Source organism: Ptychodera flava, chromosome 1, assembly GCF_041260155.1.
Source record: "Ptychodera flava strain L36383 chromosome 1, AS_Pfla_20210202, whole genome shotgun sequence".
NCBI classification, from domain to species: domain Eukaryota; kingdom Metazoa; phylum Hemichordata; class Enteropneusta; family Ptychoderidae; genus Ptychodera; species Ptychodera flava.
Genome location: NC_091928.1, coordinates 8978802 through 9122980, shown reverse-complemented (window position 1 = coordinate 9122980; position 144179 = coordinate 8978802). Strand labels below are relative to the sequence as shown.

Genomic DNA, 144179 nt, shown 5'->3' with positions numbered 1-144179 from the left:
CTGCTATTGTCGACAATGACGTCATTGAGAGCGATGACGATGATGATAATGACGATGCTTAGGGTAGTTTACATCCTTACAATGACAGTAATATGAAAGAAATCAAAGACATAGTTTACTTTTAGCCAGGACACTGACCATATGTTGACCATTAAACACAATTCGTGTTCTATGTTTATGATTCAAAATTGTGGATATACTCATTGAGATGGAATTCCCTGTATCAAGCACGTCCATTCGGCTTACCTTAGAGATAAGGCAAGCTCGGCAGTCATACTATGACAGAACCCCATGGCCGGTGAGTGCAAGCGCGCCGTACTAGCGGTATTTTGCACGAGTGCTGCGGTGTATTCGGCGGCAGTCCTTTCACGAGCGAAGCGAGTGAAAGGACAGCCGAATACACCGCAGCGCGAGTGCAAATACCGCTAGTACGGCGCGCTTGCACTCACAGGCCATGGGGTTCTGTTATTATTACATATGTTCTATCTTTTATTTGCATCATTTATCGAGAGAATCGACGATTAGTCGTGCGTACTACTTGTCTGTCAAAGCTTCAGGGCGACCCTGCGGAGTTATATAACATTGACATACTGTAATAGGCATCGAATAAGCTTTCACATTTCATTGGTCAGCGCCGTCACACCCTCTATTTTGATTGGCTAAACTATTGTTTACTTGTTTATCAAGGATGACGTAAGAGGAATGTCGTAGGGCTCTGTAATATATGCTAATATATTCATGTAGTGACGTATTATTGTAGTGCGCATGTGCAGAATAAAGTGGACTCTCCTCATGCTTGAGACTAGTGAACAACGGCTTCCGTGTCTCTCTATACAATACATAGTACATATACTACAAGTGGCGACGAGGATAAAACATCAGTGACCTTAGAGTGCAAAGTGCATTGTTCGCGCAACGTGTGAGTTGTTTCGAACAAAAACGAGGGTCGGAGAACGGAAAAAAAAGCGGCATATTCAAAGCCTAAGCACATAGTGAAAAATATTCCGCCAGGTGTGAACTCATAAATATTCATGAATACAACAAAGTATAAAGTAGTCCCCAGGGAACACAAGGTGTCATTCCTCACACAGCCAGGGCGCCGACGACAACGAGCTCAGGATGGTTTCAGCTTCCACCCTTCATACCAACAGTGCAACCTCGGCGACTGCCTAGGCATTTCAGCGCATGGAGAAATCCAGACTCAACGACCAGTTCTGGCAGTTGCTACGTTCATGGCCACCTGTGCCGGGCACTCAGCTCCCCTTACTGTGCCACGTGCGTTTGCCGGTATGGCATCCACCAACATTAGTGGGGATGTCCAACCACCGGTAAGTTCAGGTACGTGTATTTTTAGACTGAGCCGAGTATTGTGATGGATTTTATGTCAGATATTACTAAGACCATATGACAGCATGGATGCACACCCATGATGACAGTGACATAGCTCTTCATTATTACAATTTGTGTATGGCAGTGGGCTACTCATTTTAGCTGTACGGCAAACTACACTTTGTATACTATTACAAGTTTAGCCCACGTTGGGCACAGTTGTCCCATTATTTTCATGTGAGAGAATTGAAAATGCATATATTACGAGTTAATAAATGCAGTCTAAGAGTTTCTTGCACAGTTTCTTACACCGCCCACAATTTTTCTTTTCCCCGTTAGGGGTGGAATGTATATTTGGTGGCTGCATGCGATGCCCACCCTGTCTTCCCTGCGAGGGAATGATGTAGTCCTTGTGAGGGACGGAATGTAGAGTAAGGTGGCTGCATGCGATGCCCACCCTGTCTTCCCTGCGAGGGAATGATGTAGTCCCTTGTGAGGGACGGAATGTAGAGTAAGGTGGCTGCATGCGATGCCCACCTGTCTTCCCTGCGAGGGAATGATGTAGTCCCTTGTGAGGGACGGAATGTAGAGTAAGGTGGCTGCATGCGATGCCCACCCTGTCTTCCCTGCGAGGGAATAATGTAGTCCCTTGTGAGGGACGGAATGTACAGTAAGGTGGCTGCATGCGATGCCCACCCTGTCTTCCCTGCGAGGGAATGATGTAGTCCCTTGTGAGGGACGGAATGTACAGTAAGGTGGCTGCATGCGATGCCCACCCTGTCTTCCCTGCGAGGGAATGATGTAGTCCCTGTGAGGGACGGAATGTATAGTAAGGTGGCTGCATGCGATGCCCACCCTATCTTCCCTGCGAGAGTATGGAAGATGTAGTAACTGTGGTCACGGTCACGGCGTAACGGATTTCTCCCTGTGAGGGATTGAACGTAAGCTTATAGTAAGGTGATGTATGTGATGCCCACCGTTGCAGTTTTCGGAGAGGAAACTTGTAGACATTTGAGGTGTGCTGTTGTGAAACTGCCTTTCTGTGTATGTGCTTGTAAGATGCGGCTCCAACTGTCGGAGTTACAGAAAAAGAAAGAAAGAAAAAAAAGTTCGACGAGTTGGACGAGTAGTACATCTCAGCGACAGAGTTGAAGTTCTTTATTTGTTTGTGTCAATTCCTGAGGGAATTTTGTTGTGGTATAAGTTTGCAGAAGATCATTAAAGTGTAAATGCAGAATAGATTGCGTTTCTCAGTAGTGGTTCCCTTAGACAGGGGGGCGAATACTAAAAGCCCTGGCCTTACGGCCGCCTGCCAGTTGCAGGATCCTGTCTGGGGGTGCCCTCTATAAATTTTACAAGGGCTTTTTGCTCAGTTTGGCTTTCCAAACTGAAAGATGTATTATACAGTTGATCAGTGTTTAGCGTCGGATAACCTTTACCTGGGTAAGCCAGAGGGCGCCCCCAGACGGGGATCAGACACGCGTGTTTCTACATAGAAGCAGTTTTGGCAGGAAGGAGTAAGTTTCCCATGACGACTTGACCTTCAGAAACCTAAATGTGTTCATTGCAGGAGAAGTACATAATTCATTTGCAGCTTAGCATTTGTTGACTGAAAATCTGCAGGTAATCCCATTTACCTTTGGCTCTCCGAAGGGGTAAAAGTATCGGAGTACGGAACTCCGTGCAAGGGCATCTTTAAAGGGGATTGTTACGACTACCCATCGCCAGCTCCTGTGACACGTCAGAAGAATTTGTCATGCAAATAATTCGGCAAGTTCATTGCATCCGCTATCTATGACAGATTGATACCGGAGGTTATATAAGTCAGGGTATAGTATAATGGCTGGGAAGTTTTTGTGAAATGATTTTTCAATGTCCTTTATTTTATATCGATGTGAGGATGGGGAGTGAGGAATGGGAGAATTAGGATTGGGAGAATAAGGATTGGGAGGTTTGAGAGTTTATGATAGACTAGGTTTCAGTAAAGGAATACGTTGTGTTTGGTGTGAAGCAACGATGCTCGCATCCTTTCCAATCCTTCATACAATAGGCAATATCATTGAGCGAAGTGATTAGGCTTTAAATATTACTTTATTCAAAGCCTAAGCACATAGCGAAAATATTCCGCCAGGTGTGAACTCATAAATATTCATGAATACAACAAAGTATAAAGTAGTCCCCAGGGAACACAAGGTGTCATTCCTCACAGCCAGGGCAGAGAACGCAGGGAGCTAGGAGGTACACTGTTAAAGAACCATTTGTAAGTCATGACGGTAGCGGAAAGGAAAGTTTGGTTTGTTTGTTTTATTTTTGTTTTAATTTTGTTTTTGTTTTTGTTTTTTTGTTGTTTTTTATCCCACCCTCCCTCCCCTGTACATTGTGTTAAAAGGCTACTTTGCTCATGATATGCCGCAACGATGCTCGCATCCTTTCCAATCCTTCATACAATAGGCAATATCATTGAGCGAAGTGATTAGGCTTTAAATATTACTTGATTCAATTCGGACTATCAAGCAGTTAGCAAGGAAGAGTGCCACGCCGTCGAGCGGAACTTGGGGCAGAGGATCAGAACAGTGGAAGCGATCCAGTAGCGAGAAGTGACTTCAAAGTAACTCAAAGAACTTTGAACAGTTGTTCTACGCTGTGCAGTCGGGGAAAATCTCAGCGAATCTGCAGATTTAAGACTGTGTCCACCCGAAGTTCAAGTTTTCTAGTACATTCCTTTGTCTTAAGCGATAAAGTAAACAAATGATAATGGCCAACGCCCGAATAACACATACTACGACTGAAGCTTTCGACAAGACGAAAAGTACTTTCAAGTCTTACTACAATAGGATGGAGAGGTTCTACCGTGTCAACGGCATCACGGAGGAAGAAAGCAAGAAAGATGCTCCTTTATATTGCATTGGTCAAACGGCTTTCTCGGAGTTGGAGGATATACTCCTGCCAGCAAAACCAGCAGACAAATCGCTAGCAGAGATTGTGGCGTGCTTGGAAAAGTACTACGATCCAGCGCGGATGGAACTTGCTGGAGCTTTCCATTTCCTGAAGCGAGACCAGAAGCCAGGCGAATCGGTGCAAGACTACATAACCGCGTTGAAGCAGAAGCTGCGGGACTGTAACTACAAGGAGTGCTGTCAAGGCAGAATTTTGCGGGACAAACTTGTAACGGGACTGTACAACTCGAAAATTCGTCAGCACTTCATGACTATGAAAGACATTTCAGAGTTGAGTTTCGTCGAAGCGTGCGAGATCGCGATATCGATGGAAGCGGGACTGCACCAGTCGAATCAAATGGCGAAGGACACTTCAAGTAAAGGGACGATCAGTAAAGTAGTAAGCAAACGTGACTCTTCTAAGACTATACAGTGTTATAGGTGTGGAAATAATCATTTGGCTAAAGATTGTCCACACAAAAATGTTGAGTGTCATAAGTGTTCTAAACGTGGTCATTTTGCGAAATTTTGTAAGTCGAAACCAAAGGGCAAAGATAACAAAAGTGGTAAAAAGCCGAAGTCTGGTAAGTCAAAATCAGTAAAGGCTGTCACTGAAGCAGATAGCGACAGTGATGATTCCAATTGTAATGTGTATCATGTTGAGTCCTCCATTAACATGAATGTAAGTGGAGAAAAATCTGGTTATTATGTAAAACTGGATGTTAATGGTGAATCAGTGTCCATGCAAGTAGACACGGCAGCTGACTACAGTATCATGTCAAAGTCAGAGTATGAAAAGAATTTCCGGAAAATTCCTTTGAGACAGTCGGGAATTAAATTGAAAAGCTACACTGGCGATACAATTTCCGTTAGTGGAGAAATTTCGGTCGAAGTGAGCTATGAAAGTCAGCGTGTCAACTTGCCACTGATAATAGTAGATCACCCTGGTAAACCAACATTACTTGGGCGAAACTGGTTGCAAAAGTTGAAATTGAATTGGGGTAAGATTTTTACATGTGTAGCTGAAAAAGCTAACAAAGAAAGCGGTGATTGTATGACCGGTAAAGACAAACTAGATTCAGTCTTACGTAAGTACAGCAATGTATTTTTTGATAGCTACGATGGTATGCGTGGGCACAAAGCTCACATCCGTGTGAAAGAAGGCGCCAAGCCTGTGTTTCATAAACCTCGTAGAGTTCCATATGCGCTCAGGGAAGCAGTGGAAACAGAGTTACAAAAGTTAGAGGAAAATGGTGTAATTGTTAAAGTAGACCGCTCTGAATGGGCAAGTCCTATTGTTGTCGTTCCCAAATCGGAGAAATCTGTGAGAATATGTGGAGATTATAAAGTCAGTATTAATCCGGTAGTTGAGGATGAGCAATGTACTCTGCCAACTACTCAAGATTTGTATGTTCAATTGTCAGGGTCAAAGGTATTTTCACGATTAGATTTGACGCATGCGTATGCACAATTGTCAGTTGATGATGAAAGTCGGAAGTACTTAAGCATCAATACTCACAAAGGCCTGTATGCCTATACTAAGTTACCTTATGGTGTGAAGTCAGCACCAAAGATTTTCCAAAGTAAGATGGATTGTATCTTACAGGGTATTCAGAAATGTGTATGTAAACAAGATGATATTCTCATTGGAGGAAATAATGTTCATGAGAATCTTGATATTTTAGAGGAAGTCCTCAGAAGATTAAGTGATAACAATCTTCATGTTAATTTGTCGAAATGTGAATTTGTCAAAGCAAGTACTGTATATCTGGGTTTAGAATACAGTGGTGAAGGATTGAGACCTGTAGAATCGTCATTGCAAGCAATTAAGCAGGCTCCAATCCCAAAGAATGTCGCACAGTTGCGATCATTTCTAGGTATGGTACAATATTACCATCAGTTTTTGCCAAATTTAGCCACAACTTTACAGCCACTCCATGAATTGTTAAAGAAAGGAGTTGACTGGAAGTGGTCTGAAAAATGTCAAAAAGCGTATGAGAAATGTAAAGCAAAGTTAAGTAGTGAAACTTTACTTGTACACTATGATCCAAATAAGAAGCTGAAATTAGATTGTGATGCTTCAAGTTATGGTGTGGGAGCTGTTCTCTCACATGTATTTGAAAATGGTGACGAAAGACCAATAGCGTATGCCTCTAGAACTCTAAGCCCGAGTGAACGAAACTATGCCCAAATTGAGAGGGAAGCACTTTCACTGATATTTGGAGTTAAGAAATTCCATGATTTCCTGTATGGGAGGAAATTCACCTTGGTTACGGACCATAAGCCATTGCTAGCAATCTTAGGTTCAAAATCAGGTATTCCTACCATAGCAGCTGCAAGAATGCAAAGATGGGCACTGACTCTGCAGGCATATGACTATGATATAAAGTATCGTAACACACGAGCACACGCAAATTGTGATGCGTTGTCAAGACTACCAGTCCAAGCACACAAGGTGCTGAGGACAGTGTATTTGCTGTTAGCGTAATAGATGAGAGTTTCCCAGTTTTAGCTGATGATATTGCTAAGGAAACCAAAGTTAATCCACTTCTTAGCAAAGTGTATGATCTTGTATTGAATGGTTGGCCCAGTTATTTCAAAGATATGTCTGAGGCACTTAAGCCATTTTATCGTAGAAGAGATCAATTGTCAACGGAACAAGGTTGTATTTTATGGGGTACTCGAGTGGTGATTCCAAAGAAGTTTCGTGAAAGGTTGTTAGACGAGCTTCATTGGGAACATCCTGGAGTATGTGCCATGAAAGCACTTGCCCGTAGTCATGTATGGTGGCCAAATATTGATGCGGATATTGAGAGTAAAGTGAAAGCATGTTCAGTTTGTCAAAGAGTAAGACAAATGCCAGCTAAATTACCTTTACATCCGTGGGTATGGCCAATGAAACCTTTTCAAAGAGTTCACATTGATTTTTGTGAAGATAAGAAATACTATTTCTTAGTTCTTGTTGATTGTCATTCTAAATGGGTAGATGTAAAACCTATGAAGAGAATCACAGCTGATCATACTATTGATGAGCTGAGATTAATCTTTGCAGAACATGGTCTACCTGGCAGTTAGTTTTCGGACAACGGTCCACAATTCACATCTGATGATTTGGATTGTTTATGAAAAAGAATGGCATTCAGCATATTAAAGTAGCTCCATATCACCCGGCATCTAACGGCGCTGCTGAGAGAGCAGTGAGGCTGGTAAAAGAAGCCTTCACTAAACAAGTCTTAGCAGGAGATGCGTCTTTATCTCTGAAATGTAGAATTGGTCGGTTTCTGTTCAGATACCGAACTACACCTCACAGTACAACAGGTGTAAGTCCAGCCGAGTTAATGTGTAAACGTCAGTTTCGTACTAGATTGCAATTGGTAAAACCCAGTCTTGCAAAGCGAGTAGAAAAGAAACAAAATGCACAAAAGAGCAGTTTGATCGTCATAGAAAACAAGAGAGATATTTTGAAATTGGTGATATTGTAAGAGTGAAAAACCCTAGAGCCGAGTCAAAACTTGATAAGTGGTTATTAGGCTCTGTAATTGAAGTCAAAGGACCTAGAAATTACATGGTCAAATTGGGTCCGAGACTAAAATGGTTCATGCAGATCATATGGTGAAAACCTATGAGGAAAGTGCACCAGAGTTCAAACATATAAGTGTCCAATGGCTAGTGAATCAAAGGTGTACGTAAGGGATTTCAGTCCACAGTCAGTAAAAGAAATGCCTAGAGCAAATCCGACTGAAATACCAAATGTAGTAAAACCTAAAGAAAATACTGCAGTTATAGTTAATGGTACCAGTAAATCTGACAAAGTAACACCAAGTCAGGAGACGTCAGTAAAACCAAGTGTAATTACTGAATCAGTTAGAAGATCAAATAGAGTGAGAAAACCATTAGTGAAATTAAATCTGTAGATTTTGCAATGTAGTTTTATTTGTAGAAATCAGGCATGTAACACTTTTCTTTTAAAAGGGGAAGCAGTGTAATATATGCTATTATATTCATGTAGTGACGTATTATTGTATTGCGCATGTGCAGAATGAGGTAGACTCTCCTCATGCTTGAGACTGGAACAACGGCTTCCGTGTCTCTCTATACAATACTAGTACATATACTACAGGCTCGAACTCTGCTTGCCATCGCTCACACATACATACGTAGCCACAGATAGCCAAACGAAGAGAACTTTGAACATGGAACGCTTTTGATTTTTTCACATATTGAGCTTGAAATTCTTCTAAATGATCGATACAAATAACAGTTCGAAGATTTTTACGGGAAATTTAAGAGTAAGATACGGCAAACGTAACTTGTCGAACGATCAAATTTCAGTGTTTACCGTGCACAGCGATCACTGTTATCATTAGCATGTAGGACACACAAGCACAGAGTAAACTGCATGCAAAAGTGACTTTCTATGGTAAACAGGTGAGAAAACTACTGGCCAAAACGTCTCTGAAAATGTGACTGTTTAGTTGGCTCCGTTGCGTCCGCATTTATGTGTGTTTCGATGTATGATGGCCGCCGTGCGTGGTACGGCGGCCACCGTGTATCCATGGAACTAGAAACAATCGTCGCCAGTTGTCGATGTTTTTTGCTTCGCTGACAAACAAACTGCTCTTCCGGGTAATAAAAATCATCCTCACACTATAATAAGTACAGACAATTTTCTTTGTTGTAGATTTAATCGGTAATGTCATGCATTTTACTATAACTAGCATCAAACCAAAGTGAAATGAAATCTTGTAGACGACATTTTTTGTGTTTACAAACATAAATAGTTCCGGGTCAAAATTGGTAAATACTCATTAACATAAAGGAAGGCATAATGTTTTGGTATTGCACTGCAGTGCAAATACCGTTAGTACGCGCGCGCTTCGATGCGAATAAACTGTGGTACATATGTAATAATCATCGCGGCTTGACCATGAATACGAAATTTACTGCGGTATACCAGATCAACTCATAGAAGCAGGAATGTCCGCAAATCCCGGCATGTGCTTCGCCCTCAACGGCGTAACTTATACCATTGAACTCTTCATGGTTAAGCACACACCACAGCTGGTGAAATTCTGCAGAGGATAGTTAAGTACAATGAGGAAAATAAATATGGAAGACATGCATTGCAAAAAGTTAAAAAGTATAAAATTGATCCACTTTCATAACAGAGTCTCGAAGGTAGACAAAGTCTCTCTAAAAAATATGCTTACGCATGCATGTTTGCATTTGGTTTTAATTTTTAGCAGAGAATTAGCAGAAAAATGTGTTGAAATTTTAAAGAGGTTCATAGTGAAAATTTTTCTCTTTCAAAGACTGCTTTATCGAGGTAATGGTCCAAATCAATAATCGGGGACTTTAACCGGTATTTCTTGCAACACCTGAAAGTTAATAATATTTGAAACGAAACTTAAAGTCAACAGTTCAATTTCAAAATTCTGTGAACTTATCTTTATGACGTCATTCAGGAGTCCTTTTTTTCGTAGTCATTGAGAAATTTCAGTTGTTCAGTCCCGAATTGTGGACCTCAAGGTAAGACAAAATGGCCTTTTAGCATGATTTCCATTTGACACAAAAAATGACTAGGCAATCCGAATATTATCAATAAAAATATGTGGGGAACATCTTGAAAGATTCAATTATTACACGGGATTCAGATTCATCTGATTTCAAAAATAGGTTTAATCATCCGCATTGAAACCGCATGAAATTTTCTGCAACTGTGGAAGTGCAAAATGTGAGTCAGACAAGGGGATTTGCGAGATGTGTCCCTCATTGATTCGCCTCAGGTAGTCTTTTGGGGTTTTTTGGCTGCCAGATGGGGACAGATATTCGGACTCTCAAAGTTACTTATTCTCCGCTGATCTACTACTTGTGGTAACTCATTTTAAAGATCTAAATCATCACCGATTTAGTTTTTCGAAAAATCGGACATTTTATTTTCCTCATCGAGTCAATACAGGGATGCCTGCCATTTTGAATTTCGAACATTGGTAAATGTTAGGTAATTCTTCAGTGCCAAATTTTGCACGGTGACTCCGGATTATCAATCTTGATCTGGGAAGAGAAAGGTTGATAGTTTCATCACAGAGTAATATCAGACAGAGTGGCAACACTTGCATGCCTTTTGTTCCATGGTCCGTCTCGGTAGACCTATTGGCTTTTCATATTAAGATCAGCTTAAAAGGTGTTAACTTTTTGGAGGCTTGGTTTGTGGTTGATAATTACACGAGATTATGCGAAACATACGACGAGATGGCATCGTACTGCCAGTCGCGTAGCAACCATAGTTACTTTGTGAGCTCTCAGGGCAGAACACTGCCTCACGCCAATCAAAACATAACACGCCAGCAGTTTCATAACATGTCCTTTCTTGGCGCACGTGTAAAAGACGGTATGACTGACCGTAAACCATTGAGTAAAACCAGACAGTATCGATAAAAGACTTTCAAATTTGGTTCAAACACACTCATTATATATTCATAAAAATATGAGAGGAATTTTTAAAACGGTAAAACCCACTTTCCTGAAGCTCAAAACACTTCCGTTTTCGCCAGCACATCAATTCCGATCAGCACCACACGACAACAACAACACAAGCTTTGTCGAACATACTTTCGCTGAACAATTGGTGAAAATCCGAAATTACCGAAGGGTGCATGGTCGGCACTCTTCGGAAAGAGAGCCAAGAGCTTCGTGAGGCGAGGCAAACATGGATTGCTTACATAACCGCTTCACGCCTTAAACAATAGCTGTTGCCACTCTGTCTGATATTACTCTGTGGTTACATTGAGTTGAGTTTGAGCAACAATCTGTTGCTTTCGACTTGAGGCTTATACTACCTTCAAGCACAACCATGGATAATGGGCCTATACAGCCTTATTCTGATTTTCAGCAAATTATTGTGAGTTGTAAATTCAAAGATTCAAGAAGACTGTGGCACGGACTTTTCTTGCATATTGTTACTATTCCAAGGAAAAGAATCTAAAATACCTTCAAATGTATGCATTCATGTGAAAAGGGGAAAATTACAATGTCATATAAATGTTGTTGATTTTTGAATTTGTTTCTCTGACAGTGCTTTTTCGAGATCATTTCAGGAAGATCTTAAGAACTTTCGCTTTGTTAATTATTTAGCAGTCATTCACGATTTATCAAAAGAACTTGCTTAAAAGCTGAGGTAAGAGAACTTTTGAGATTATAATAAGAACATTTCATTTCTTTCTTGTAATTAGGACAAGCCAAGTGTCTGACTTCGAAAAACATCGCAACCGTAGTGTTTTACCTTAAATCGTAGTATTCATTTTGAACAAAACTGGCATGGAAAGTGAACTCTTTTCTAGCTTTCCTCCTGCTAAAATTCAAGAAATATCCCTGTCTTGTCCATTATTTTTCATGCAACTCCCCGCTACGAAACCCCTGTCCATGCTGATTACAAGTCTCCCAGTCGCTTTCAATTCTCCTCGCAACATGATTTTGCCTTCCACCTCGGTAAACTCCGCTGACCTTTTCTACAATTTGTTCACCGAAGAGAAAAGATAATCCCCCAGACCGATACGATAAAACATTTCCCGCGACTGTTTTGTTGTTTTACAGTTGATAAGATGAGTATCGCCGGTCCGCCTGACGATAAATGCTCAGGACAACTCGTTTTATGAACACATTTGTTTGCTTTCCTTTGCAATGTTGATAAGAGTAATGAGTTGTTAAAAGGTTATTGACATTTTTGTTTCGCTGCGAAAATAAACGTCGTAAGACCAGTAAATGGTAATATTATTCATAAGAGCACAATCGTCATGACATTTTAAAGTTACATCAAATAGTTCAGACATAATTTATGAGAAATCTCGATTTCATGAATTGCGAAAGACTCGGAACATTGACCGCAGTATAGGGTCAAGGGACGTCGACTTTTTTAGTTGTCATAGAGTTTACCTGAGCGTCCTTTGTAATCTTGCAACCTGCATGACAAGGTGAATAATATGTAACATTATCTGAACCACACATCGGCTTGTAATGTCCTGAGCATGCGCATTTGCATTGCAGCTCGAGTTGAGGCCTTCGATGTCATAGACAGGTACGTCCAAGGTGCTGATAATGGGAAAGATAGATAACATAGGAATGCATTACATTTGCGGAATGGACGGGTCATCGCTACCTACACTAACGAACATTTCCTTCAATCAAATAAACCTCATTTACTACCTATCTGTCAAAAAATAAACCGCATAATAAGATGTGTTGAAACGATCAAACTGCAACTCATACTATATCACATTACGGGAAAGCTCCATTAACTTAGGAATACCCTACTTCCCTACTTAGTTATCAGAGGATCAATTTCACAGACCTGCCTTTCCTACAATGGCACTACAATGGCACCAGCTGGATAAGATAAACATAACAATGGAACATTCACACCTTGGGGGATTAAAAGTCTTCTGTTTGTCACCCGAGTTGGTCAGGCAAGGACCCGGGTTTCAGGTACCATGCAAGTTAATGCAGTCTTTCCCTAATGATCTTTTTTACTGTTTTTCATTTCTCTCTCAAGATATGTCTTTTTTAAACAATTTAAATTAAGTTACATTGATACTCTGTCAATTTCTTTTCGCGTTCTTGTTCATTTATTTATTTATTTTTTAGAAGACAAGCTGTGCATAGTGTCTGGGTTTTGCCCTGTCACCTCTTGGAACACACTTACTCGACAAGATTTTAAAGTGACTGACAAAGTAATATTTTTTCTGCAACAGTGAAAGAGGAGTAAGGATTAGCCTTAAACCATTAGGGCCTCTCTTTATTTTTCCTGTGTCTTTGTGTTTGCAACTAAACTTTTAATGTCGTTCGCTCCAAGTCTGCATGTATCTATGTATGTATGTATCTGCGCCTGGCTTCAAAAGTATGTCTGTTTGTCTGTCGGTCCTAATGTTATCCTCCAATCTCAGTGTATCTAGCCAGTGATTTTGTTCGACTGTCCTTTTCTACATATGACCCCTATGACCCCGTCCTTGACTGCACCATTGTTCCGATTGCTTGGGCTTCTCACCTTCCGACATACGGCTCGGTGATTCCAGCGAATACGCAGTGTCGCATCCCAGCCACATTTGCACCATGGGAGCCAACAGTGAGAAAATATCAACGACTACCATGAAGGCCGCCATCTTAATCAGACTTGGTTTCCATCGCCGTAAATGATACCGCCGATGAAAAATCCTAAACAAGCGCTGAAAATCATGCTTGCAACTGCAAAAGAAACCCAAAGACTTCATTATTTCACAAACCAAGGTCGTAATAGGCTTCTGTCAATTAAAAAAAACAAAAACAGTCACTGCATTGCTAGGCGTTTTTATGTCTGCGAACAGCTCCCTGTTCCTGGTTATTCTCGTATCTATCTCGTCCATCATTGACAAAACCAAACGCTAAAAGCTGGAGTTGTAGTTGAAATACTCCGACCATTAACATATAACTATATGTCATCATGATAACCGCTAACTATGTTTGCAAGAGAGTATTAATTCATCAGTCGGGAGGATCCGTTCTTGTTCCGACAAACGCGGGTATACGTATTTGTTTATTGTTAGGCAGCTCAATCCAGCTAAATCGCAAGACAAAAATAGAAAATTTTGTGATTTTGTTCTGTCTGGAAAAGCTAGAAAATTACCAGCATTGCAAAAGGCTTTCTGTAATTATCTCGAATATAAATCATGATATCAGGTGAACTTACTAACAATGCTTGATATTGTCGTGGTGACGCGAAACTGTTCTTCTGTGAACTTGACAATGAACGTGATGGCGCCCTGGTTCGCCATCATGGCTGCCCGTGCGAAAATTACTGCCATCAGGGTCACGTTCGAGCATATCCTCCCCAGCGCCTTGGGGAATTCTAAAATGTTCCAAATTGTAATGTTATATTTCATTTCATGGATTCTAAGAAGGATCTCTCTAGGGTACTTGATGATATCATAGTACGGTTGGTTCAAATAAAGAAGGCAGATTAGATCACTAAAGCGTATATTTGATACTTGCGTTAGATACATATACATCAATTTTATACGTAGATACATAAGTAGATAGTTTTACATAGATACACACATATATATAGAAAGATAGATACACACACATACATATATACGTCGTACGTACATACATACAGTACATACATACATACATACATACATACATACATACATACATGCATGCATGCGTGCGTGCGTGCGTGCGTGCGTGCGTGCGTGCGTGCGTGCGTGCGTGCGTACGTACGTACGTACGTACGTACGTACATACATACATACATACATACATACATACATACATACATACATACATACATACATACATACATGCATACATGCATACATGCATGCATGCATGCATGCATGCATACATACATACATACATACATACATACATACATACATACATACAAACATACAAACATACAAACATACGTACATACATACATGCATACATACATACATACATACAGACATGCATACATACAGTGTATTAACAGCGTGCAACGCAGCTCCAAGAAGGAAGTTGCCCTTTACGTATAGCAGTAGCAATCTGAGTCATTCATTTTTTATTTTTCATAAATTGTAAATAATGCATACTCGGATACTCGGATGCAAACCTTACTAAAACATAAATAAACGGGTTAAAACATCAAGCTCCATGTCTGAAGTAAGTCTAAATGACGGCCGAGATCAAGCGATTGACAAATCAATTTTGTTGAAACGGTAAATAATTAGATATTATTCCCTAATATTTTTCTTCGTTCAGCGAAGGAAAATACGAGTGACGTAATGACCGTGTCACCACGAGTCGAAGACGAGTGGTGACACGGTCATTACGTCACGAGTATTTTCCGAGCTGAATGAAGAAAAATATTAGGGAATAATATACTTATCACATGCACAAGCCAATAATTCGTTATTTTTTGCAAAATAAAATAAGTTTTCCATGACGATTCCGCGTTTAAACTTTTGAACTACTTTAGGAATAAATATCAGTACGCCACGCACAAGTTGTCAATCATTTCCAGTCGTCCGTCGTGTGCATTTGCGCTCACCTTCGTTCGTGTGTGGAGCAAATGACAGCTCTCGGTCTACATGTAGGCTACCTTCCGCAAAGTTATACCCTATTTCAAAGATAGCATAGTCCTAGAAATTTATCACAGACGAAGATACGCTATTTTTCGGGAACAAATATCGATTGAATCTCGACGGCGCGAACACTGTGTGTAAACGTCGCGCCTGACCCTGTTTGCAATGCGTACGGTATGTACGGAACCCACGGTATACGCGACCAGCTTCGAGTTCGTTGTTTCCGCAAATTATTCACGTAATTCCTTCGGAATATACAGGCGGTACACTCTTGTGTTTACATTGTTCGGAGTAGTAATGTCGTAGTCTGTGAAAATATCGATTTCATTACATGACTTTTGATCGTGGGAGAAACATCGGCCACCATGTTGTTTGTTTACATATTTACGAGCACACCGAAGATCCACAAAAAAAAGGTCCGACGCACCAAAATTGATGACATAGACGCGGGTTGTCGTGACGTAGAACGACCAGAGAATAAATCCCGTATTTTTGTTCGGAGACGACAAACTTGGCTTGTGCATGTGATAATACAAGAACATTCAATAAATATACCTTTAAACTTTCTTCCTGCCGTCTTATTATCTTGTACAGCACTCTGACCCGGTTTCCCCTGGGAACCAGTTTTCACCGGCATGCGTTTCGGCACAAAGCTAACCAGGAACGCCAGAATCATGATAGGTACGGATAGCAGAAGGTAGCCCAGCCACCATGCACCAACCCAGCGTGGATCACTGGGTGTAGGTCCACGTCTGCCGGGTCAACTCGGTAAAAGTCGACGTAAAGATTGATAAAGTACGAAGCCATCGGCATTCCAACGATTGGTCCAATGCCAAATATTGAATAGAAAGTCCCTGCGACAAATAGGAAGTAAGAATTGTGCATTTATTTTTAAATAACACTTTTCAATTATGATCTTGAATGCTCTATAGAATGATTAAGGTAGTGTGCACCCCAAAAATCAAGAGACTTACATTTTGCTCCACTTTCCCCAGGAAACTGAAAACTATTCTTTTAAGAAATAAGGAATGAAAATGAGGGGTCATCGTGAACGATTTGGCACTGGGGAAACAAATTACCAAATGTTTACCGACAGTTGTATTTCAAAATGTCAGGCTTCCCTGTGTTAAGTCTTGGGGGGAAAAGTTTTCGATTTTCGGAACTATAAGCAGATGAAAACCTTGTTTACTCCATGAGTATCAAAGTGAACTTTAACAAGTGGTAGTAAGTCGACTATCTGTCCCCGAAGCTCATTCTACCTTCAGATTGTATCGACAATAGGGACGATAGCCTTGGCCTCGTGATGACAACCAAGTTTTGAAAGCTTTAGTCTGTAGAAAGTTAAAAGCAAACACCCCGATAAGATGTGTATCCAACCCGCACTTTAATGGGTTAACTCTTCAGCACAATCAAGATGAAAAGTTGACGAAAATAGAAAGTCAATTCTTATCCAGATAAAAGGACAACTCTAAATTTATCAACGTGACCTGTACCTTTGTATGTGGCATTGTCTCCTAGTCGGTGCGTCTGTCTGTCTGTGTGTCTGTCTCAGTTTTTCTGTGTCTCTCCCTCCGTCGCTCTACTCCCTCTCCCTCCCTGAACAGGGCTGTTTGGGTAAACTTTCCACAGGCCCCTCGACACTTTTCCAGACCAAAATATTGCAGGAACCTTTTCTGTCTCGGAAGATCAGAACCTTACCTGTGTACATTGGTGATTTTTCTTTGGGCACATTGTCATCAATGTATGCTATGGCAAGCGTGAACATCGGAGTGTTACCGAATCCGAGAAGAATATTACCAAGTATCAGAAGTAGGACTCCTTCTGAACCCTTTGGAATGATGGACGACAGAAAGTTGTCGTTGCAGGCATCAGAGTCGCCATATTGGAATTGCCTGACGTCATCCAAGTCTCTCTCTGGCTCGCAGACTTCCATCTCGGCGCTGACGTTCGCACCAAATTGGAGGGATTCGTAGTCAAAGGGGTCCGAAACGAATTGAGTCGATGCTTTCAATAAGAAAGCCAAAGAACATAGGGCTAGTCCTCCCGCGATCCAACGTGGTTTATGACTGTTCGGTCTCCCGCCAAAATATGTCACGACAATCACAGATATAATTTCGGCAATATCCTTCATTGTGTGATATAGGCCAATGAAACTGCTAGATAAACCGTACCGTTTCTGTAAACTAGATATACCTACAATCGTCACGCTCATAGCGAGAGAAAATGATAGGACAGTAAGTGCTAATAATGTAAACATCACTTTTATGGTCGCAAATCGCTGGAGCCATCTTGGCCTGAAATTAAAGATTCCACAAGTAGTATCAAAATTATCGTCCGATGATTGTGGTTGTCCAGTGTCTTCATTGGCCTTTCCGTTTTGCAGTTTCTCCATCAGTGGTTCTACCACTTGCATATTTATACTCTTCTTCTCCGACATGTTACTGGAATAATCTTTAGCTAATATAGTCATTGGATTGTCAACACACATATTCATGTGATTATCAAGGTTTTTCTTATGCAGATGTATGTATGTATGTATGTATGTATGTATGTATGTATGTATGTATGTATGTATGTATGTATGTATGTGTGTGTGTGTGTGTGTGTGTGTGTGTGTGCGTGCGTGCGTGCGTGCGTATGTATGTATGTATGTATGTATGTATGTATGTATGTATGTATGTATGTATGTATGTATGTATGTATGTATGTATGTATGTATGTATGTATGTATGTATGTATGTATGTATGTATGTATGTATGTATGTATGTATGTATGTGTGTGTGTGTGTGTGCGTGCGTGCGTGCGTGCGTGCGTATGTATGTATGTATGTATGTATGTATGTATGTATGTATGTATGTATGTATGTATGTATGTATGTATGTATGTATGTATGTATGTATGTATGTATGTATGTATGTATGTATGTATGTATGTATGTATGTATGTATGTATGTATGTATGTATGTATGTATTATGTATGTAGTATGTATGTATGTATGTATGTATGTATGTATGTATGTATGTATGTATGTATGTATGTATGTATGTATGTATGTATGTATGTATGTATGTATGTATGTATGTATGTATGTATGTATGTATGTATGTATGTATGTATGTATGTATGTATGTATGTATGTATGTATGTATGTATGTATGTATGTATGTATGTATGTATGTATGTATGTATGTATGTATGTATGTATGTATGTATGTATGTATGTATGTATGTATGTATGTATGTATGTATGTATGTATGTATGTATGTATGTATGTATGTATGTATGTATGTATGTATGTATGTATGTATGTATGTATGTATGTATGTATGTATGTATGTGTTTGTGTGTGTGTGTGTACGTAGCTAGGTAGCTAATCTAGCTAGGTAGGTATGTAGGTATTAGGTATGTACATGTGTATGTGTGTGAGTATATCTACACGTGTGTCTGTATCCATCAGGGTCTTTCTGCTTGTCGGCTTTTAATTTCATCGGAATTCCAGGGCTATTTTGCCGAAGTTCTCATCTCTAAATCAACAAGGAAATAATGGAATCAGAAGTAATGTTACTGTACAGTGATTCTGAAACCATTTTTCTGTGTTCCTAATGGCAGTAAGAGTTCTTGCATGATACGGCGGCAGTTTGATCCATTCCCTCATTTATATATTGAAGTGTAGTCGAAGCCTACTTATTACATGCGAGGTTTGAAATGCCAGATTCCCTTACGCTATTTATCCTAAAAATATAAGGACAAAGCTTCTATCAAGTCTTCCTTGAGTTATGGGCAAATCGTGCAAAATCTTTGGTATTTTAAATAATAGTTCTTGGTGATCTTGCACGGTAATTGCAATGCTGCCTTGCTTAAACTTCACCTACCGATCGGAAGTACTTCCTGTTCAAATTACAACATCGGAAATTTGAAAAACGTTAGCTGTAAACAAACACAAAATACACCAATATCGGTGAGCGGAAAACATCGAACTTAAAGTTTGTAAAAATTAATTATAAAATATTCTAACCGCCAATTGACAAATGACATTTTATTACTTTTAAAAGTTGTCGTTAATGTTCCCTCCATCCTTCACGGCCTAAACTCCGCCCTACTCATTTAGGTAGTATGCACTTCGAAAGTGGAAGACAAGTAATCAACTTTTGCTCAGAACTTTCCTCAATGAATCTTCAACCATTCTCATACAAAATTGAGAATAAAAGTCAGGCGTGTCACCCTGCAATGTTTGGTACCAGAGAAACAAATTACCTAACATTTACCGATATTTGAAATTCAAAATTAACTCTGTGGGAAAAAATAAAATTCACCATTTTCGAAAACAATGACGGTAAAACTTATCATACACCAGGAATTTTGAAATAAACCCCCAAAAGTTGTAGACGAGAAAAGAATTGTAAACTTTTCAGAGTCAAAACATCTGTCCCCATGGCGCAGTCTATCTTAAAGGACAGGTCATTTTAAGTTTATTTAAAGTAAACTGGTCAAAATGATACAAAATTCAAAGACAAACAATAGACTAACACCATGTTAATACTCAGAGTCAACAACAACTGATGCGAGAACTAGAGAATTGCCCCTTTAATTGTTAAGAATCCTCCATTTTTATTGAAGTTTACATAACTTGCCAATGTAATTAATTATAGAAATTGATAACAATATGAACTTTTTCTTATTGCACAATCGTAAACATTTTTATGCTTTACAAAACATTAATAATACCAGAATGAAAGATCACGATTGTGAGGGCGTTCTGAACAAACGATGAAACATTTGCTTCGGCAAGGCTATGAATCAGTGTATTATAATGTGTTTTCTTTTTGATAATTTAGCTTTCAAGATAAAAGCAAACAAACAAACAAAAGGACTACAGGGATACAAAAGTAATTTGTGGGAGATGATCCATGAATTTTATTAGGCGTTTCTCTGAAGTTCTTCGCATAATCAGTGACAATATATGTTAAATAGAATGCAGCCATAACAACGTAACAAATCATCCTGATAAGTGAACCTCCCAATGTGATTATTTATGCTTCTTAATGAGAGCACAAGACCTGTGAATACGGTGGCATATACAGTGACCGAGAAAGTACAGTTTGAGTGATGACGTCTCTTATACACGCACTTGTCGATTGCCTAGTATCGAAATTATAGGTACAATGACGGCCTACCGTGACGCGACATTTTGAGCAAAACAGGTGTACTGCAGCGAGTGGTATGGATTTCTTTGTTTGTTGAGTGAGATCTCCACGATTCGATTAGATAGATGTATATCTCCATAATAAGTTCGAAGGTTTTTTCCTTTACTAACAGCTGACATTCTGTTAAACAAAAATCATTATATTATTTGATCGAATGGGGAGGCCTCCTTGGAATCCAGGGGCAAATTAAATGCCTTGCCGGTCGTGCAGCGCGGGCGTGAACTTTGGAAGGACGTCGACGAGCTGGCAGAGAAGGGGTCTGCAGGTAGCTGAAAAAGTTATGGTCACCTGTGAATGATTACTGACACACTACATTGGACAGAGTGAGAAGGTTAAGGGCCTAGCTGTCATCTGTCATCTGCGTGACAAACTATACAAACACAACAGTGGTAATCTTACCTTCTTAGTTGCAACTAACTCGGAACCATTAATACCTTTCAGGGAATACGTCTGTGTGGACGAAATAGCGTAACTTTACAACAGCCACTCACGTATACCGTGACGCGCACACCCGCGCGTCAACACTAGTTAGCCTTTTGTATCAAAGGGTCGAATTCGAGTGCGTAGCCGATGGCAACAAAGCGATGGATTCGGCATTGATTAACTCCAGTTGGCGTTAGTTTGGCAATCATGCTCGCTTATTAGCACCGTCCAGACATCTTGTCATGAACATGCACCAAAGACAATGGTTCTTAATGTTTGTTTCGTGAACAAATGGGTTGTTTCTCAAGGTGAGGCATCTGGCATTACATTCCATGGAAATACAGATCAACGCGTACGATAGGTGCATCAAAGCGCCAAACTGAAGTACAGAGGAGAGAAAGAGTCAAGCCTGTCCCGTATAATTTCCTGTAACCTTAGTATCCCAATTGTTGACGATGTTGAACCTGTTGGTCTTCCTATCGATTCATTGAAAGGGGAGATTTGAAATGATGACGTAAACATTGGTTTTGACAAATAAAACACAGTTCTCTCCGTCTGTTCTTTGCATCTATTGCCATTCTTTCAGTAACCGTCAAAGTAAATTACTCTGTGTTTGTGAAATGTAATTTTAATCTGTGAACGGGTCATGCTATTTGCAATCATTCTCCTAGAAGTGAACTGTACACATTATTCGACGTACGTATTCAATCTTTTAATGGCTTGTCGAAATTTCGGCCCAGAAAAATTCCACTGGCGATAAGCTATAATAGCTTCCTTAGTTTCCAAATGATGAATTTGAAAACACTCGGCAACTCGTGCACAAGCCTACACAATGGCGATTAGTAATGCAACCGTTTACATCTAATTAGATGCCGCAGCTTTTTCGGAGAATGATGCTTTCTTGACAAAAAAGCAGCATTTTGATAAAACTATTACTGAGATTCGTCCTGTTGTGATAGAAACATTGTGAAATTCGGCACACCTGTGATATTACACAAGAACAACAGTATTTCACAAATAAAAATTCTAACATTTTGTACATAATCTGGCGAAAAAGAGCATCAAGGCTAATAATCGTTGGAAAGAAATATTGATTTAGTGTCATTCGTAATAAGTAGACTCTGGTTGTTCTGTTTCAGTTTCTTGAATTGCAGGAGTTAGCTTGCTACACTCTGCCTTAAAAGGCTCATAACTGCTTAAATCAATTCCTGATAATTGCCCTTTATGACCTGGTGTGTGTTTTCTCTGTCACAGCGCATCAAGCAGCTGGATAGTATACCGAAGTTTAATACAATTAAAAGGGGTAGAATTTATACGACAAAGGGGTAGAATTTATACGATTTAAAGGGGAGGGTGTGATATGAAAGGAGGCAGATGGCGACGACCCTCATTATTCAAGATGCCTCAGACAGAGCAACACGGACACAGCGCTCCAGAAAATCTAGCTTTTTGAGTTTGTTTCGAATAAAAAAAAAACTAGACAAACCAATGTCGTCGTCATCATAAATACACCAACCGTCAATAAAAGCGCTTACATATTTAATATCTGACCGCTTTACACTGCAATTGCTTTTCTTCGATTTTATAAACGATGGCTTGTGCATTAAAAGATCACTTTCAAGTAAATTGTTGTGTAAACCTCAGCGCAAATCTAGGGTGTGTATTTCAGTCACGGTGTTGGTTTTGCAAACAGATCCGAACAATGCTGGACTCTGTTCTGCTGATGCTCAGCAGTCGACTATGTTAGTATAGCTGTTACATGTACGTCCATGCTATGATGAAATAGTATCTGACAGAAAATATTTGCATAATATTTTAGTGTTGCTTTATGCGGCGCAAAATCGCAGTATTATTTCACTTCGATCCAGTCCTATGAGCACGTTCTTCAGAATTGTGGGAATCATAACCTTACAATGGTGCAAATCAATTTTGAACTTCTACACTGGGCAGAGAATCTAAAACATTATTGAGTTTTTGCTTTTTCGTATTGTCCCTGTAGGCACTGGGTCATTATCATTATTTTACTTTGACACATTACTCTTGGATTAGACGATACAGATTTATATTCTGAAGAACTAAGCCGAGTGCACTTTCGGTCACAAAAAAATCTTTCTAGAGATTGAGTGCTTTCTCGGACCGTGATCGATTCCCGATAGTTGATACCGAGCGTCTGGTACACAGTCCAATATCTTTCATGTACACCAAAGGTGCTAAACAGTTGGGATAAACTTGTGTAGACAGCGATAAAGCTACTGTATGTAACACTGAAACTGTCTCGTATTTGATTAGGTGGAGTAGATAGGAATCCGCCAGTATTCCAGGTTTGTGTATGGGTATGTAATGTACGTGGGCGGTTACTGTGTGTGATATCGATCTATGTGAAAGCGCAGGCTCAAGCCGTGTCACATGCACGGTCGCCATGACAAAATTGCAACACCATTGACGTGACACTGTTGTTTTCCTCACTTCGTAATATTCTGTATTCATTCACACCCGATAAGCAATGCGAGAGCCAAAAACATAACGTGTTTAATTTCTTGGAAAAGTCACAAATTTATTATGAAAACTCACAAAATATTTCTCATCCAAAACAACCAAATTGATAATGTGCTCACTAAAAACATTACAAAATTAGTCCTCATAAAAATTGACACATAACTTTTACTTAGTGTAATGAACAGTCAACATCTAAATCAATATAAAAACTATCATATCGCCAGCTGTACACTGAAACTATTTGCTCAAACCTGGTCTGTTGTTTTTAATAGTACCGATTAAATGTTCCCATCGCCAATACAAAATGGTGCCTGCATAATCGTCGGAAGATACAATCTTCCACAAACAAATTGTTTAATCTTTGCGAATGAAATTATTATAGCATTGCTATTTGCAAAATTCTGAGAATGAATTAAAAAGATATTAACATCTTCTTTACTGTAATAATGGTCTGTACATCCTACCATTAAACAACTGGCGAGTCAGAAAGCAGGGCGTGTGTAATTCCTTGATCTGTTATGGAAAACGCACAAACAGATTTATCATCCGAAACAACCAAATTGATTATATGCTCAGTAAAATCTTTATAAAATCAGTCTCTATTAAAATTGACACACACCGTTCAGTTAGTATATAATGAAAACTATCTTCTAAATTAACAGAAAAACTATAATGTATAGCCAGATGGACAATGAAACTCGTGGCTCAAACCTGGTCTATTGTACGCAAATGTTCCAATTCCCAATACAAATAGTGCGTGAGAAATGATCGTAGGAAGATACACTTCTTCCACACAGAAAGTTTTTCAACTTTGCGACTAAAAGTACAGCATATGCCTGTTTGCAAAATTCTGAGAATCAATTAGAAATTGAAACTGAATAGAAATATTCGTAGGCAACTGCGTTCCAATGAAACGTTATTAATAATGTACAGCCTTGAATTGATCTTCTGATGGAGAAAACGAAAGAAAAATGGTTCACGTATTATTGGAAATTTACAATACCCATGACTGGGTTGCTTAACTTGAAGCGATTTTAAGAGAAAAACAGCAGACACCGCGTAAATTTCCTACGGTTACAGAGGCAATTGTAATTGGTTATATCAGGTTTAAGATTGAGTCTACATTACAAGCACTGAACTAGTATTCACTTGTCAACTTGTTTTCAGTGTCCAAAACCTGTCCAAAAGTTCTCTTCGTCTCATTATGAATTCCTTGAAATGTTGAGATGTATAGATATGTTCAAAGTTGATATAAGTTGACCTGTTTACATGTAACTGAAATCGACCATACAATCTATATGTAGATCCTTCATAGAGATCTGAAGGGGTTGTGGACAAAGATCATAATCGAAAAATTCAGCGAGGCGATGTTCAAGGGCAACTATAGTCGGATAACGGTCACCTTTTCCATGATGTAGGTACAGAATCTACACAGCAGTAATTTTTGGTGTTGTTTTTGCTACTTTGGCGGCGCCAAAGCTCTGCCAGAGCCTCGGCTACGTTTCGCATCTCCATGTGGATGAGTTCTGTACATAGACGAGAATAGGTAGCCCCGGAGCTCGTAACCTGCTGCCAGTACAGCATGAACTGATACTTCCTTTCATATGCATCTGTGTGTCTCTCTTCGATGTCGCCGAGGGATGTTTCACACTTGCAGTCGTAATTTACAAGCAGCCTACGGACTAGTTCTCTAACCCTGGCAACTTTCAGCTCTTCGCACACTTTATCCAAGGCGGCACCGTCACATTCTGTGGTTTTAAGAACAAGCAAGCGGATAGAAATCTCAAGAATTAAAAGTTTCACTTGGAACACACTATACGCTTCTCTGTCGTATTCAAATTTGTACCTGACAGGTCTGTCTGTCTGTCTGTCTGTCTGCCTGTCTGTCTGTCTCTCTCCCCTCTCTCTCCTTCTCTCTCTCTCTCTCTCTCTCTCTCTCTCTCTCTCTCTCTCTCTCTCTCTCTCTCTCTCTCTCTCTCTCTCTCTCTCTCTCTCTCTCTCTCTCTCTCTCTCTCAATAAAACCTTAACGTACCTAGACGTACAATCGCATTTGTTAAGAAGAAAAGCAAAGTCTCTTTTCCTCACTCAAGAAGAGCGGTATATGGTGATTTGTAATGACGAGGGATTACTGGCTGACTTGAGAAGGCGCTATTGAAAAGTAGAACTAATTATAACAACAAACAACAACAACAACAACAACAACACTGATTTTTATCTATTAATTTAATTGTCACGTTGTTGCCCCATATTATTGCTGTTGTTATTGTTGTTGTTGTAGCTGTTAAAAGATATTTTTGAAATAGACTTTCTGTTATTTCATTTGAACCCTAGTTCTTGTTCGTCTTGAATAAAGGTTACCAACTTACCTGCGTCCTCCAGGGCTCCTAGATTTTTCAAGGGATCACATTGCTTGACTTGGTTCAAAGCCAGTACCTGTTAAAGGGGAGAGTTAGCGGAGAGTTTGATATTTGTAAAAATCACCTAAATCTTGCCAAATTAATTTTATTACTCAAAAGAAGTACTTCGAAGCTCTCGGGTCTTCTTACATCGAACATTGCTATAACATCAATGCCTGTGCCACCTATCATAGCAAACAATAGTCATTATTATACATGTTACATGCATTCTGATACCTGATGACACGACGAGATGACGGTACATGTAGCTTTGTCTATATCCTCGATGTTCCGATAATTTTTTTTAAGTTTTTTACCTCGTTTACAGGGAATTTCACTGACATTGACCTCGACACCAGTGACATTGCTTTTCGTTTCTTTTCATTGGGTGGGCGCTGTTGCAAGGTAAATACAACGTCAAAATAGTTCGGTGGCTCCCACTTGGAAGACCTCCTTGGCTCAAACACGAACTCAGCAAACGGTGAAAGATTCCTAGAGCAACAACTGGCGATGTCATCCGAGCGTATCACCTGGAATGGAATGTTATTCAGTCAGTCAGACTTTTACATGTATTTAAACTCTAGGCCACGATCAATTTGATTGAAATGATAATAAGTACAATATTAGAAAAATTAATTGCGATTAAAGTTAAATTTAAGATGGATTTCGCCCCTTGGACGGATTTTTTGAGCAATAAACATTGTACAGTAATTTTCTAGCCTGATACTAGGATGGTGTGCGTTCACTGTATTGGCAGTGGAGGGAAATGAGATAAATTCCGTTTGGATAAGATTGAAAAAATTCACCTAACATGTTTTTTTTTTTCATAGAGTGATTACAGGATACGACTGCCATTTTGCAATTTAATACAGGTAATTTTTTTATTATTTGTTAATTCCATCCCTCAAGCTTGGCAATAGCGTAGAGCATATCATGCATGCCTCTTTCTCTTGAGAATCATAAAAGTAGTGTATGTTCTACCTGTGTACGAGGAAAGTGGCCGCCCGTCTCGTTAATCTGCCATTTCCAGTCTTTCCCAGGACTACCTTGACACGAAATCTCCCAATCACATATCCCGTTCTTGGCCCTAATGCCAATAGCTGAGTTAGGGTTTCTATCACCTTCCGCTTTTCTAACTGCGGTTTGCGTGTCCTTAATGTCATCGCACAGGTAGACCTTGACTGTGACCTCAGTCGTTTCAGGTGCGTACTTTCCGTAGGCCACGGCGTCAAAGGATAATATCGGCCGTGTCTTCCCGCAGCTGGAGCAGGTGAATTTCGTGAAATGTTTTGTTTGAATGTTGACGTATTTCTCATCGAAAGAGAATGTCATCTGTTTGACGATGTTGTTTTCCTTGCCAAGTTCTGACTGGTCAAGCACGAGCCAAGACTTGTCTCTCGGGTTCATTGATTGGTTGTAGTGTACCAGAAATCGCCATGATTTCGCATCCTTTCCTGGCAGCAGGGCGCGATGTGGAAGCTTTACAGTGACATAATCGAGGAAGCTGTCAAGTCCGGGAGAGAGACATTCAACGACAGGCGTGAGAGGTATCTGTTCGTCTTTGAGGCCGACGTTGAAATAGCTCACTCTCAGACTCACTTTAACGATGATTGGCTGTTTCTCACCAGACGGTATGGCCCCTCTTGGAATGTGCAACTGAACGTCAGAATCTTCATGGGACAAAACCCCGCCTTTCTGGTCGAACAATCCCTCGAAAATGATGTCGTAGATGTTATCTGGATTGTGCAGGTGGTTGCTCGTCAATGGTGACTCCGTTGCTCTCACGGCAGCCTCGCTCTTGTTAGTAATCTTGCCAGGAGTCGGTACGTCTTGAACTCTTTTTGATGAAACATCACTGCCGTGACAGGAGGAAAACAGACCATCTTCACCAGTGTCAAGAGTTGTGGGTGGTAAGTAGTTACTGGCAGGAATTTTACTCTTTGCTATCACTGCTGTTGTAACTTGTCCGCCCGCATCCAGTGAAACAACTAAAGAACTCCCATTCTGATGATACTGAAAGTAATGAAAACATATTTTCATTAAAACCACTGGCAGCTATATCGTGTGTATACCACTGGCAGCTATATCGTGTGTATACCACTGGCAGCTATATCGTGTGTATACCACTGGCAGCTATATCGTGTGTGACATACTTGTGCATCGCAGAATGACAGTGTGCAGTGGGAATAATGGTTGAAGTAGTATGCACCTCGAAAGTTAAAGTTAAAATGTAACATTTGCTTAAACGTTAACGTTTCGTAAAGAATGTCCCCTTGCGAAATGAAGACAGTTCAAAACTTCGGTTACCACCTCAAACAACTCAATTTTTACCAACACTTATATACACCGAACAATAGGCCAATTAAGGCACTAATGAGCCCTCATAAGTAGATACAACTATTGTAACAGTTTGAGAGTCCAAATATCTAAAATTTTACAAGTTTTAGCAAATCAAGAATGTAAACCAAAGGTCACTGTGCAAAGTTTTATACTAATAGGAACAAATTACCCTACTTTCATCGAAATTTGAAACTCAAAATGGCCATAATCCCTATTGAAGTCACTGAGGAAAAATGTAAAACGGATTTTCGAAAAACTAGGACGGCACTGGTTTTTGTGACTCAGACAGCTTAAGCCCTCACAAGTGGTAGTTCAGAAGAGCGCTGGATTAACGTGAGAGTCCGATATCTGTCTCGAGGCGCATTGTACCTTAAATTGGTCGTAGGATGAGTGTTTTCGAATTCACTTTCATTAAGCTTTGCCAAAGGACAGATGAACACAAAAATGTAAAAATTTGACGTCAACATTTGGATAATGACTTCACTTGGAATTTTTGGTTTCTTTCGTTTGTTGGTAAATTTGTTAAAAATGCGACAGTTGTTGAAGGAAGTGCAGATTGCAGATAGAAAGTAAATTAAAAAGAAGGTTACGGAGACAATGCAAATATCAAAGTAGCACAGATAGTAGGCTTACCTCCCGGTTTGTAACAGTTGCAGTGTTAACATCGGACGGATATTCTTGACATTGATCCGTTGCACAAGTCGTAGTCATCAGACGGGCCCTACAAAACAAGATTCGCTGATAAAAGTCTAAAAAATACAAGCTGTGGTACGGGCAAGCACCGCTAAAAGGGCATGGTAAATATTGAGTAATTTAATTACTTTCTCTCTTACCAATTTTATTTTACCTCTGATTACTATTCTTGATATCGAAAGGGACCATTAGGTTTTTCTTACGAAAAGATTGAGCAAAGAAAAGTGTTTTGATTTTAAGGCGCGAACTAAATAAAAAAAATAATCTCTGAAAATTTATCTCAGCTTTCTACCTCAATACCGTGTGTCACTGTCTGTCTGTAATTGTATGTACGTGTGTGTATGTGTATGTGTGTGTGTCAGTATTTATTTAATTATGTACAGGTTAAATGACTGGAACTTTAAATTATTTCTTCACTGTTTTGTGTGCCATTCTTGTTCTACTCCCCAAAGCATGTTGAAACACCCACTATGTAGCTCCTGTGCAAATCAACAAATGCTTTGGGAAGTAGAACAAGAAACTATGGTTGGCATTGAAAAACAAAAAAGTAAATAAATCATCTAACGTTTCAGCTACTAGTCCTATAAATCTTTGTACTGCGCGCTATGTGATCAAAACAAAACATCACAGAGTAACATGTGGTTTGGCATCTACATCTATGAGAGCTGAAACGGTGGCTACGCAATATGTTTGACACTTCCTTGTAGACTCAGTCAAGCCATTAGTGTATATTCGGGCTACTGTCGTCCCTTGGACTTCGCTTCGTTGGTTAGTGCACGTTCTTGCCTTCGACGCGCGGGTCTTATTTTAGTCAGAATTTGGCCAAAACCATGCAATCGCGTTAGGTAAGCACTTGCAAAATATGCTGTACGACATGTTGCGTTTAAGGCCACAAAATAGACTTGGTCGCCTTACTCGATAGCCTGCACTAATTTGTGCAATTTTTTTCGGAACTTGCCAACGAACATTTGGTTTTCGGTTCTGAGGTACATGGCGGAATCTGAGGTACTTGTAACAGTGGGTATCCCAGTGTTGAGGAACTCGTCAATAGTTCAATATACATTGTAGCTATTTTGCCTTCACCAGTAATGCCAGGGAGGCAAATGGGAATAGAGATTTAACTTGTGAAGGTAGCAGCGCCACCAACGGTGAAGTCAACATCACTTTTAACATCTCTCCGATGCCCTAGGCCAAGAAAAAAAAATGTTTCTCGTCCTTGGTCGGATTCACAAATGATGCGGTCATACGAATTTCTTTTTTGTGGTTTTTGTTGAAATGAAAAAAATTACCAACCCACTTTTGAGGGATTCAAACATAGCCGCCGGAAAGTAAAATGTCTGCCCCTGAAAGAAACAAACCTGAACCTAAAAATAGTGGTGACGCGCATGTTTCACATGACGCGCACGATAACGGGAGACAAAGCACGATTTTGGCCTTACAAATTACATGCTTTCAAGTTGTAGAAAAGTGCACGAATTATGCGTGTCGTGGATAAAAGAAAAGTTACCGTCAGGTCAAAGTAAGTGTACAGTGAATGAATCAGGGGAATTAATGATGTTTCCGCAATAACTTTCATTAAGTGATTTTGACGAGTTTGCAATTTCGTTAACTTTTTATGCTTTAATTTGGTGTCAATGTTGATTTTCTTGCAGTACCTATTACGTACGCGGTTTATTTTAGACCAACGCGTAGGGTTGCATCCATTTTTATCTGATAAGCACGTTTTGTCAGAGACTTTACTGGTGTACATGTAAATCTGTTTCTCAGCGAAGGTTATCGACAACTTGAACTTGCACCACACAGTGTCTGAGTATTCTACTCAATGACGTAATCAACAATATGATAACATTTGCTTGGGTGATCGGTACAATCAAATTCCTAATCAGTGTACATCTTACTTTCGTAGCCGAATTATGATAAGGAGCGTCAGGACTGCGATTACAACCATGAAACTGGCAGTCGAGATAATCGCCGTGTAGAGGGCTGTTCTCTGATGAATTTGGCCAGGCGTGTCACCGTCTTTAGCCTCTTCCTTAAGGTCGATACCGGGATCTTCGATTGTCACAACGGTCAGGTGTTTAGTTAAAGATGTGGTGAAATGCTGGTCATTTGTCTGTGACGTTTTACCTGAAAGTTAATTGTTTGTAATTAATCAATGCAGATACGCGTTTGGCATCGTAACGTTAAACTAATCTTCTAAGGATTTATTAAAACTTTTGATTTTACTGGCCAACTCGTATGTATTTATTGTCGGACAATTTAAAATGTTTATAAAAAGATATGTATGAGGACATCTGCTTCCAATAAGTAGCTTAATTACAATAAGTAGCTTAATTACAATAAGTAGCTTAATTACCTCATTGATGGATTTAGTAATGAAACCTCAGTAGAATGATAGCGTTTTGTTTGTTTGTTTTTTTAAATAAACATGATCTTGGTACTTACTGATCGTACCAGTCTTTGCTACGGTTGGATCACGTGACGAAGTCGTGATGTCCATCTCCGGCGAAAACGTCGAGAACAACTCATGACCTTCTACGCCGATGCCTGTGTTCAAAGTCTCCGTAACGTTATCGTCGAAAGTCATGTTTTCTGCCCTAATTCGATCCAGTTCTTGCTGTATCCGCTGTCTTTCAGCGTGTTCTTGACGCGACTTGTTGTGAATATCAGCGATGAAACGATTGTCCATGGGCTTTTCCATCAAGATTCGAGGTCGTACCACAAATTCATTCCCGTCATCGTCAAGTCGCCGAAACTTGACACATACAGTGTCCAGTGTCGGGCTGCACTGCCACAGCACCATTTCTCGCTCTTGGTCGCATCTTCTGCACGGCCGGCATTTGGCGGATTTACTGGAGTGAGAAGAGAAAGTTCCGTTCGTACACGCTTTGCAGACAGGCGGATCCTGGTCGACAAAGCAAGGACCAGAAATTCCATACCCGGGAGGACAGTTAACTTGATGACATCTACTGCGACGCGGAGAGTCGGAATAAACCTACACATTAGGAATGATATAAAATTTCATCAGTAAATTCATTCAATAAAACAAAAATATGTAATTACTATACCGTTGCAGTTTATTCAACTTCCACATAGTCACAATATACGGTTTGCCATAATTCAAAAAATATCACGTCTTGGTCTGTTTCGACTGATAAGGTTGCGCAACGTTTAAGTTCAATGCCACCCATCCTTTGCATTTTCGCAAAAGACCTACTGAAACCGAAACAAAATTAAGCCTGGATAATTTTTTTACACGACGAACGTCTTATGACCCACCCGCAGTAGGATATTAAATCACGTGACTTTTTCTGACCAAATTGCACTGAGGCAAACTTTTTTGGTTCGCCCATGAGGCAAAAGTAGTAGGTCTAGCTCATTGTTTGACACGGGGAGGAAAATCAATGCCTATTACTGGTCGATTAACTACCGACAGATGCCGTGTTTCATCTTTTTGTATAAGTAAATTGCGGTGACTGTAAATGGGCCTCTCGCCCATGCTTACCGAAATAAATTAAATCAATAAATCAATAAATAACCAATTAAACTATGCATGCTCATTTCATGTTTCGTTGAAATCTATCCTTTATCACGTTTACATCTTACGTGGAGTGACCCCGGTCTCTGTCTGTCTGTCTGTCTGTCTGTCTGTCTGTCTGTCTCTCCTCTCTCTCTCTCTCTCTCTCTCTCTCTCTCTGTCTGTCTGTCTGTCTCTTTCTCTCTCTCTCTGGATTCATATTTTAGAGAATGTGTGTTGCTCAATATGAATTGTAAATAGTAGTTAACACGATTGGAATTAATTTGGGATAGATAATTGGATGACGAATTAATGTCTGTTTAATCAGCAAATGTAAGCTCATCTGCTTTTCTTTTTAAGTTACAATCTTGTTTTTATGAGTAATTTGTAATATTGCAACATTCTGCTGTAGGGCACCTGATTCTTTTAAGAAATTTGAAAAATATGAAGAGCCAATTATCCCAAATTAGTCCCAATCGTGTTTGTTTCTTTAAAAGTAAATGACAAGGTACATAAGCTCGCGACATTTAAAGGCACTTTGTTAAAGAAACCCTTCACCGTTCAAATTGTACGTCTCAAATAAAAATCAATTTTGGAAGCCTTGACAATTTTTTCTGATCGAACATCGACAGAAAGGATTTTCAGTTATAGTACATGTACTTAACCGTTTATCGACTAGAAACGCACAAAGTTCGAGATTCAAAATGTACAATTACTGTAATGTAGAATTTTCCGCCCACCCTCTTTCAATGAGAGTGTTATTGAACTCACCTCGACTTGACTGAGTATAATGATAAAGATGATGATCTTCAGGTTTTTCATGCTTGGTCTCGAGCGTGACACAATGAGTGGTTCTTAGGTCTTTGGTTTCTTGAATAAATCCTAAAGGTCAATCCATAAAAGGGGACATTGAAATCAATCGTTTCTAAATAAAACAAAAGAGCGTCATGAACGCAAGCCAGGACTTCATTTTCGAGACACTTTTAATAATGAGCTACTTTGACTTCTGTGTGATGCATGGCGAGTGTGTTTTTAACCCTTTGAGCGCCAAAGTCAACTTTCGTCGTCTATATTTAATGTACCTCAGTCAAATTTTTCAGATTTTTGCCAAAATTTTGATAAAAACCTGTAGCCAATGAAATGTGATGTCTGTTTGGTCCAAAATAATAAAACAAATTACAGAAAATTCATACAAATTGTTAAAATGTTGCACTAAAATTTTGGTGGGAAATATTACAGCACTCAAAGGGTTCAGTGTGTACGATCAGAAAAATCGCAAATATTGCCATAATTTTGAGTAAAATATTTTTGAATTCCTACATTGGGCATAACAAAACTTACGGGACGTCATCATGCTTGATATTCTTTACAAAAGAACGATTAAGAGTGATCTCTTTAATGAAAATCACTGAAAATCAACAGACCAATTCGAGTTTATGCAGTGAGAGGAAGTCTTACATTCTCCCGGGCCAACTGCAATAACACAAATAAATTACGACATCTGGCGGTAAAGATCCCCACTTTAAAATATAATAATAGCTTCATGAACGAATGAGTTAATGTATAGAATAATTGAATTTGTGACAAAAATGATTATTAATATTTCCAAAATTTCAGGTATTTAAAGTTTTATTTGGTGAAACAGTTTATTCCTATAGTGTTGTCAATTTTATCAAACTTTCACACATTTTGCGTCTTGTTTTTAACTTTTCAAGATTAATAGATATGTAAGCTGCTTTGCTCAATTTTGTAAAATGTAGTCAGTAATTCACAAATTGCGTACTCTATCACAATCGTCGTTTGGGGCGCTCTTCAGCTAACTTCATTGGCCCGTGCGTTTTGCATTTACAAAGGACAAAAAAGGTGAACTCGACAGAAAAGAAAACTGTAAGATTTACGGCTCTACAAACTGTAGACGACATCTTTACACCTTGTACAGAATTATAGTGTCGGAGCGTTGAACATCTGCTTGCCGAGCAGAACTGCACAATACCGTTGGTTTTTGTTTTCATTTTTTGGTTTTGTTTTGTTTTTCTGCGCGTTCATCCTTACAGTGAATTTCAAAATAGCTTGCCTGCTGGGTAATTAGAAAAATCATTTCTGGCCATAGAAAATAACGCTAACTGCATCCATTGCAAATGTTCTCCTTTGATAGATTTTGCAGAAATTTAACCTTATACGACGTCCACTGTTCTCACTTAGGGATGGACCATTAGACCTTGGGAGGGGGGTGGTCACAATGAAATTGTGAAAATTTTTTTTACTATTCTAAATTTCTGAATTTTTTTTTCCAATTGAGATTAGCTGTGCAAATTTTTTTTTCAGAGTAAATTTTCAGATTTATAATTTTTTTTTTCGTTCGTCGCTGTCTGAAGATAAAGAGGGCAAACATGTGGTGCCAAGCACCACAAGCGGCCACGCAAGCGGTCACTGGGAAGAGGTCAGGAGAGGGGTGTCCCCCTGCTGCTGTTGGAGCTTTTGAAAATAGAGATGAAAATGGTGTTATTTGGTGGCACTTGGGGAGTATTTTTGCCGGGGGAGGTCAGGAGGGGGTGTCCCCCCTCCTGCTGTTGGAGCTTTTGAAAAATAGAGATTAAAATGGTGTTATTTGGTGGCACTTGGGGAGTATTTTTGCCGGGGGAGGTCAGGAGGGGGTGTCCCCCCTCCTGCTGTTGGAGCTTTTGAAAAATAGAGATTAAAATGGTGTTATTTGGTGGCACTTGGGGAGTATTTTTGCGGGGGATGGTCAGGAGGGGGGTATCCCCCCTCCTGCTGTTGGAGCTTTTGAAAAATAGAGATTAAAATGGTGTTATTTGGTGGCACTTGGGGAGTATTTTTTTGGGGGGTGGTCAGGAGGGGGTGTCCCCCTCCTGCCGTTGGAGCTTTTGAAAAATAGAGATTAAAATGGTGTTATTTGGTGGCACTTGGGGAGTATTTTTGCGGGGGATGGTCAGGAGGGGGTGTCCCCCCTCCTGCTGTTGGAGCTTTTGAAAAATAGAGATTAAAATGGTGTTATTTGGTGGCACTTGGGGAGTATTTTTTTCGGGGTGGTCAGGAGGGGGTGTCCCCCTCCTGCCGTTGGAGCTTTTGAAAAATAGAGATTAAAATGGTGTTATTTGGTGGCACTTGGGGAGTATTTTTGCGGGGGGAGGTCAGGAGGGGGGTGTCCCCCCTCCTGCTGTTGGAGCTTTTGAAAAATAGAGATAACAATGGTGTTATTTGGTGGCATTTTGGGAGCATTTTTTTCGGATTACACATCTTCCTCTGAAACATGGTCTTCTTGCTCCTCAGTAGCTTCGTATAGTTTTGAAAATTGACTATTTTGGTTTCCTGGCTTCCCTTTCTACTGCGTGGTGAAATGCCTACATTCACCCCACCAAACATCATGCATATCTCATGATTTACAATTGATTTTGACAAGCTGAGAAGCTAAAATAAGCTAAATAATATAGTGAAATTTGCATATTTGTGTTTTTAGAGCAATTGTTGCCCTTTTTTGATCAAAACATCTATTTCTCTGTAGCAGCATGTCCAAATTGATTGGATGTGTATAGATGTGTTGAAATTTCAATATTTGTCTTTTTGGGCAATTTATGCCATTCATGGTCAAAAAAATCTGTATTCTCTGAAAGGGCTTGTCCAATTTCTTTGAAATTTGCTACACAAAAACGATTAACCATGCAGATTTATTCAGTATTTGCTATCGAGAAACTTTCAAAGTTCAACCCTTTTATGTGTTTTTGTGTTGGGATTTGTTGGATAGATGGCATTCTACGTAGTGTATTGTTGAATGTTAAAACATGTGTTGCTGTTGTTATTTGAGGCTGTTTTTTGAGAAAAAAGAATTGAAAATGCCTTTTTAAAAGCAAAATAATACATAATGACTTGATATGTTGTTTTATCATTATTGACGTGTTTCTACTTGTTCACCCATTCTTGCATTCATCATTGTAATAAAATGCTGTGAAAAAAATGAAACTGATGTGGCCTGCATCTGTTTACCTTGATCTTAAAAGGCAAATACAACTTTCTGTCTTGACAACCATACCATAGTTTCAATGTTTTACCTAGTGTACCTGCTTGGTTTGTACGCAGGAAACAAGTAGAAAACAGGCTCTATAATTTCATAATTTTCAAGTGATCAGAATACAAAAGTCCTGAAAAGATAAGATAATCACAACTTCCAGTATAAGGGATACAGTCACTCTAAATGTATAAATTAAAATTAAAAATGTGCCGGGAGGATGTATTAAAAATACAGAAAGTTGCTTACTGTCGGTAAAATCTAAAAAAAATTCAAAATTTTAAAAAATTTTGCAGATTTTTTTTTTACGCCTTTGTCTTCTTATTTATTTTTTTTTTATTTTGCAAACTAGTTTGAAGATTTTTTTTTTCCTAACTTTCTGCTCTGAAAATTTTTTTTTTCTGTTTTTGACCACCCCCCTCCCAAGATCTAATGGTCCGTCCCTTGCAGAACACGTTCAATGTAGGAAATTAAATACCAATCGTTGTACCGACCCATACACCGGTCGTTAGCGTTCTGTGCAGTTCATCAACGGGAAATGTGATAAAGGTGTACGGTTGAGTTTTTAAATGAGGGCGCGGCAAAACTGACGAAGACTGTGGCAAGGAGAACGTCGTATTGGGTTTAATTGTTGCACTTGGCGTCATTTTCTATCGCCTGAGTTTTTCTTATCACCAAAGCACGTTGTAATTCCAAGCTATTTTGAAATTCACTATAAGGCCAAAGTAATTAAATTCTTTGTTTTGCGTCCACTCTAAATGGGAAAAGGTACGTGTAACCTCCACAAATGTAATAATCTCCACAAATGTAATATCAACCACAATTGTAATAAAATCAACCACAAATGTAATAAAATAGTCAACCATTAATGTGACAACCCGCAACCACAAATGTAATAAACAAATTAACCATAAATGTAATAAAACTCAACCATAAATGTAATAAACTTGAACTTGCATATGTGATCATTTGTTTATCAATGCCCTGAGTAAATAATAACTTTAATAAGACTAGTGTAATGTTATTGCATACTTTCCTGAAACTAGGTTTCCTTTCCGAAACACAGAATAGAATACTTTGAGAACGCTATCAGAAAACAGCGAGGTACTGATCAAACCCTTATAGATAATGGAAGTGGAACAGCAGTTCTAGACACTGCTAATTACATAATAAGGAAATGTCAAAATAACTCGTCAACCGGTGATACCACACAAAGTTTATGACAGATGACTCAGAACAAATAACAGAGAAATATAAAACCTATTATATAACAGAAACTTACGACACAAAACATGTTGACGAGAACATATATTTCAATCTAGTAAAAACAATACGAACACTACGAATTTGAGGAGATTGATTAAGAAAGTACGGCATTTTTCGAAAAAACGGCGTTAAAGGATCGTAGTGTTATACAGTCTTCCCGACTCTGGAGTAGAGACTGCACTGACACTCAGAGAACAGCTGTGTCTAGCCATGGCCAATCAGTTCTGTACACAAACAGGAAACGTAAAATACACTTTCAAATATGCAAAACACACTAAACGCAAACAATTAAGAAATGAATAATGTGTGGAGTTGCTTTCCTTATTACAAAGATGAATATTTAAGGGCTAATTCCTCAATTGCAATGACAAAATAGATTTATTACATTTATGGTTGACAAGTATTACATTTATGGGTGATTTTTTTATTACATTTATGGTTACCATTTATTACATTTGTGGTTGGTGTTTTTATTACATTTATGGTTGATTTTTGTTACATTTATGGGCGATATTACATTTATGGGTGCATTTTATTACAATTGTGGTGATATTACAATTGTGGAGATTATTACATTTGTGGAGGTTACATCCTGTACTGACGTTCAGATTACAGCTGTGTCTAGCCATGGCCAGTCAGTTCTGTACACAAAACAGGGAAACGTAAATACACTTTCAAATATGAAAAAACACACTAAACGCAAACAATTAAGAAATGAATAATGTGTGGAGTTGCTTTCCTTACTACTTAGATCAATATTTAAGGGATAATTCCTCAATTGCAACTACAAAATAGATTTATTACATTTATGGTTGACAAGTATTACATTTATGGGTGATTTTTTATTACATTTGTGGTTACCATTTATTACATTTGTGGTTGGTGTTTTTATTACATTTATGGTTGATTTTTGTTACATTTATGGGCGATATTACATTTATGGGTGCATTTTATTACAATTGTGGTTGATATTACATTTGTGGAGATTATTACATTTGTGGAGGTTACAGTACGCGTCTAAGCGGCTGAAAAACACACACAAGAAAATTAACACAATGTAATTTGATTGCAGCAAATAAAAATAGTAACAAATTTTAGTTCAGAAAAGCTAAGCGGTTATGTCCTAAAATTTCCTATTCAAGTACACTGTGTGTGTTTTCATGAAAACCTTAAAAACCTAGGCGGGTGGGGACGCAAAACAAGAATTTAATTACTTTGGCCTAATTAACTTTTGTGGAACACAACACACATAAGTGCAGTCGTAAAGTTGTAGTAGCTGGAATGTTTTCAACTGCTTTTTCAATCAATGAGACACCATGGCATGCGTAGGCTGCGTCATAGCAGCCCAGCGGTCCATACCATACAATGGCCGGAATAAAAACTTTAGAGGTTTCTAGCAATACATAAAATTATTCCTTGATGGTCAAAAAGGACGAGTGGTCTATGTCACTTTAAGATAGAACGCGCCTCGGGGACATATATTCGGACTCTCAAACTTTTACAATTCTTTTCTGATATACCACTTGTGGGGTTCATTTTAAAGCTCTTGGTGAAAGAAAACTTTTCACCGGCTTAGTTTTTCGAAATTCGAAAATTTTATTTTTCTCCATATAGTTAACACAGTGATGGCGGACATTTTGAATTTCAAATATCGGTAAATCTTGGGTTATTTGTTTCTCTAGTACCAAAATTTGCACGGTGACCCCCTATTTTTATTCTTGGTTTTGAAAGAGAATAGTTGAAAGATTCCTTAAGGAAAGTTTGAGCAAAAGTTTAGGTCTTTCACTTTCGAGGCGCATACTACCTTAACCCTTTCACCCCCAGTTCCCTGTATACAGGTCCAACTTTACCATAGAAAACAATGGGTTTGGGACAAACCATGGTGGTGAAAGGGTTAAATTTTAACATATCGGCGGGCTGGTAGGTTTGATACACTGTATAAATAATGTAACCATGGCAGTACGCCGGCCATCGAGCTGACTATGAACCTAGCCTTCGATATTGAGTCGGACTGTGAACGACGCCGCGCAAGACTGACCAACAATCGTCACAGCATCAAACGCAGGGGCTGTGTCAGACAAAACAATAAAAAAACTAGTTTATTGTCTAAGGTCAATTTCACACGCAAATCTGTGCCTATTTTTGTATCATTTATTGATATATTTAATAAGATAATCAGTTGTAGAAGACCAAATTTATTAAAATTTATCATTGATCGTGTCGCACACCAGAATGAACAATAAGTCCATTTCAAATTTCCATATCTACAAAAATTGAATAATTACTGAAATTTGGAAAATGTGCGATTTACTACGATATAGAATAGCTTTCTATTCGCTTGAAGTTCAAAAGTAATTACAGTTGAGAGAAGTGTACGATATTGCTTAGCACGGCATGTACGTACATTCATAAGCTGGAGTTGTTGGTTGCGGCGTTCGCGACCAATTGGCAGTTCTAAAACACGAGTGAGCACCTAACAACGCCAAATTGCTCACAGACATTGTATACTCATTCAATTATTTCTGTTGAGTCATAGCCGAACGATTTTGAAAAGTCAAAAACAGCTATGTAAATAGAAGTGTGACGTACTTTTGTTTCGACACTTCTTCTCTGAACTTTTTGTCTTTTCTTTCAGAGCACATGAACACATGTTAATCAGTTAATTTTATTTACATTGGAAAATCGGCACGGCCGATGACCTAATTAAATACCACAATTTCTTGTCATCACACAGTGGCCCTTCATGGCAGCCGAGAGTCACATAATACAAGCCTACAAACCTATTGTCCCATGGAGTATTCGGTTTAATTATTGACGTAAAGTAAATTCATATGTTTACCAAGTATGAGCGTGGGGTTACATGGACAATGAAAGTCTACTTTAGCTTTCATCTTTTTGGATTGACTTTAGCTCACCCTTATGTTGTTCAACTCAACAGAGGCGTCGTGTGACGACGCGGCTGTAGTATACAATTCAATTGTCGCCATGTTAATTCAGAGTCAATCGGCCGCGGCCTTGTCTCTCTCAGGCTCTAGCAGAACTCAGGACTTCAACCAGCTTGCAGAAACAGCGGAGATGTAATTTTTACGAAAGAGCGAAAAAGAGGGAACATACCTTGAGCATGAGAAAAGCTTACAATTTCTCAAAATGTTCGTCTGTGACGCTGGCAGCCAACCGCGTGCCGTGGGACGCTATTCAGTAAAACGGATAATTTTACAGATCAACAGGTATCCGTTTCTGACGCGGGTCAAGACGGAAGTTGTTTGGTAAAATCCTTAGCAAACTCTGAACCACTAGTTGAATCAGCACAAAAACCAGCGCTTTGTCTGGCAAGACATACACATATGGAAATGTCAAACAGACGATCAATTCACTGTGGATCGACCTAATAGTCTTGCAAGAATTCCCGCGATGGACTGGCGGTGCTCACGCCGAGTGGATAACTTGTTGGAAACTTTGCAGTGATTCATATGCAAATATACTGGTGGGGAAACCCCTCGTGCAAGCGTCTAATGACATCATGGGTAGCATTCACTTTGGGGTTGGAGTCTGGGGTCGCAATACATCAAGAACTGACCTCAAGAGGGAGTTGTTTAAATTTCCAAACGCTGACATTGACATAACCGTGGACGACATCTGTTTCATCTATCAAACGGAAATTATTTTCTTTGGAAAATGGAGAATCATCTTCTTTTACGGTAATTGCAAGGAGGAGAACCGTGCGATGCCAGAAATCCCGACCATTGGTCACACAGCTATTCTAGTTGTTCCCACGATGATGAAAATATTATATTATTTTAATTCTGCAGCACTGCGTGTAAATTACTGATTTAATAAAAAGTATTACTTTTTAATTCTAGCAAAACTTAAGTCGATGCAATTCACAGTCTCGCAAATTTGGCATGTTGCAGCATGAAATTACATGCATGGTAAAAGAAATTATACCTTTGTCAATACCAGTGAACTTCTGTGATGTCATCAACCAGATTACTGATAATGAACCGATTATCAAGCGTTGTGGCCTAATATTTTTTCATCGGCAATGCCAAAACTGTGAAATAATGATTAGCAATAATGTATCACCTCCAATCAAAAATAGACTCAAGCAAAGTCTTGCACTCCATAATGTACTCGGCTTCACCTCCATACAGGTCCTGCAATGTTTGGATTCGTCCATTGTGGGCGTAGGGGGATACATTATTGCCTAAATATTGTTTATTGTTTTGGTAGTTGTATAAAAACACTCTCTATTTTTTGATGATCAGAATCTGAATTATTTTTGTTCTACATATTACAAATTACATCATCACAAATAATGTCAATAAGGCTTGAAACATTCTCTGCATATCATGTGATAGAGAGACTGTGTCCTGTGTCAAGGCGGACAATCTTTACCAGTCCGGGTCAGCTCCAAAATTGGAGACTCATTATGATAATGTATTCCGGCATTCAGCCAATCATCGACCAGATTACATCATTAATAAAGTACAGGTCACGCTGGGTCACAAATTACCCACCAAGTGTGATCGGCAGTTTTGGGCCGCTTATTAAGCCCCTGTCTTGTGAATTTCGACGAATTTCGACAGTCAACATAATCCACGTGTTCTGCAGAAGGTCATGTCCAACAAGGAGTCCGATTAGTAAACAAATATTCGAAATATTGACGATTCATTTCTACCCCCAGTTTATCGATTTCGCTCAAGTACCGATCGAGAATCATTTTGTGGATGTTCGTCATCTCTATTAGAAATACTGTTATAAAGGTTATTTGTGTAGGTACGCGTATAACATTTTGCAAGAAAGAAGAGCAATGTCAGAGCTTTAAAACGATACCTGTTTTGTTGTTGTCAAACGCAGACTAAAAATGGTACGCGATTTTGAAAATGTGTTGACAGAGTGGCCACACAACTGTTCCCCATACGGTAGAATTTGTATCGCTGCCATCTCCGATACAAATGGGGTATTCTGAACGATCTGTGTAGGTACACGATTTATATTTCGCAGGACTTCAAGCCAGAGTCTAGGAATCACAGCGATGTATGGGGTTTGGTTGTCTTAGCCAGAATAAAACTGGTACGCGATTTTGAAATTGTGTTTGACAGAGTGGCCACGCAACTGTTCGACATTATGACAGAATACGGCGCGGGAGTTCGACACAGTATGGCGTACGTAACGAAGGACGCATGTGGAGGTTGCCAGGAAATACAATTTTTACTGATGGCGCGCTGGCCGCTGATTGGCTAATGAGAGGGGAAAATATTATGGTATAGCGTCTCCAATTTTGGAGCTGACCCGGACTGATCCACTTGGGCTACCATTTCCTGAAGTTGGTAGCCAGTGACATGGCCGGTAGCCCATGCATATTTTAGTTCAGGGATATCTTTTTTGGCTACCGAGACAAAAAGGCTATTTTTCAAGATTCTGCCCATAAACATGATAAAGTGAATTTTCTAGTCATTTGGTGTGAATATTGCACACCTTTAATACCCAACGAAACAGGTACAATGGACGATAGTTATACTCAAAAGTTTGGTGACAACCCGTTTTACTCTCGGTGTTGTATGCTAATTTTGATAGTCGTCAGAACAATGACACGACCTTCTCAGCACTGAGACATAATGTAGCAGGGCTAAAAATAGACCATGGGACTTTCTGTAGGATGGAGAAATAATTTCCGTATAATTGTGATTGATACATTATGATCAAAATGCAACGAAAATGCGTTTTCATTGGTCATCATTTCCTGTGCCTGTCAGTTCAGATATTGAAACTTTGTTGCGAGGTTCCACCGCATGACTAGTTGTCTTAGTAATTTGCATAACAAGGTCACAGTCTGGCCTGTATGTGTCCAGCTGGGTTTGACTGCATTTTAATAGCTCGTCCAAAAGTGGCGGACCCGGCATGGCATGCCAAGTACTGACCGAATTTCAGGTCTCAGGCTTTGGTAGTCCGTGAGGGTTACAATGGATTTTGGTAGCCCAAGAGGAAAGTTGGTAGTCTGTGGGCGCGGGACTACCGTTAATTGCGAGCCCTGTCACGGAAGAAAACAGGACAAATGATTGTAGCTATGGTTTACATTTACGAAAGATCTATTGAATTAACATCGAGATATCAATTTAAGGATCTACGTTATCAATACGTTGATAAAAGTCAGCCATGTAAAATTTCAACGGTAGTGGGATGAAGTCCTTTAGGCCTAAAAGTATTTCGGTGATTTTTTTTTACATGTGAGCAATTGCAGCCATTCAGTTCACTGAAAAATGGTAGACATCATTACCAGTCGTCAGACCTCTACTCTCTTCCTGCTCGTACTGAACAATTGGTGTTTCGAAGTCATAACTTATGGTCTATACAATGCATTACGTCGTCAGTATATTGTCATGTGTATACGCAAGGTGTGAGTACATAATTGTAATAATTCAACACGTTTCAGTGAGCAGAACAACATAAATAACTCTGAATAATGAAACGAAAACACCAGAAATAACTTGAAAAATAGCAACTTTATCTATCGCTTGAATGTCAGAAAGTCTAAGCATAGGGCCATTGTCCCTGAAGGTACTATAGACCTGGCTACAAAATTAAGTATTTCCTGACTGTATGAAATTGTCTCACTAAGGTCATTCCCGGGATCTGTATACCAAAATATTAAAGCTGTCTAACAAGCAGTTTTAAAAAACAATCGAGCTAACAGTCGACAGAGCTCCGCTGTGTTATGTAGAGAATAAATTTTTGTGACACATGTGTTGATGATGAAGGTGGAAATCTTTGATAGCTCATTTCAGGATGGCCTCACCAAAAATGGCAAAATTAGCTGCAAAAATACAAAATTGAAGATTTCATCATAATTTCAATATATAATATTAAGATAAAGCCTAGGAACCTGTATACCTAATATCAAAGCTATCAGATGTGTAACATTTGAGAAACAAAGATTTTGACCAAAATGGCCAAAATTGAACAAGAAATACAAAAATTGAAGATTTCATCAAATTTCAATACATAACGATAAGACAACCCAAGGAACCTGTAAACCAAATATCAAAGGTATCATACAAAAGCACTTTTTGAGAAACAAATTTTTTGACTAAAATGCCAAAAATTGCGCCAAAAATACAAAATTGCAGACTTCATCATAATTACAATATATCGTATTTAGTTCATCTGTAGGAATCTGTATACTAAATATGAAAGCTATTAGATCAGAACTTTTTAGAATTATTTTTTTCACTATAATTGCCTCCAAAATACAAAATTGTAGATTTCATCATAATTTGAATATACCACATTTTGATCATCCCTTTGAACCTGTATACGAAATATCAGAGATGTCAGACAAGCGGTTTTAATGAAATAAATTTTTGACAAAAATTCCTTAAAAATACAGATTTGCATATTTCATCACAATTTGAACAAATCTAAGTTGAGTTATCCCTGGGGACCTGTTCACCAAATATCAAAGCTGTCTGACCAGCGGTTATGAAGAAGAAGATTTTTATCAAAAACGCCTTTTTTGTGCTAATTTGCATATTTTCAACAATATCAAAACAATAAAAAATATATCTGGTTTGTTTTACGTTTCATGAAATTGAAGTAACAGATATTATTACTTTGAAGTAATCTGTGTTACCTTTTATAACGCTCTGCTTTCCAGATCGAGCACTGTAATTTCCCACAAGGACATCTGTATACTTCTCGATATATAATATTATATATATATATATAATATATATATATATATATATATATATATATATATATATATATATATATATATATATATATTATAATATAATATATATATATAATATATTAATATTATATATTTATTTGTTTGTGTCAAAATTACAGTAGTCGATACTAAAAGCAGAGCATTCCAAGTAATAATAAAAACTGTCTTGAATCCAGAGTAATAATATATGTTACTTGAGTTTCACGAATCTCGCAATCTTCAGACTAGATTTTCCCCTGTTCTCAGGTGTTCATCCTCGTTTTCGAAATAATACAGATGGGAATACAGACCAAGTAAAAAGTCAGAAGATTGTGAGCTGCATGAAACTTTAGTAACATATAACACAAATTCCCTCAAGTACAAAGTAATAATATCTCTTACCTTAGTTTCATGCACCCTGCAATCTTCAGACAGATACACAGATATCTGAACTAAATTTTACCTAGCGCTTCACTGTTATTTACATGTATATTGATGCTGGGACGTACCATTATACTTTGTTTTTAGGTGGGGGATGAAATGTGATGAGTAATATTTGTTTTGGCGGCGTCAATTTAAAAACCAACTTAGAGCGTTTGTGTAACTGTAGAGATTTATCAGCATTGATATGTGTAGCTTTTGAAAAGAAAAACTACACAATCATAATTGATGCCTGTAAATCCATGTTAAACATACGCGCTGAGTTGGTTTTAAAATGTCGCCACAAAAACAAATGATAAAATGTATAAAACAAATAATAAAATATTTAAAACCTTGATGCACTTCATTAGAGATGAACATCCTACACAATTTAAGTATTGTGTTTACGTTTTGCACTGCTTTTGAAAGTCACACATGTTTGATATTTATGATGAGTAATATTCGGAACGAAAAATTTGGAGAAGTTCATAAAGCGTTCGTTGCTAACATTTTACACATTTAACATTTGGTCTCCAAAGTATCCAAGTTTAACAAACCGTTTGAATAAAGCGCTCCGCTGAAGGAAATACAAGGATACATGATTAAGCCCTTACATTTCAAATTTACAATAGAAAAATTCGAAATACAAAAACCGCCGCGGAACTCCGTGTATTACATCATCAGAAATTCAATGCGTTCTCTTCTTAACAAAATGATATCATTATGTATTTGTTATGTATGTCCCTGTGGTTTTTTTACTACTGGTATGTACATAGTAAGGTGGTTTACATAACAGCAAGACTTAGTCTAAATATGTACATTAAGAATACTTTACATTTGGATGCAGAATTGTTCTCGGACATTGTAGATCGAAACTGTAAAAACCACATGTCAATTTACTAAACAACAACAGCAGTAATACACTGTTGCAAAACAACAAATTTGTCCGAGTTTCTGCCATCATACGCGCGTAGTAACAAATCTCAAATTTCGATCAGCGCGATTTTTGTCCACCCATCAGCCGTTTATACCGACGCCAGTCTCTTTCGACCTGATGCCACCAACGGCGAAGTGATAAACTCCAGATCCCAGTGAAAGATCTGAGGGCATCATGGCAATCACCTAAAAACCAGCTGTTCGTGCTGAGAGCCTGGTGTGAAGATCAAGCTAAATGAATCCGTCCCAGTACTGTTATTTACAGGAGTTTGCAATAACAGTGAAATCAACAAACAAGCACATATCATGTCTATACTTGCGTCATCTTTGGCTTTTTTCGTCCTGCTTCATAGCGCCATATTTCTGCAACAACTTCGGCTGCTTTCCGCATTTCCTCTTTGATCAGTGCATTATACAAGGCTTCATAGGTAGCCCGGATCCCAGCAACTTTTGGCCAGTAAATCAAGAACTGGTATTTCTTTTCGCGTGTATCATGATTATTGTGTTCGATATTTTCAAGATCTGCTTCACAGTTGTGGTTCGGAAGTAATGTACGAACAAGTGATTTCGCTTGGAAAAGATCAAGTTCTTTGCACACTTTTTGTAAGCCAGAAGGGTCACATACTGTGATATAAGACAAAAACAAAAGCATTTGTTTAAAAATTGAAATAAATTTCAAGACTTTTAACATTGCAATAACTGTTCTTTTTTATTTCTTTGCCACTACCATATTCTCGATGAGACATTTATCACTTTTAATATACCTTGTTGATGTTTTGCAATACAGGTTTTCTTGTCACCTATACATCGAGAGTGGTGTTATCAATATTATGTTGATGATTGTAATGATAATAAATAAAGATATTATTATCGTTATTGTTCTTGTTTTTAAAATTGCTGGTTGTGTTGTTGTTGTTGTTGTTGTCGTTTCCTATATCTAATAATGCTCTGTAGAGGTGTATCTATCTGTACGTATTTATGTTTAAAACCGGTCATTCAATGAATTCAATATTGCGACATACTTGTATCACGTGGTAGACCAAGATTGTGTTGTGGATCAAAGTTCCCTTGCTCTTGCTCGCCTGATGTTGGTACCTGGAGAAAAGAAATTACCACATACGTCATCGTGTATAGACCCAAAATCACGTCAGTAGGCTTACACAACAGTCCTATTTCTGAATGTAGAAATGTCTAACATTCTTTAACGTTATTTAAACCTGATATTGTGAGCATTTGGTGTGTTCAGACACAAACGCGAAATACCTTACAGTGTATCTAAATTTTGCTCCGGCGACAATAAAAATATAATAATAATAATAATAATTTATTTATAAAGCGTCAGTATCCACAAAAATTGTGATCAAGGACGCTGAAAAATAAAAAATACATTACAAAAAATAGTTAAAAAGCAAAGTTACACCACAAAAAGTTGTTAAAAATAGTTAAAAAGCAGTTTTAAAAAGTAAAGTTTTCACATTTGATTTAAAAACAGATAGGTTAGGTGACTGGCGGATGCTAAACGGGAGATTATTCCAGAGAATAGGAGCTGCAACACTAAAAGCACGATCACCATAGCTCTTAGTACGTGATCGAACACTGCAGAGTTTAAACTGATCAGCTGACGTCAAGTTGCGATTTGGAACATACAATGTGGTCATATCAGAAAGATAAATTGGTCCAAGCCTATGAATGGATTTAAAAATAAGAACTAAAATCTTAAAAACAATGCGTTCTGAAACAGGTAACCAATGCAACTGATACAAAATTGGAGTGATGTGAGAGGTGGTTTTGGAACGAGTTACAATTCTGGCGGCAATATTTTGAACCCGTTGAATACGGTTGATTTGGTACTTAGGGAGCCCCAGTAAAAATCAATTACACGAATCTATTCGAGGTGTAATAAATGCATGAACTAATTTCTCTGTAGCGGGTTGAGATAAATACGCACAAGTGCAATACGACGCAAATGAAAAGTGGCTGAACGGCAGATCTGTCCGATATGCGGTTTCATTGTCAGACAAGAGTCAAGGAGGACTCCCAGGCTCTTAGCCTGACAATGGACGGGAATCAGAGCATCGCCAACACGAATATATTTTTTTTTATCCCGAAACCTTGAAAAAGATGTGCTTGAGTGGTGTGTGACTTAGCTAGTTTCACCAAGCCTTTTATAAGTATTCGAATTTCCACCTACACTATATGTTTCGCATTTATTAAAAATGTTTTCAAATTTTCACCTTATTCACGGAAAGATCTAATGACAAAATCTTCTGTTCTTGTGCTGTCATTTCACCGGGTAGACTTTGTTGCAAAGCAAAGTAAACTTTGAAATAGTTAGGCGGTCCACACTCGGAAGTCAACTTGGGCTCAAACAAGAATTCGGCGTAGGGTGGAAGGCTCTCAGAGCAGCAGCTGACGATCTCGTTCATGGTTTTAACCTGAAAGGAAATCACATAGAGTCATTCAGATCATTTCCACATATATACGCATTTGTCATATAATTACATCATCATGTGTGGTACAGAAAACATGGAGGGCACCGCTATATCCTTCATAATTAATCAATATACGAAAATGGTTTAAGTATACAAAATACCTGGTAATATTGTAACAACATGTATGTAGTATGTAGTTCAGAAAAAAATACTCAGAAAAAAAGTCACATAATAAACGATAAAGACGAAATCTTTCAAACAAGGACGCGCTCTACGCATATCATAGAAACATTTTTGTTTCACGGAGAGCTGTGGGGTTAGCGTGCCAGCTTTTTATTCGGCAACCCCTGCCGAATGCAAAGCTAAACATTTACCTGCGTTCGAGGCAGAAGACCTCCAGTCTCGTTGATCTGCCATTGCCAGTCTTTCTCTGATGGTTGTCCAGACAGGAGATCTGCCAGTCACCGTCCGCTACTTTGGGTTTAATTCCAATTGCTGATTTGTTCGAATAGCAACGTTCCTCGGCAGCAACTCTCACCTTAGTTTCCTTGATGGTATCGCATAGGTAGACTTTGACTGCAACCTGTTCGCTTTCTTGTATGTACTTTCCGTAGGCCACGGCGTCCATGGCGAATATCGGCCGCTGTTTGCCGCAGCTTGAACAGGTGAACTTGGTGAAGTGTTTCGTCCGAACGTTCACGTATTTCTCATCGACGGTGAACTTTACCGGCACGACGACGTTGTTCTCCACGCTGAGCTCTGACTGGTCTACCTTAAGCCAAGACTTGTCTCTCGGGTTCATTGATTGGTTGTAGTGTACCAGAAATCGCCATGATTTCGCATCTTTTCCTGGCAGCAAGGCGCGATGTGGAAGCTTTACAGTGATATAATCGAGGAAGTTCTCAAGTCCGGGAGAGAGACATTCAACGACAGGCGTGAGAGGTATCTGTTCGTCTTTGAGGCCGACGTTGAAATAGCTCACTCTCAAACTCACTTTAACGATGATTGGCTGTTTCTCACCAGACGGTATGGCCCCTCTTGGAATGTGCAACTGAACGTCAGAATCTTCATGAGACAAAACTCCGCCTTTCTGGTCGAACAATCCCTCGAAAATGATGTCGTAGACGTTATCTTGATTGTGCAGGTGGTTGCTTGTCAATGGTGACTCCGTCGCTCTCGCGGCAGCCTCGCTCTTGCTAGTAATCTTGCGAGGAGTTGATAAGTCTTGAACTCTTTTTGATGAAATATCACTACCGTGACAGGAGGAAAACTGACCATCTTCACCTGTGTCAAGAGGTGTGGGTGGTAAGTAGTTACTGGCAGGAATTTTACTCTTTCCGATCACTGCTGTTGTAACTTCTCCGTTCGCATCCAGTGAAACAACTGAATAACCCCCATTCGTATGATACTGGAAGTAATGAAAACATATTTTCATTAAAACCACTGGTAGCTATATTGTGTGTATACTTGTGCATCGCAGAATGACAGTGTGGGAATAATGGTTGAATTAGTGTGCACCTCGAAAGTTAAAATGTAACCGTTGCTTAAACGTTAACGTTTCGTAAAGAATGTCCCTTTGCCAAACGAAGACCAAAAATCAGTCACAGTTCAAACTTCGGTTACCACCACAAACAACTCAATAATTTTTTGCCAACACTTAAACACCGAACAATAAGCCAATTAAGCCACCAAATTAGCCCCATAAGTTGACCAAAAATATTGTAAAAGTTTGAGGGTCCAAATATCTGAAATTTTACACGGCTCTGTTAGCAAATCTGAAATAAAAATCAGGGGTCACTGTACAAAGTTTTTTACTAATAGGAACAAACTACCATACTTCCATCGATATTTGAAACTCAAAATGGCCATAATCCCTATTGAAGTCACTGAGGGAAAATGTAAAGTGGATTTTCGAAAAACTAGGACGGCGCTGATTTTTGTGACTCAGACAGCTTCAGCCCTCACAAGTGGTAGGCCAGAAGAGCGCTGGATTAACTAGAGAGTGCAGGGCTCCCGCTACCTATTCGCCAATTCGCCAAATGCGAAAGAAAGTTAAAAATGGCTACAAAAATTTCTGTTTGGCTAATGTAGTGGCTATTGAATTCTTAGACCTCCTCGACAGAAAAGTACACCTAACAATAAAATGTTGTAAGATGTGAAACAGTTTACCCTCCTTCCTACAAAGTTGCAATGTATTGAAACAGTTTAATCTCCTTTCTACAAAGTTACAAATTCCTGGTACGTAAAACAAACATTGTTGCTGTTCGATACTACAATACATCATGAACGTAAGGTCCATGAATACACTGAGGCCTGCTTTGCCACTGTGAGTCCTGGATCGTCCTTGAGTCTATCAAAGTTTTACAGTGGAATTTGATTGAGTGTCCGGTTTGCCTTGCAGAGCTCGACGAGTCTACATGTTGCTTATCATTAGAAAAGTAAACATTTGCAACAAATTGAGTCTCCATCTTTGGTTGGTGTTAGATTACAGCGCGCAGTAAACGTTTCCCATACACTGTCTCGTCACGATCACTGCAGTCGTTTCAGCATGTCACTGACAACAAGCATAACACTGCACTACATGCACATCACCAGTTTTCTTTTAGGTGTTTACTTTTAAATTGGGAACTTTATGAAGAAACAAGTAAATTCTTTAAAAAAAACTTTTCTTCTCCTCTTCAGCATCATGCAGTCTGTAGCATTGCGAGTGCAGTCTACTCTATCAACAAATTTGACACGATACAACACTGAATTTGTCAACCAGAAAGTGCTAAACACTCCCAAATGAAACTTTAATCCCGCTTTCTCTTTTGTCTCAGCTAAATGAAACTTTCTCAATTGACACTTCTCTGAGCTACAAAATAGACTTGAAGAAAAGTGTTGATTTTGCACATGCAAGTGCAATTCAATCAACACGGTACATTTTGTGCCATAGAATAACACACCAGTGTTTCTGAAATAATTCACCGAATTTTGGCACTTAATTTCCCGGACGGCATCATACACGGCAACGGGTTAGCATGGAGGGGACGGTGATATCTCTCTGCCTTCAAAATATTCTTTACCTTCCTGAAAAAATACAATGTTTCACTGTAATAAAACGCCGAGAGTCAGTCCGGTTGATGTTGAGGACTTTCCTCGAGATATAGATCCGACACTCGAAAAATATGCCAGTGAGTTTTGTCTGAGTTGTATTTCCCAAATCAAAGTACAAAAAGCTGTAGCTGAAAGAAAACTTTGATGACGTGCTATAGCTATAGTGCGGTGTCAAGCTTGTTGTGCATGAGTGGCATGCTGAAACTTTGTGACGACTGTCATGATTGTAGACGAGACAGTGTCTAAGAAACGTTCGCCGCGTGCGTTGTAATCTAACACCTAATACTGACTTTGTTGCAAATGTTTACTTTTCTAATGATAAGCAACATGTACTCTAGACTTGTCGAGCTCTGCAAGGCAAAACGGACACTCGATCAAATTCCACTGTACCTACTTTGCTGTATCAAAATTTGGCCTGCAACTACTCAGTTTGATAGTAAAAACCACAATTTCAAAGGAAATTTTCACAAACGGAGCCATAATACAAAAGAAAAGGAGAAAAACTGAGGTTTTCTGAAAGGTCAAGTCTAGGTCATCTCATCATGTGATGTCATTCATGAAGACCCCCTAATTACACAATAATGCAGTGTTTCCGCTGCCCGCTCGCCAAATCGCAAATGCGAAAAAAAGTAGCGTTTGGCGAGAAGATTTTGGCAAAAGTTAGCCAAACTTGCGAATCGAAAATTGCACTATGACGTCATCACTTTGTCTGTCCGCGCGCACATCGATGTCCTGCATTCAACTTGAGACGTCATGCTTTATCTCTCTACATCCCCGACCTTATGCGTCAGGAGATCCTATTTGTAACACATACAGTATGAATAAATTGTAACGAAATAACTCACAAATCAATAGTACCGCATGTATATCATGACAAGTTGACTAAAATGTTGCGAAGTTTTGGGTTTGACTACGCGCAATGTGTGATAACTCCGTGCAGTGACAGCCATGTCATCGTCAACACTGAAGGATCGTAGTGACTGTGAAACTAAGCAAAAACGGCAAACTTTCCTTTTTGACTTTGGCTGCTCCACCAATATGGGGGGGAACCACCCCTACAACACACATTCTACGCGCAAGTAAAGCTATGAAATGGAAAGAAAGATTATGATCAATGTACGAAAGTCGACCGTGAATTTGGAAAGGAAGGTAGCGGCATGCATACACATGGCATTTTTTAGAACGTAGAGCGAGTAAGGCACACCTGAATAGCGAAACTGTTCGTGGTGTATTGCTGCCAACAAGAAAATACCTTTACTGGCGTTAGAAACTTGTGTGAATTGGCTTCCTTAAATATAAATTCGCGACAATTTTCAGTGTATCACGGACCGTGGTGTATTGTGACGTGACATCGGACTTTCAGAGAAGGCGCTCGCTCGTCCGCTGAGTCGCCTAGTTCACGGGTCCTACTAATTACTGCCCGTCACTGCCCGTCACTGCCCGTCACTGCCCGTCAGGAAATTAGCCTTCCAATTACTGTAATCAGTCGATATTTCAATACCAAAGACCACTACTCTTCGTAAAAACGAACGAAATAATATTCCAAGATCCGAAAAATGTTGATTTTCGAACGAGTAGCAACGCTAATCGTGTGATCGTACATGCATCACCATTGGCCATACATACTGCCCGTCGACGTCCGACCACTGCCCGTCACTGCCGTCGGGAAATTTACCTTTCAACGACTGTAATCAGTTGATATCTCATATCAAAAACATTACTTACTATACAACCAAACAAAATTGTCGTCCCAGACCCCAACAACGTTGATTTGCGAACGAGTGGCAACGCTGATCGTAATCGATGTCCGAACACTGCCTATCATCACTGCCCGTCGAGTACAGAACTTAGCGCTCCAATATTCACGTTAGTTCTGAGACAGGACTCGATTTTGTAGCTTTCTATTATATAAGTGGTCTTTTGGTATTGATATATCGACAGATTACAGTAATTTGAAGGCTAATTTCCTGACGGGCAGTGACGGGCAGTGACGGGCAGAGACGGGTAGTAATTAGTAGGACCGCTAGTTCACATCACATCGTGCAAATACGCTAAGTCTTGTCGCGATATTTGAGTATTTAACTTGATCGTCAGTGAAACAAAAAGATGTTTCTCCATATCAAAATGGTATATATTTGATATTTTACGGTTCTGTTTACATAATAGAGACGTGAACATTTGGATTCATGATCCGTGATTTCCGCGATCCATGGCAAGCTTGCTGTGAATACACACTGCACATGCTGCATGCACTGACGTCTTTGATGATGACCCCTGACCCGAGCGCCATTGATACGCTGCGTGATACGCTGTGCGCTGTCCGAGCGCCAAGCTTCGCTTGCTAAACTTCAAGCGTAAAGCAAATGTATTGGAAGTCTAAAAAAATGCACATATTTCTCAAGTCTGAGAGTATTTTACTTTCGAACTGCTACGAGAATGGATATCTGATTCGTTTGAAAAAACTAGTATGCTGAACCAGGTTTCGTGCCGTTGTCTGTAGCGATATGTACACAGTACAGTATCGCACGATAGCGATTTCAGGTTTGTTACTGAATATAGTTGCATACGCCTAACTTTGGACAAGTGTCGCTCGCGTGGTGTCGCTTGAAATTCGGACAAATTTTATGTTGTATGCGTGGATGATGTTGGCACCTTGTAATCTGAACCATAAATTGGTGTTACTTTTAGTATCCATAGTAGCACTAACAGGGTTTATTTCCGTCATTCTTACGGAAAATGCAGACAAATATTTATTTTTGCATATTAATGAGAAAGAAATGACGTCATTTGTGATCAGTGGTATCGGCTTGGCTAATTGAAATCTCGTTTGGCGAATAATTTTTTAGGGCTTCTAGCCAAATTTGCTACAAGATTTTGGAACCCAGGGGAAACACTGATAATGGTTCACAAGAAACCACCTAGGTTGGTCCAATAGGTGAAAGGTAATTTTGCTGCCTTTGCATTCAGCTCGACTGACTCCCATTCGGCCTACTTTCAAACTGCTATAACTTATACAAGAAATTATGTGATTCTGAATGATTTTAATATTTTTGTAGATTCCACCAGTTTAATAATCTAGAAGTGAACATCACCAGACATTTCTTGATGATATCAAAATATCAAATGAAAATATATCTTGGCTAAAATGTTATCATAATCATTAAAACAATAAATGCCCTAAAACAGTGAGTAATTTAAATGAACATTTATCGTTGTGTCTTGTTTTACAAGAGTTTTGTTTGGCCCAGCCCTTTTTGTCTCAAGAAAAGTACTTTACTCAGGATGCTATTTCAGCCTGCTTGATCACAACTATGATATACAAGTAAAACCAGGCCCTTAATAAATACCACAATAATCGTAGCTACACTGCCATTGTGCTATACCATAAATGCTGTCTTCTGCATGGAAAATTGTTTTACTTGTGTGGCTCAAACATTTAGGTTATGGAAGACTGCATAAATTTGCCACATGAGAAGCCTGTAACTTATGACAAGCTATCATACTGTGAATACTAACTGAATGTGGCAGAAATATTCAATCTGTACCTCTTGTAATATACACTTAACATTGCTACCAGATTTTTAGAATTCAATTGCTACCTAATTTTATTTCTGGTGTTTAAAGTTTACCATCAAAAATGAGAAAGGATTTCTATCCCTGAAATGTCATAAAAACACAGATTATAAATGCAAAAACTAAACACATATTTCGTTAGTGTAAAAACCATCATGAACATCATACAAAACATCTTGATTTGTAAAATTAGGGACTCCTGAATGACGAGAAAGCTGTTGCCCCACTTGAGATCATAAACTGGCTAAGAGTTACTCAAAATGGCTAAAAGATTTTTGATTTGGCTAATGAGTTGGCTAATCATTTTGGTGACTAAGCGGGAGCCCTGGTCCGATATCTGTTTCGAGGCGCATTGTACCTAAATTGGTCGTAGGGTGAGTGTTTTCGAATTCACTTTCATTGAGCTTTACCAAAGGATAGATGAACAAAAAATGTAAAATTTGACGTCAATCATTTGGATAATGACTTCACTTGGAATTTACATGGTTTCTTTCGTTTGTTGGTGAATTTGTAAAAATGCGTCAGTTGTTAAAAGAAGTGCAGATTGTAGATAGAAAGTAAACTCAAAAGAAGGTTACGGAGACAAGCAAATATCAAAGTAGCATAGATAGTAGGCTTACCTCCCGGTTTGTAACAGTTGCAGTGTTAATATCGGACGGATATCCTTCACATTCGTCCGTTGCACAAGTCGTCGTCATCAGACGGGCCCTACAAAACAAGATTCGTTGATAAAAGTCTAAAAAATACAAGCTGTGGTACGGGCAAGCACCGCTAAAAGGGCATGGTAAATATTGAGTAATTTACTTACTTTCTCTCTTACCAATTTTTTTTTACCCCCGATTACTATTCTTGATACCGAAAGGGACCGTTAGTTTTTCTTACGAAAAGATTGAGCAAAGATAAGTGTTTCGATTTTAAGGCGCGACTAACCATGAGGGAAAATGCCAAGAGGGTTTGACCGGTTAAACCGGTGTGCGGGGTATAAAAGGCCCCTAACTTATTGAAAATTCATAATGGCGCTTGAGTGACAACTGGCAATAGCTGTAGACCGCTCCGTGAAAATCGGCCTAAACGATTCTCAAACATATATTTTTGGCATACCATGAACATAGACTGTTTCATAAACACCTAGGCCATACAGGTATCTGCAAAGTTTCACAAAGTTTTTTAAAACTACGACGATTAGGGGAAAAATCGCTTTCTGAACAAAGGGAATGGCCCTCAGGAGACAGTCGTTCCGTGATTCAAACAATTGTCAATCATTCGGTGACGCGCAGAGGTGTAAACTGGTCAAACATTTGCTGTGCATACGAGAACAATTACGATGTAAACAAACTATATGTAAACTTAGAGTTATATCAGCGGGCGAAGGATGAAAACTTTGTGTTGCCATAAACTTTTTTGCTAGCGTTTATGGTGCAATGACATCACGAAAGTGAACCATTTTCAGACGTGACTTAGCAAGAGGACTAGTCAGTAAGCTTACCCGTAGTACGATGTTTTCTAGCGAAAAGCGCGTAAGCAGAGTCAGTAGTTTGCACTGAGAATGGCATCGAAAATAACCATCAACACATGGTGGTAGCCTCCATGATCAATTTAATTATTGTCAGTCGAAGAGATCCACGTTTTTAACAACTTCCCCCTTCCAAATCTACGGCCGAACGTGACGGTACTGAACAGTTGTTTTGGATATATATGCTGGCCCCGAAAACGGCCGTATGTACACGTGTTTTTACACGTGGAAATGACATGTCGTGTTCGGAGGGCTGGTACTAGTAAGGTTTTGACATACCGATTATCCCAGTTACATTTGGACTTCTGTGATGAGAATTTAACAAAAATTGTAAGATATTTGAACAGTTGAAACATTCAATCTTTCAGTTCAAGATGAGCAAGTAAGCGCCATCAACCAATCTTGTAAACGCTTTAGGATACGCGTGTCTGAGGACAGCTCATTGATTCCGCGCTACATCGTTATAATATTTCGTCAAAAGCTGGACTTTACATGTAATTCCTTTTAATAACCATGCAGATAGAAAGAAAGACGGAGAGGAACCCAGTCTGTCCTTGATTCCAGTCGAAGGTTAACAAACGTTTCGAGCAAAACTTGCAATTGCTCCGAAAATAAACATAACTCGTGATAATTTTTCGATATCACACCCCGCCGCCAAGCAATCGAGCAACTGACCGCGATCGCTATTACAGATATCGTGATACACGAGATTCAAGGAAGTCTCGACCCTTCCGTGAATTTCCTTTATTTTTTGCGATCGGTCATGACGTCGCCGTTTACCTATTTCCTACCATTTTCCTGACGTGTTCCTTTTCCTTCCTAGTTTTTCTTTCTTTCTTTTTCTTTCGAATATTGCCATGGCATAACTGAAACGAACCGGGAAACGAAGGCTGTACGTACTGAATACGTACGTACGCCTGAGTGTGATTTGAGAGCAAACAGATTACGCAGATAATGCGAACGATCGCAACCGTTGCCAACAGACTCATTATGCAGAGCCATGCCCCAAAACGCCCACCCAAACTTGGCACTAATCCTGATCCCGGTCCATTTCGAGCCGGGCTTTAAGAAGGGCTTGACAACGCAGTTTCTGCGTAGTGAAGCTCATTACGTATTCATGGTGACCTCTGGCCAGCTGTCAATATCTTTGGGGCTTTTGTCTTTTGGCCTGCTTTGCATATGTGTCGTTGGACACGACCTGCCAATCACCCAGGTAGTCAATTAAACTATTAATTGACTGTTTACCGACCCAATTAACACTATCCAGCAGTATCAGTCATATTTTAATCGCGTGGCCCGGATGGACACAACGCAGGAACGCGTGTATTTCTATGTGTACGTTTCACTTATGGTGTTGTTTATACCATGGAGGTAGGAATGTTTGTACCATCGTGCGTTTGAAGTAAGCTTACTTGTTTCACCTACAGCATTACCTTCAAGGTGACAGGCTTACTATTAATGTTCAGCATCATTGCACCGAGTTCTGCCCACGGTGAAAACCACCTGTTTTGCCACGGTCCCTCTGTGGAGGGACCGTGGTTTTGCCTACTAATTACTGCCCGTCGCTGCCCGTCCTGAATGTAGCCTATCTATAGCTACAGTAATCAGTCAATATATGATACCCCGCGCCTTATAATTTTTATATAAACCACAAGTCTCTCTATCCACGAGGGACTGTGTATAAACTTATAAAATCATAGTCCGTGCCGTAAAATTGTTGACTTTCGATGCGATATACAGGTTGATCGTTGAATCGCACCGGCGCATCCATATTTACTTGCCCCATAAGCTTACTACTCTGTAAAGGGTGGGTAGATGGAATTCCTGGGCCAAAAATGAACACCGGGGCAAAACTTTTTGTGAACCCATGTGAAAACATAAATCATTTATCAGTTTTGATATATACTCCTAAATTGTAAGTTTGATCAAAATCGAGACCACATTCAAGGGCTATGCAGACTGTCCATGTACGCACACACAGTGACAAGAAGGCGGCAAACACCTACTTACCAAGCACATCGAATCGGCGAAAAGAAGCATAAAAAAGCTATAGGCTCATCGCCAAAACAAACGCGCCAAGCGCTAACAAAAACCAATACCAAGCGGCCCTTTTCAGGGCCACCAAACACTCCAAAAAGAGAACTACCAAAAAAACCCATAAAATGACATAGAACACACAAACACTTAAAAGAAATAACAAAAATCGTACACATAAAAATAACGTAACAGAAAAAATGGCCGTGGAAATAAATCAGCTATTTCCAAAGAAAAGCCGACAACAACATGAAATTCAACAACAACCTATCATCGCTCAAACTATGAAACTCCGAAAAATAGTACTAGGCAAAGGCCTTAAAATTAATTCGGACGCCAACAAAACCAAACAGAATAAAACCACCTCAGGATTTCAACAAATAAAGTCGTAAAATGTGACTACGCTACATCGTGAGACACAAACAATCGCAACAACACAAATTCAAAGAAAAGTCAAATTGGGCTCCACAAACAACAAACACCAAAAACTTGAAAGCTATCTGAAGCTGCTAAACTCGCACTTCTAGAGATACCCTTTCAAACAAGGAAACAAACATGTCGCATGCTAAAAGAATCGCGATAAACAGCTTGCAAACAATAGACAAATTTCGGGGAAAATAAACCTTCGACAAGGGTCGGTTTTTCGTTATTGTCAACACAAACGATTACGTACTCGAATGCGAAAGGCAATTACGCAACACTCAGTATTATACACAACAAGCCAGAACAAACAGTAAACAAAGTAAACGAACTATGAATCAAAATGTACGAGAACAAGCACATCAACCAGGATACTTGTGAGTATCTTGATCCAATAAACATAAAATCCGTACCCCCAGTGGTACTTATTGCCTAAAAATTCACAAACCTCCGCAAAAATCTAAAAGACACACCAGTCAAAACAAAATTTACCGAAGTAAAGAAACATAGAACAAACAAACCGAACCACCAAACGGACTCACAACGTGACCAAAAATTAATATACTTGCCTCGCTAATCGAAAAGCAAGACCACTAAAATGCATTAAAATAAATTTTCACAAACACAAACTAAGGAAAGAATCTACACCGCGACTGATGAGAAACCACACCCGGGTTTCGAAACGCAAGCGTCAAAGGGCGACTCTATCAACTTTTGTAACAACATAGGTCGGCTGCGTCTCGCCATAAGCTTTCCCCACACAAACAAAACATTGCCGTACACACTAATGTAAACTTCTCTACAAATATCCAAAGCGATACAAACATTTTTATTAACACACACAATCGGATAAGAATGTAGGAACACATTTTCGAAACGAATCAAACACAAACTCGACACAAAAACATTTAGGATAGTTAGATGGGGAGCCTCTTTCACATTTTTTACATCTCGCTATACTGTCTATGATTCTAAAAATAAAGTCATCTGCCACTTTTTCTGTATACGCGGTTTGGCAAAACTCATCTCTTCAATCGAAAGTCGGGTGATTTCATGGTTCTTTGGGGTACGTCGAGCTTAAGGAATGTGGTTATATTCGCGATGTTTTATTCGAAATTATTTATTTCTTCTAGGGCAAATGCACGTAATTCATGCTGTTGGAAATACTGGCGCTCATAAACAAGACAATAAACTCGATATCTGTGCATCTTTACTTTATTGTCAAAGTACCATCGACACCGTGACCCCCCAAAAAAACCAAATGGTTCAGTCCACGCGTGGGTTCAGTCCAGGTATTTGCAACGCCAGTCACCCAGGCGACGCGTACGGTAATCCGCACCACTTATCACCATCGGGAAGGTACTCCTCCCCCTATACCACTGGCGATCCCACCCTCAAGGCACTGCGTCATTCGACCAAGCATTGTTATTGTAATTTCCTGCATAAAATTAACAGCGAGGTCAACCGGTCAAACTCTCTCGGGATTTTCTGGCATGGCCACTGTGTGTCACTGTCTGTCAGTAATTGTATGTACGTGTGTGCGTATGTGTTTGTGTCAGTGTTTATTTAATAATAATAATAATAATAATAATAATAATAATAATAATAATAATAATAATAATAATAATAATAATGTTTATTTCGTACTTTGGCCTCCAGCCAATGGTACAGGTTAAATTACAGGAACTTTAAATTATTTGTTCACTGTTTTGTGTGCCATTCTTATTCTACTGCTCAAACCATGTTGAAACACCCACTATGTAGCTGTTGGTAATATTTGAATTCTATAGCAGACCATTATTTACTTATCAAGCAGTTAACATGTACAGTCTGAGTTGACAGGCTGAATACTGTGTATATCAACAAATACTTTGGGAAGTAGAACAAGAAACTGTGGTTGACATTGAATACAAAAGTAAATAAGTCGTCAAAAGTTTCAGTTATTGGACCGATAGGTTTGGCATCTACATTGATGAGAGCTGAAAAGGTAGCTACGCAGTATGTTTGACACTTCCAGAATTCGGCCCAAATCCACCGGGTGAAGCACACACTCGTAAAAAATGCTGTACGACATGTTGCGTCTACTAAGGCCACAAAACAGACATGATCGCTATACACTGTCGATAGCCTACACTAATTTGTGAATTTTTTTTCGGAAATTACCAACGAGCTCGAGCATTTGGTTTTCGGTTCTGAGGTACATGACAGAATCTGAGGTACTTGTAACAGTGGGTACACCAGTGTTGAGGAAGTCGTCAACAGTTCAATATACATTGTAGCTATTTTTATATTTTAATGTTCTTTTGTCTCCACCACAGCCCCTCCTCTATCAGAGGGACTGTGTCTCAACCAATAATGCCGGGGAGGCAAATGGGAATAGATATGTGACTTTGCGAAGGTAGCAGCGCCACCAACGGCGAAATCAACGCCCTAGGCCCCCAAAAATGTTTCTCGTCCTTGGTCGGATTCAAAAATGATGCGGTCATGCGAATTTCTTTTTTTGTGGTTTTTGTTGAAATGAAAAAATGGCCCACCCACTTCTGGTTATTCATACACACTTGCCATAAATTAAAATGTCTGCCATTGAAAGAAACAAACGTGAACTTTAAAAGAGTCGTGACGCGCATGTTTTCACATGACGCGCGCGATAACGGGAGACAAAGCACGATTTTGGCCTTAAAATTGCATGCTTTCCAGTGGTAGAAAAGTGCACGAATTATGCGTGGTGTTGATAAAAGAAAAGTTAACGTAAGGTCAAAGTAAGTGAACACTTTATTCAGTGCCAGCAACAGTGAATGAACGGGGGAATGAATGATGTTTACGCAATAACTTTCATTTGCTGATTTTGACGAGTTTGTAATTTTGTTAACTTTTTATGCTGCTTTAATTCAATGTCACGTGTTGATTTTCTCGCAGTAGCTATTACGTATGCGAATTATTTTAGACCAAGTAGTGTTACATCCAAGTGAGATGATTTTTGTCTGATAAGCATGTTTTGTCAGAGACTTTACTGGTGTGCATGTAAATCTGTTTCTCAACAGAGACAACTTGAACTTGCACCGCACAGTGTCTGAGTAGTCTATGACGTAATCAACAATATGAACACGTTCGCTTGAGTGATCGGTACAATTAAATTCCTAATATTAATCCCTGCACGTCTTACCTTCGTAGCCAAACTAGTAGTATGAGAAGCACCAGAACTACGATTACAACCAAGAAACTGGCAGTCGAGATAATCGCCGTGTAGACGCCTGTGCTGCGATGAATTTGGCCAGGCGGTCCATCGTCCTCCTCAAGGTCAATACCGGGATCTTCGACCGTCACAAGGTTCAGATGTTTATGCAAAGATGTGGTGAAATGCTGGTCATTTGTCCGTGACGCTTTACCTAAAAGTTAAACGTTTGTTAATGATCCAATGCAGATACGCGTTTTACATTGTAACTTTGAACAAATCTTCTGAGGGGTTTTATTTAATCTTATGATTTACTAGTCAGCTCGCGGTGGTCGAAATATGTGTGTAATGAATGATGTCAGACGATTCGAAATGTTTTATAAAAATATTTACGAGGACATCTGCTTCCCAATAGGCAAATTAATAACCTCATGAATGAATTCAACAGTGAATCTTCTATCAGGAGAATGACAGCGTTTTGTTTAAAAATTATATACGATATTGGTACTTACCAATCGTGTCAATCTTTGCTACGGTTGTGTCACGTGATGAAGTCGTGATGTCCATCTCCGGCGAAAACGTTGAGAACTCATGACCTTCTACGCCGATGCCTTTGTTCAAAGTCTCCGTAACGTTATCGTCGAAAGTCGTGTTTTCTGCCCTAATTCGATCCAGTTCTTGCTGTATCCGCTGTCTTTCCGCGTGATCTTGACGCGACTTGTTGTGAATATCAGCGATGAAACGATTGTCCATGGGCTTTTCCATCAAGATTCGAGGTCGTACCACAAATTCATTCCCGTCATCGTCAAGTCGCCGAAACTTGACACATACAGTGTCCAGTGTCGGGCTGCACTGCCACAGCACCATTTCTCGCTCTTGGTCGCATCTTCTGCACGGCCGGCATTTGGCGGATTTACTGGAGTGAGAAGAGAAGGTTCCGTTCGTGCATTCTTTACAGACAGGTGGCGGCTCGTCGAGAAAGCAAGGACCAGAAATTCCGTAGCCGGGAGGACAGTTAACCTGGTGGCATCTACTTCGACGAGGGGGGTCCGAGCAGACCTTAGTAGAAAAATAAAATAAAATTAATGAGAAAAGTACATAAACGTCTTTAGAAAACAGGACAGATTTACACGAACAAGGAGGAGGGCCGATGTGTTTTGGGGGGATGGGTCGTCGCCCCTTTTCGGGCAAGCATTTTTGAAGGGTCATGTGAAACTTCAAGTATTTGGGAGGGTGACCATTCTGTGCGTAACTGTAAGAAGACGGCAGGATGTGGCTGATAAAGCGCTTCAACCCGAAATATCAAATCGTAATACATGAGAGCTTACAGGACAAACGTTTACGATGTTCGCCTACAAAACAAGATATACCTGTTCAATTAGACTTTTGTTTGATTATTGATGTAAATGTACTAATTGCTTGAAGCTGGAGGAAAAGTGCATGTTTATTCAAGAAATTTGGTTTTAGATTTCATCAAAAACGTTAATCCACTATACATGGTAGCCTATGAGAAAAGTATTATCTAATATAAAACTAGCAATATATGCGCATTTATAAACGTACGATGATTGATATTGAATGTACTTCGTTAGAGTAGGATGGTAAAAAGTACATGTGTGTATAAGAAATTTAATTTCTGAATTTCACCGAAAATGTTAATCCATTATACATGGTATAGTCTATGTTTAAACCTAAACTATGATTTTTTTTCCAATATAAAGCTAGCAACATTTGCGCACGTGTATACGTTTGATGAGTGATATGAATGAACTTGGTTAGAATAGGGTGTTTGACAGTGTAGATATGACTGGAACTTGAACAAAAAATATGATTATCATAAACTAAAAATGTTAATTAACTTCTCATGTTATTTTAGGACTTAACTATTACACAGTTTTAAGCTACAAAACTTGCAAGGCTGTTATCAGTTCTTGACAAACGATAGAAGTTCTCTATTACAATTACAAGCAAAACTATGAAAAATTAGTGCTATTGTCCATTTTAAGTCGAATAGCCAATTGTCCTTTGAGTAGTTGATAGAATATTCAATGACGCTAAGATGATCTCTTTTTCATCAATTAATTGGAATCTTGCATAAGTGATTATTTGTAAACGTGAACAATTATTCCTTGAACTTTCAAAAGTCAAATTTCAAAGGTTAAACGAGACATTATGTCAATAAAGACGTTATTGATATGAACTGTGACATGCAGGGAGAGGTCAAAATTCTTCAAGGATCACAATTTTCGCGCAGCGTCATTTTGACAAAATACCCCGATCCTCACGGGTTCTCTCGAGCTCCAATCCCTTAATTTGTTAAAAACATACTGTTCATTGAACTTTCATATCAACTTTGTAAGATTCATAAAGGTGAATTAAATACGGGAGTATGCGATTATCTCCTTTACAAGCTATTGCAGACTCTCTATGTCTCTTTCTGTCCGTCTTCCTGTCTGTCTGTCTGTCTGTCTGTCTGTCTATCTGTCTCGCACACTAAAATTCTTCATTTAGAATGTTATTTGGATTACTTGTTATATCGACTGACGGACTGACGTTGACTCGAGGGGAAATGTCATGTTGAAATTAGTCACTCAATATCTAGACTTACTCAAACGCAGATAATAAGTTGGCGAAGTGAAACTTAAAGCCCACATCACTTTATTGAAATTAAGGTAGTTCGCGCCTTGAAAATGAAAGACTTAAATCTTTGATCAAAGTTTCTTCAAGAAACTTTCAACCATTCTCTTTTGTGATCAAGAATAAAAAATGGGGCACACCGTACAAATGTTGGTACTGGAGACTGAAACAAATTACCCAATTTCATGAAGTTAAAAATGGCCGCCACCCCTACACTATCTCTACGCCAAAGGCGGCAAAACTTTATTAACGCTTTGAGTGCTGTAATTGTTTCCCGGCAAAATTTTAGTGCAAGATTTCACCAAGTTTTTAATTTTTCTGTAATTCTTTTGATAATTTTGGACCAAATGGATATCACATCAAATGAGCCCCAACAAGAGGTAGGCAAAAACGCCCTACGAAGATCTTCCCCGGGTACCCTTATGACTACCTTAGATGAAATCCCTCCACAGGATTTTGCCACTGGAAGTTGGCGGTCAAAAAGATGGAAAAGACCCCGCGGTAAGAGAGGTGGCTATGTGAATTATCGTCCTTCGTCACAGATTATTCCTACACTTATCAGCGCTTTTTCACGTCATGCCGAGAACAAGTTTTTTTCAACTCCAGCCAGAAGTACTGTGCTAACTTCAGTAAAAAGAGTTTCTTCATATTATTTACGTGACTGTGTAAACTTTACTCTGTGGAATGCAAGATCGATGGATGGTAAAGTTAGTGCTCTATGTGCTTCGATTATTTCCACACAACGGATATTTTATGATTAGTGAATCCTGGATAACGGATAGATGTCGTACCCTGGTAGAAGCAAATTTGTCATCTTCCATATCAGGCTTTAATATATTGCAAGCACCGCGTTGTAATCGGAAGGGTGGAGGTATAGCACTGATAACAAGATCTAATCTGGACACTAAGAAGAACAAGTGTACCAAGTTTAAATCTTTTGAAGCCATGGATGTGAATATCTCTACAGGCAGTTCTACTCTTCGTGTCATCATCATTTATCGTCCACCGTATTCAGCGAAACATAAATTCACCGTGAAATTTTTTATCTCGGAATTTGGCACTTTAATGGAAAGCCTGTTACTTGCACCTGGTCGCCTACTGATTGCAGGGGATTTTAATATTCATGTGGATGATGCAAATGACAGTGATGCTTGTCAGTTTGACGATCTTATTCAATCTCTCGGTCTAACTCAACATGTACTCGGGAGTACACACCGGAACGGTCATACTCTAGACCTTGTATTGACCCGAACATCTGAACCATGGCTTGGAAATTTCATAATTGACAACAAAATGCCATCCGATCATTCTGCTGTCCATTTCACGTCCATGATCACTCGTCCCCTTCCAACAAGAATTACCAGGCAACAGCGCAACATCAAGAGTATCAATTTAATGAATCTTAAACACTCAATTTCAAGTACACTTAATCATCCGGAGTCGATCAATGAAATAAATGAGCTGACAGAAGTTTACAATTCTACATTGAAAAGTTTGATGGATTTGCATGCTCCTGCCAAACAGAGAACCATTGTGCAGAAACCCCGTGCCGAATGGTTTACAGAAGACCTACTGGCTAAGCGTAAGGCTCTGAGATCACTTGAACAAAAGTGGCGTTCTTCTCAACTTGAAATTGACAGACAGATTTTTATCGCTGCTCGTGTTGAGTATAACAGAGAGTTGGATTTGGAGAGAGCGTCATTTCATCGAAGTAAAATTGAAAACGCAAATACCAAGGAACTGTTCCGAGTTGTTGATGACATTTCCGGTGCAAAGAAATCTGCTTCCGACATTCTCCCAAATAATCATGAACTATCTCAACTACCAGCTGATTTTTTGAACAGAAAATAGTAGACATTCGCAAACAACTTCAAAATGCTAGTCCTCTTAGTATTGAACCATTCTTGTATCAGAACTCGCTCTCCATTCTTGAAACTTTATGTATTGATGATGTAATTTCTATTGTTAGTAAGATGCCTTCTAAATCGTGTCAACTAGATCCAATGCCTACACAGCTGGTTAAAGCATGTGTAAATGAACTAGCCCCCACTCTAAATGTTTGGACGCTGATGACGCGTCGGATGCGTTCAGTTAGATCACATGGGAAGTGTCATGTGTGTTCAAGTATTGAACTTTTGTGTTCAGAAATAGAATGGATGTGGTCAGCCATAGATCGCTGCCGTTCTAACACCAACTGATAACAGTTTTTGTCGCGTGTTTTTATCCAGACAACATTATTTTAGTTAGAAACACACATCACGGTGTCTTTAGTCTGTTTTCTGCTCCAGTAAACTCCTTTGAACAAAAAAAAAAACCGAACAAATATTTTGTTTGACTCGTATATATGTGAATTCGAGTCAGTGAACACTTTTTGAAATCAAAGGCAAATATCGGTAGTTCTGAAAAAGTTTTCAAGTTTATTGCTAAGAATAAAAGGACGTAAATGTCTTAAAACTATTTATTTCGATAAAATCGTGAAGACAAAAATCTTCCAGAACACTGGTGTTCAATTTGTGAATATTTGTATTCTAACAGACGCCAAACAGAGAACTCTCGTGTTACCAACTAAATGAACACTTGTGTTCCAGGGTGTCCCGAGTATGACGTCACGGATAATCGGGCTTCCTCGGGTCACACGAGGGCCCCTCTGAACATGCGCACATTAGATGCAAGCCGCGCCGCTGCTGCAGACGACGCATTTTGTTGCTGGCGGTATTTTCACATTCTATGATTTTAGCGATTGAGTTCTGCCAGTATTTTGTGACGGTGTGCTAGCTGTTTACACAGAAAGTTTGACTGCTACGGTAAGTATTGTATATCGTGGCAAAATGGCATTGAATAGGCACCAAGTTTGAACCGTGGCCGGGCGATAAGCACATGACACTCCTCAGAAGTGTTTTTTGCCGTAGAGTACTCTCTCTCGCAATATTGTGAGTCACTTAAGGTCTAATTTTAATAATTATGTCGTTTTGTGTTTACACTAGACAGTTGCAAATTTTCGGGCCATTTTCTTGAGTCCAAACACAAATTTTATAAATCACAAATAGAATGCTAGTGTTCTGAATGCTGAATACTAATGTTCGGTAACTCCTAATGCTCAGCATTTACCATGCAACATTTTTCTAATATAACTGTAACCCAAACGTTATAGTCTGTTGTTACATTTAAAATGCATTTCAGGCCAGTTAACATGCCATTTTGCCACATTACAATATTTGTCAGTCACAACATTTCTGTGTGTACATGGTGGTCTGCTTTCCAGAACACATGCATTCTATTTACTTACTCTGCACACTTAAATTGTGTTCAAAAAGTGTTACAGTGTGCTGATGCGTAAACAGTGTTCTATTTCATGTAATTTTGAACATATGAAATGCGTTCAAAAATAAAGACACTATATGTTCTAAACCTGAACACATGCATTCTACTTTTCTTACTGAACACTTAAACTGCATTCAAAAAGTGTTACAGTTAAGCGTTCTAATATGTGTTCAATAACTGAACACATAACTTTAGAGTGCCATTACTGCTCCGTATTGTAAATTCTTCTTTTTCGTCTGGTGTTTTTCAGCTGATTGCAAAACAGCCATTGTTCGTCCACTCATTAAGAAAAGTGGACTTGATTGTAATACAATGAAAAACTATCGACCTGTATCTAACTGTAGTTTTCTGGACAAGTTTGAGAAGTGTGCATTTCTTCGTTGAAATAGTTGTCTGTCTGAAAGTTCTCTGTAAGGTCGTTTTCAGTCTGCTTATCGCGAGGGCAGGACACCGAGACTGCACTTATACGTATGCTAATGGATGTCATGCTCGCTCTCGATAAACACACCATGTCATCCTGGTTCTTTTGGATTTGTCAGCGGCATTTGACACAATTGATCATAACATTCTACTGGTAGGTTACGCTCTCGTTTTGGTATTCAAGGGGTTGCTTTAAAATGGTTTGAATCCTTTCTGAAAGGTAGAACACAACAGGTCTCTGTCAAGTCGATGTTATCTAACAAATGCATTTTAAAGTATGGTGTACCTCAGGGTTCAGTATTGTGTCCTGTCTTGTTTGCTTTGTACATGACTCCGATTGAGGATATCATCACACGTCATGGCTTAAATTCTGTTATATATGCAGATGATTCTGGATTGTACATTGCTTGTGACATCCTTACCAGCTCCACTATTGTTCAGCGTATAGAAGCATGCGTCGATGAAATTCGTAATTGGATGATGTCCAATAAGTTGGCACTTAATGACGGGAAGACAGAGGTTGTCTGGTTTACACCCCGAAATTGTACGGTTGGTTCACAATTTGGTTCTATGAATGTACGAATAGGTGAGGCCACGATTTCGCCATCCACTGTTGTACGTGACCTTGGTGTAATGCTTGACTCGTTCGGTCTCATGGACGAGCATATTCGCTATGTTTGTAGGGTGGCATCTCATTCACTTTGGCGGATAAGTAAAATTAGAAAATTGTTAGACCAGCCCAGTGCTGAAAAACTGGTTCATGCTTTTGTCACATCGAAGTTAGATTATTGTAACAGTCTACTTTTGGCCTACCTGCATATAAATTGAGCAAGCTTCAACACATTCAGAACTCTGCTGCTCGTTTGGTAACTCGACGGAAGATGGGCCGTCACATTGTTATGACATCTATACTCAAGGAGTTACATTGGCTCCCACACTGTAAAAATAGCGGACGCTAGACGCGTCTTTACGCGTTCAAAATGTACATGTCGGTGTTCAAATTTGAACGGCTAGTGTTCATATTGTTAACACTGTGTTCATAATATTAACAATGATGTTCTAAACCTGAACACTATGTGTTAACAACGATCTCCTTCAAGTGTTAAAAAACTCAGCATCACAGAAATTTTACAATACTGTGAAACAATTAACAGTCTTTTGTGTTTTTTTCTTTACAATGGCTATATTAAATTTACTATTGCTTCACTGTCCGGCAAAAGTACACGGATTTTGGTGTAACGAATTTCACACTAAGTGAAAAATATTTACGGCCTATAATTGCTGAAAGCATGTTTTTTCTAAATAAGGAAGTATACAAAATAATTTTACACGTTTATTACGGGTTGAAAGTTTAAAAATTAGAAAAGAAAATCAGAAAACCACCATGAACGTTTTAATTTTAACATCGGCGTGCAAGAGGCGTTCTACTTGTTAACACTTGGTGTTCAAGTTTGGTGTCTTTTCCTATCCCATGATGCATCAAAACGGAAGTTGCGACATTTTTCTTGTGAGCGCACCCTGAAGTCGTGATCGTGCGGAAGCAAGACCAGAAAGGGTAAGTTTCCTCTCCAATATAGTAAAAGGTATTAGATTTTTGAAGCATCTATATTATCGTCCTTTGAAATTAATTGTATTGTACCTTGAAATAGCTTAACTACGTGAAGAAACCTTTTTTCTTTCAGTGGCTGCTATACCAACAACTAGCTGTGACTTCGCAGTGGTACTTTTGGCCATGGCCTATCGATCGATCTCACTCGGGTCAAGGGTCATCGCAACACAACTGAAGCGATAACCCTTGACCTGAGCGCGATCGATACGCCTTGCATAGTACCGCTGCGTAATCACAGCTAACACATGTCTTTTAGTAAACACAATCGCATGTAAAACATCAGTTAAACATCGTAGAGTATACAATGTATTGTTTCAGCATATGAGAGTTTGGCTTTTTAATTTTAATCAGTTCATGACAAGAAGCAGCAAATATTTTGTAACAGTATTGAAGAGAGGCACTGTATATGAAAGTCTCCCCTTTTCCTTAACCTAATGAGCCCCTTGTCTTTCATTTAGAGTTTCATCTCGCCATATTACCTATTGTTGCATTTTTTCAGGATGTAAAAAGTTGGATTTAACTGAAAATCGAAGAGTTGTTATAGAAGCTGGTGGTACAGATAACGAAGAAGTTGAGTGTACAGATAGCTGTCTGGAAACAAGCTTGAGAACCTCAGTTCATCTCTAATGTAGATTTAAACTTCCAAGGGTCAGTAACTGAATTTTGATAATTTCTGTATTTTTGTTCTGAATTAATCTAAGCTTTGGTAGCATGCTATTCACAACTAAATGTTGCTGGAGAATAAGCTTTCACAGACGTGTAGTCTCCCTTATTTAAATTAAAGCTGAAAGCGACAGACCATTCAGAGTAAAAATGTCCACTCTGAATTACTGATTTTTCTGAAATTTTCACTCTGAATTTTCTGTCACTTTCTGCTTCAATTTTTCATCCCCCTTGCATCTGATAAAGGAGACTTCACGTACTTTGAAAGCTTATGCCCTTGTAACATTTAGTTGATCATAGCCTGCTACCAAACCGTAAATTATTTTGTATTGTAGCTCAACACGTCTCTTGTACTTAGCAACTGGTTTTTAGCTTTGCTGTCAGCTAAATAGGTGGATGTGTAGCATTGTCCTCAAATTTATACATCCAAAGGTTTTTCTTAAAAAACAGCCTGTACGAATCCTTTAATATTTCGATAACAGGTCCCAAGAGATTACCCTAATCAGATATGTTCAAATTATGATGAAATATGCAAATGTATATTTTTGAGGCTAATTTTGCTATTTTTTGCAAAAATCTTCTTCTCTTTACTGACGTCTTCAATATGGTAAACAGTCCCTAAAATGACCTCTTTAAATTTGTGCTAGTTGTGATGAAATATTCAAATTTTGAATTTTTGTCATTGTTGGTCAAACAATCTTTAAAAAACCTTTTTTCAAAACTGCTAATCGAACACTTTGATATTTAGGACGTAGATCTCTACTGATAGTCTATTTCAGATTGTTCAAATTATGCAGAAATTTGCAACTTTGTATTTCTAGGACATTAAAGACATTTCAGACATTTTTAAGACATTAGGGATTACCAAAATGTGATATATTCAAGTTATGATGAAATGTACATTGTTTTCATTTTAAGGGTGATTTTTACCATTTTTGGTAAAAAAAATTGTATAAAAATTAATAGCAGGGTACACCAGAATTTGAAAGGTCTTTACGAATATGTTTTAAATTTCTGAGAAGTATATTTTTGAAATGTCACCCATTTATTTCAGGGTTTATTTAAATATATTACAAACAAACAAACCTTTTTGTTTATGAAGGACTTTGTTGGACAAGAAAATAGGTTTTACCTAGCCAAGGACCCACTTTCCCCACTTTCTGCATGTTGGCCTTACTGTGACACTTTGAAAACTTGACATGCTGTGTTTACTTTAGTGTGGACAACTATATACCATGTGCACCAGAGAAGCCTTGACTAACTTCTTTTTTCTTCAAAATTTACTATTGTCTATACAAGAGGAAATGTCTTTTAAGAAACCATCTTACAAAAATGGAGTATGCATTTCATACATATACGTCTTTTCAAGACAATAGCTTTTTCAGATGATTTTTGTACGTTTTAAACAAGTATGAACATAAAACGTAATCCACAATATGGTGATTTTTATTGCTTATGTTTTGATAGGAAGGTGTTAACACTGTTGGTTTTTTTCGTCTGACAAACTTTACATACAAAGTTGCAATGTTACACCCGTGGCCACTTTAGTGTGATCAAGCCTGTCTGGTGCAAGCAGAAATTCTGTCTACAGAAGGGTGATAAAACGGTTACTTTACCCTGTATCAGTGGTGATAATGATTCTACTATCTGTACCCCATGGACACGCCGATTAGCCTGAAATTACGGAGTGATTATAAAATACACTGTATACAAATGATGTTGACCACAGCATTTGCCCTATCAGTATTTAGTTTCTGCTAAAACTCATGTGTTTCAAATGCAGTCAGTGTTACAGAACATCACACATTTTGTGCCGATTTCCGTATTGCAGTGAATGAATACCAACGATACTATAGCGTGTATCGTAAGTGTCGTGTTCAGACTTTATTCAGACTCGGGAATTGAGAAAATGCCACTTTGAAAATGTTAGCAATTAAATTACAGACATCGCCCGTCTTGACTGCAAAACTTTCGAAATAAACATTCACTTGCACTAAGCCATGTTTCTTTCCTACAAACCGTGAATAAACTTACTCCAATTTCACTTGGTACGGAAAGGTAAGAGTAAAGTACAGTCGGGGTGGCATTTTACATGTACATGTATTCACATGTGTGTAACCATGAACGACACTTTTCTCATCCCGGTTGAAGGGAACCTGTCCTGATACATGTATATCTTTTCCAAACTTTTCTGGCTCCCTCCACGCTTATCTTAAAACGGTCGCTTGCTTGTTTTTGTAGCTCCTCGTGGTACCTCGCTAGATGCCAAATTGCCACCACAATGTCTTCTAATTGAACAATCAAGCTGCCCACGTCCTTACTGAAGGATTGCCCGTATGATATTCGCGACCGTTGTTATTGATGTTCATTGTCGGAGTGCAGACTTACAGCGTGTCTACAGTGCAGTGTTGTGATCGATTTGAATTGGGCAGGCGAGAATGTTATCTCAATTCTAACAGTGGGGTGCCGATAGTGAACCTTACATTTATTACACCGACCACCACTTTGTTTCGTTTATACAAACAGAATTTTGCTTGCACCAGACAGACTTAATCAACACTAAAGTGGCCACGGGTGTAATTACCCATTTTACAGTAAATTATTGTATTTTACTCTCGAAATGTTTTGTGTATTTTTAGAATAAAATAATTTTACTGAATATCAATGGTCTGTAATGTTATTTCAAGGCTTGAACACCCGGTGAATGCCCAAAATTAAAGGTGTTCAACAAGCGCGCATCATGTGTTCTAGCCTTTAACGCACTTATCGTTGAACGCCGCGGCGTCCATGCGTTCAAAAAGTGTTACAGCCCTTTGAACGCGTAAAAGCGTTCAATTTTTTGAACGCTTTTCCTGTGCAACGTGTGTTCAGATATTGAACACATGGCGTTCAATATAATGTCCGATGAACACGTAGCGTTCAAAATCTGCACACGTGTGTTCAAAAATTGAACGTTGGTTGAACACGTAGTGTTAAATTTCTGAACGTTTAGAGGCGTTCAAAAAGTGTTACAAAAAGGCGTTTAATTGGTGTTCTATCCTTGAACACTTAACTTTACAGTGCAGTAGAGGAACGAATCCGTTTTAAAATTCTTTGTTTGGTTTTTAAAATTGTCCATCAAGATGAATTCGTTCCAAATTACTTATCAGAACTAGTAACAATTGATATCCCAGTACATAATACCAGAAGGAGTGTCGGTGTAAGATTGAATCCCTTTTCTGTCAAAGATCACGGGAAACAACTGTCTAGAACATATGGTGACAGAGCTTTCAGCGTGTATGCCCTAAACTGTGGATAGTTTGCCACCGCGAACTTAGGATGATAAAGAAATTCGCTCTTTTTAAGAAGTCTCTTAAAACCATTATTTTTCGTCAATGCTACTGTTGACTGGATATAATTTTTACCTGCATGCTTTATAGTTTATTTATTTTTTTATCATTTTAGTGAAATTTTTTAAACTACTTTCTTTGCTGTTTTTAGGTAGGATCCCTTAGTCTAGATTTTAGCTTGCTTGATTTTATCGATTGTTTTTAATTTCACTCTTTCCTCTGTGACTTATTTTGTATTTTCTGCGTTAATTTTAGTTCTTCCAGTAATTTTTCTGTAATGTACAGACCACTGAGACAAGGTGTGTAGTGGTCTTTAAACAATAAATTATTATTATTATTATTATTATTATTAAAAAAATATCATAAAAGTTTGAAAGTCCGAAACTCTGTCCCCAAGGCGCATTCTATACCTAAGCCTAAGTTGACGTTTTGTTCACTGATCGGAGGTTGGCAGAAAGGGTTCATGAGGCGAGTAAAATATGTCTTATCGATTAACAATAGACAGCTCAAAATTCTAATTCAATTGATACAAAAGTAAGTATAATTGTAACATGAAAACGGATGATCTCTGTTCAATCGAAGGTAAAAAATTCCATATTCTACATATTCTTCAGTATCTTGAACAAAGCGTAACTTTACTGTACCTGGCCTGCAAGAAAACACAACAAAGTGGTGAGGGTGATCACAGTGGTCAGCATCTTCATGCTTGCTCTGAAATGTGACGTCATAAGGGTTCGACGATGAGAGATTCCTTAACCAGTCCTAAAATCACATAAATTTATAACCATTTCTTAGTCGACTTCCAAGTTTGTAATGACCACATGTAATGACCACAATCTATTTCAATATACTTCGAGGTAACGACATTCATTCTGCAAGGGTCATTCGGCGCACATTATTTTTTTGTCTATTTGATACGTTAGTCGCCAAAAGAAACACAAATATGAGCCGATTGTGTCGTTGTTCACATTTTAGCCGTGAGAACAGAAAATATTATGAAAGGTTTCCTCATATAAATCTGGAAAATCCATTCACCGAAACTGAGGGATTTTGCGATTTGAAACCGCTCTCAAACATACCAAATAGCCTCCTGGACTTTATTGGTATATTTAAAGGAGATCCCATATTTTATCAGTTGTTGAAATCTCTTCAGAATCTGTGTTTGAATGGTTTGATTCCTTTCGGTATTTAAGCTCTCATGGTGTATCTTGTTCGGGCTCATAAATACGCGGAACTTGCTGGCTGTGAAGTTCGCCTCACCTCGCCACACTATATAACACGACTATCAAAGAGACAAAGTACGGTGGACGAAAACGACAATCGCCGCGCTGTGTTAAAAAAAAGGGCCGCGCTGTGTAAAAATCGCCGCGCTCTGTTAAAAAAATGTCCGCGCTGTGTAAAAATCGCCGCGCTGTGTTAGAAAAATGTCCGCGCTGTGTTAAAATCGCCGCGCTGTGTTAAAAAATGTCCGCGCTGTGTAAAAATCGCCGCGCTGTGTTAGAAAAATCTCTATAAATATATGTATTGTATTTCAGGAAGAGGTAAAAGGGGGAGGGACTTTTTCCATTCAAAAACTTCTACTAAAAGGGGCAGGTTGTTGCATTGGTGGTTGTTGACATTGTCTAATTATGTGAATGTCGTGCATTCTCCTTTGCATTCTTCAGTTTGCTTAGAGATAAAGTTGATAAAAAACCTGCACCTTTAACAAGTTCATATAAAACAGCAAATTTCTTGGGATGCTTGGAAACCAAAGTGCTAACAGCAAGCAATCCGAAATGATTTTTCTGCATATTTGTTCAACAAAGGCTGAGCTATTTTCAAATCAACACACTGTGTGACATTGACCTGCATGTTGAAGATGAACATCTCACGTGTGAAACTCACGCAAAATCTCCACTGGCCAAGCGTGCCAGCAACTTTAAAAAACCACTGGCCCTAAACCGCTCTCAGGGGGCCAAGAACATTTTATTAAAAAAAAAAAACACACCACTTCAACATCCTAACATCAAACTTTTTTGTGCCTTTAATTTATTGAAAGGGAAGCAAATGATGATGACTATCAAACCAAAAGTTTGGGCATCTGATCTCAGTGCCAAAAACATATGAAATCAGTGAAAGGTTAAACACAAACACATAAACGTTTGTATTCCTTAAAACAGCTTTCACGACAAATATTTCTAACATTGAGAAAACGAGCAGAAGCTCAGCTTGAAGTTGAAATATGTCCCAATATGAAAAGGCTAAGCGTCCAGAACTCCGATCAGGGATGGATAATGTTTGGCACTAAAACACGGGATCACACGTAAATCCAGTCACTACAATAGTTGACTCTTTCAAAAATGATTCTGGCTTCTCTTCCTCTTTGAGGGAAGATGACTATCATCAAATCTAAGAAAGGGAATACAAAAAATTTGGGCAAGTGATGAAGAGAAAAATACCGAAGTGTCCAAACCCGCGTTAAAAGACGAATCACAAAAATTTAATCTTTACAGGCGACAAAGGCAAATGGCCATCAAGTTCAAATTACAATGAAGGCGTAATTTTGCACAATGTTTAAATATCGGACATTTACTTTCTAGTTTCGAAGTTTAGCAGTTTAAACACTGTCGATTCACGGGTGTCTCGCCATGTATTCCATACAAAATAAATGCAATGATCCTTTTATTCACCATATCGTAATATTAAACAAACTTGGTAGAGCCAATATGTGTGGAGTTGCCCTCATTTTCCTTTATATCCGACTCTTATTTCTATATTAGACGATACCATACTTGTCAGATTGCGGGTAAATATTAGATGTATATCTGGGATTTCACTATACCTTACAGATCTGGCCCCGCTGTCTTGCCAAGCCCGATTTCCGTAGTCCGACTCTAACTTAAATTATACGAGCCTGGACTTGTCTAAAACTGTGGTTAAATATCCTATATTGGCGATTTCACCAACTCACATATAATATATGACCAAACAATTCTAATGTCGATATTGTGTTGTCTAGTAGCTAAATGTCCGATGTCATATAAAAGTGCAATGTTGCAGTGTCCTGGAAATCCACTTTAGGCCAAAATAAAAAATATGTGCTGTTCGATTACCCGACCTACCCCAATTTTATCCTCCGACCCTAGACTTTTTTGAGCTTCATAAACCAGGAAGTAAGCATAACTATATGAAAAAAACATGAAACGCATGAAATCACGCGATTTATTTTATTTTAATAGTTTGATATTCAATTTGAGTGTGTTTCATGAGGAAATTATTTACTGATAGTTTGTTTGAACGCGTACAAAATGTACATTGAGGAATAAAAAAAAATGAAAAAAAATTCCCCACCTACCTACCCTATTTTTGAAAACCATGTAATCGGAACAGCACATATTTTTTATTTGGCCTTACCTCGACATACGCTAAACAAAAAATCTTTTATGGCCACAAGGAGACAACGAACCGAAAGCAAATGGGGAGCGTATTAAATAGCGCCACTACTCTCGCGAGAAAAGGTGAGGTAAGGTCTTTCGCCTGGATGCAGTACCGATTAGTCTGTTCGGTTTTTATTTGCGAATTTCACGTTTTGCAAATCTCTTGAAAGAATAAATTTCGTATCTCTGAATAATTTTGTCTGGTATTTAGCTTGGGAAAACGTTTATGTAAACTTAGTTTTCATATAGTGAAAGTTACTGGCCCGCGTCTTTAGGAACTGCAGGACATTTTTAGGAGTTACTGGTCCAGCATGAAAATAGCTGGTCTCGGGCCATCGGGTTAGCGTGAATTTAGCACGCTGGAACCAGTAAATCGGATTTTAAAAGATGTACATGAACTGTTCCAGGAAAATTTAATGACTACCAATTAAAGATAAAGACCAAAAGTTATAGGAAAGTACAAAATGGAAGCGGTAAACATTATCCATGATTTAAGTATATCAAAATAATCTGAAGTGTCAGCTAGGATCTGTTTTGGGAAGAACGGCACGATTTACGCACATGCTGAACACCAGTTCTGTCACTTAAAAATTAAGCTTTACTATACCATAGTATATGCCATGATGGATTATAGATTGTAAATACCGGAGAAGGCAGTGGCCAGCTGACAGCATTCTATAGGACAATCCCCTCATGCCATGTGCATCAAGCGCAAACATTCATGTATCTCTGGATTGACTAAAGGTTGTGTAACTTTGAAATAAAGTCAGTTATGTGCATGTGCAAAGGTATACATACTTTAACATAACTAAGCGATTAAATGTTAAAGGCAAGTAATTGTCAGCATTTGCTGATTTAATTCAGTATTTTTGTCCACAATATTTTGTTTTTCAATGGACACACCAAGAATTACATCAGATTACATGTTCATTTAAGCGATAACCCCCGCCGCAGGAGGTATACACGAAATTTTGGTACAATGCGCGACATCATAGCGCGAGTGCTCTAAGGCGAGTGCTCATATGGAGCGAATTGTACCAAATCGAGTGTATACCCGGCGAAGGGGGTTATTGCTATTATATTATATCAACTTGCGTGTCTTTGTTGTCTTACTTGTAGGGCTTGAGTTAGTTGTAGGAGGACTCAAAAGAATCAATGCAGACTAGATGTGTTAGACCAGAGTTGAGTAACTTTAGTCACGGCACAGGGGTGGGGGAGGACTATTTTCATCACTCTAAGCCCCAAATGCAGAAAAGGAACGTCCGATAGATCGAACGTCGGAAATTCTGCTCCCGAGACCGAGCATTTTTAAAGTTGGGATTACGTACAGATATCGACATTACATTTTATTCGCATGCAACACGAACACACACCGGTAGGGCCTACTTGTCAAAAAATACCTGCTGCAGTCACACAGAAAATGGGTCAAGAGTTCAAATCAAAAGAAAAAAGTAACAATTTTTTTCGTAAATTTACATGAGAACAATAGTCCTGGCTTTTTTGGCATACTAAAAATAGATTTATCTCATTCTGTACCGCGGTACGCGTATACGGTATCGACCGTCGCGACATTCAGAGGTGGCACAGTGTAGTTTTGGATCTATTTTTCATGGATAATTTGGACGTTAATTTTGTACCAGAAAAAAAAGCAGTTTTGAAAGAATCCAGACTTGCGATGACTGCAACTGTGATGAACAGTTGTGCAGAGTGTGTTGCCCGATGCAGCGAGAGATGGACAATTTAACACAGCGCGTACATTTTTCTAACACAGCGCGGCGATTTTTACACAGCGCGGACATTTCTTTAAAGTTGCAATATGGATCAGAATGTCAATTTTTTTTCGTAAAACTAAAGCGAATAGACCATAGTACGTTGAAGTACTCTTCTTAGCTAAGCCTCTTACCAATCCCGACACACAAGTACGTTCATTTTGATACGTTGCGGCCGCCTAGAAAAGCTGTTTTGTAAACAAACTTTCAAAACAAAAACATTGGCGTTTTCTGCTGTGCACGTGACAAGTACAACCAAGAGTGATGACGTCGCACTGGAGTGCACGTTGGAGGGGCGATGTTGTTACGCTGACAGAACTGGACATATATAATGATAATTCATTGTAAACTTTGCGTTTGCCTAACTTTGGTAGCATCACAATGTTTCAGAAATATAAGTATATCGATATGATAAAGTACAGCTCTACAAAAGATCGTGTGATTGATTTTCTCACCCATATACATGTATGTCAGTGCCGCGCCGTGTGCACCTACTGTGTACGTTCGATCGATCGAGCGTCCAGACCACGTACACCGATCTGGTTGTGTTCACCGCGTGCCTGACAGCGTTTCCGCAATCCTCTCCCCGTTGCATGTTGTTACATTTTTCATGTTAAAAGGCGAGGTATCTGCACGCTATATTTATTTGAAAGCTTTGCCCACTTCAGTATCATCCACCACTGCAGAAGTTCGGCAACTGTCTTGCCCCTCAGTCTGGTCTTGCATGACCATGTCAGCGCGTCGATCGACGGGTCGTAAATGAGACCATGCCATGCCATTAATGATGGAGACTGCCGTTTTTCGTTGTTTCCGAAAAATGCATATTTGACCTGAAGGATATAGATTATCAATGAATGCTAACAGATCTAAGTTATTTCCTTGCGGAGGGGGGGGGGGGGCCTATGGCCCGGTTCACATTACAAATCGTGGGGTCCGCACAGCCACGGTGTTGGTAGGTCGGTGTTGCCCGAGGAAACACCGCTGGCTAGCGAAGCTGATCATCACACAGTGACGACGTTAGTGTTTTTGAAAGGAACTGTAGACAGAGTCTGCCTCCTCGTCGTGGTGCAGTAGTCGCGTGTCACTCATTTTCTGGTTCCATCTTTCGATCTGACCAAACAATGTTTATTTTGCCGACATTTTTTGCCAATTTCTTCCAGTTTTCGAATCAGTCAGCAGAGACCCAGGGCGCGGGCAGAGACCTGACTGCTTGCCCGTGAGAAGGCTAGCTAGGCATGTTGACACGATGTTGCAATTTCATAAACCGTTACCATGCATCAAATACGCATGCGTACATATTCAAATAGTAAAAATGACGTTTCAAATTCTGTGCTTTACTCTCGCAAACAGTACGTACCAAAACAGCAATTTATTTGGTAATTAAATCAATTTACTCAAATTACAGTCATCCCCGTGTTCCTGTTAATGGTCGAATCTGCAAATGAAATTGTTGTGGATTTTTCTATAAAGTTAAATCTTCGAAATATGAAGGTCAATTCTGATCCATATTGCAACTTTAAAGTTGCAATATGGATCAGAATTGTCAATTTTTTTTTCGTAAAACTAAAGCGAATAGACCATAGTACGTTGAAGTACTCTTCTTAGCTAAGCCTCTTACCAATCCCGACACACAAGTACGTTCATTTTGATACGTTGCGGCCGCCTAGAAAAGCTGTTTTGTAAACAAACTTTCAAAACAAAAACATTGGCGTTTTCTGCTGTGCACGTGACAAGTACAACCAAGAGTGATGACGTCGCACTGGAGTGCACGTTGGAGGGGCGATGTTGTTACGCTGACAGAACTGGACATATATAATGATAATTCATTGTAAACTTTGCGTTTGCCTAACTTTGGTAGCATCACAATGTTTCAGAAATATAAGTATATCGATATGATAAAGTACAGCTCTACAAAAGATCGTGTGATTGATTTTTCTCACCCATATACATATATGTCAGTGCCGCGCCGTGTGGCACCTACTGTGTACGTTCGATCGATCGAGCGTCCAGACCACGTACACTGATCTGGTTGTGTTCACCGCGTGCCTGACAGCGTTTCCGCAATCCTCTCCCCGTTGCATGTTGTTACATTTTTCATGTTAAAAGGCGAGGTATCTGCACGCTATATTTATTTGAAAGCTTTGCCCACTTCAGTATCATCCACCACTGCAGAAGTTCGGCAACTGTCTTGCCCCTCAGTCTGGTCTTGCATGACCATGTCAGCGCGTCGATCGACGGGTCGTAAATGAGACCATGCCATGCCATTAATGATGGAGACTGCCGTTTTTCGTTGTTCCGAAAAATGCATATTTGACCTGAAGGATATAGATTATCAATGAATGCTAACAGATCTAAGTTATTTCCTTGCGGAGGGGGGGGGGGCCTATGGCCCGGTTCACATTACAAATCGTGGGGTCCGCACAGCCACGGTGTTGGTAGGTCGGTGTTGCCCGAGGAAACACCGCTGGCTAGCGAAGCTGATCATCACACAGTGACGACGTTAGTGTTTTTGAAAGGAACTGTAGACAGAGTCTGCCTCCTCGTCGTGGTGCAGTAGTCGCGTGTCACTCATTTCTGGTTCCATCTTTCGATCTGACCAAACAATGTTTATTTTGCCGACATTTTTTGCCAATTTCTTCCAGTTTTCGAATCAGTCAGCAGAGACCCAGGGCGCGGGCAGAGACCTGACTGCTTGCCCGTGAGAAGGCTAGCTAGGCATGTTGACACGATGTTGCAATTTCATAAACCGTTACCATGCATCAAATACGCATGCGTACATATTCAAATAGTAAAATGACGTTTCAAATTCTGTGCTTTACTCTCGCAAACAGTACGTACCAAAACAGCAATTTATTTGGTAATTAAATCAATTTACTCAAATTACAGTCATCCCCGTGTTCCTGTTAATGTCGAATCTGCAAATGAAATTGTTGCGGATTTTTCTATAAAGTTAAATCTTCGAAATATGAAGGTCAATTCTGATCCATATTGCAACTTTAACAGAGCGCGGCGATTTTTACACAGCGCGGCGCTTTTAACACAGCGCGGCGATTGTCGTTTTCGTCCACAGTAACAAAGCTTTAGAAAAACACTCAGTTTCTTGAGTAGACTTGCAGTCAAAAGTCAGCACCGCCTGCAAAGGATTCGCGACGTACCTGCTTGACTCTTATTTATTTTTGTTTTCTTTTTTATTGTGATTTCTTACATACAAACGCGTTAAAGATAAGGTACTTTTTAATTGCAAGGGGAAATTCCGCTTGGACGAGTGGGTATAGCAAGTACAACACGTGACATGAGGCATGTCATGATTCAGTCAATGTCCTAATGTGGAAGCTTACCTTTAGTGAGACAAAGACAAACCTACAAACCTCGGGATCTGTGATTTATTTAGGTTATGTAAATCAGATTCACTGGATGTTCAGTTTGGATGTCACGTGCACCGCGTCATGGGCCGTCACCGTTAGTGTGTCACCGTGTTTGACTTGAGTACGTGCGGGTGCTAGCGGCAGTGGCGGTAATGAGCATAAGCAAACATAGCCATCTTGAATCATAGATCAAGGGTCACCCGAGGGCGGCCCTTTACTGTTGCAGAAAACGACACAACTACCGTCATGTAATTCAACGATAACATGGAAAAGAATGAACATATCTGGAACGATATGGGCGACCGATAATTTCCCAAATTATTGTTCCTGAGCTTCGGCAATAATATGAAACTTATATTTGAAGTACACTATACCTGGACTGAAGCGATGCAAATCAACAGGTCTCCGTTTGAGTGTGACGGAAGTCAGCCTGTAAAACCTTCCGCATACTCGAAGATCGCTGGTCTTCTAAGCTGCCCCAGTCGGATATGTCCAACAGACTATCGAGTTGGTATGAATTCCTTCACAGTCCTAGTCCTTCAGACAGAGTTCCCGCGCTTAGCTCTCTTCTGTGCGCGACTTTGCGAAAGAATAACTGAATGGATAACTGTAACTTCTTTGTAAAACTTTATCGTTGGCATTGTTCATATGCAAATGTGGTAGGGAATTCCCTCTTGCGTCAGCGGTAATAGAGTCAACTCTAGGGGGAGCTGTGTCCCAAACTCTAAAGTTCGTTGACTGCCCGACCTTGACAAAGTCCCTGCATGGTGACCGTGCAAATATGCATTATATACTCTGTCGTACATATCTACACTGGTTTTAAAGAAAGCGTCAGATTGTAAAGAGAGAGGAAAACTGTTGCTTTTAAATTGCCAAAAATTGTGAAGAGTGGACCGTGCGTGATTTATTGGGGACAGATATTCGGACTCTCATATCTTTTCTGATCTACCAGTTGAAGGGCCATTTTAAAGTTCTCGGAGTAAGAAATCGATTTCTTTTCCTAAATGAGCTAGCACAGGCCATTGTGAATTTCGAATGTCGGTAAATGTTAGGTTGTTTTTCTCTCTAGTACAAAATTTTGCAAGGAGACCGCTCATTTGTATTCGTGGTTTCCTTGAACGTTTCACATAGGAAAGTTTGAGCAATAGTTTAGTTTTTTTTTTCACTTCCGAGGCGCACTGAGTGACACCATCTCAAGAAAGCACACGAACAAACCAACTACAATCGCCGGTGCGTACGTTGTAGGCCAAGCTTCAGAAAGGATTCCTCTTGGTAAAGGATGGAAGATTTCTCTGCATTTCATGTATCAATGTTACAAAGCAAGGCAGGCTATATCAAGCTTTACACTTAGACTAAGTTCAATGTGGAAGAAGGTCATACTTGTGGTTTAATTTATGAAAGATCTCCTCGTAAGTTCACACACTGACACAGTTATTTTAGCAACTACGTCATCAAATACAGGTTAAGTCTGTTGAAGTTAAGGTAGCCTAGACCCTATTCGTCGCTTTCGGGCTTTGTCCCCACTCCGTCTAGCCTCGATTTTGTCCATAAACTAGCCCATAAACCAAACGTTCTATGGCTAGTTTATGAGTAACAACAAATTAATCATTCGCCAATCATGACGGGAACATTTGGACTGACTGACTTTCAAAGGGACGCCAGTGACACTTTCAAATGAGCTGATTTTATGTTACAGCGCTAAAAGTGGGCATCAAGGCAAGACAGAATGTGGACGAAGGCTGAAAGCAACGAACAGGGTCTCGACTAAAGTTAAAGAGACAAAATCGATATCTTTTTAAAATATTTCGGTCATCTTTTTTAATTTGAGCGACTGCAACTATTCATTTTGTTCTGCTCATTGAAACACGAAACATTGCCAGTCGTTAGACCCCCACTCCCTGATCGTAATTATTACAACAAGTGCTTTAGAAGTCATAATTTGTGGTCTATACGTCATAAGCATATTTAAAAATTGCGTGTGAGTGTGAGCAGAGGATTAATAATTCGACATGTTCAAGTTTTAGTGAGCAGTGAACAACTTCGAACAATGAAACGAAATAACTTGAAAAACAGCGATTTTTTCCATCGCTTACACGTCAGACAGAACGTCCACTAGAACTTTCTAATACACCTCAAATTGTAGTCTAAGTATACGATGACGTACCGTTCACGACGTTGTCCGAGTAATTGAACGTCATTTCATTGGCTACATGAAGCAAATGTCATTGGTAGTATGTTCATGAAGATGTGCTATCGTAATATCAGTACAGAATTTCATATATTCATCACGGATTCTCTCCCTGACTAGACACATCGACTTATACAGGTCATTTCAAGTACAGCCTTTTTTTAGAAAAAGGTATAAAATATAAATTGAAATATATCACAAAACAAAACAATATCAAGGTTTTGTCCTGGAATGAGAATTCATATTATCTAAGCTAAGTTAAAAGCTACTAATACCTAGTACATCGAGCGCGCTTTGAAGAAAATATCCAACATTACTTATTATCGGCATTTGAGACATTTCAGCTTCTCATATCAACAATATTTTTATGTCAATATTAACGAATTCAAAGTTATAGACTTAAAATGCTATTACAACACACTATCCTTTCCGTTCATAAGTACATCTTACTATCTTCACTTGAAGAGGGCGCTCTTGGTAGGATGGCAGAACTAGAACAATACGCAAATGAAGCTAGTTTATATAGCAAGTGAGCGATAGAAAAGCTGCCTGAATATGTGTACGGTCTATTCTCGGTTAAAACAATAACATCACATTAAACCACGCTTGGCGTGTTGGCAAATGTTTTTGGTCAGAATTTTCTTACGTTTTTTTCTGCAAAGGATGTACGCTACACATTTTAAAACTCATCGCGGGAAAAGAATTGTAAAAGAGCCTCGTCTTTGGTCCAGTTAGTACCAGTGCTGTATCTACTTTGGTGGATGACGTCATAGACAGTCAGAAATACATCCGGGAACGTTTCCAGAAAGTAGACAGCAGGTGTCTCTTGTGGAGCAGCGTTGGTTCTGTGAAAGACGATGACTGCGTATCAATTGCAACACTTTTGAAACAGTTTCATTAAGGCAAGGCTGAGAAACCAATTCAACAGGTCTATGGACAGTGTACACTGATGAAGTAATGGTAAAATCGAGATCGTAATGAAAACGTTCGACCGATTTTAATTTCAGTTTGTACCTCGAGCAAAGCAGAAAAACGTCTTAAACTTTTTAGTGTAATCATGCTTCATATTATATCTGGATAACCGTCAATAACATGACTTATTTTCTAAAAGATTTTGCCATTATTCAAAAATACATCACATGATACACAAGTAGAAAAAGTATAAAATATCTTACAAAATGCCTTACACATAAAGGATATGGTAATAACAAATTACCAGTCTGTAGATATCTTGTTTTGAGGGATACGATATCATTGTTGATCCACTTACGTGTTATGCTTTGGCATTGAAGTGTCGGCATAGTAACATGTTTTCATGAACTTCAACAGTTCGGCAGCATTTGGTCCAATGGTGGCGTCCTTGACAATGAAGAATATGGTCCTGTCCGCACTTTGTCAACCTAGTCGTATGAAAAATAAACAAATAAAACGCATTTTATCATGCCAGTTGAAGTAAACCGAATAGGAACAAAGGTTCGTTTAATCCTCTTTTTGGCCGCAATTCTCTGGTAACTATTACTAAATCTTGTTTTCCGTTGCCCATAAGTCAAATTAATTGGTCAATTTTAATGCTCCCATTACGTTTTATTTATAATAGATAAATCTATCTTTTGACATAATAAAATCAAATTTTATATTCCTACCCAATTCACAATGTTCACCTTCTCTCCTGATGTGTTGATCTCCGATTGCAGAATATGGCTGGAATTTGTAATAAGACGAACCACGGAGATCAGCGTCATTCAAGGTACAATGAAAAGAAACAATTTAACAAAGTCAACGAACAAATAGAAAATCACAAGAACAATAGGGTCATCTCAAACCATATAAGTGGCGGTACCAGGAAGCCAGGATGGTAGTGAATAACATTTTCAGACAAAGTCGTGTCACACTTCGATACCATATCTCCCTGTCTACCATTGAACTTCTAAGACGACTACTTAAAAAACACAGGCATTCAAGATTTTTTGATGAATAATTAATTCAAAACGATACTTTAGATCATCAGTAAGTCCTTTGGCACTACGGAACATTCCTCATGCCTGAAGACCCTTCTATAAAAGGAGTTACCAAGACGATGGTTCATTAAAAGTTACCGAAAGAAAGTCTTAACTAAACTACATACGCTTGTCCGGATGCCAAGACTGAAGAAACTGCAACAATGAAACCAAATCGCTTTTCGTTTGGCCAAAAGAAAGCATGCCTGAAAGAAAAATGATAAAACTGAGTGCCTCCTTTAGAATCACAATGAATGTGAAAAAAAACCACAAATATTTTCATGCAAGCTCTTGTACGAAGACGAGTATAAATACATACTCCTGATGATGGATAGAAAGACCGCCGGATACCAGGAGCTCATAGACAGACAGAAAGACAGACAGACGACAGACAGACAGGCAGACACAAACTGGCATACAAATATAAAGATGCCAAGAGAAAAAAAAGGATTGGATAACCAGACACATTTATACGTATGACTACACATCCATTCATACATACATACATACATACATACATACATACATACATACATACATACATACATACATACATACATACATACATACATACATACATACGTACATACGTACATACTGAAAAGTGATCAATCAGACAAATACAAAAATAAATGTATTGAATTCAGCCATTTCATTCATTCATTGACAAACATTTATTTCTTAAACGCATGCTACAGGAACAAATCAGCATATGACACCATTTTCTTTTCTTAGAATAGGTGTTGTTACAGCTTATTTACTATGAAAACTAACGATTGTCATCCTGAAGATAAGATGGGCCAGCCTTATTGTATCTTTACCTCAACACTTCATTTATTTCGGGTCTCCGTTTTCTATCTTTTCGTATCATCCATTCCACTAGATGTCTTGCCACGCAGTCCTTCAGCTTATCAATGTTGATTGCCTTTTCATCTTTTATATTCATGGCGATTCCAATGGGAGCTTTCATGTCTCCAAAGGGATGAATGCCACCAGTAAGTGTATAGAAGACAAGCATTCCAGCGACCTAGAATCAAGAAGAAAATATGCTTTAGATGATATATCACACCATATGCATTGTGTCACTACATTATCGAAGACAATAACTTGCCTGTGAACGTTTGTGTATGTATAACATTTCTGGCTAAACTGGCATTCATTGAGTTTCAACTGCAGCAGTTTCATTCCTGCGCTAGTGTGCAAAGCTCAGAGTCTAAAATGATTTAATAAAACATAGGGCCAAAGTCCCTGAAGCTACAATAGACATGGATACAAAATTAAGTATTTCCTGACTGTATGAAATTATCTCACTTAGGTCATCCTAGGGACTTGTAAACCAAATATTAAAGCTGTCTGACCAGCGGTTTTGAAAAAACAAGCAACTCAACAGTTGACAGAGCTCTGCTGTGTTATGTAGAGAATAACCTTTTGTGACACATGTATTGATGAAGAAGGTGGATATCTTTCATTAACAATGTAAGTGAGTTCTGTTGAATAAGTTGAGACTGTACATACTCAGAGAAAGCACACTGAAGAGACAAATGTTTGAAACTTAAGAAGTTCAAGGTCATCAAAAGCATTATAAGGAATCATGTAACTTTCATTGCACTGTTTACACAGATTGCACAATTGCTATAAATAGCACATGAGGAATCTTACAGCCAAGCTTTACCATAAAAACCCTATCACTTTGACCACTCTTTAATTGACCACTCTATTTTTTTCCTCAAAAAGTAATTTTATTTTATCCTTACCAAGTCAACCATAAATGGAAATTAGAACTTTCTCTATCTCTATCTCTATTGACTATTTTGAGCAATTCTTTTAGATAACATACAGGGCACAATAAATGACGGTTCAGAATATGTCAAAGTTGGGATTCAGGAAAGTTGCCTTTACATGTTTTAATCCTCCAAGATGGTAAGCATTTACTATGAACTGTCAAAAAAGTTGAACTTTCTGATAATTCTACATAAAAATTATTTGGGCTTTGATGATTTCCTGATTAATTCAATTATTTAAAATCATATTAATTATTTTTTTCTGGGTGAATTGATAGGGTTTATACAGTACAAGAATTACATTACAATGCAAGTCAAATTTTGACCAAAAATGACAAAAAAAAATTCCTTAAAAATACACATTTGCATATTTTGAACAAATCTAAGTTGGGTTACCCTAGGGACCTGTATACCAAATAACAAAGCTGTCTGACCAGCGGTTATGAAGAAGAAGATTTTTTATCAAAAACACCTTTTTTGGCATTAATTTGCCTATTTTCAACAATATCAAAAAATTAAAAAAAACAGTTTCTCAAAATCATATTTTTAATCTACTCAACAAATATCGAATCAGTAAGTACTGCGGTTCTCAAGATATTTGAGTGGACGGACGCCTCACAAACGGACATACATACATACATACATACATACATACAGACTGACGACGGACGCCGGACGGATACCCATCCCAATAGCTTCTATAGACTATAGTCTATAGTAGCTAATAAAACCACAGTTCAATCTCTGACTGTGTACGCTCAGCCACATTTCCCGAGATCCCTCTTCTGTCACGTAAGGACAATCATTTCACATTCCGATGTCTAATACAGAGCAGAAACCTGACGATATCTACATTCAGGGCAAATGTCGTTCTCAGGAAGACTGTCCTTACATATCAGAATTATACAATGAGTGACACTTCATATTACTGAAACACCTGCATTAAAGCTCCATAAACTGTATCTTTTGGCTATGTTTTCAGAACTTTGTTATGCGGTTTCCTCACACTTTCTGCATCGAATCCCTAAAATGTAATTTAATGCCCAGTATTTAGCATATAAACACAACCTATATAAGTATAATCTCCATTGTAATTGTTGAAAATTGTATTCAAGTCCGGACTAGAATTCATTTGTGAACAATAAACAATGATCACTACACTCATATATATATATATATATATATATATATATATATATATATATATACATATATATGCTGACAAAAAGAATACGTGAAATTTCAGCATGACAAACGGATTAGGGTCAGACACGGTAGTTGCTAATAGAATACTGGAAAACTTGCCACAAGTTACAGCTTATGTCCCTTTAAATGCAATGATTTATTAATTAAAGTGCTTGCAAATTAACATAGGCGATGGTTTTGTATGATATGTTTTTACTTTACTGTAAAATGTGCAAACACAAACTTTTACGTGCAAACAAATAATTTTGTTGATGTTGTCCAAGAAATTAATGCAAACGTTGTTAGAAATTGTGTTTATCGCTTTCACAGTCACCGGTAGCCTATTAATGTGTCTCGGATCGTGTGGCGAGCGGACATTGACTTCAACACAATCCAAATCCCAACCAAATCACTTGACAAAGGAAAATTTGAATATTAGGCAATCGCATACTTCTCATTGTCGGCCCCAGTGTTACGTCAGCGCATCAAATATTGCACCGACGTTTGTCCGTCTGTCTACAATTGGAGTTTGATAACTCTAAACTAAACAAAAAAACATGAAACCTAGGACGCGGACGCAACAATAGTCAACCATTATTTTTACCTGAATATCGCTTTTTTCTCTGTACATTGCTTCCCCTCTTCCTTCAATTAGCGGCGCCACCATTTCCCATGATTCCCTGCACTCCGTTCCTGATAACGACAAGTCCGAGTAGTCAGTGTTGAAGACGGTACAAAAAAGTTTACATCAGTTGGCAGCGTTGAGGACCGGTCTGGAACATTTAATTTAAACTGAAAAGCTTTATATTTAGTCTACTTGTTTTGTATGCAAAACGAATACATCCTCCACGACGTCGTAGTCTTCGAGATGACAGACAGTGTGAGGATGATCCTCTTATATTGATATCGATAACTGGCCTATACTACCTGCAGCTATTGTTTTCTTCGTATGGATGCGGGTTTGATCAGCAAGGAGCCGACTTATGCCAAAGTCGCTGAGTTTTGCTCTTCCACGATAGTCTATGAGGATATTCCTAGGCTGTGTGAAAATTGAAATAAAGATGACAAATCTTTAACAATAATCAATTAAATATTAGTACATTTTCAGTCTCTGTAACTTACACCGACGTAGTTTGTTTACTTGCTAGTACGGTCATCGTATTACATATAGACAATACGAATATTTCCTTTTTTTTCGGACTGTATCGCTAACAGAGTTTATGTAGTTACTTTTTATCCATTATGGTTAGCTTTACCTTATCACAATCATGATTTTCATCGCGTCTGCTTACCTTTAGGTCCCTGTGAACAATCTTCATTTTGTGCAGAGTTCTCAAGCCTGACAAAAAATGTATGATGACATTTCTGTAGGCAACCTGGCGAGTTTCCTCATCTGAACCTGTGCTCAGCTCTTGAATATAGCTCTCCAGAGTCTTCTCACACAGTTCCATCACAAGCTAAAGACTTCGATCGTATATCGAGTCCGGTTGTATGTGACGCTAGGGTATTAAAACACGTTGAAAAATGATTAGCGAACCTTCTCAATAATTCACTATCCTCAATGTACTAATTATAGATTCTGAAGTTTGTAAAGAGTGAAATTGGATGAAATTAGATGAAACTTATATGAAATTATGAAAGTCATTGCGATTATGACAACAAAACTACATTTAGGGCCTAAATACAGTGAATCCAATAATTTCTAAATCATTGTTCGTTAAGTGGCCGGAATAAGCAGGAAGACGTACTTACATACAGTTCTACAATGTTCATCGATAAACCATTTACTCTCTTCATCACTGCTACTTCATTCTCAATTGAAGCACCCTTGGGATCAATTCTCTTGACAGCGACTTCTACTGACTGTTTCAGGTCTATTGCCACGTATACGTCGGTCAGATGCCCACTAGGGAGGTAAAAAGAAATTAATGAAACCTCCGATAATGAATCGCATTAATTGATAACTTCGAAGAAAATACTGAAAGGGATCCACAAAAGTATCCAACGTAAAAATGATATACAGTTGTCCTTTCTCAGTGAGATCTCGCAAGACTTTGATATGAAATTAGGATTTTGCCAAGTGAAATAAAATAAGATTGGCATGACCGTAGGTTCCACTGGCTTTAATTTTGTTAAAGAAATTAGCGAGTTTTTGCAATTGGTAACTGAATTATCTAGGGTCTTTGACTATATTAATGATTTGCTTTCTCCGAGCGCCTCTTAGAAGTGACCTTGAACCATAGCAACGAAAAATCATGTCAAATCTAGTCAAATCTCGCAGTTTCAAAAACAAGTTGCACGACGGTTTATCGAGTCGTTTGATCAGTAGCAAGACGCAACTTACCCTCTAGCAATTAGGAATTCATCCGTCAAACATAATTTTACGCCGTCTAACTGTTGAACATGCTGATCATCAGTCATCGCCATCAACTTTTCCAGTTTTTCACGCCAAACGATACTTTTGAAATGGATCTAAATTGAAAAAAAATAGACGGGACACAAGAATGTGTCGAGATTGTGAAAAAAGTAATTGTCTGTGTCAATAGTAAAGGAAGAAGTACATTTGTAGGAAATTGTATTCACTCCACAGTTCAAAAATCAGAAAGTTTTTTCCACAAAATTAGTAGTCGAAGATACATACTCTGCTATTGTTGCAGTGGTAGGATTTTTTTCGCCATAAAGTTCTTTTACTGTTTCATGATGCAGTGCGCTATAGTATACAGAGAGTACGTTTTAACTTTTTTTAGCCTTAGGGTATTTGCTATGTTACTTATAGAACTTTTTGGCAAGTTAAACCCTGGCCTACATTTTCTTCTCTGAGGGATACAAAATACACGAGGCATTTTTGTCATATCTCCATGATATAATAATCCGTTGTACAACACACAATCAGAATATTTTTGTTTTTAGAGTCTATACGGTGTTTGATACAGCCACAGCAATGTACTGCGGGATAACACGAAAAAGGTCTATTTGATGACAACGGTAAATAACAAGTTTCTTCACCTCTAAACCTTCAGAAACGTCGCTATCATTTCTCCGGCCCCCGTCTACTTCTCCGTCATCCCTTGAAGGCAAAACTGCTGGAATATTCCCGCCCTGATTGCTCTCTGCAAGATCGTCTGCGTTCAGGTACGACATATTCGTATTAGAATGTGGAAGCAGAATGTATACACACAAAATTAATTTTTAAATTTTATCGTAATATAAATATTTCAAATATGTAAACAAATGCACATAAACAACAAACCTTCGGACTAAAATAGTAAACGCGTGAACGTTTCCATTATCATGATGCAGATAAAGCCCGCGAAAACGGCAAAAATGGTCATTTGATGCACTGTTTTCGAAAAAATCGGTAATAGTGAATGAAGGTAACAGTGAAGTTAGTGCCATATAGTAGGTTAGATGGCGTTATCGGAACACATTCTTTCTTTGGCTCACTTTGATTTAAAGTGATTTGGTCAGTTCGTAAACTTGTATTTCATTACATTTAGGTCGGAATAGACATAAGGCGTTTACACAAATTCGGCCTAAACTGTCTTGCCTAGCAAGCAACGAAGTGATCTATAGTCGTCAAAACAAAACTCAACTTACTTCAATTTGCTCAGCACCGGAAATATTTACAATGCATCTATGAATTTGTACTTAGCGCAATATACTACAAATTGTAACTTACCTTTCCCATGGAATGCACGCCTACAGTACTCTACGAAACTTCTCGTCGAATTCCTGATGAGATCATTATTGGCAAGGGCTTCCTTTACTTGCTTCGCTCTCTCGAAAGACAGTTCCTGGTTTTTCAAGTTATCGATTATCTTCTGCCGCCAATTGTCTGCATCGGATGTACTGAAATCGTGCACTCCTGCGTCGACCATGTAAGCATCACAGATGAGCGGACACAGTTCAACCAGAAATTCTCCCATACCGGAGCGCTTTGCTACGACCACCGGCAGCCCTGCCTGCATAGCGAAGTAGGCTACGTAGTTGAATGGGTCTCGTTTCTCTGGAACAACGAGTAACACGCTCTGTTGCAATTTTACGACTAGGGATTGGTTGGATGGGCTTGGTATTGTGTAAAGTTGAAGTTGCGGGGACCCTGAGGCCTTTCTGAGATGCTCGCGCAATTTGCCAGCGAGGTCTTTGGTCGAGACCATGACGTCCCATATCGGTACAGATTGTTTAGTGCCATGAAACTTCTCCGCAACTTTTCCCATGGCGATTGCGATTTCGTTGTATTTCTTGAAGTCTTCCGTCGTTGTCACTTCACAGAATGTGAGGATTCTCTGCATGCTGTCTTTACTCGGAACTTTCACATTTAAACCCATAAGCTGTGCACTGGTTGGCGGGTAAAAACAGATGTGACATTTTGGGGCAGGAGGAACGTGATATTGAGTTTGGAAGTGACTGTACACTGTCGGACCAACCGAAAATACCACCTCGGCTTTGGCAGCGACCTCAACGTCAGGAGTGACCACTGACATACCTTCTGGGATTGAATGGTTGAACAAGACGAACTTGGATTGCTTCATGTTCTCGTGTACTGCGAGGCCGGCCTGGTGTAAGTGTTCGTCACTTCCGGTCGACATGTGTCCAACCACAAGTCTTATGTTCTCAATGCCTTGCATGTGATCGTAGATGGCGTTCGGGTAGTTAATAAGCCAGTCTAGAGTCGGTGTCTTGTTTTGGAGAATGTCGACTTTACTTTCCAGCGCGTTGACGACCGTGACACCGCTTTTGTCGACAGTGAAACCTGTATCGCTGACTTCCAAGGTCGTGGCATACCTGTCGACGGCTTCTGATTCTAGAACGCCGGCAAGAAGACGGCTCAATATTGAGATTCTGTGCATTTCATTCGACCAATCAGAGTTGACGAACAGCATACTCTGCTTCCCTTTTACTGAAAGAGAAAGTCAAACAGAGGCGCTTAGTGTGCTGATTTTACTTCCCCAAACTTAGTCGCAAAATTTGAAAGTGATCCATACTAATACAACTTGAAGTAAAAAAATAAGATATTTACCAAAGTGAGGCTGTTGAATCATGGTTTCTCTTGTAGGTCTCTTGGCAACCTGTCGGTCTGCAGAAATGATAAATATTGTTGCTTTCGAGTAGATGCATTGAAAGTGTTGGTCTGTAGGTCCCAATGCCAATCAAACATGGTTTGTTGAGTAAAATGCATTCGATGTGCCCCACTTGAATTCACACAATTGTACAACCCCCCCCGCCCTAAAAACACCTGTACATTTTATAATAAATTTTAAATGATGACAGTCGTTGACTCTGATCGTTAAACATTCTGACTTTCATTTCGTTTCTGAGAAAACGCACCGTTTGTTCCTGGCAGTTGAAAAATACGCTTATTCAATCACTGTAATTTGACATGATTGTACAGAACAAAGCGAAGAATGGCACCTAATTCCTCCGTAACTAAAATGAATTTCCGATCTAGGTTTGAGCACAATTTATTTTGACAAGAGAGAGAGAGAGAGAGAGAGAGAGAGAGAGAGAGAGAGAGAGAGAGAGAGAGAGAGAGAGAGAGAGAGAGAGAGAGAGAGGGAGGGAGAGAGAGAGAGAGAGAGAGAGAGAGAGAGAGAGAGAGAGAGAGAGAGAGAGGGAGAGGGGGGAAGAGGGAAAGACGGAAGAGAGACGGTTAAAGACAGAGACAGAAACAGAGACACACACACACAGAAAATAACGAAATATGCAAATGAGAAAATATCACTGCCCCAGCAAAAAACCACATTGGGTAGCTTAACAATCACAGCAACAACCGCAGTCGAAGGCTAATATTGTAAAGGAATATCTCACCTCCAAAATCCTGTTGAGGCCGCTTATCACCTACACTTCCTCCAAAGAAAGGGAGCAACTGCTGTTGCTGTGACACTGGCAATGGTGGAGACCGTTGTAATGGCGATGGTAACGGTGACGGAGGTAACCGCTGAGTCGGGGATAAAAGAGGCGACCGTAACGGCGAGATAGGTGACAGAGGATTTTCTAAAAACTCTCTCACCTTATCCGCTAAATGCGGTCGTTGAATTCTATGGAACAATTCGAATAATAAAGATAGGTCTTTCGTTGATATATACCCTCGGTCTTCTAAATATTGGAATACTTGAGTTGCCGTTCTCAGTCTATCGTAATCAGCTCTGTCGACATGGCTATGGAGTAGTTGGTCCTTGATCTTAGTGACATCTTCTGATGACAGCTGTCTCTGTAGTTCCAGATAAAATGCATTCAACGGTCGTATGCCACTCCCTAAAGCCATTGCTCTATAATTTCAACTGAGAAGATGTGGATCTGCATTAATAACATCCAGGAGTTAAGATTGAATACCAGGAAATGCAAACAAGATGGTTGATTTAATGTAGATGTAATTTCCATTATTTGTGTGTAGGCCTATAACCAGGTAGCTTAGCGTGTGCCTCCCTGAAAGCATAGGGTCTATGCTGAAAGAGGGAATAAAAAAGCACGGTAGTTGCAACTTTTGATACTTTTTACATCACTCCGAAACAGATATTCATGTATTTATTAGCCTTATCGGCACTAATATGTATAGTAGCATCATATGCAGTGGAAGAGAGACATACAATGTGTGTCGACATGTAATTTAGTGCGGATTTGAATTTGGCTGTCTACAATAACATTGGATCATAGGCACTAGAAGCGATTCGAGATACACAAATGTACTGCACAAATACCTAGGGTAGGCCTAATACAAGTTGAACACCAGCAACACTAAACACTGTGACAGAATTCCTTGAGTACATGTATATCCCAAATAAATATTTAACAAACACAACACATTTAATGAACTGCTGTGTGGAATACATCAAAAGTTACGAGAGCCGAAAGACGTTACCAAGTTTTTAAAGTACAAACCCACTTGTTGTTTTTGTCAAATGCGCTGTTGGTCACAAACAGCGAATATGGCAGGCAGAGGCAGGGAGGTTTCGCACTAACAGGGTAGCTGCAATAATAGCCTTGGTCGGCCGTGGGGCTTGGGCTTCTGTCGTGCGGCTTGCGCCTTGCTTGGTTGGGGCAAGGCGCGAGCCACACGACAGAAGCCCAAGCCCACGGCCAACCAATGCTACAATTATTGCAGCTATAACGAGGGATGACTGAATGTGAACACCAATGATCGTGGATATGTCATCACCGCGGCCACGGTGCAGCCGTCTGTACTCTGGGTAACATTTCCGGGTCAGCTGAGGTCAATTTCCGAATGAACAAGGTATACTATTTAGTTTACAGGTCCGGGCATAACGAGAATGCAATCTAGCTGCACTGACAATGCTCTTTAGTCGACCCATTAAGCTTGCTCATTGCATGGATGTCTATTTTTTACATCCATGCTCATTGTAAGTGCGTCGCCATTCGACGCGCAGAGTTGTTTATTGATGTCGGTAGGGTTACGTTACAGCAACGCGGGAACGGTCATGCAGTCTTGTATGGGCAGTTGTAATTCCACGGTCTTACAAATCCGAGATTGCATCAGATTTACACGAGAGAATAAACCTACCTGTACAAGCAGACCTGCATTAGGTGTACTCAGATTGTTTGCCAGATGTGACTGGCCCGTTGTGCGATGATCAAGAATGGGCGAACGGATTTCCAAGGTTTGTGAGACAAAATGGCAGCTCTTGATCACCCTGCATATTTGAATAACAATGCAATTCTCAGAACCGATCAAACATCAACCCATAAGAGCTTGGCGTCGAGGCGACCACCTAACCAAAACAAGAATTTCAAAAGGAAAAAAATCTCGGTTAAACAAAATATCCTTCACGACAAACAAGACGGTCAGACGTCGTCCTGCCGTTTTGACCTAGATATAAATTAGCCATTCGGAGTCACGGATTCGTGCAGCAAAAGTAGGGCAGTTTCAACACCCACTCTTTCCCGCGAGTGGACATAAAGGCCAGATCACGTGGCTGGAGGGACGTGGTCAGATTAAAGGTATAATGAATGACATAACAACTTAAATGTATAGATGAGAATCATGTTATTTGTAGCATATGTATTAGTCCGTGGGCTAGAGGGGGTCTACGTGCACCCCCCCCACAGGATAACAAACCTGTATTTTTCAGAACCCTTGGGATCCCTAGAATACGAAATGGAATTTTAACAGGAAAAATATAGGGACGCAATAGCTGTTATGGTCATGTTTTGAAGGGTACCGCAAAATCACGATTTTCCAAGCCAAATGCATTTTCGTCAAATCTTTCTTCTTGTAAGTCATGTGCTGAGCTCATTTTTTAACATAACCTCACTTGTTTGGTATCATTAGAAAGGGAATTTATTCCTCTTTAACATGACATATTGCACTATGCAATATCTTCTACAGTTTTTGTCAAATATAACCAAAACTTACCCCTTACCCCAAAATTTAACATTGTAAATTACAGTAAAACTCAAATTCTACCAATTTTTTAGCTGGGCATAATAAAATATGCATTGCTTTGTCTGAAATCTGTTTTATTTGATACAGGGACATGTCGGAAATATGAAATAGACTTTTAACAGAAAAAATATTGGGAATCTACAGCTGTAACAGTCATATTTTGAAGGGTACCGCAAAATAACAGTGTTGCAGATTTGCATGCATTTTTGTTAAAACTGTCTTCTTATAAGTTATCTGCTGAGCTTGTTTTTGGATATAACCTGGCTTGTTAGGTATCATTAGAAAGATAATTTACTAATCTTTGGAATGACATATTGTAACATGCAATATCGTGTGTAGTTTTCATGATATATAACCAAAACTTACCCCATACCCCTAAGTTTACATTGAAAATTTCAGTCATAGCTAAAACCAAATTCTACCATTTTTTTAGCTTGACACAAAAAATCTGGCCGTTTTTGCTATGAAATCTGTTTCATTTGGTATAGGGACATGTCAGAAATATGAAATAGACTTTTAACAGAAAAAATATGGGAATCTACAGCTGTAACAGTCATATTTTGAAGGGTACCGCAAAGTAACAGTGTTGCAGATTTGCATGCATTTTTGTTTAATTTGTCTTCCTATAAGTTATCTGCTGAGCTTGCTTTTGAATATAACCTGGCTTGTTAGGTATCATTAGAAAGATAATTTACTAATCTTTGGAATGACATATTGTAACATGCAATATCTTGTGTAGTTTTCATGATATATAACCAAAACGTACCCCATACCCCAAAGTTTACATTGAAAATTTCAGTCATAGCTAAAACCAAATTCTACCATTTTTTTGGCTTGACACAAAAAGTCTGGCCGTTTTTGCTATGAAATCTGTTTTTTTGGTACAGGGACATGTCAGAAATATGAAATAGACTTTTAACAGAAAAAATATTGGAATCTACAGCTGTAACAGTCATATTTGAAGGGAACCGCAAAATAACAGTGTTGCTGATTTGCATGCATTTTTGTTAAAACTGTCTTCTTATAAGTTATCTGCTGAGCTTGTTTTTGAATATAACCAGACTTGTTAGGTATCATGAGAAAGATAATTTACTATTTTTTGTAATGACATATTGTAACATGCAATATCGTGTGTAGTTTTCATGATATATAACCAAAACTTACCCCATACCCCAAAGTTTACATTGAAAATTTCAGTCATAGCTAAAACCAAATTCTACCATTTCTTAGCTTGACACAAAAAATCTGGCTGTTTTTGCTATGAAATCTATTTTATTTGGTATAGAGACATGTCAGAAATATGAAATAGACTTTTAACAGAAAAAATATTAGGACTATACAGCTGTTGCGGTCATATTTTGAAGGGTACCGCAAAATCACAGTGTTGCAGATTTGCATGCATTTTTGTTAAATTTGTCGTCTTATAAGTTATCTACTGAGCTCGTTTTGAATATAACTTGGCTTGTTAGGTATCATTAGAAAGATAATTTACTAATCTTTTGAATGACATATTGTAACATGCAATATCTTGTGTAGTTTTCATGATATGTAACCAAAACTTACCCCATACCCCAAAGTTTACATGAAAATGCAGTCATAGCTAAAACCAAATTCTACCATTTTTTAGCTTGACACAAAAATATGGCTGTTTTTGCTATGAAATCTATTTTATTTGGTACAGGAACATATCAGAAATATGAAATAGACTTTTAACAGAAAAAATATTGGGAATCTACAGCTGTAACAGTCAGATTTTGAAGGGTACAGGAAAATCTCAGTATTCCTGACTTGTGTGCATTTTTGTTGAATCTATCGTCTTTTAAGTCATCTGCTGAGCTTCTTATAGAATATAATGTAAGTTGTTAGGTATCATTAGTAAGATTATTTACTAGTCTTTAAAAGACATATTGTAACATGCAATATCTTGTATAGATTTTTATGAAATATGACCAAAACTTACCCCATACCCCAAATTTACATCGAAAACTACTGTCATAGTTACTGTCAAATTCCAGCAATTTTTTACTGCAGACATAAAAAATTAGACAATTTTTTGTATGAAATCTGTTTTATTTTGTATTTTGCCATATCAGAAATATGAAATGAACTTTTAACAGAAAAAATATTGGGATTCTATAGCTGTAACAGCTGTATTTTTAAGGGTACAGCAAAATCTCAGTATTCCTGATTCGCATGCGTTTTTGTTAAATCTGTCATCTTATAAGTCGTCTACTAAGCTTGTTATTGATCATAACTGGGTTTGTTTAGTATCATTGAAAAGGTAATTTAATATTTTTTACAATGACATATTGTAACAGGCAATATCTTGTATATTTTTCATGGAATATGACCAAACGTACCCCATACCCCAAGGTTTATATTGAAAGTACTGTCATAGATAACGTGATCAAATTCCGTGAATTTTTAGCTAGACATGATAAAAATAGCTCTGTTTCGGTATTAAATCTGTTGTATATGGTACTGGGTCATGTCAGAAATGTGAAATAGACTTTTAACAGAAAAAATATTTGGACTGTATGGTTGTAACAGCCATATTTTGAAGGGAAATGCAAAATCGCAGTACCGCAAACTGGCACCTTTTTTGTTAAATTCTTCTTCTTGTAAGTCATCTGCTGAACTTATTTTGTGACACAACCTGGCTTGTGAGGTATCATTAGTAGGGCAATTTATTTTTCTTTAAGATGACATATTGTCATATACAATGTCATTCATAGTTTTCCTGGAATATGGTCAAACTTTACCCCATACCCAAAAAGTTCTAATCGCAAATTACGGCTTATCTTAAATTCTACCATTTTTGCTGCACATAATACAAAAGGCAATTCTTGTTTAAAATCTGATTTATTTGTTACAAAAGTATGTCACAAGTATAAAAGTAACTTATAACGGGAAGATGATACAATTAAGTAGTCATTTGGATCATTTTAGGAGGGGGAACCCATATATTGCAAATGTATGTGTTTCGGCAAATTTGCCCTGATACCTGGGTACCCTTCCAAATATGATCCAAAAGGCTACAAAATCATATTATGTTCCTGTTAAAAGTTAGTTTCATATTTGTGACATACTTTTTTAACAAAAACAGATTTCATAGATTGCATACAAGCATTGCCTTTGGTATATAAAGTTAATAAATTGTAAAAAAGGGTAGAGTTTCAGATTTGCAGTAATTTGCTGTGTAAACCTTGGGGTATGGGGTAAGTTTTGGTCCTATTTCATGAACCTAAACAAGACATTGCATATTACAATATGTCATTTTAAAGACTAGTAAATTACCTTTCTATTGATACCTAACAAGTCAGGTTATGTCAAAAATCAAGCTCAGCAGATGACTTATAAGAAGACAGATTTAACAAAAAAGCAAGCGAGTTGGCAATACTGTGATTTTGCGAGACCCTTCAAAATATGACTGTTACAGCTGTAGAGTCCCAATATATTTTCTGTTAAAAGTCTATTTCATATTTCTGACATTCCTCAGTACCAAATAAAAGATTTCATATAAAGCATTGCCTTATTTGTTATGTCTAGCTAGAAAATTGGTAGAATTTGACGATAGCTACGAAAGTAATTTTCGATATAAACTTTGTGGTATGGGGTAAGTTTTCGTCATATTCCGTGAAAACTATATCAGATATGGCATATAACAATATGTCATTAAGAACAATAGTAATTAGCTTTTTAATGATACCAAATAAACATGGTTATGTAATAAAATAAGCGCAGCAGATGACCTACAATGGGACAAAGTTAACAAAAACACATATGAGTCTGCACTGCTGTGATTTTGCAGTACTCCACAGAATATGCCAGTTACAGCCATAGAATACGAATATTCTTTCTGTTAAAAGTCTATTTCATATTTCTGACATGTTTCTGTACCAAATAAAATAGATTTAATAGCAAAAATGGCCAGATGTTATATGTCTAGGTAAAAAAATGGTAGAATTTGGTTTTAGCTATGACTGAAATTTTCAATGTAAACTTAGGGGTATGGGGTAAGTTTTGGTTACATATCATGAAAACTACACACGATATTGCATGTTACAATATGTCATTTCAAAGATTAGTAAATTATCTTTCTAATGATACCTAACAAGCCAGGTTATATCCAAAAACAAGCTCAGCAGATAACTTATAAGAAGACAGTTTTAACAAAAATGCATGCAAATCTGCAACACTGTTATTTTGCGGTACCCTTCAAAATATGACTGTTACAGCTGTAGATTCCCAATATTTTTTCTGTTAAAAGTCTATTTCATATTTCGGACATGTCCCTGTATCAAATAAAACAGATTTCATAGCAAAAACGGCCAGATTGTTTGTGTCAAGCTAAAAAAATGGTAGAATTTGGTTTTAGCTATGACTGAAATTTTCAATGTAAACTTTGGGGTATGGGGTAAGTTTTGGTTATATATCATGAAAACTACACACGATATTGCATGTTACAATATGTCATTTCAAAGATTAGTAAATTATCTTTTTAATGATACCTAACAAGCCAGGTTATATCAAAAACAAGCTCAGCAGATAACTTATAAGAAGACAGTTTTAACAAAAATGCATGCAAATCTGCAACACTGTTATTTTGCGGTACCCTTCAAAATATGACTGTTACAGCTGTAGATTCCCAATATTTTTTCTGTTAAAAGTCTATTTCATATTTCTGACATGCTCCTGTACCAAATAAAACAGATTTCATAGCAAAAACGGCCAGATTGTTTGTGTCAAGCTAAAAAAATGGTAGAATTTGGTTTTAGCTATGACTGAAATTTTCAATGTAAACTTAGGGGTATGGGGTAAGTTTTGGTTACATATCATGAAAACTACACACGATATTGCATGTTACAATATGTCATTTCAAAGATTAGTAAATTATCTTTCTAATGATACCTAACAAGCCAGGTTATATCCAAAAACAAGCTCAGCAGATAACTTATAAGAAGACAGTTTTAACAAAAATGCATGCAAATCTGCAACACTGTTATTTTGCGGTACCCTTCAAAATATGACTGTTACAGCTGTAGATTCCCAATTTTTTCTGTTAAAAGTCTATTTCATATTTCCGACATGTCCCTGTATCAAATAAAACAGATTTCAGACAAAGCAATGCATATTTTATTATGCCCAGCTAAAAAATTGGTAGAATTTGAGTTTTACTGTAATTTACAATGTTAAATTTTGGGTAAGGGGTAAGTTTTGGTTATATTTGACAAAAACTGTAGAAGATATTGCATAGTGCAATATGTCATGTTAAAGAGGAATAAATTCCCTTTCTAATGATACCAAACAAGTGAGGTTATGTTAAAAATGAGCTCAGCACATGACTTACAAGAAGACAGATTTGACGAAAATGCATTTGGCTTGGAAAATCGTGATTTTGCGGTACCCTTCAAAACATGACCATAACAGCTATTGCGTCCCTATATTTTTCCTGTTAAAATTCCATTTCGTATTCTAGGGATCCCAAGGGTTCTGAAAAATACAGGTTTGTTATCCTGTGGGGGGGGTGCACGTAGACCCCTCTAGCCCACGGAACTATATACGACGACGACCGTACTCATCTACAACTGCGTATTCGTTTATTTTGTCGCATACCCTCTTATAGGGCTGCGTTCTCAAAAAACGGTTAGGGGGGGGCTGGAGGAATTCGGGGGGGGATTCGAAAATTTTTGGGTAGTAGAGGGGGGGGACTTGAAAATTTTGCTCTACCTATAGGGGGGGACTTGAAAATTTTTTGTTCCCTTTGTGTTTTACATTTGCCAATTCCAAGCTTTTGTAGATAATTCAATGAAAAATGAATACCATTTTTATGTCATCAAAATGTTTAATGTTAGAAATAATTTAACAAAATGTAGAACCATTTTGTCACATTTCATGACTTTTATCGAAAAAAATCTAAATGTGTGATTTGTCGTAAAAAAAACAAACTTGAGCCTCGTAACAGGGCAGAAGTTGCAACTGTTAATGGTTTCTGCAATATTTCTATGCAATATAACAACTACAGTTTCTTGCTATCTCCCTACAGCATGCTCAAACATACAATATTTAGTTTGTCGACAAAGCCTGTATATATAAATATAAATATGTATTTAGTGATAATTTAATTGGAGTCCAGACTGACAGTCAGTTGTCAGTGATACAAATGCATGGTACACATAAATAGGCTGTGATAGCAAGCTGAATACTAGACATTTCAACATGCTGTAGGGAGTAGAACTAGAACAAATTTGTAAAACTGAACCAAAATATTGCCAAAATTATCAAAGTTAATACAGCTACTGCCTACGGATGGTGTCACTTCATTAAAGCTCTGCTCCTGCAGTTTCACTGTCACTGCATACCTGATCAGTGACAGAGATAGCTCTGACTCTGATGTACATGGTAGTTGAAGAAGAATTTGGGTCAAATGATGCTCATGACAGTGAAACATAATTGTACACAAGATCAGGCCAGAGAGCAACACATGCAAGAACACATAGTAATGTTTGAATTCTAGCATATAAGAATAATCAAATATTACAGAAAAAAGATAGGGTCACCATGCTTGGATTTCTTAATTTTCATATTCTGTTATAAAATGATACAGATGTAAAACTTTGAACAGTAAAGACTAAAAGTAAAAATATTTGACCAAATGGAATTATTTATTTTTTAACCAAATTTGAAATTATTACACCCAAAATTTCAGAGATTAAAACATTTATTTGGTGGAACATTTTAACCTTCCAGTATTGTCAATTTAGAGTAGCATCTAATTCATAGATGTCTTGTAGTTTTGGAAAAATTTTTGGTAGGTCACTGTGCAATATGGCAATTAGCCAGAATTCACAATTTGCCTACTCTCTCATGATTGTCATTTTGTGTGCTCCTCAGCAGGAGCAATTGACCTGGCCAGAGTTGGATTAACTCAAGTTGGCTTTTAGACCAATAAATCTAAAAAATTCACTGATGCATTTAAAGAACTTGCCTTGGGAATATGACTATAGAAAGTGCTAATACAGGTAGTGTTGAACACCTGTGAGCGGAACGGCGCAATATGTTTATTTTTTCTGCGCTCACATCCTTTACAAATATGCGGGCCTGTGATAGTTGGGGGGGGGACTTGAAAAATTTTGACCATATAGAGGGGGGGGGCATTTGAAAAAATTTTTGGGTACTTTGGGGGGGGGGAGATCTGAAAAAAAATAAGATTTCAATCGAAATTCCTCCAGCCCCCCCTAATCGTTATTTGTGAACGCAGCCTAGGCGTCAACTGGCTGTATAGCCAGTTACTACAGCTGCAGCCTGTCGTCGTGCTTTTATGAAGTCCCGCTTCTACGCAGCCTTGTTGTAACTAAATGATTTCATGACCATCAGATTTACATAGCCCTATGCGTCTTGTCAGCACTCGGCGACACAAAGGGAGCACCCCAACAGCGCGTCATGCTGTCAATATACGTATTACAGTGGCTCTGCTTTAATATCAGTCGCTGAATAGTCAAGTAGATTACAATGGTCGACGCTAACTATTGATCCACAACTGCTAGTCCCACGGAGCTACCTTGCCATGTACCTCGATCCGCGCCGAAACCCACTGGTTGTTTTTGTCATAAATGCACTTTGAATTTCCACGCTTGACAGTTATGAAAACATTGCTTCTGGTGCAGTCGCATGAAATGTTTGCGAATGTAATGGGGAGGCTTGGCATTGTGCCAAGTCGCCGTACGGTAACGTTTTCAAGGTCGTATAGTGTATTACCCAGGCTTCTTATAAGCTGACCTTTGAACTGTATGCCCCGGCAAACAGGTACGCTAGATGCAAGGAATCGCTGACAAGCTGAGATGTTTTGCTGACTATTAACCTGTTCATCCCGAATTCCCTGTAAACAGGTCCACAATTGCCATAGATAACAATGGGTTTAGGCAAAACCATGTTGGTGAAAGGGTTAAACGTATTGCACGTCAATGCGCTCTCTCAAATGATGAAATCGTCATCTGTGTATACATTGTAATTGTGGTAGCTCGAAAATTATTATGTGATTTTATATCGTTGACTGCCAGTAATGCTAACTTTGGATGATTTTCCCACTATTTATATTTTTAATGTCAACCACACATTCTTGTTCTACTCCCCAAAGCATGTTGAGATGCACAGTATTCAGCTTGTCAGCCTGTACATTTCTGAACTGTTTTGCTATTATAATTGTTGACAAGGGAATTATGGTCTGGACTTAGTCTAGAATTCAAATGTAACCAATAACAGTGCATTATACACATATAGACGTATGTTGACAAGCTATATAGTTGATGTTCCAACATTCCTTAGATGTTAGAAAAAAATCTTGCAATTGACATGCAAAATAAAAATAATGAGAAAAAGGTCACCAAAAGTTAACATTACTGGCCCTTTAAAGTTCCAGAAATAATGTTTTTTTCTTTTTTGAAATATTTCGTGTTCATTTTGTTCTTGTCATGTTTTGGGCTTTCATTTCGACTTGTTCTGACACTGTCACTATTAGCTAATCAAAATCAACGATACTAAATAATTTTATTTCAGCCTTTCCGACGAACATGCAACAGTAGTACAATTTATTGTCCCTAAAGATTCAAAATGGGCTGTGACTTGAAGATGTAAAAAACGAGCGTTTCATGGGCACAGACTTTAAAGAATGTCCAACAATATCTCAAATATATGACAGAGATGGCCACAAGCTTCACTGTACTTAAGGCAAGGCCAAGGAAAAAATAATTCTCGAGATTGATAATGCCAAAAAATGTTCCTGGTCCTTGATATAAGTGATGCGGCGACGCGGTTTTCTTTTCTTTTTTTTATCTTTTCCTTTATTTCTTTTTTATTCCTAACAATGCTGGTTTGGTACTATTGATGTAACAGCTATGGTCTTTTATCACTGGCTGCAAAATACTTCCGTTTTCTTTTGAGCATTTTGGACATGCAAACACGGATATCAAGGATAGCTGTACTGATGAGCATGTAACCACCCACCCAAGCCCCACCCCCAAAAAGACATGATGCGCAGGTTCTGACAGACATGAATGCGGTTACCAGAAATGATACTTTTTTTGGCCTAAAGATGTGTTTTTCAACCAATACTGTTTCTATTGGTTGCATAAGAAATTAAAATTCTAAAACCACTCTCTTTCCTCAAATTAACACGAAGCCATTCCCTGTCCGAGACGAAATCATGTATGGAGATCAGGGGGCCATAGGGCAAAATTTGTTCTTAGAAAAACAAATTACACATTATTTACCAACATATTGAATTCTAAATGATCGCCTCCTCTGTGTTAATTCTTTTTTATTTTCACAAACTAAGACTGTAAAACTGAACTTGCTGCAAGCGATTCAAAATTAATCCCACTAGCGGTAGATCAGAAGAGAATTGAAAAAAACATACTGAGGTCAAAAATCTGTCTCCGAAGCGTGTGCTACGTAAATGTATGTAGATAGGCCGATGGCTTTCGGTATTTCGATAGAGCATTGGTCAGGGACAAATTATCGAACTCAAAATTTTTTATAGTACCTTATTTGCTCCATCACTTTTTGTGCGAACTTTGAAGTTCGTGGAGAAAATAAGTTTCTTAGGCCAGAGAAAAAAAAAATCTTGTTCATCGGATTTTTTGGACCAAGTCCCAGGAGCGGCGAGCGAAATTTTTTTTTTATTTTTTTTTAGGCCGAAGGTAAACGCGGTTCTCTGGCATTTTTGCACAGATGCAGACAAGGCAAGATAATTGTTTCCCTTTTTACCAGAAATATCTCAGACAAGAAACACTGATACTGGTAACTGAATTCAATACTATATTTCCCAACAATAACATAGGCCATTACATTCACAGTTAGTGTTTGCACAACATATTCTGAGTATTCTTGACCGCGGACATCCGGGAACTTGCGGTTTTTTACGTCATTTTTGCGTCACACTGCCGAGAGAACAAAATATTGAAGTGTGAATATTTCAACCTTTACACCAGTATTCAAAGTTTCAACATTATGTCAATGATAAACACTAAGTTCTGTCCTTTGTCACATAATTTCTGCATTGTTCACTGTCCTGTACAGTCAAATCCCAATTCACCTCACTCGCGTGCAATAGGTGAAAGTGACGTCACTCCGCGGTCAAGAATTTCAACATTCTCTCAGAATAAAACTGAAATGTACAGCAAATCACTGAAATCCAACAATTCAGTATTGTCCTTTAATATTGTCCTGGTGGGACCTAGCATCTGAGTTCTTTCATTTTACTTTGGCCCCATGTTTTGGCCTCTTTACCACTGTCTCTACACATTTTACACAATGGTCTAACAACACTGTACCCTACTGTGATCGGAATGAAGTTATATAGTCATCATTCAGATCGTACTTTAACATCGACGCAACCATGTGTTTTGTCATTGCCGTAAATTTTTATACTTTCGATGCAATTTTCATTCAATCGGACGCACCGTCCATCTGCTGTCATGATCTTGTTGAATAAATCGCCAAACGTAATATCAGGACAAACACTGAATAGCGTCTTTGGAACTAACTGTTGGCCATCACGTCAAATGTTGGCGATCAAATTAATACTCACGATGTGACATGTACGAACCTTTACAAAACGAGGAAATTTCTGGCCAAATCGACCCACTCTGCGTCGTGATTCGCCAAATTCAGACGTCACAACAACGTGTTGGCGGTCAACTACATCGGAAGTCTCATTCAAAATGCCGTGCCCGCGAAAACCCGACAAAGTGTAGGGCGCCACCAGCGGCAGTACTAAAAATATTTGTAATGCGGAAGTAAGAATTTGCCGCGATCAAAAAAAATTCCAAATACGCCAAAGTAGAAGCGGCGATTCCGATGAACAATTTATTTTTTCTTCCTGGCCTTACCGTTTTATTTTTTTTCTGAAAATCGAATATTCAATTCTTCTCCTTCGGGTTAAGATAGGGATGGCGGCCACTTTGAATTTCAAATATGAAAGTTTAAGTTTTTCAATTCGAGGAGCGAACTAACATAAAATGCGATAAATTGTTAAATCAAAAGTTTCCCCTATGGCCACGCTAAAATACGATACAGTTCTGGAAATTTATGATCAATTTTTCATTTAATCTACCGATAAAAAGGCAACGTCCTTAACTCTGTATAGATACGTCTTCGCGGTGATAATTTGACCTACAATGTTAATATTTCTGAGAGTCGATAATCACTGAATTCAATGCGTAGGTTGTCAGGGAAGAACAACAGTTATCCTGTTTTTTTTTTGGGGGGGGGGCGGGGGCTGAATAAATTTACCCATCAACTTTTGATATTGACAATATCAACGACTGCATTTTTGTCTACACATGGGATGACTTTTAGTTTGATGTGTCACGGTGAAGTTTTTGTACAGTACGTCTTTGTATGTCTGATAGCACGCTTTGAAGACACAGAAAAATCGAAGACAAAACGCGCACGTAACTATGTGGATTGGTACGCATTCTTCTCTGCATGAACTTGACAATCGAGTAACGTCAGTGACAAAGCACGCGTCCAACAGGTAAAATCAAGACGACTTCCTCGGGTCGTATGTCAAAGGTCGAACCTCGTGAATATTTATTTCTCACTTACACCGATTATCCTTCAATAACAGCAGTGTATACGTTGTTGGTAAAAATAACTACATTTGAGAGATCTGGTTTATCATTTTATTCAAAGACCATCACATACATTTTCTTTTTGCTGACCTGTCCGATATACTTTCTTACCATGATATAGGTCACTTTGTACAAATAAAAAATGATTATGTTTGGTGTATCTCACGTAATAATATAGGCCTGCCAAGTGTGTTTGTGGTCACATTGTCAATGCGCGTGATTAACTAAATATTCATGTGGCATGTCTATGTTATATTCTAATAATTTTATACTTATTTGTGATACAATATGGATGCGTTTGAAAGTCCTATAATGCTATTTTAGTCATGTATGAACATCAAGTATGTGCAGTACTGGACTAAATTTGATTTAATCTCGTAGTGTTATTCTCAATCATGGTAGGAGTGAAATAAGGGCACTTTAAATTGAGTTTTGCTTTACTAGTCTGTTTGCAAAGTGTCAATTGTGACACTACGCAGACTTAATGACAACTGTTTCAATGTCATCGTCACTTACAAATCTGCTTGTTAAGTGTAAAGTGTGACACTACGCAGATTTTATGACAACTGTTTCAATGTCATCGTCACTTACAAATCTGCTTGTTAAGTGTAAAGTGTGACACTACGCAGATTTTATGACAACTATTTCAATCTCATCGTCACTCATGAAACGCTTTCCTTCTTTCTCTTCGTGAGAATGTTCCATTACAAAATCTAAGACTGTTTTCAACAGTTCTTTTTGAGCGTTTTTCCTGACGTCTTTCCGCTGCACGAGAAAATCAAAAACCATGTTGCCCTCCACTGACTTCTCGTCAAATACCTCAGCCACATCAACAGCGCCCTCAGGCAAATAGCTTTGACAATTCAGTCTTTTCGTTTTCATATAGGAAGCGATATCGTGTGCGGTTAGGAGGTTCATGGGATTTCCTTCCCACTCCCTGTACTTTGTAAACAGCATACCGCAAGCACCTGTTGGAAAACGTGATATAAAATCTAAAAAATTAATAATTGAAAGAAAATTACCTCATTGATCACATAGAGTTTATTGAAGTTATCTGTATCAGAGAAGATTCAAGAGTAAGATTTCCCACTGAAGTTTTCACCTTAAAATAACAAATATGGGGAAATACACTATTAATTTCTTATATTAATATTGTTGCTTCGCTCAATGTATCAAACTCGATATTCCAAGCCCTTACTGTGCCGGTCGGCTCTACCACGGCATCCTTTAACTATGCCATCCGATAGACCTTTCCTCAATGTCACCGGAAGTTTCTTTGCTCATTCGTAATTATATACACGTCGCTGATTTGACCTATACATGGACAACAGAAAGAAATACCTGCTAAAAAGAAGCAAAAACAAAACGAGAAAGAAAAACGCAAAAAACTCAGTAGCGGCGCTCTAACAAGTGATGTAGCACTGCCACAGTGATTTGGAATATATGATAATATAAGTGTGTGCACATTTCGTGTGATATATCACTTTGACCTGCTTTCGGCTTGGTAATGGTTAGATCTAAGTCTTTCCCCCATAATAAAGGTCATCAAGCTAAACGATGTATCTTGAATTTTTGGTACAATTTTCAGTGGCCATGTGAGTTAATTAATTTCATTCTGGCAACCTGTGGTGAAGTATTTTTGGAGCGCCACTACTACTTGGAATGTGTAACTTACTGTCTCCGCTATCAATCGCGTTTGCCATCAGTCCTCCAGGCAACACAAGATCGTAAAATTGGTCGACTGTGCATGCCCAGTCCTCAAAGTAATACAGACCTTGTACGCACAGCAGGAGATGGAATTTCGTGTCGTAGCCATTCTTTTGTCGTTTTGCCATGTATCCCTCGAATGTGGCCACAAACCACTGTAATGTGAGATTCGGGTGTTCAATAGTCATGTCCTTGGCACTTACCTTGAACTTGTCAAGCTGTTCTTTGGCGGGCTCGACAATCTCGACATTTAGCTTTGAATTAAGGAGATTTCAGTTATCAGAATTTCGATGACTTTTTTTCTGTATGTAACCTATAAAGAGGCGGTAGGAAGAGAAGTGTGACGGCAGTTAATCTTAATCGTGCGACGTATAGATGTATCACTTTATCTTTTCTATACAGTATCCTACCACCAAACAATCAATTAGGCACGAAAATGGGCCTTGGTTTGAAATTGCGAGACCAGCTGAGCTTAAGTCCATGTCTCAAAATTTTGAAATATATCACAACGATGGCGTGCTTTAATATATATGAAACGAAATCGTTAATCACAAGTAAATCAACTAAAACGATACAGCAAGTATACAGAAAAGACAAAGTGGAACCGTGAGCCGAGTATACACAAAACCGATTATTTTCCATGAAAAGGAGAGAGCAAAACTCTAGTGCTTTTTCTCTTTTCAATATGGCTTTATAAATAAAGAAAAGCAGTTGTAAAATGTCAGTTGTATTCTTTGTTGAAAGCAATAAAGCAATTCTCTCTAGAGTAGAATAGTTATTTATGTAGCCAGGCATTAAGTTCTTTATAGCTTTGTGTATAAACTGAACAATACACGAGAACATGAAGTTCGCCAATCGGTCTTGGAATTCTATATATTGTTATCAAAAAGGGCACAGTTTTTATTCAGTCCCAGTATCAACAGCTGTATGCCGTGGAGAAGGCAAAGTACACATATACAAAGAACGACGTTGTGAATGCCTATGTCCAAAATCCAAGGCTCTGAGATTGAATAATCAATAGAAATAGTTAGCGTCAAACATAATGGACCACATTCACTGAAGATTGAAGAATTGTTTTCCATATACCAATAAGAATTAAGAACCGTTCATCTATTTTGAGGTTTTGGTCATCTAACCTTTGGCACCTCATTTATCGTTGAAAAGGGAAGCTAAGGTGAACAACTTTTCAACGGTAAAATTTACTTTCATCAGTGGCTTATGTACCCGTACAACAGTAATTTTTAGATATTTTTTTCCTTATTTGATCGACTTTCATGATTCAGTTTGATAATAGAACAGTGACATATGTGTACAGTTCTGAATGGAATGTTAGTGTCAGTTATTTTGTTTACGGTTTCTGTTTTGTACAGGACTGTGTTATGCACTGTCGTCGCGTATTTTTGCGTTTATTGTTTTTATTTCCTCATTGGCCTTAGGTCGAACAGTTAATACTCTGTCTAAAACGTACAGCTAAACCGTCAACATATTATGCGTAATCCCTCCCCGGGGACCCATAAGTTCACTTAGTCATAGGCAACTGTGTACATTGTGCTGTGAAAGGAAACATCGCGCCCGAAAATCGTCCTTTTAGCATTACTTCAACCCTTGACACTGATTTCAATGAGTTCATATTCTGTTTGGGTGAATAGTTGATTCTACTATCTTGTTTGGATGTTTTATTTGTCGACTAAATTGTTTCTGGTAATTCAAAGGGAAAAACTGAACCAATTTACCCTTTTCTCAGATCGGCATTTTGTTATTTTGCAACACGCTCAAAAAAGTTTACTCAAGAACGCGTTAAGGGAAGTTCACCAGATTTCACAGACGTTTGTCTTATAGATTGTCTCTAAAAATTGTCTCAGTTTTTTAATTAAGATTTTTAGAGTCGAGTTAGACGGCATTGTAAAACTAATCGGTTGTAAACACTGTGAAAAAATCAACACTGTGAAAAAAACGAAGGCCTTTTTTTAAATTCTGCGACAATGTCATCTAGCCAGTATTCTGAAGAGCAATTAAATTAAATTACTCGTTGACACCTAGACACTTGCCCTCTCCGCTCTGACATAAACTTTTTACGTGAGCTCATCCGTTTTCTTTACACTTGCACATAAATCTTCATTGAAATTATATCGCTCACTTAATTTCTTGAACAAACAATAAAATTCATAGAAATTGCTTTCAGTTGCTATTTTATACAAAAACTCCATAACTTGCCGGCAAATTCACGTTTGAAATGAAGTCGTCGCAAAGTTGGTAAGTTACCTTAAATTGTTCCGCGAGTTCTTCGAGTCTGTCAAGACTCTATTAGAACAACATCATTCTTGCCATGAGTGTTACACGTATTTTGGAAGCCAGTTGGTGCCAATTGACAACACACCATACTTTATCGTCATACCTATAGTGGAGCAGCTTTCAACGCTGTTGATTGTCACGTAAGTAGTTAAATATTTTTTCATGTTGCACATTATTTTCTGTGATTAAATTCATAAAAATGCTAGCTACTCCCTCACTAAATTCGTTTAATCATTACTCAGTCACCCCTCGTTTTTATACTTTCCATATTATGTTTTCTCAGCAAAAATTTAAATGATATTGGACTGTAGGTGCATGTGTCTTATTTGCCCTAAAATTGTTAATGCTCGGACAGCATAGTTTGCTTCTAAATGCTTGAATGGACTGAATGTGATAGTGCCAATTGCCAAAATCAAACATCTTCTGCATTGGGTTTTGATTGACATAATTCTCATTGTTGTTGTTTGTTGATCAAAGTGACACTACAAGTGATCGAAGATTTTCATTTTATACATTTTTATTTGGCAATGTACGGAATGTAGAAGTAGGAAAATCTGCCTTACAGTAGACTACACAGAGGACACAATTTAAGGGTAGTCATATTTTATATTTAATAGTGACTGTGTTATTGTAAAACTTATTCAATGTCACGATTATACATAAATATTAAATATATACATCTATTGAATACAGTGAACCTATGTTACTATTATACATGAGACGGGGAGGGGGTAAGTAGTAACAATTCCATGAAGTTTTCAATTTAGGTTGTCTATTGACGTATTCAGAGCAAAATCCTTCATGATATCATTAAGAAAGGTGAAGTTTCTCCTGCAAATCTCACATTTAACACTTTTTCTTTCTATCATTTGTAAGAGTTGTCGTCGATGTAGCTGGTGTCAAACGGCTTACAGTATTCTGTAGAGTGGCGTATTTGATGCACAGCAAGATGTCTCTTCACAGAATGTTGACAGTTTAATGGATTTTGTGGATGTCCATGAACCCTGCACCTCTCCAGGAGCAACAGTAAAAAACCAGTGAAACAAGCAATACACATGCCTACCCTTAAATGTCAGGGCATGGAGAACCCTGAACCCATGAACAAACAATTGAGTTTGCCAAAAACTGCAGTAGTAGAAATGAGGAAGCCATTTAAGGGAGTTAAACATTAACACGATTGGAACTAATTTGGGATAATTGGATGGTGAAGTAATGTCGATTTAATCTACGAATGTCATCTCATCTGCTTTTCTTTTTAAGTTACACACTTGTTTTTATGAGTAATTTGTAATATCATAACATTCAGCTGTATGACACCTAACACTTTTGAGAAATTTTAAAAATATGAAAATCCAATTATCCCAAATTAGTTCCAATCGTGTCAGGCATTCCCTAAATTTGACGTCATCAGATGCATTGCTGTGGATTATATGCATTGAGATTGTATCGGTGTTGTAAAATTTTCTGGTACACATTTGGAATGATAAAACTTACAAGGATGGCCGCTGGTCTATTGGTGATAAACTTAGTAGTATTGATAAATCACTGTTTAATATCACCCCCTCTTTTATTACATACTCGAACTCATTGTAAAGCATCAGAATTTTGGTCTTTCCTATCGTACTATTCTTTATCGTCATTGTGTAAGCCGTAATTGCTTATTGGTTAAAACCATCTTTCGATTATTGATCAACTCTATATCTATGAAAACATATAGTCCTCTGAAAAAGACTTACTTCAGACCATGCAATATGTGTGCTCGAAAATTAAATAAAGACGTATTTACTGTGTATAAAAAACATTTTGTGGATGCAATTTTATTTGGTGTTCGAGTATTGATGCAGTTTTTGAAGTGCATTTCTTGTGAGAAGAACACAAAATTATAGAACACTGCCATCATTTTATTTCAGAGACTAGCCAAGGAAAGTTGTCTCAGCTCTACATTTAGTCTGCAGGATCAAATGGTTGAGCTTTAAGCAAATGTAAATACCAAAAGTTGGCACAAGCAAAGTGTGAAATAGACACTGCTGTTTCAATCTGTGGCGATTTCACTCCTTGTTTTCTGACTTCATATGAATACAGATTCTTCCCCACAAGAAGGGGTGCATCTAGTCAGAGTGTACAGTTGAAGCGTACCCGGAATATACATATATCTGACTTAGACTCTGTGATAAATTTTCTTCAAAATTTCTGACTTTGACTGCAGTCATTTGGTTAGTGTGCACAGCTAATATGACATTAAACTGGCCCAATAATCATTTCCATTCAAGGTAATACATCACCAGGTCCATGGGACATTTGTGATTTACATTTATGTAGGACATTCCTGAACCACTGATAATTAGTGGTGGTACCAGGTGTTTTGAATGGGCAAGCGTACCCTGCTACACCCGTCAGGATAGGTCCCAAAATTGTCTAAATGTTTATGAAATGATACAGTGTATGAATCACTGTAATACGTTAAAGACAGCAATGCTGTCGCTAATCATTTGAGTGACCGAGGTGTCATATTTGGCCACAATGTCGTCATATCGACCGTAGAACGTTTTGAAAGTCCTAATGAGTCTTTTTGATGTGTATCCCTGTCTCACTAGTTTTGAAGCCAATGAGCTGTGTTCTCAATGAAAAAAATAAGCGTAGACATCACAAACCTACAATATCTGAGAAGTTGAGACACGTACACACCATATAAAGCAGGTGCAGACGGAATATTACTTGACAAGTGGGGATAATTTATGATTTCAAAATCCAAATCTTCCCTTTGTCATACAGCTTAGTGTGTAGCCGATCAGTACACACTTTTATGAACAGATAAAGATATGAGGCTGAGTTCTTACCCTCTGCTGTTTCTTTGATTTCCAACTCATCAGGATAAATATAGTGTAAGTAATTTGATATATCTGGACTGTCTAGACTAATCAGATCATCAATATCTATGCGTGTTGTTTAAAACGCCTTGCAAGTTTTTTAGACTGCTTTGTAGAGAGATTGTAGGAACTCTGCTTCATATGAATACAGATTCTTTTCAGCAAGAAGGGTTGCACAATTTGTACCCATTGGTATGCCGATAGATTGTTGAAATGTCATACCATCAAACTTAACAAATATGTTGTCGATTCAGAAATTTAACATTTTAATAAATTTCTTCATCTGTGTATTTGAGCTAGGCATCCATGCTGTTACTAAAATAACCTGACCTGTGCGTGACAGTAATGTATTGGTACCTTCTACTGCAATTTCTATGCAGAAAAGCTTCTTTAACAATAGATGACAGCCTTGTTTTATGTTTATCGTGGGGAATTGTGTGTATAATGTGGAAAGGTCAAATGTTCGGATTGACATGTACTTGTTTCTCTTGACTTTTAAATCAAGCAACAATTCCTTTGAATTTTCGAGTATCCACATTTGATTCAACCCAATCGTTTAATAGACTTGTAACAATATCGAAAAAGACCATTTTTAATGGTTGGTAAAGTTATACTCAATAATTGTGACAAATGTTTTGCAGTTTAGGTATTCAATACAACATAGGCAGTGTTTTGTTCCTCTCTTGCAAAGGAATGCCAAATTCATTCAGCACAGATGAATGGTTTGAAAAAATGTCTTCATCAGTGAGGGAGGAAAGAGACTCAGTGTAGGTTGTATTACTCTTACCTGAATGAAGCTTTAATTCATATATTATACACTGGATATATATATAACATATTCGTGTTGTGTAAAGAATTGAGACATGCTTTGACAGATGGGTCATCTAATACTGAGGGAATACTGGTATTTAAGTCTTTAGTGCGAGAACGGAAATGTGAAATACTATGACAGAACCCCATGAGCTCGCACAGCATTTTGAGGGATACTGAAGTTATTTAACGAGTGATGCGGCATATCCTGCGGCAGTACTTTTCACGACACTATAGGGAAAAATTGCGAGACTAGAGCGAGAAAATGACGCTTTCTCGCAATCAGTGAGAATCTGTTCTTATTCTCACCCCTGTCGGTGAGAAAATTTTAATCTCCACTGGAGATTGGTGAGAAATGCACTCCTTGGCGAGAATCAAGTGTGAGAACAAATTCTCACCGTTGAGAATGGAAATTCTCACCAAGTACAGTGAGAATTGAAATTCACTGGCGAGAATCATCAAGGCTCCCCATTCATTCTGATTCATTCTGATTCTAGCCAATCACTGGTGAGTCTTGATGATTCTCACCAATGAACGGCGAGTCTTGATGATTCTCGCCAGTGAATTTCAATTCTCACGTTCCTGGCCGCTGGGAGTGCGGGATCGACAGTGTGGGAAAAATCGATCCCACACTCTCAGAAACCGTCCCACACTCTGCAGTAAATATAATACGAGCTCTGATTGGATGATAATCAGTCTGTTTTGTTCCACGCGCAAAATGTTATCCAATGGCACGACGAGTAGGCCTAACACACAGACCAGAACCACAAAGTAAGCAGGTCAAAGTACAGTGGCAGACGACAGACTTGTCACGATTTTGGATAATGTTGTACATGTCCAATGTGAATTTAACGCATTTTATGGTCATGTGAGAAAAATAATCTCACACACCAAGGACCTGGGATCAGATTTCTCACACTCGTTGGGGATATTTTGTCTCACACGAGCCGAGACAAAATATCCCAAACTCGTGTGAGAAATCTGATCCCAGGTCCTTGGGGGTGTGAGATTCTATTATTCTCACTGTACTGGGTGAGAATTTCCATTCTCACCGGTGAGAATTTGTTCTTACACTTGATTCTCGCCAAGGAATGCATTTCTCACCAATCTCCAGATGAGATTAAAATTTTCTCACCGACTGCGGTGAGAATAAGAACAGATTCTCACTGATTGTGAGAAAGCGTCATTTTCTCGCTCTAGTCTCGCAATTTTTCCCTATAGTGCGAGCGAAGCGAGTGAAAAGTACAGCAGGATATGCCGCATCACGAGTTAAAATAACTTCAGTATCCCTCAAAATGCTGTGCGAGCTCATGGGGTTCTGTTATTATTACATATGTTCCTCTTATTTATTTATTTTTATTTAGTCCATCATCCAACGGGCGCTAGCCCATTTACAGGATGAGTTACCCCTAACCCACTACCCCAATGGAGCACTGAGGAGTAAAGTGCCTTGCTAAAGGGCACAACACCGAGCTAGAGTCTCGAATTAACCATCATCCGACAGTGAATCCGCTACTCTGGATCTACCGGGACTTGAACCGGTTCTCGAACTCACCATCCTCCGATAGTGAGTCCGTTATCCTAACCACTGGTCCACGGTGCCTCCTTTAAAAAGCAAATTTAGCAAAATGCATCGCGAAGTGGACTAATATTACATAAGAAAATCCCAGTGATTCGCCGCCATTACGTTTCTGTATGAGGTCTCTGATTGGCTTGGCTAACACACGTCCATTCATATGTAAATTTATGAGATCATCATCTTCGCTCGAGCTCATTCACTCGCCCACTGAAAACAAAACGCTGAAGTAGTACACGTAGATCACAAATCCTAACTTTTATTTCACAAAAAAAAGAAGAAAACTTGTCATTAAATTACCTTTGTTAAAGTTAAACAAACAGAGAACACAACACATATTTTGCTTTCAATAGAAGCGGCAAATTTTGAAATTCGGGGATCGTTTCAGTCCGAATCGTCAGAACATGACAACTTTTCCAATTGCAAATTGGTCATAGCCACCACGTCTATTAAAATTAATGAGTTTACTTTTCTTGTTTACGTACATACTTATATCAGATGGAAATCTGAGGATTTGCGATTACATCAGGTGACAACCCCCATAGTCTAGTCGGAAGGTAGGGTTCCCATGCACCCCATGGATGTATTTTTTAACCTACATTTTTGTAATCCTTAGGGTCTATATTTAATGAATTTTGATGTTCCCAAAATCAAATAGTGTCCCATGGGGTTCATTTGGCGCCATCTTGGCCGCCATCTTGGCCGCCATCTTGGATTTCAACAATGGGGTAGGGGTCACATATTTACCGCTCGACGGAAACAAAACAATAAAATACTATAAACGTTACATTTTTAGAAAGCCCAGATCATGGCCTTTTCATTGATATATAACTTAATAGGGATAAATTAATATTCGAACGTCGATTAGACTTTATATCGGCCATTGACCGTAAATCGTAAAATTTGCTAAATTTCACACCAAATAATTAAGTTCCCGTTCCTCCAAACAATTTTTCATTAGGTATTTATATATTTTTTGGAAGAACTCAGTGCAATAAACAAGAAAAACAACATTAAAAGTATGTGTCTTGAGATTTAGTGGGTGCATGAGCTTGTTTTCTTATTACGCGGTATGCCATATATCCGTGTGTAACATAAGGGGTAGGGGTAATGTTTCCCTTTCTGTTTCGAATCATGAATGATGAAACCATAAAAGTGTTACATTTTTTAAAAGTGCTGCATCAGACCTTTCTAAAAATATATAGATTTATGGGGAAAAGTTGCATATTTAAAAGTTACAAAGCTTAAACCTTTCGGTTTGTGTCGATTTTAAGTGATTTTTTAAGAACGAAATTACAACATATGGGGTAGGGGTAAAGTTTCCCTTTCTGCCTCGAGCCATGAATTATGAAACCATATAAATGTTATACTGTTTGAAAGCTCTGAAATAGGCCTTTCATAACATGTATAGTTTTATTGGTAAAAGTCACTATTTTACAGTTACAAAGCTTATGCCTTTCAGTTAGTGTCAATTTTAAGTGATTTTAAGAACGAAATTACAACATATGGGGTAGGGGTAATGTTTCCCGTTCTGCCTCGAGCCATGAATTATGAAACCATATAAATGTTATACTGTTTGAAAGCTCGGAAATAGGCCTTTCCAAACATGTATAGTTTTATTGGGAAAAGTCCATATTTTAAAGTTACAAAGCTTATGCCTTTCAGTTTGTGTCAATTTTAAGTGATTTTTTAAGAACGAAATTACAACATATGAGGTAGGGGTAATGTTTCCCTTTCTGCCTCGAACCATGAATTATGAAACCATATAAATGTTATACTGTTTGAAAGCTCTGAAATAGGCCTTTCCAAACATGTATAGTTTTATTGGGAAAAGTCCATATTTTACAGTTACAAAGCTTATGCCTTTCAGTTTGTGTCAATTTTAAGTTATTATTTAAACAGAATTATAATATAAGGGGTAGGGGTAATGTTTCCCGTTCTGCCTTGAACCATGAATTATGAAACCATATAAATGTTATACTGTTTGAAAGCTCTGAAATAGGCCTTTCATAACGTGTATAGTTTTATTGGGAAAAGTTGCATATTTGGAAGTTACAAAGCTTAAGCCTTTCAGTTTGTGTCAATTTTAAGTGATTTTTTGAACAATATGCACAAAACAGTTAGTCCGTTGGCCAGGTATCGAAATCATCCCCTCTAAGGCATTTTACCCACTATGATTTTCTGTTAGCTAGTATTCTCAGCTGTCATAATCTGCTTATTTTCCATTTAACTGATGGTGTGTGGGAGTGTAACGACTTGTTTGTGAAGGGCTGTCACGCCCTCAGTAGTAAAATAGGAATGGTTTAGGGGTAACATATTTACCGCTAGTCGGAAACAAAAACAAAAAAGTACCATAAACAATACATTCTTAGAAAGGCCAGATATAAGCTTTTTACTTTTTTGATAATTATTCGACTTTAGACGGCGCAAATATTCCGTATGTACATGGCGGTCAGTAGCCGAATCATTCACATAATGAATGTTGATATGGCCTGAAACTTCGGTAAATTCATTCACGCAAACTCTTGTTTCATTAAGTTGATAGTTTTCCTTTGTTTTTTATTTCGAGTATTTGCCATGGCATGACTGAAACGAACCTGAAACGAAGGCTGTACGTATCTATATTAGTCCGAGCCTGAGCGTGATCTGAGAGCGAACAGATCCGCAGATAATGCGAACGATCGCAACTGTTACCAACAGACTCATTATGCAGAGCCATGTCCCAAAACGCCCAACCAAACTTGGCACTAATCATGATCCCAGTCCATTTCGAGCCGGGCTTTAAGGGAAGTGCGGTGGCCTTTGAAAGACCCTTTGGTTTGGTTTTGTACCGTAGTATAGGAAGAAAACCCGACCTATCGTCGTTGCTGTGAATGTTTGTGTTGTTTTAGCCTCTTTTTTGCCTATTTGAAGAATCGTCTTTGCAGCCTTCAATCCTGCGTTCTGTGTAGCGAGTGTCTTCGATCGCTCTCTTAAGTTTGTGATGTACAACTGTCTTGAGTCCCGGTGCTTTATTGGGTGTAGAGGTAAATAGTTAGAGATCAGGGTGATAAATTGGTTGCCGCAGTGTCTTTCCAGGTGTTGCCGCTTTTGAAGGAATTCAACACTCGGTATTTTGGCCTGGTAAGTAATCTTTAAGGTGTACCTGTAAGCTACGTGGTACTGAATAGGCGCCATTTAGGTTTCAACACATTCGATACTCTTGGCTTTCGCTTATACCCCGTGTATGAGTAACTGGGATCGGAAATGGGAAAGGCTTAATTAATATCCATCTTTGCTAATATTAATTCTCGTTTGGCTTACAGATGGCCACCTCTACTTGTTTCGGTGAAAATTTGACTTTCAATTGGACAAAACATTGAGTATGACTTTCTTCTGTGTGTTATTTAGGCCTATGAAAAATTATGAAAAATTGCATACATGTTGTTGTCAAATATCTCAAATCTTAGATTGTAAGAGATAGGCTTAGGCTCTCCTGTAATCATACAAATGAGTAATATGGAAATTTATTGGAGTAGATTACAGTAATCGAAGAGAATGGTTGACACTATAGAAAGACTTATTTCGGACTGCGGGGACCTAACTATAAAAGAACAGCACAGAATACTTGCCGGATGTATTGACTGTTCATGTATAGTACAGGCAGTACTGTACAACATGGAATGTAAAACATACAAATCAAAGACGTGGCAAATTTTCTCAACTTTTCACAAAGTTTATATTCCATCATTACTATCAGGATTAGGATTTTCCCAATCTATAAATAAGCTATTACTTGATTACACCTTGATTCAGCATGACTAATATTTTGCATTTGCCACGCAACCGGCCATGCCCGTCCCTGGGATCGCGAACAATGCCTTTAACGAAGCTTTAGAACGCTTTTTGTGAATTGTGTAAGAATGTCCTCTCTGTGGAGTATAATGTGTGAAGCCGTTGTCTAGCTCGCTTGACTCTGATGATTATGTTGACTTATTTTTTCTCAGCTGCTGGTGACTGATCTAGCTCGAAAGTTATATCAATCTAGTCTCTCTGATTCGATCATGCTGGTCGGAATGGTATCTTCAAGCATTGACCCTAAAACGTCCGTTTGTAGGGTCTTTGCTTCAAATACGTCAGGGTCTAACATTGGTTAAATGTCATCAATGATAAGAAACTAATGATAGATTCACTCACAAGGCATTTTAAACATTGAGGTGTCAATGGGAATATAAGCTTTTTAGTCATTTTCTGAGGTTGTCTCGCCTTCTTATTGCTCTGTGTAGAGAGTGTTTGTTCGCCTTTTTACTATTTAGTTGCGTAATTTGAATGCGTTCTGTGACATTTGGCTTTTCGGGTTTTAGTTCCAGAATTATTTGCTATTTAATTTTAGTACCCAGTCGAAAATGTAATCCTCATTGGGAGTATATAGTGTTCTGCGTTGTAAAATAATTTCGAAAAATTGGTTATGATCTCTTGTTTTGTGATAAGGAAGGTAAAATGTTGTCGATCCATCTTATCTTAGTATGGAGAACCTATATTGTGGATTAATGGTGATTGGTTTTGAGCGATAAAAGATTCTCTCGTGTTCCTGTGTGGTATTAAAAGTAACACTATTAATAGTGAGCTCTGATTTGCCCAGACGGTCACGTGACTGTGCATATATTTACGATATACTGTAAAGTTGGCCATTCCTATCTCCAAAGTGGGTTTCTTTCACATTGTTTTTATTTTCATCACAAGTTTCAATATACTGATATAATGTAGCGATAAACAACCCTATAAGTTGGGTACACCACTCGAGCCGGTTTTGACCATTTCACTCCTTATACACACGACTGAAGTTCGTGCGTATATGTTGTTTACCGGTCGAAACCGTGTGGTATCCTTTCAAAGTGGTACTTTATTGCTTATATATCTCTCGCGATACAATTAGAATAAAGGGATTGATTGTTGCTGTTGTCAAATCAACTTAGCATGACGATTATGACATCCACTTTAGTGTTTGTGGGTTTGGAATATATAATTTTTGACATAGCTTTTAACTTTCTTTCCGTAATTTGAGTTATTGAAATGAGTAAAACGTCTTTTATAAACCACCATTTTAACTTTTTAGTGCTATTTAATGCCTATAGAGTATTTCTATGTTCCTTTTAACGAGTAAATGTCAGTAAAGTAACACAAACTTTTGAGTTTAGGCATTGTCACTGCATAATTTTTGAGTTTACCCATCAAGCCATATCTTGTTGGAAAAAACAACTGCGTTAGTGTTTCAGAGATATGATATTTATATGGCTTCCTTATTCGCTGCGTTTGGTAGGAGAGGAAACATTATCCCTTAAATGTATATTATAGAGGGATGTACGGCATACCATATATATCGACGCACCACATAAGTCTCAAGAAGACACACTATTTTAATGTTTTTACTTCTCTATTGCATTAAGTTCTTTCAAATGATATATAAATACCTTGTAAAAATTGTTTGGAGGAACATGAACTTAATTATTGGGTTTGAAATTAAGCAAATTTTACAATTTACATTTCATGTCCGATATAAAATCTAATCGATGTTTGAATATCGATTTATCCCCATTTAGTTGTATACCAATGGTAAGGGGATTATCTGCGCTTTCTAAGAATGTATTGTTTATGGTACTTTTTTGTTTTGTTTCCGACCAGCGGTAAATATGTTACCCATCCTATTTACTACTGAGGGCGTGACAGCCCGTTACACTCATTACACTCTCACACACCATCAGTTAAATGGAAAATAAGCAGATTATGACAGCTGAGAATACTAGCTGACAGAAAATCATAGTGGGTAAAATGCCTTAGAGGGGATGATTTCGATACCTGGCCAACGGACTAACTGTTTTGTGCATATTGTTCAAAAAATCACTTAAAATTGACACAAACTGAAAGGCTTAAGCTTTGTAACTTTCAAATATGCAACTTTTCCCAATAAAACTATACACGTTATGAAAGGCCTATTTCAGAGCTTTCAAACAGTATAACATTTATATGGTTTCATAATTCATGGTTCAAGGCAGAACGGGAAACATTACCCCTACCCCTATATTATAACTTTGTTAAAAATCACTTAGATTGACACAAACTGAAAGGCATAAGCTTTGTAACTGTAAAATAGGGACTTTTCCCAATAAAACTATACACGTTATGAAAGGCCTATTTCAGAGCTTTCAAACAGTATAACATTTATATGGTTTCATAATTCATGGCTCGAGGCAGAAAGGGAAACATTACCCCTACCCCATATGTTGTAATTTCGTTCTTAAAAAATCACTTAAAATTGACACAAACTGAAAGGCATAAGCTTTGTAACTTTAAAATATGACTTTTCCCAATAAAACTATACATGTTTGGAAAGGCCTATTTCAGAGCTTTCAAACAGTATAACATTTATATGGTTTCATAATTCATGGCTCGAGGCAGAAAGGGAAACATTACCCCTACCCCATATGTTGTAATTTCGTTCTTAAAAAATCACTTAAAATCGACACAAACCGAAAGGTTTAAGCTTTGTAACTTTTAAATATGCAACTTTTCCCCATAAATCTATATATTTTTAGAAAGGTCTGATGCAGCACTTTTAAAAAATGTAACATTTTTATGGTTTCATCATTCATGATTCCAAACAGAAAGGGAAACATTACCCCTACCCCTTATATTACACACGGATATGTAGCATACCACTTATTAAGAAAACAAGCTCATGCAGCCACCTAATCTCAAGACATATACTTTTAATGTTGTTTTTATTGTTTATTGCACTGAGTTCTTCCAAAAAACATATAAATACTTGATGAAAAATTGTTTTGAGGAACGGGAACTTAATTATTCGGTGTGCAATTTAGCAATATATTTTACGATTTACGGTCAGTGGCAGATATAAAGTCTAATCGACGTTCGAATATTAATTTATCCCCATTAAGATATATATCATTGAAAAGGCCATGATCTGGGCTTTCTAAAAATGTAACGTTTATAGTATTTTATTGTTTTTGTTTCCGTCGAGCGGTAAATATGTGACCCCTACCCCATTATTGAAATCCAAGATGGCGGCTAAGATGGCGGCAAAGATGGCGCCAAATGAACCCCATGGGACAATATTTGATTTTGGGAACATCAAAATTCATTAACTATAGACCCTAAGGATTACAAAAATGTAGGCTAAAAATATATCCAAGGAGTGCATGGGAACCCTACCTTCCGACCCGACTACCACACAAGAGCAATGAATTAAAATTACTCTTTACAAAGCATGCGGACAAATTTGTTGGTTCCACACATGTCATTTACTCTTTACAAAGCATGCGGACAAATTTGTTGGTTCCACACATGTCACTTACTCTTTACAAAGCATGACAAATTAGTTGGTTCCACACATGTCATTACAAATAAAACACTAACGTTCATTGGAAAGGGACAATTTGAAGCCGCCTATTAAAGCTCGTGCCCGTGTGCAGTGATATGTTCGTCGGTAACGCTGTGAATGAAACATGCACACAGCGGCCCACACAACATCGTAAGCTTACTATCGTGGTATTTGTACGTGCGTGGTACGTCCGTGATCGTATTTGAGTGCATAAGTTACCGCAAGCTACCACTACCAGTAACTCCCGGTTACTGGAAAAGCCGAGGGTAGCCTAAACTGAATTGTTATAAAGGGAAAGCGGCTGCACACATCGCCTACACTATTTTTTCGTTCTCTGTGTTTTTGTTTGATTTTGTGTGTTTGGCTATTGGTGTAGATATAAGCCATGGCGAGACGTAGCCGTAATCTGGCTGTCGAATGACAGGGTGATCCTTTGACGCTACGTTTCGAAACCAGTGTGTGGTTTCTTCCTCAGTCGCTTTTCTTTGGAGATTGCTCTCCTTAGATTATGTTTCACTGTTCGTGGTTTAATTATTGTCAGTGTTTTGTTCGTCTAGCAAGGAGGCTAGAATACTATGTTTGGGTCCGTTTGTTGTGTTGCATTTTGTTCGGTCGTTTCTCTAAGATGTGTACTTCTGCATTAATGAGTGTGTCGCCAATGTTTGGATTTCTTTTGTCAGCGATGATCGGTTCAACGTGAATAAATTATTTAATGTTTGGTCTTTTTCTATTTCTTCCCAGTTCTTCAGGAGTGCTTGATGTCTTTTGTTTTGATGTGTGGACTATATTTGGTAGCAAATATCAATTTATTTGTGTTGTTGTTGTGTTGTTGTGCGTTTGTTTGTGATTTAAATGTGTTCTTCGTGTAGCGTAATTTGTTTCCGCATTGATGTTTGATATTTCTTGTTGTGGATATTCTCGCAGTAATAGCTTTTCATTAAATGTTTTGACTTTGTTGTTGAAGTCTTCTTCATTATTACATGTCCTCATGTACCTTAATGTTTCCCCTTTGATTAGGCCCTTGAGGTTGATTTTGGATGACATGATTTTCTATGTAGAAACTGGAATGTATATGTTGGTTTTGTGTGTGTTCTGGTGTCTAGTATGTTTTCCTTGTTGTATCGTTGACCTTTGTAAATGACTAGGTCAAGATATGTTATTTACTGTGAGGAACTTTCATATGAAAATTTGAAAGTGGGATGCATTTTGTTGATTAGTGTAATGATTTCGTGGAGTTCGTGTTCAGTTCCAATGAAGATTAGGAATGTAATAAAGGGAAAGCGGCTGCACACATCACCTACACTATTTTTTCGTTCTCTGTGTTTTGTTTGATTTTGTGTGTTTGGCTATTGGTGTTTGTGTTTGATTTTGTGTGTTTGGCAATTCACTGCACCCTTTGTCCACCAGTAACAGTCATCGAGGGCCTCAACTTTTTCACCTACTGAGAACGCGTAATGAGCCATGTTTTCTGTGTTTTCCGGTGTTTGGCTTAATTGCTAATGAAACTTTTAATTTTAATTTTTTTCCAAGTGAACTATCCAAGCATTTAAGAGGGGTGATCAAAAAGGCCAGAACAGTCAATTTTGACCGACCGGGTTCAAGAACCCGGGAAAGGTGTTAAAAGTGTGCGATAGATGTGTTTACGACATAAACATTACAAACAGTAGGATTAAGATAGGTATGAATAATCCAAACTGCCCAGTTTCTGTGTGGGGAAAAGTTGGAATGATAAATCACACACGGTCTACGGCGTTCACTTACTTGGAGAGATACAGGAGCCGGTCGACTTGGGACTTCCATCCATGCCAGCAACGTTAAAGTAGAAATTAAAAGTTCACCATGTATTTGGGTATTGGCAAACATACCATGCAGTTGAGGAACGTGATTCAGCGTATTCAAGTTGTTGCTTGTCATTACGGAAGGGGTTGATTGCTCTGGAACGACGGCGGTTGTTGACAGTAACATCGCAGGAGTATGAGAATCGCGATCGACGGCTGCAGTGCTGCTGCTACTCGGTCGCGGGTCGTAGCTTTCCTGTACACCCGTTAGAATATTGCTCATCTGATGTTGTTGGCATTGGTTAGGTACAGCATACCTATTGAGACTTGACACGTTTTTATGTCCGCTAAGTTGTGCCGCGGTGTTTGGAGGAGGAACGCAGGCTTTCTGAGCGCTGTGATTACTGAGCTTACCGGTGAGTCCGCTTTCGACATCGTCTTCATGAGCGTGTTTAGCTTGTTGATTCCAACGCCGGTTACGGAACCATATGCCTTTGTTGATGGTACATGGAACGTATTCAATGCCTAGATAGAATGGCGAAGTTTCAGATTTCATTTTATCGGGTCTTTGCGAAGCGTAGGTCTTGTACGCGATAACGGGAAATGTATCTGGAGAAGCCGGGGTAGCGTACGCTTTTGGGGCAAAACTTTGCGTATTGCCTGTTCCCCTCGGCGAGTCTTGGTGAGCCTTTCGTTGTAGATGATATATTCCCCGTTTTCATCATGCCCCAGGGAAACGTCACCCCATTCCATCTGATGGTGTTCATTACTGGCGCGAAGACCGAATAGTTTGTGTTATTCAGCCAGAGGGTGTTAAGTAACGACGATGCGGAGTGGACTCCGAGCTGACCGGCTTTCAGCAAAGTGTTCTTCGTGTTCAGATGTTATCGCCTCGGACTTGTTTGGCAAGTTCCCCTTTGCTGCTGCCTTGAGCTATTTGCGTTTCGCTGCCAAAGCACGACGACTTGATGCGAACGCTTCGTCACGGATAATGCTAGCACCGTAGTCACTATCACGCAAGCACCTTTTGATTGATTTTTGGTAGCTTGATATAGAGTCCGGCTCGTAGTCATCGCCGTTCTTCTTCCTGATGCCGAGAAAAAATTTCGCGAGGAGGGGATCAAGATCGGACAGTGGTATTTCCGTTAACGTACGTCTCTCTGTCGTCATTGCTGTTTTCCATTCTCAAACACGGCGACCTCTCGCTTCGTTTTCTTGCTTTTGTGGTCGCCCACAAAAGCAGCTACTTCTTCGTCCGCCGAGAAACTTACGAACCTCGGTTTCTCGCTAGCCGAAGTTGAAGTTGAAGGGCGTTCGACGTCTGGTTCCGTCGCTGAGTTGCTGTTTTCGACTTCGAAGGCCTGCATTGTCGTTTTGTTCACACTTTCCTCATCGTCTGGGTAATACAATTCATCGACGTACATACAATTCACCCAGTCGTAATATTTGTCCTCTAGCTGTTCCATGAAGGACAAAGTTTGCAGACGACATATTTACAAATAGAAAGTAGTTCCCCAAAGATGTTGTTTATTAAATTTAGATATCGATGATATCATTTGCATATCGCCTAATAAAAAATACCAGTTTGTCACACGCGGTATTATTTGGCAAATTATGATTTTGATCACTTTGTGACCAAATATTGCAATGAATTTGGTGTCAGACGTATCCCTTTTCCGTTATATGTGTACAGTGTGGAAATAAAATGTTAGAAATTACGTTTTTCAAAAGAAAGACACAGGGATTACTTTAATTTTTGCTAATTTGCATATCAGCTTGTAGAAATACAGGTTTTATTTTTTCACGTGCAACTTGGAATACGGCAATACATATGTAATAAGTGATTTAATTTATCTCTGACTTTGCTCAGCCAGTCAGAGAGACATTCCACAGCAACTTCAACTGTCTGCAGCCCACTGTGTTGCATATTTTTCGGCGGCATCCATGATAATTCTTAAATTAAATTTCCAATTAATATGATGTGGCTCCCGATATTTTGGGCCATACGTTAGACCCTGTAATGATGAACTCTCAAAGACCATGGCTATTGTAAAGTTATGTAGGTTTTGCGCAGTCTTGGAACTGTCGACAATTGTTACTTTGCATTCTCATGAAGATTTCGGGCAAAAATGTAGAGACTGAGTGTACTCAGACACTACCAATTTTTTTCTTTGGGCAGCTTTGCTCAAGTTTTTTCTTATCTGAAGCATGTGCAGTAGGATCTGAATATGCGTATTTGCTACTTTCCGATATGTTTTCTTGTAATGGCTGTGAAAGATAAAACAAGCGCAAGCAGGGTGGTTTGACATGTTCACGTAATGATCAGAATAGATTCTCCGGTACCTACAACACGTACACTGTGCACAATGGCCAGGCTATTCAACCGCACTACAACAACAACCTGCATAGTGTAGCATACGTTATTTCAAGCTCTGGACTTTTCGGCAACACTAAACTTTCTCCATTGTCTATTTCGGAAGAGTTTTTGAAACCATGCTTACTTCACTGTGACTTTTACCTTTGATTTAAAACATGAACTATTGTTTTTGTGCCATGCTTTGTTATCAAACTTCACACACTAAACACTTGCACACCACGACAAATTACTCAAAGAATAATAATGAGTGGTTGTCTTGTGGGAAAAGGCTTTATTAACTGTATTTTACATGCCGTTGACATATTTCTTTGCACAATAGACAAAACTGCTGATTGCAGCGCGCAGTTTCTTTTCCAAAAACAGCCAATTTTTAATTTAAAATCGTGATCAATCCTAATTTTCGAGCACGCTCATCTTGTTTAGATACACAATGTGCTAAGCTGCGTTTTTAGACTTGTGCAAAGTTCGCATTTCTCTCTCTGTGCGAGGGGACCATTTCGCGTCCGCCATTTTGAATCTTGTTCTATAGCCAGTAATACTGCCCTGCTCCGCAGAGCTAGGTTTAGAATGGGATGTTGAATTGTGAAATAGGATTTGGAATGGCATGATGTGTTAATTGTCAAATGAAATTCAGAAGAGCATGTTGAGTTGTAAAATAGGATTTGGAATGGCATGTTGTGTTGTCAAATGAAATTCGGAAGAGCATGTTGTGTTGTAAAATAGGATTTGGAATGGCATGTTGTGTTGTCAAATGAAATTCGGAAGAGCATGTTGAGTTGTAAAATAGGATTGGAATGGCATGATGTGTTGTCAAATGAAATTCGGAAGAGCATGTTGTGTTGTAAAATAGGATTTGGAATGGCATGTTGTGTGTCAAATGAAATTCGGAAGAGCATGTTGTGTTGTCAAATGAAATTCAGAAGTAGAGCATGTTGAATTGTAAAATAGAATTCGGAATGGCATGTTGTGTTGTGAAATAGCATGTTGAATTGTAAAATAGAATTCGGAATGGCATGTTGTGTTGTGAAAATAGCATGTTGAATTGTAAAATAGAATTCGGAATGGCATGTTGTGTTGTAAAATCAAAGTAGTAGTATTTGGCATGGATTGGACACCATACTCTAGGCATATCAACACTGATGTGAGAGTACAACAAGTAGTTGCATTTTACGACTACAATAAAAGTACTGAAAAACAAGAAAGCATTTGCAAGCAAAGCGAAGTTCCAAAGAGCGGACACCGTCCCTCCACGGCGGACGGTGGACCAGAGCAGCGGAAGAAAAGAGATGTGTGACGAAGATTGATGCAGAATGAAAGAGTACTTGGGATTTTAATATGCAAGCACGTACCTATAGTGAGGGCTGATACAACAACAGAATACAACTAAAAGCAAGGCAGTCCAGGGAATTACAGTACACAGATTACAAATGCCTACATGTACGGTAAAAACGCAACAGATACATACGGGGGCGACAACGCACGGAAATGTATATCAGACGAGAGGAGACATCGGACCTAGGCCGTTGAACTTGAAACCAGAGGCCACATGCATTTTCATTTCATTAAAGGCAATTAACGCTTCACCTGTTAAGAGTTTTTACCACTGACTAAAACAATTTCCATTGCTATGTCGCTGTTTTCACAAGATACTGACCGTTTGATCTTGGAAAGTTGAGTTGCTTTTATGTGCAGCCAACGCATGCCGGTGCGGTGACAGACAGTTCACTATGAATGCCTAGCTCTGCATGGCAGGGCTGTGTGTTACCGGCGTTAAACGGCCTCCCACCACAGCCCTGCAGACTGATATAGAAAAAACCGCTGGTGGCTCCTCAGAAATACGGCGGACAGTTTCTCCGATTTTGAATCCAAATTTTGCATTGATCTTCGTTTTCGAGCACACCCACCTCGCCTAGGTACACGATGTGCCCAGCCGCGCTTGTAAACTTACGCAAAGCCTACTTTTCTCTCTCTATGCGAGGGAAGCGTTCGTATCCGCCGCCATTGTTAATCTCATTCAACCCATGAGCACTCGGGCGAAAACCAGCGTGACAGTATAGCGCCACGTACGGCGAGTATTTAGAGAAAAATAAAAAGCAAAAAGCAACAAAAAACAAAGCGAAAGAAAGCTAGAATTATTAATAGCTGAACGCAATTTGATATTTGTGCAATGCAAAATAAAAAATAAATAAATAAACAAACAAGAAATGCCCGTAAAACCCGTCCGAGCTGAGCGATGACGTCATAAGCGTGTCGCAATGCATTCTGGGTAATGAAGGTGAAATTTGTCTATAGCATGTTCTAGGGTAGTAATACGAGAGAAAGAAAGAAAGAAAGAAAGAAAGAAAGAAAGAAAGTAAGAAAGAAAGAAAGAAGGAAAGTGATCAAAACTAACAGTTCCATCAGAGCTGGTATCTGGAACTAATAGCTAATGGGGTTTTAGAGAACCCTGACAGTTGCAGTGTACATTTAGCTTTCATTTATAAAATGTATATGATCATTGTCTATCATCTTCACCAGGGCTTGAAGATTTCAAACAAATTTCAAAACATCGAACACCGGTCAAATCAACTGAAAGCATTACGGAATGTTCCTTGTGAAGCCAGTCAATTATTCAGATATGAACAACCGCTGGAACAAATGAGTGCCCTTGTCAATAATACAAGAACCACAGAATTATCGTAACACTTACGGAATTTATGGAAAATGTATGTGGTTCTATGCTTTGCAAAAGCTTCGATACAGGCATTGAGTAAAATAACAAGAAATATATTTTAATCAAGTTACTTTACCAGGAGACCATACTTCACTTACATGAACACATTGAAAAAAGTAACACATATTGTATCAAAAAGTTAAAATTAAACAAGCCATTCATGTAATTTTTTTCTGATTACTTTTGGCTCATCTTACGTCCCCAGACATACATTGCACATCATTTCAATGACAAGATGTTTTTAATAACAGTTCACCACAAAATCAATTGATTTGCAGATACAAATATTAAACTACTTCAGTTTGGATCTGTCTGACATGGATTGGCTGTCTTCCAATGCCTCAGTGTCTAAGGATGCTGATTGGTTAAGAGGGTAAGTCAGATTGCTTTAAAAAGCTATCAAAAGTACAGGTATGCTACATCAAGACTGTTAATTTCATCCTCTTTAATACAAAAAAAACCCCACTATGTGTAACAGAATTTCTGATATCAAAAAGTGCCGTAGCACTGTCTACAGGGGTTTCATTAAGAGCTGGCAGCCGGCGAAATTGACCGGTTACTCTCACGATTTCGCCGGCTACTTTTTGGAAATTTGAACTCTTTCATAACTAAAATATTTTTTACCTTCTGAAATGATACGGACAAGTTCAAACTTTTCAACGGCCTTTATGTGAAACAAAATTTAGAAGACGAGCGACTACTTCGATCGCCTTGTACTACGATGCAGCACGGTCTTGCGTATACTGCCTCAATGAAAATCGGAATTTCAATTGACGATTCTATTGGCTACCTGAATTGCTGATTCCTATTTGGTGACCTTTATATACGCTAATGTCGGCCGTCGTTAGCTAAACTCAAAATGGTCGATGAACAAATGAAGACGGAAGCGATCGCAAGGTCAAGCTTCGCTGTACGATCCTCGGTTTTGAAGTGGACCAAGAAACAAGAGAAGGATAATTACGTGGATTTAAACTGTTTTCGAAGGCAATGACCTGATTTTTTCTCACGAAAAATTTTCCGATTACAGTTGGAATTTTAGTAAGCCGATGTGCGTTGCACTGCGGTAGGCGTAATTGTGAAGGAGTATAACCAGCTGAACGTATGATATGTACTGCTCTTCGGTCTATTAACGCCAATAGAACGTCGCCCAGAGTGGTTACAGTACGATCAGACCTCTAAATTCACTTCAAAATCGGTCGTCAGATTAAATTCAAATGTGCGCTTCTGAACGTACACATTTCATATCCTATATCCTAAGGTTCTTACTTTGCATACCCATATAGTCAAATAACTTTGAGGATCTTTGATTCTATTTGCGAAATATGGCGATGATTGTATTTTTTTATCAATATTCGTTATATAAATTATCCTTTTTACCTCCCCAGTGGTATCAAAGTTCTTCATTTACAGATTTCCATACCAAACATCAGGGTTCTTAATTTTAAGCATAATATTATGAGTGTTTCATCCAAGGATGGCATCAACAAGGGGGATTTTCCCCTTTACCAGAAAATTTCGGGGGCATTTCACCAGTTCATGTGTTCTACTTGTACCTCTAAGGTGTGACTGGCACCATTTCATGGAAGGGGGGGGGAGTGGTCCCCTTGACAAATTAATTAGGGGTGCCAACATTTCAACAGAGGGGAATCCCTTATCCCCTGTCTAGATGTAACACTGTATAATATCATCTACATATCAAATGTATATCATTAATAATAGTGAATTATTACAGTTTACCTCCTAAAAGGGTAGAAGCTCTAAAGACTTGTTTTCTTTGTACAAATTATCGTCAACATTACCACATTTTATCACTTTTAATTATGAATTATCATATTTAGGCCTAATCTCCCAGGAAAATGGCTTTATGATATGAACACAAATTGCCCTGGAACACTGCTGACTATTCCCCTGAAAATACTAGAAATTCAAGTGACTGTAAGCTGTAAAAAGTAAATTTAGCTCATTTTTCAGGGTTTCCGGCCTTCGGCCGGGTGGGGACACGAACACCCCTCCCGGACCCTCCCCCGACGACGACCGCTTTGTGGTCATGGCAGCTGCAAGCCGCCTACTTTTCCATTTTAGCCCCTACTTCAAAACTTAGGTGAAAATAATTGTAATCTAATTTCATGAAGGAAATTTGGTATTTTTGTGCATAGCCCTGTTAAACCCTTTGAGCACTAAGGTAAATTTTATAACGTTTAAAAAATATGCAACCGTGGTCAATGTTTAAGAATTTGCCAAAATTTGCAAAAATACTGTAAACAATGAAATGTGATGTCATTGGTCCAAAATCATAAAAAATATTACAGAAAAATATATAAAAATTGCTTAAACGTTGCACTACAATTTTGGTGGGAAAAGTACTGCACTCAAAGGGTTAAACTACAAATATTTTTGTGTTATAACTGTCTTATTGCATCGACATTGAACTATCTCATGGTCTTTCACGCCTACATCTTTATAAGTAGATCAAACCACAGTACTGAAAACAAGGGGATTGGACAGAGTACATTAGTGGAACAGGAGATGTGGAAGTGAGGAGTGGATTATATAAAAAATAAAAAAAAACAAAATGCTGCAGATAACAACCACATTTCCTCTAAGCATAGTCTAAATATGTGACATGTCTGCATTGACACAAGCAGATCTACCAGTCTGGGTAGACAAATGTGCACCTAGTACACGTATGGTACGATGCGATATTTGACTTGACTGCAGTAATTGTCCCAGTCTTGTCCATATTTCTTCTTACACTCGTGGCTATCTCTCCGTCCCGATGAATGACTAAGACGATAAAATACAGCGGATAAAAACCAGGGTAGTATGCTGTTGAAACCTGTCAAACACAAACACAGTTGAGGGGAGACATTATTTTCTCTTTCAACCTATGGGATTCATTGTAACCACACTGAACACTTTGAGACACTTCAAACAAAAAAGCCGACTAGTTTGATGTAGAACAGATGGACTGTTCATTATTATTTACAACAAATCTAAATAATTTGCTAAATATAGTATACTACATGTACATGTATGTATATTTTCATCACCTAAGAAACACAGTGGTAATACACATATAAAGGAAAGATTAACATAAAGGGTGAAAGCATTTCATTTTTTCTTAATACATGCAGGTCTGAACTCTCATTGGTTGTGTGTGGCAATTAAGTCACAATACAGTTTGTATATAATTATGTTCTGAAAATATATACTTTCGTGTGCTTATTAACATATTAATAAATTGCTCAAAAACAGAGGGATAGCCCTGTTCTCAATTCAATAAACCCTGGACATTGCCCGTATAGTTTACAGTAGTTCTTGAATACTGAGATAAATCATGACCAGGTTTGGATTGACTACTTGTGAGCTGGCAAGTGTCACCTGTACAAGAAATTTACTGGTGCCCACCCATGTCTTTACTTACCACATGGCAAGGACCACGATATTGCCATGAGAACTTCACCTAGGTAATTGGGATTGCGAACCATGCCCCACCAACCACTTACTAAAAGACTTCTTCCAGCACGTGTTGGAATACTCTTCAAGTCTATCAAGTGACAAAGAACATGTACATCAGGTACATGTATCTTGATGAAATGTATCTACAAGTTGCATATATTACCTAAGAAAATATAGGTCTGATATGATATGTATGTTTCAATATTAATCTGAACCAGGTGCTAGAGAAAAATACATGTATATGTACCTGCTACATTCCTGTATGGACTGAGCATTCCCTCTACACAAACTGTTGTACATTTGGTATTGTGCGACCATTGTTACTGCACGTTCTAACATGATTTTTACTCTACAATCACCCATACAGAGTAAATATTGCTGGCTTTTCTACCAAGTGAAAATATTCAATGTCAACTGAGTCAGTAGATAACACTTTACTACAGCATTAAATAACTGGAATTTGTTGATGTATAGCACATATTTCTTATAGATATACTTCACAGATAATTTATTGATACCTATTCATTTGAAAGGGCCAGCATATGTATATTTTGATGATTTTTTTTCAATATTTAAAGTGTTTAAAGTCAACTAAAGTGGCTTGTGATTGATGACAGAAGAATTCTGGTCGGGACTGACTAGAATTCTAATGTAAAGAAAAACAACGCATATCATACGTATACAGTAAGTATGGACTTAACAAGCAAAAAATGTGTGTTTTCCATGCTTTGAGGATGACAGCAAGAACTTTCAATACAATACAAAACAGATAATATGGAACATATCGTCAAACGTCACAGCTACGTATGTACTGGCCCGGTTGAACATACCATTTCAATTATTATTTTCTGCAATAAAATTACAAAATAATTTCTGTAATGTTCACTGCCTTATCTGGTTTCATAAGCAAACACGAGATGCAAGAAACCAATGATTATATAATAATCTGTTTATATTGAGGTCAGATTTGTCTTCTTATAGAAACCAAGTAATTTTATCATATAAAGAGCAAAGTTTGTCATCTCCTGACACTATATAATAGGTTTTGCTTTGGTCGTTTTACATCACTACAACCTTGGTCTAAGTCATAAATTTTAGAGTGTCTGAACGTTTTGCGTCAATATTTAATGTTTGTCAATGAAGACGAACAACATTGCAGCCTGTATTTCTCCCACGTGCTTGACTAAACATTTCATTACGAATGAGTCAATTTAAGAGTCTGACAAATACATCCAATTTGCAAACTTTGAGTCCTTGTATTTTAGTTTTTCTCGCCAATATGGAGGTTAACACTCGTATATCTCACTGACTGTCGCCTGAATTTTTGACGCATGAGAGTAGTACATGTTATCCTACTCTCAGGCTCTAGACAGTTTCAATAATTATATTAAACTATAGGGGTCAAGTGCTGTGTCCAGGCCGCACGCATAGTCTTAAAGTCGCGCTGTGAAATCAGTATTGATATAGACTATAATAATAAAAAATCTGAAAAATGAAAACTTTATATTGTAATGTCAGTTTATTCCAAAGGAATTGCATGAATAATTTTCGGAAACAATGAACTCAAAGCTGGTTGCATTACAATGGGTTCCGTCAGCATTGCAATGAGGGTCATCTACGGCAAGCTGAATCGACGCGACAAAATCTGTGCCATTGAGATTCAGCTGATGTTTTTTCTCAAAAATAGTGTTACTTTGTGTTAGGTAAATTCCTTGCCTCGCCTATCTTTCAAATCGTGTATAAATCCACAAAGGCAAACGTAGACTAATTGATCTTGTTGCATTTGACCCCGACACAAACTTGACCAAAACTGTTTGACAACTTGCGCATGATGTCTTGATATTATTCAAAAAGCGACCTAGCGGCAGATATAGCCTGCTGTATGTGTCATGCAGAGAATAACGATTTTTGACACATGTGCTGATGAAGAAGGTGGAAATCTTTGATAGCTCATTTCAGGAGGGCCTGACAAAAATGTTAAAAATAGCTGCAATAACACTGAATTGAAGATTTCATCATAATTTGAACATATCATGTCAGATCAACCTAAGCCAATGTTAAAAAAGCAATCAGACAAGTAGTTTTCGAAAAAAAAAATTGTCGAAAAATGGCAAAAATTGCCACCCCTCAAAAAAGAATGCAGCTTCCGTCATAACTTCAATAAGTCTCATTGAAATAACTCCATGGTACCTATATACCAGATATCAAAGCTAGCAGACGACCAGTCTTTGAGTAACACATTTTTTGGACCAAAAATGGAAAAATTGCCCCAAAAATACAAAATTGCAGATTTCATCATAATTTACATACATAACATTAAGTTCATTTTAAGAAATCTGTTTACCAAATCCCAAACTTTCAGAAAAGCGGTTTTGGTGAAACAAAGTTTTCGACCAAAACTAATAACAAATATTGCCTTAAAAATACAAATTTGCATATTTCTGCACACTTTGAAAAAAAAATCTGAAATTGGTCCCTAGGGACCTCTATACCCAATATCATAGCTATCTGACCTGTTGTTTTGAAGTAAAAGATTTATACAGATTTTTTGACCAAAAAAGACAACAAGAAACCATCGGACAGGCGGTTTAAGAGAAGAAAATTTTCTCCCGAAACAGCAAAAATGACCCAAAAATACAAATATGCAAATTTCACCACTTTTTAAATAAACTTAAGTAAGGTCACCCAAAGTGAACTGAAGAGGAAATTTCAAAGCAATCAGACTTACGGTTTGATAGAAAACGGCAATTGATGACGGATGACGGATAACAGGAAAACTTTTCATGTTGCAAAAAAAACAAATTCATATCTTGTGCATATTGCAAGTTCATTATTCTCAAAATAGTTGTTCACTCAGTTAAGAGAATACTCTTGACCAAATGAAAATGTCACCACTCGTCTTTGACTTGTAGTGCCACCATCATCATGATACTCTATATTTTCCTTTCCTGAATGAAGCGAAATATTAGGGTATGTCGTTTAGCAACTCAGATTATATAAACATCAAGACGTATCCACCAATTACATATACCATAACTCACAACCAGCAAAAGACAGTGGTTATGTGGCGTTGGTCAGCTCATTACTTTTTCAATAGCCTATTGGTATTTCTTTAAACTTAGCAAAAGTAATCAACTTCTTTGCTTTGTCCTGCGAACGTAGGTTTTAGGTTTTCATGAAATGAAATAAATATATTGTACATGTATTTGAATAGGACTTCAATATGTGAAGTTTCGGCCAACAAATCTTTAATTAGAAATTTTGTAACAGTATACTTAAAATGCCTGCATGCTTTCAGAATGTCATACTAAGTACAATGATGTACTGGTAGGTGAAATAAGAAGTTTCTGCTGTGATTCTTTAATGAGAACTCATATTGTATGGAAACGATCAAGTGAATACAAATAAACTTTTCTGGGTAAAATTTTATTTTTTTTTGTGGATGCAAAACAAAGAATTTAATTACTCAGGCCATAATACAATGTTTGTTTGATGAGCAGAATATAGTACATACGTTTCAATGCAGGATCATTAGGGTTTCTTCTGAAGGCATCTTTCTGAGAGTTGGATCCTCTGAAGATCATAAATCCAGCCACTGTCACAAAAATAAAGAGACTGTTAGTTATGCACAACACATAGGATTTGGAAGTACCTGGGTTCTATTCATTCCTATTTCACTGTGTGTTCGTTCTCAAAAGCCATCTTTTTAACACAAGGGTTTTCTTTAATGTCTATCCTATTGTAGCCCCTCGACTCTAACATTGAAAAATGACCTAAGTCTAAATTTCAACTTACGGTAATATGCGCCTTGAAAGTGAAAGATTTCAACTTTTGCTCAAATTTTCCTCATGGAACCTTTCAACTGTTCACTTTCAAAATGAAGAATAAAAATCGGTGACCACCATGCAAATTTGGGCACTAGAGAAACAAATTACCCGAGATTTACTGATATGTGAAATCCAAAATGGCCGCCATCCCTGTGTTGACTCTATGGAGAATAATAAAATTTGACCGAAAATAGCAAAAATTGCCCCCAAAATTTCAATAAATCACACTAAGATAACTCCTGGGAACCTGTATACCAAATGTCAAAGCTATTAGACAAGTAATTTTTGAAAAGAAATTTTTTGACAAAAAAATTGCAAAAACGCCAAAAATACAATATTGTAGATTTCGTTAGAATTTGAATATATCATATTTTGATCATCTCCATCTAAATATCAAAGCTATAACACAAGGGGTTTTCGCATAGAAAGTTTCAGTCCATGGAGGTTTGGTTTTAGCTGGTGAAACAAAGACAAGAAGGGTTGGACGAGTGTTACACTTATTGATCAAGCAGGAAATTATGATAAAAACCATTGCCTCAGATTTCTGGAACACGGGCATTTGCAGTATTCAAACACTATCTAGTTTTGTCTTAAGCTTGAATTTGAAATAGGGAAGACGCACAAAAGGTAATGGTGTTAGAGTGGAGACGAAGGTAGACAACGAGGTGAGTGTGGCAGCGAATAGGGTCTCCCATCCCGACCAAGGGGATAACAAAAATGGAACTAAAGGGGCTATGGCCATTGAACATGAGTCAAAGGGTGCGCCACCCATTGAAGGAGAGTGTATGTCTAAGCTATCCCAGGGGACTATACCTTAATGAGGAGGAGGATGAGGTATATATACTCTGCAAAAGGGACAATCAAATTATCAATGGAAACTGATAAGTGCGCAATCACAGTCTACGATAGATTATAGTTTGACTGAAAGCTCAGCACGGTTTGACCATGAGTGCGAGCGGATAGCTGAATTAGAACATGGACTGAAATCTCTTCTTGAGAGGCAGCGCGGACGTAATAAGGAGATTCAAGGCGAGGTTCTGTCACAGTGTAGCAGTAAGCCAATGAAGGAATGACCTGAATATGAGTAATACACATCGAGCTTTGCTGAAGTGATAAGTACGGCGCTAAGGGTATGACCTTTACTGGCGATGATAAAGGTAGGATAGTATATCTTTTGAGTCTAAGTTGAGAGAGGTAAGAGTATGAGACAGAGTGGTATTCACAGTGATCGGGTATTGTGACAGGCTATTCGGAAATCCATACAGTGGGATCGACTTTATAATCGAAATCCACTTCCTGACAGGATAAAATTGAAGTAGAAGATTCGCCTGTTTAAAGACTTCGTAAATATTCGATTTCGACCGTGATGTCGACTCACATGATCCATCGGAAATCGAAAGGGAGCTTAAAGAAAAGTTCATGGATGAAATCATCAGCCTTGACATTGTTAACTTAAAGAGTTCAGTAATTGGCCCTATGTGAAGAGACTTGAAGGTGAAATATATACTCTTTTGCCTATTTTTCCTTTTGACAAAATCAAGATTACATGCTACTATATAGGTAATGCACTGAACAACTACACAAGGAAAGACTGGCTGATCTTGAGAAAGATCTACGTCTCAACTTCGATTGCGTTCTTCATCATCAACCAACAAAATGATGATATGAATAGCGAAAATTCTAAAGGGAAAAAGTGCAACAATAAAAACACTAATCTCCCGCTGTGTGCTAAATTTTCAAAATACGACCCCAGCGATAAGGGGCGAAATGGTGAGATGTAGTCTGTTTTACCGTATTTGGTTTCATCTTCGCTGTGTAAACGTTACCATGAAGAAACATTACGTTTTTTCTGGGCATGTCTTGACTGTAGAATATTACACATTCACGGAAGACTACTGAACGATAAATAACCGAAATGTTGAATGAACAGACCAAGTTTACGGTTGAGCTGAATACACTACAAGCCATAAACTCTGATTTAATAGAACAGCTCTCCATTGAATCAATTGAAAATGAACAATTGCCAAATTAATGTTATGACGCGGAAAATAAATGTCAATCTCTGCAACAAGAACTCAGTATGTTACGCACTATGAATAATCATGAAAGCAATGACAGTATTACAGTTAGTACAGAAACTGAACATCTTGATCAACCGTCATCAATGAGATTGCATACCCCATCTTCATCGACCAATGAGGAACTCCCTGATCACGAGAAAAATTCAAATAACGTTTTGTTCATCGGTGATTCACTATTGCTAATATATTTTAGCAATTCAAGTGACACTATTGCCAAGTGCCTACGAGGAGCCACCACAAATCGGCTGCGTCACTTCATCACGTCGATAGACTCCAGGAATGATCCCTTCAAGGAGGTCATTTTGGAAGTTGGTGGAAATGACTGAATTTGCAAGACTTGACAACTGAAAACATAACGGCTGATTTTAGACAGCTTTTAAGCGAAGTTAAGGAGATTTATCGAGAGAAATCAGGGTTCTCAGCATTTTTTCCTAGGATTGAACAATCTGGTCCTGATCTCTTTCCAAAAATCGATCGTATAGACACTTAAATACACAGACGACTTCAGATGCGTACACTGTGCCTCGTATCGAGAAAGGACTGGATGTGTTGCGAGGTGCGAAATG

General features: G+C 38.4%; 3 protein-coding genes and 1 long non-coding RNA gene across 7 annotated transcripts; all 4 read right to left on the bottom strand.

The window, feature by feature from the left end:
• Positions 1-23499: 23499 nt before the first annotated feature.
• On the bottom strand, positions 23500-41401 carry LOC139129454 (uncharacterized). Of its 4 annotated transcripts, none has more exons than XM_070695088.1 (9): positions 40842-41401; positions 33209-33362; positions 31366-31915; positions 30819-31047; positions 28861-28948; positions 26869-27900; positions 26205-26417; positions 25858-25924; positions 23500-25238 (listed from the first exon to the last, which is right to left on the bottom strand). In XM_070695088.1, exons 2-9 carry the CDS (start codon positions 33257-33259, stop codon positions 24889-24891), a joined length of 2580 nt encoding a protein of 859 aa, XP_070551189.1. In that variant the 5' UTR covers positions 33260-33362; positions 40842-41401; the 3' UTR covers positions 23500-24888. The 4 variants fall into 4 exon arrangements, with proteins under 4 accessions (XP_070551189.1, XP_070551195.1, XP_070551202.1 ...); XM_070695094.1 differs by having other exon boundaries at positions 23506-25238; positions 33209-33319; XM_070695101.1 differs by having other exon boundaries at positions 23506-25238; positions 33209-33319; positions 40910-41401.
• Positions 41402-45562: 4161 nt separating this feature from the next.
• Positions 45563-63243, bottom strand: LOC139129479 (netrin receptor UNC5C-like). The gene is made up of 6 exons (XM_070695119.1): positions 63026-63243; positions 56516-56603; positions 49601-50634; positions 49029-49229; positions 47817-47889; positions 45563-47418 (listed from the first exon to the last, which is right to left on the bottom strand). The coding sequence occupies exons 2-4, from the start codon at positions 56591-56593 to the stop codon at positions 49217-49219; spliced, it is 1125 nt and encodes a 374-aa protein (XP_070551220.1). The 5' UTR covers positions 56594-56603; positions 63026-63243; the 3' UTR covers positions 45563-47418; positions 47817-47889; positions 49029-49216.
• A 299-nt stretch (positions 63244-63542) lies between these two features.
• On the bottom strand, positions 63543-84182 carry LOC139129523 (uncharacterized). Its single transcript, XR_011551602.1, has 3 exons — positions 83938-84182; positions 75658-75775; positions 63543-64093 (listed from the first exon to the last, which is right to left on the bottom strand). It is a non-coding gene; the product is annotated as an uncharacterized lncRNA (long non-coding RNA).
• A 751-nt stretch (positions 84183-84933) lies between these two features.
• Positions 84934-92607, bottom strand: LOC139129502 (serine/threonine-protein kinase/endoribonuclease IRE1-like). The gene is made up of 9 exons (XM_070695140.1): positions 92467-92607; positions 92007-92213; positions 91642-91753; positions 91319-91407; positions 88570-88775; positions 87877-87954; positions 87395-87452; positions 87022-87151; positions 84934-86596 (listed from the first exon to the last, which is right to left on the bottom strand). Exons 2-8 carry the CDS (start codon positions 92163-92165, stop codon positions 87074-87076), a joined length of 780 nt encoding a protein of 259 aa, XP_070551241.1. The 5' UTR covers positions 92166-92213; positions 92467-92607; the 3' UTR covers positions 84934-86596; positions 87022-87073.
• Between the last annotated feature and the right edge of the window lie 51572 nt (positions 92608-144179).

Coding starts and splice junctions, on each gene's coding strand:
- LOC139129454 (XM_070695088.1), bottom strand. CDS start 33,259: ATGAAAAACCTGAAGATCATCATCTTTATCATTATACTCAGTCAAGTC. Junction 31,916..33,208: donor TTATACTCAGTCAAGTCGAG/GTGAGTTCAATA, acceptor CCTAATGTGTAG/GTTTATTCCGACTCTCCGCG. Junction 25,925..26,204: donor TGAAATTCCCTGTAAACGAG/GTAAAAAACTTA, acceptor CCCCTTTAACAG/GTACTGGCTTTGAACCAAGT.
- LOC139129479 (XM_070695119.1), bottom strand. CDS start 56,593: ATGACGACGACTTGTGCAACGGACGAATGTGAAGGATATCCGTCCGAT. Junction 50,635..56,515: donor CAACTGTTACAAACCGGGAG/GTAAGCCTACTA, acceptor CATTACTTCCAG/TATCATACGAATGGGGGTTA.
- LOC139129502 (XM_070695140.1), bottom strand. CDS start 92,165: ATGGAACTGTGTGAGAAGACTCTGGAGAGCTATATTCAAGAGCTGAGC. Junction 91,408..91,641: donor GAAGAAAACAATAGCTGCAG/GTAGTATAGGCC, acceptor TGTCGTTATCAG/GAACGGAGTGCAGGGAATCA. Junction 87,152..87,394: donor AGGTGAACATTGTGAATTGG/GTAGGAATATAA, acceptor TCATACGACTAG/GTTGACAAAGTGCGGACAGG.